This window comes from Guyanagaster necrorhizus (assembly GCF_019112545.1).
Source record: "Guyanagaster necrorhizus MCA 3950 unplaced genomic scaffold BT62scaffold_18, whole genome shotgun sequence".
Classification (NCBI taxonomy): Eukaryota; Fungi; Basidiomycota; class Agaricomycetes; order Agaricales; family Physalacriaceae; genus Guyanagaster; species Guyanagaster necrorhizus.
The window spans coordinates 1-116,567 of NW_025064897.1; the positions used below are offsets into that span (position 1 = coordinate 1).

The 116,567-nt window shown below is 47.7% G+C and overlaps 48 protein-coding genes across 48 annotated transcripts; 21 read left to right on the forward strand and 27 right to left on the reverse strand.

Annotated features, from left to right (window-relative positions):
• Positions 1-3,976: 3,976 nt before the first annotated feature.
• On the forward strand, positions 3,977-4,848 carry BT62DRAFT_900189 (uncharacterized protein; the record flags this gene model as incomplete). Its single annotated transcript, XM_043183406.1, has 5 exons — positions 3,977-4,139; positions 4,188-4,313; positions 4,363-4,391; positions 4,440-4,633; positions 4,686-4,848. The coding sequence occupies 5 exons, from the start codon at positions 3,977-3,979 to the stop codon at positions 4,846-4,848; spliced, it is 675 nt and encodes a 224-aa protein (XP_043037761.1).
• A 777-nt stretch (positions 4,849-5,625) lies between these two features.
• BT62DRAFT_933928 (uncharacterized protein) lies at positions 5,626-6,225 on the reverse strand (the record flags this gene model as incomplete). Its single annotated transcript, XM_043186640.1, has 1 exon — positions 5,626-6,225. A coding segment is annotated over exon 1 (476 nt), but the record flags the coding sequence as incomplete, so codon positions are not given.
• A 37-nt stretch (positions 6,226-6,262) lies between these two features.
• On the forward strand, positions 6,263-6,625 carry BT62DRAFT_899824 (uncharacterized protein; the record flags this gene model as incomplete). Its single annotated transcript, XM_043183384.1, has 3 exons — positions 6,263-6,287; positions 6,336-6,457; positions 6,509-6,625. The coding sequence occupies 3 exons, from the start codon at positions 6,263-6,265 to the stop codon at positions 6,623-6,625; spliced, it is 264 nt and encodes an 87-aa protein (XP_043037763.1).
• An 8-nt stretch (positions 6,626-6,633) lies between these two features.
• On the reverse strand, positions 6,634-8,309 carry BT62DRAFT_995318 (WD40 repeat-like protein). Its single transcript, XM_043190519.1, has 6 exons — positions 8,205-8,309; positions 8,074-8,147; positions 7,910-8,025; positions 7,702-7,861; positions 6,852-7,656; positions 6,634-6,803 (listed from the first exon to the last, which is right to left on the reverse strand). The coding sequence occupies exons 1-6, from the start codon at positions 8,258-8,260 to the stop codon at positions 6,758-6,760; spliced, it is 1,257 nt and encodes a 418-aa protein (XP_043037764.1). The 5' UTR covers positions 8,261-8,309; the 3' UTR covers positions 6,634-6,757.
• A 268-nt stretch (positions 8,310-8,577) lies between these two features.
• Positions 8,578-9,418, reverse strand: BT62DRAFT_232444 (uncharacterized protein). The gene has a single exon (XM_043180158.1). It carries the CDS (start codon positions 9,280-9,282, stop codon positions 8,716-8,718), a length of 567 nt encoding a protein of 188 aa, XP_043037765.1. The 5' UTR covers positions 9,283-9,418; the 3' UTR covers positions 8,578-8,715.
• BT62DRAFT_232438 (uncharacterized protein) lies at positions 9,248-10,190 on the reverse strand. Its single transcript, XM_043180157.1, has one exon. It carries the CDS (start codon positions 10,071-10,073, stop codon positions 9,555-9,557), a length of 519 nt encoding a protein of 172 aa, XP_043037766.1. The 5' UTR covers positions 10,074-10,190; the 3' UTR covers positions 9,248-9,554.
• A 629-nt stretch (positions 10,191-10,819) lies between these two features.
• BT62DRAFT_951949 (uncharacterized protein) lies at positions 10,820-12,886 on the forward strand (the record flags this gene model as incomplete). The annotated part of the gene is made up of 8 exons (XM_043188212.1): positions 10,820-10,883; positions 10,932-11,035; positions 11,084-11,170; positions 11,231-11,510; positions 11,560-11,625; positions 11,652-12,189; positions 12,238-12,392; positions 12,446-12,886. Coding segments are annotated over exons 1-8 (1,707 nt in total), but the record flags the coding sequence as incomplete, so codon positions are not given.
• Positions 12,887-13,549: 663 nt separating this feature from the next.
• BT62DRAFT_933931 (uncharacterized protein) lies at positions 13,550-14,815 on the reverse strand. Its single transcript, XM_043186641.1, has 6 exons — positions 14,700-14,815; positions 14,664-14,667; positions 14,450-14,597; positions 14,289-14,398; positions 13,763-14,238; positions 13,550-13,715 (listed from the first exon to the last, which is right to left on the reverse strand). The coding sequence occupies exons 1-6, from the start codon at positions 14,753-14,755 to the stop codon at positions 13,670-13,672; spliced, it is 840 nt and encodes a 279-aa protein (XP_043037768.1). The 5' UTR covers positions 14,756-14,815; the 3' UTR covers positions 13,550-13,669.
• Positions 14,816-14,909: 94 nt separating this feature from the next.
• BT62DRAFT_899855 (DEAD-domain-containing protein) lies at positions 14,910-17,202 on the forward strand (the record flags this gene model as incomplete). Its single annotated transcript, XM_043183386.1, has 9 exons — positions 14,910-15,149; positions 15,203-15,372; positions 15,428-15,500; positions 15,546-15,737; positions 15,789-15,850; positions 15,902-16,078; positions 16,127-16,266; positions 16,320-16,876; positions 16,927-17,202. 9 exons carry the CDS (start codon positions 14,910-14,912, stop codon positions 17,200-17,202), a joined length of 1,887 nt encoding a protein of 628 aa, XP_043037769.1.
• Positions 17,203-17,291: 89 nt separating this feature from the next.
• On the forward strand, positions 17,292-22,982 carry BT62DRAFT_232671 (glycoside hydrolase family 13 protein). Its single transcript, XM_043180159.1, has 14 exons — positions 17,292-17,654; positions 17,717-17,862; positions 17,929-18,512; positions 18,560-19,145; positions 19,199-19,707; positions 19,758-20,164; positions 20,220-20,316; positions 20,366-20,906; positions 20,958-21,425; positions 21,473-21,987; positions 22,042-22,128; positions 22,187-22,509; positions 22,559-22,639; positions 22,692-22,982. Exons 1-14 carry the CDS (start codon positions 17,409-17,411, stop codon positions 22,890-22,892), a joined length of 4,791 nt encoding a protein of 1,596 aa, XP_043037770.1. The 5' UTR covers positions 17,292-17,408; the 3' UTR covers positions 22,893-22,982.
• On the forward strand, positions 22,794-29,009 carry BT62DRAFT_1028966 (metal resistance protein YCF1; the record flags this gene model as incomplete). Its single annotated transcript, XM_043178313.1, has 29 exons — positions 22,794-23,279; positions 23,328-23,729; positions 23,782-23,915; positions 23,967-24,213; positions 24,270-24,295; positions 24,348-24,519; positions 24,570-24,663; positions 24,717-24,913; positions 24,962-25,114; positions 25,164-25,298; positions 25,355-25,483; positions 25,548-25,642; positions 25,694-25,773; positions 25,820-25,889; positions 26,006-26,073; positions 26,144-26,179; positions 26,230-26,407; positions 26,457-26,979; positions 27,027-27,085; positions 27,140-27,319; positions 27,370-27,715; positions 27,768-27,922; positions 27,975-28,038; positions 28,090-28,143; positions 28,197-28,287; positions 28,343-28,461; positions 28,513-28,663; positions 28,715-28,863; positions 28,917-29,009. The coding sequence occupies exons 1-29, from the start codon at positions 23,073-23,075 to the stop codon at positions 29,007-29,009; spliced, it is 4,407 nt and encodes a 1,468-aa protein (XP_043037771.1). The 5' UTR covers positions 22,794-23,072.
• A 605-nt stretch (positions 29,010-29,614) lies between these two features.
• BT62DRAFT_845376 (SCA7-domain-containing protein) lies at positions 29,615-29,773 on the reverse strand (the record flags this gene model as incomplete). The annotated part of the gene is made up of 1 exon (XM_043182455.1): positions 29,615-29,773. A coding segment is annotated over one exon (159 nt), but the record flags the coding sequence as incomplete, so codon positions are not given.
• Positions 29,774-30,309: 536 nt separating this feature from the next.
• On the reverse strand, positions 30,310-31,709 carry BT62DRAFT_900050 (uncharacterized protein; the record flags this gene model as incomplete). Its single annotated transcript, XM_043183395.1, has 6 exons — positions 30,310-30,803; positions 30,858-30,973; positions 31,021-31,160; positions 31,229-31,357; positions 31,404-31,512; positions 31,564-31,709. 6 exons carry the CDS (start codon positions 31,707-31,709, stop codon positions 30,310-30,312), a joined length of 1,134 nt encoding a protein of 377 aa, XP_043037773.1.
• A 771-nt stretch (positions 31,710-32,480) lies between these two features.
• BT62DRAFT_933937 (FAD/NAD(P)-binding domain-containing protein) lies at positions 32,481-34,665 on the forward strand. Its single transcript, XM_043186642.1, has 11 exons — positions 32,481-32,747; positions 32,798-32,883; positions 32,932-33,043; positions 33,102-33,184; positions 33,239-33,492; positions 33,543-33,609; positions 33,666-33,708; positions 33,765-33,775; positions 33,826-33,944; positions 33,995-34,121; positions 34,177-34,665. Exons 1-11 carry the CDS (start codon positions 32,702-32,704, stop codon positions 34,588-34,590), a joined length of 1,362 nt encoding a protein of 453 aa, XP_043037774.1. The 5' UTR covers positions 32,481-32,701; the 3' UTR covers positions 34,591-34,665.
• Positions 34,666-34,678: 13 nt separating this feature from the next.
• BT62DRAFT_900211 (transcription initiation factor IID, TAF10 subunit) lies at positions 34,679-35,320 on the reverse strand (the record flags this gene model as incomplete). The annotated part of the gene is made up of 4 exons (XM_043183408.1): positions 34,679-34,771; positions 34,832-34,973; positions 35,026-35,090; positions 35,141-35,320. 4 exons carry the CDS (start codon positions 35,318-35,320, stop codon positions 34,679-34,681), a joined length of 480 nt encoding a protein of 159 aa, XP_043037775.1.
• Positions 35,321-35,802: 482 nt separating this feature from the next.
• On the forward strand, positions 35,803-39,259 carry BT62DRAFT_933939 (uncharacterized protein). Its single transcript, XM_043186643.1, has 14 exons — positions 35,803-35,940; positions 35,994-36,022; positions 36,078-36,105; positions 36,157-36,409; positions 36,461-36,481; positions 36,535-36,725; positions 36,787-37,135; positions 37,195-37,204; positions 37,260-37,351; positions 37,408-37,516; positions 37,568-37,804; positions 37,853-38,058; positions 38,114-38,242; positions 38,292-39,259. Exons 1-14 carry the CDS (start codon positions 35,810-35,812, stop codon positions 38,946-38,948), a joined length of 2,442 nt encoding a protein of 813 aa, XP_043037776.1. The 5' UTR covers positions 35,803-35,809; the 3' UTR covers positions 38,949-39,259.
• BT62DRAFT_933940 (mitochondrial carrier) lies at positions 39,158-40,484 on the reverse strand. Its single transcript, XM_043186644.1, has 7 exons — positions 40,403-40,484; positions 40,323-40,346; positions 40,224-40,271; positions 39,957-40,179; positions 39,853-39,909; positions 39,336-39,800; positions 39,158-39,286 (listed from the first exon to the last, which is right to left on the reverse strand). The coding sequence occupies exons 1-7, from the start codon at positions 40,451-40,453 to the stop codon at positions 39,249-39,251; spliced, it is 906 nt and encodes a 301-aa protein (XP_043037777.1). The 5' UTR covers positions 40,454-40,484; the 3' UTR covers positions 39,158-39,248.
• A 27-nt stretch (positions 40,485-40,511) lies between these two features.
• BT62DRAFT_970865 (PRTase-like protein) lies at positions 40,512-41,453 on the reverse strand. Its single transcript, XM_043188996.1, has 6 exons — positions 41,332-41,453; positions 41,271-41,277; positions 41,186-41,210; positions 40,923-41,134; positions 40,658-40,870; positions 40,512-40,606 (listed from the first exon to the last, which is right to left on the reverse strand). The coding sequence occupies exons 1-6, from the start codon at positions 41,432-41,434 to the stop codon at positions 40,561-40,563; spliced, it is 606 nt and encodes a 201-aa protein (XP_043037778.1). The 5' UTR covers positions 41,435-41,453; the 3' UTR covers positions 40,512-40,560.
• A 14-nt stretch (positions 41,454-41,467) lies between these two features.
• On the forward strand, positions 41,468-42,929 carry BT62DRAFT_933942 (uncharacterized protein). The gene is made up of 5 exons (XM_043186645.1): positions 41,468-41,513; positions 41,573-41,705; positions 41,763-42,193; positions 42,252-42,613; positions 42,670-42,929. The coding sequence occupies exons 1-5, from the start codon at positions 41,507-41,509 to the stop codon at positions 42,877-42,879; spliced, it is 1,143 nt and encodes a 380-aa protein (XP_043037779.1). The 5' UTR covers positions 41,468-41,506; the 3' UTR covers positions 42,880-42,929.
• Positions 42,930-42,982: 53 nt separating this feature from the next.
• Positions 42,983-43,747, forward strand: BT62DRAFT_981580 (uncharacterized protein; the record flags this gene model as incomplete). The annotated part of the gene is made up of 6 exons (XM_043189608.1): positions 42,983-42,994; positions 43,047-43,316; positions 43,366-43,416; positions 43,472-43,537; positions 43,585-43,650; positions 43,700-43,747. The coding sequence occupies 6 exons, from the start codon at positions 42,983-42,985 to the stop codon at positions 43,745-43,747; spliced, it is 513 nt and encodes a 170-aa protein (XP_043037780.1).
• A 3-nt stretch (positions 43,748-43,750) lies between these two features.
• BT62DRAFT_933946 (uncharacterized protein) lies at positions 43,751-44,934 on the reverse strand. The gene is made up of 4 exons (XM_043186646.1): positions 44,766-44,934; positions 44,408-44,713; positions 44,207-44,361; positions 43,751-44,160 (listed from the first exon to the last, which is right to left on the reverse strand). The coding sequence occupies exons 1-4, from the start codon at positions 44,926-44,928 to the stop codon at positions 43,819-43,821; spliced, it is 966 nt and encodes a 321-aa protein (XP_043037781.1). The 5' UTR covers positions 44,929-44,934; the 3' UTR covers positions 43,751-43,818.
• A 16-nt stretch (positions 44,935-44,950) lies between these two features.
• BT62DRAFT_234400 (uncharacterized protein) lies at positions 44,951-46,982 on the forward strand. The gene is made up of 2 exons (XM_043180162.1): positions 44,951-45,020; positions 45,073-46,982. The coding sequence occupies exon 2, from the start codon at positions 45,192-45,194 to the stop codon at positions 46,944-46,946; it is 1,755 nt and encodes a 584-aa protein (XP_043037782.1). The 5' UTR covers positions 44,951-45,020; positions 45,073-45,191; the 3' UTR covers positions 46,947-46,982.
• A 1,858-nt stretch (positions 46,983-48,840) lies between these two features.
• Positions 48,841-51,260, forward strand: BT62DRAFT_933947 (concanavalin A-like lectin/glucanase). The gene is made up of 7 exons (XM_043186647.1): positions 48,841-49,818; positions 49,869-50,241; positions 50,294-50,438; positions 50,485-50,608; positions 50,661-50,749; positions 50,806-50,898; positions 50,953-51,260. Exons 1-7 carry the CDS (start codon positions 48,953-48,955, stop codon positions 51,036-51,038), a joined length of 1,776 nt encoding a protein of 591 aa, XP_043037783.1. The 5' UTR covers positions 48,841-48,952; the 3' UTR covers positions 51,039-51,260.
• A 951-nt stretch (positions 51,261-52,211) lies between these two features.
• Positions 52,212-53,097, reverse strand: BT62DRAFT_933951 (snare protein YKT6). The gene is made up of 5 exons (XM_043186648.1): positions 52,832-53,097; positions 52,558-52,781; positions 52,398-52,508; positions 52,314-52,342; positions 52,212-52,258 (listed from the first exon to the last, which is right to left on the reverse strand). The coding sequence occupies exons 1-4, from the start codon at positions 53,067-53,069 to the stop codon at positions 52,316-52,318; spliced, it is 600 nt and encodes a 199-aa protein (XP_043037784.1). The 5' UTR covers positions 53,070-53,097; the 3' UTR covers positions 52,212-52,258; positions 52,314-52,315.
• A 165-nt stretch (positions 53,098-53,262) lies between these two features.
• BT62DRAFT_234188 (uncharacterized protein) lies at positions 53,263-56,359 on the forward strand. The gene is made up of 5 exons (XM_043180160.1): positions 53,263-53,581; positions 53,632-53,775; positions 53,825-54,009; positions 54,060-54,657; positions 54,708-56,359. Exons 1-5 carry the CDS (start codon positions 53,405-53,407, stop codon positions 56,286-56,288), a joined length of 2,685 nt encoding a protein of 894 aa, XP_043037785.1. The 5' UTR covers positions 53,263-53,404; the 3' UTR covers positions 56,289-56,359.
• A 4,034-nt stretch (positions 56,360-60,393) lies between these two features.
• BT62DRAFT_899681 (uncharacterized protein) lies at positions 60,394-61,213 on the forward strand (the record flags this gene model as incomplete). The annotated part of the gene is made up of 4 exons (XM_043183380.1): positions 60,394-60,582; positions 60,648-60,944; positions 60,998-61,077; positions 61,126-61,213. The coding sequence occupies 4 exons, from the start codon at positions 60,394-60,396 to the stop codon at positions 61,211-61,213; spliced, it is 654 nt and encodes a 217-aa protein (XP_043037786.1).
• Positions 61,214-61,223: 10 nt separating this feature from the next.
• On the reverse strand, positions 61,224-62,185 carry BT62DRAFT_234253 (ribosomal protein S19). Its single transcript, XM_043180161.1, has 5 exons — positions 62,140-62,185; positions 61,973-62,092; positions 61,715-61,918; positions 61,544-61,665; positions 61,224-61,491 (listed from the first exon to the last, which is right to left on the reverse strand). The coding sequence occupies exons 1-5, from the start codon at positions 62,140-62,142 to the stop codon at positions 61,476-61,478; spliced, it is 465 nt and encodes a 154-aa protein (XP_043037787.1). The 5' UTR covers positions 62,143-62,185; the 3' UTR covers positions 61,224-61,475.
• A 198-nt stretch (positions 62,186-62,383) lies between these two features.
• Positions 62,384-62,995, forward strand: BT62DRAFT_933952 (ribosomal protein 60S). The gene is made up of 4 exons (XM_043186649.1): positions 62,384-62,421; positions 62,472-62,663; positions 62,715-62,819; positions 62,872-62,995. Exons 2-4 carry the CDS (start codon positions 62,472-62,474, stop codon positions 62,911-62,913), a joined length of 339 nt encoding a protein of 112 aa, XP_043037788.1. The 5' UTR covers positions 62,384-62,421; the 3' UTR covers positions 62,914-62,995.
• Positions 62,929-68,739, reverse strand: BT62DRAFT_952001 (uncharacterized protein). The gene is made up of 26 exons (XM_043188213.1): positions 68,386-68,739; positions 68,276-68,340; positions 68,108-68,224; positions 67,941-68,061; positions 67,710-67,890; positions 67,185-67,658; positions 66,972-67,131; positions 66,820-66,920; positions 66,589-66,765; positions 65,857-66,535; positions 65,616-65,807; positions 65,507-65,565; positions 65,390-65,448; positions 65,234-65,329; positions 65,072-65,176; positions 64,842-65,020; positions 64,680-64,775; positions 64,431-64,627; positions 64,182-64,376; positions 64,068-64,130; positions 63,951-64,014; positions 63,846-63,895; positions 63,767-63,786; positions 63,388-63,711; positions 63,040-63,339; positions 62,929-62,991 (listed from the first exon to the last, which is right to left on the reverse strand). The coding sequence occupies exons 1-25, from the start codon at positions 68,414-68,416 to the stop codon at positions 63,197-63,199; spliced, it is 3,948 nt and encodes a 1,315-aa protein (XP_043037789.1). The 5' UTR covers positions 68,417-68,739; the 3' UTR covers positions 62,929-62,991; positions 63,040-63,196.
• Positions 68,740-69,074: 335 nt separating this feature from the next.
• On the reverse strand, positions 69,075-71,175 carry BT62DRAFT_995335 (uncharacterized protein; the record flags this gene model as incomplete). Its single annotated transcript, XM_043190520.1, has 7 exons — positions 70,789-71,175; positions 70,153-70,718; positions 69,905-69,921; positions 69,666-69,853; positions 69,475-69,618; positions 69,244-69,445; positions 69,075-69,187 (listed from the first exon to the last, which is right to left on the reverse strand). The coding sequence occupies exons 1-7, from the start codon at positions 71,002-71,004 to the stop codon at positions 69,075-69,077; spliced, it is 1,446 nt and encodes a 481-aa protein (XP_043037790.1). The 5' UTR covers positions 71,005-71,175.
• Positions 71,176-71,303: 128 nt separating this feature from the next.
• BT62DRAFT_921140 (uncharacterized protein) lies at positions 71,304-73,122 on the reverse strand (the record flags this gene model as incomplete). The annotated part of the gene is made up of 14 exons (XM_043184273.1): positions 71,304-71,492; positions 71,546-71,713; positions 71,768-71,835; positions 71,890-71,947; positions 71,998-72,044; positions 72,098-72,122; positions 72,176-72,243; positions 72,302-72,404; positions 72,453-72,466; positions 72,526-72,537; positions 72,602-72,685; positions 72,881-72,912; positions 72,956-73,048; positions 73,103-73,122. 14 exons carry the CDS (start codon positions 73,120-73,122, stop codon positions 71,304-71,306), a joined length of 981 nt encoding a protein of 326 aa, XP_043037791.1.
• Positions 73,123-73,952: 830 nt separating this feature from the next.
• BT62DRAFT_1007934 (uncharacterized protein) lies at positions 73,953-76,081 on the forward strand (the record flags this gene model as incomplete). Its single annotated transcript, XM_043177400.1, has 6 exons — positions 73,953-73,999; positions 74,056-74,110; positions 74,156-74,711; positions 74,760-75,055; positions 75,106-75,405; positions 75,455-76,081. The coding sequence occupies 6 exons, from the start codon at positions 73,953-73,955 to the stop codon at positions 76,079-76,081; spliced, it is 1,881 nt and encodes a 626-aa protein (XP_043037792.1).
• A 584-nt stretch (positions 76,082-76,665) lies between these two features.
• On the reverse strand, positions 76,666-77,072 carry BT62DRAFT_899827 (uncharacterized protein; the record flags this gene model as incomplete). Its single annotated transcript, XM_043183385.1, has 3 exons — positions 76,666-76,713; positions 76,762-76,884; positions 76,995-77,072. 3 exons carry the CDS (start codon positions 77,070-77,072, stop codon positions 76,666-76,668), a joined length of 249 nt encoding a protein of 82 aa, XP_043037793.1.
• Positions 77,073-77,264: 192 nt separating this feature from the next.
• On the reverse strand, positions 77,265-77,552 carry BT62DRAFT_900351 (dolichol-phosphate mannosyltransferase subunit 3; the record flags this gene model as incomplete). Its single annotated transcript, XM_043183416.1, has 1 exon — positions 77,265-77,552. The coding sequence occupies one exon, from the start codon at positions 77,550-77,552 to the stop codon at positions 77,265-77,267; it is 288 nt and encodes a 95-aa protein (XP_043037794.1).
• Positions 77,553-77,668: 116 nt separating this feature from the next.
• Positions 77,669-78,594, forward strand: BT62DRAFT_952014 (mitochondrial fission 1 protein; the record flags this gene model as incomplete). The annotated part of the gene is made up of 5 exons (XM_043188214.1): positions 77,669-77,731; positions 77,783-77,915; positions 77,967-78,068; positions 78,118-78,195; positions 78,248-78,594. 5 exons carry the CDS (start codon positions 77,669-77,671, stop codon positions 78,337-78,339), a joined length of 468 nt encoding a protein of 155 aa, XP_043037795.1. The 3' UTR covers positions 78,340-78,594.
• BT62DRAFT_970904 (uncharacterized protein) lies at positions 78,553-80,267 on the reverse strand. Its single transcript, XM_043188997.1, has 10 exons — positions 79,927-80,267; positions 79,849-79,866; positions 79,675-79,791; positions 79,393-79,625; positions 79,240-79,344; positions 79,176-79,192; positions 79,035-79,124; positions 78,905-78,981; positions 78,816-78,846; positions 78,553-78,764 (listed from the first exon to the last, which is right to left on the reverse strand). The coding sequence occupies exons 1-10, from the start codon at positions 80,026-80,028 to the stop codon at positions 78,745-78,747; spliced, it is 810 nt and encodes a 269-aa protein (XP_043037796.1). The 5' UTR covers positions 80,029-80,267; the 3' UTR covers positions 78,553-78,744.
• A 65-nt stretch (positions 80,268-80,332) lies between these two features.
• On the forward strand, positions 80,333-81,150 carry BT62DRAFT_933963 (histone-fold-containing protein). Its single transcript, XM_043186650.1, has 5 exons — positions 80,333-80,415; positions 80,468-80,484; positions 80,538-80,701; positions 80,754-80,883; positions 80,944-81,150. The coding sequence occupies exons 1-5, from the start codon at positions 80,413-80,415 to the stop codon at positions 81,053-81,055; spliced, it is 426 nt and encodes a 141-aa protein (XP_043037797.1). The 5' UTR covers positions 80,333-80,412; the 3' UTR covers positions 81,056-81,150.
• A 284-nt stretch (positions 81,151-81,434) lies between these two features.
• Positions 81,435-82,888, reverse strand: BT62DRAFT_970909 (Pex19-domain-containing protein). Its single transcript, XM_043188998.1, has 6 exons — positions 82,824-82,888; positions 82,661-82,759; positions 82,109-82,611; positions 81,871-82,062; positions 81,654-81,821; positions 81,435-81,605 (listed from the first exon to the last, which is right to left on the reverse strand). Exons 2-6 carry the CDS (start codon positions 82,719-82,721, stop codon positions 81,495-81,497), a joined length of 1,035 nt encoding a protein of 344 aa, XP_043037798.1. The 5' UTR covers positions 82,722-82,759; positions 82,824-82,888; the 3' UTR covers positions 81,435-81,494.
• Positions 82,889-83,005: 117 nt separating this feature from the next.
• BT62DRAFT_1007940 (uncharacterized protein) lies at positions 83,006-83,571 on the reverse strand (the record flags this gene model as incomplete). The annotated part of the gene is made up of 3 exons (XM_043177401.1): positions 83,006-83,208; positions 83,265-83,421; positions 83,482-83,571. 3 exons carry the CDS (start codon positions 83,569-83,571, stop codon positions 83,006-83,008), a joined length of 450 nt encoding a protein of 149 aa, XP_043037799.1.
• Positions 83,572-84,270: 699 nt separating this feature from the next.
• BT62DRAFT_900160 (GTP binding protein) lies at positions 84,271-85,188 on the reverse strand (the record flags this gene model as incomplete). The annotated part of the gene is made up of 6 exons (XM_043183405.1): positions 84,271-84,332; positions 84,388-84,548; positions 84,600-84,711; positions 84,770-84,842; positions 84,899-85,019; positions 85,076-85,188. The coding sequence occupies 6 exons, from the start codon at positions 85,186-85,188 to the stop codon at positions 84,271-84,273; spliced, it is 642 nt and encodes a 213-aa protein (XP_043037800.1).
• A 73-nt stretch (positions 85,189-85,261) lies between these two features.
• On the reverse strand, positions 85,262-86,379 carry BT62DRAFT_235278 (phosphatases II). The gene is made up of 2 exons (XM_043180163.1): positions 85,492-86,379; positions 85,262-85,436 (listed from the first exon to the last, which is right to left on the reverse strand). Exon 1 carries the CDS (start codon positions 86,204-86,206, stop codon positions 85,544-85,546), a length of 663 nt encoding a protein of 220 aa, XP_043037801.1. The 5' UTR covers positions 86,207-86,379; the 3' UTR covers positions 85,262-85,436; positions 85,492-85,543.
• Positions 86,380-87,600: 1,221 nt separating this feature from the next.
• On the reverse strand, positions 87,601-89,661 carry BT62DRAFT_235335 (uncharacterized protein). The gene is made up of 15 exons (XM_043180164.1): positions 89,409-89,661; positions 89,265-89,357; positions 89,184-89,211; positions 89,086-89,127; positions 88,990-89,029; positions 88,902-88,934; positions 88,835-88,846; positions 88,770-88,783; positions 88,609-88,717; positions 88,486-88,553; positions 88,352-88,426; positions 88,242-88,299; positions 88,116-88,183; positions 87,876-88,058; positions 87,601-87,821 (listed from the first exon to the last, which is right to left on the reverse strand). Exons 1-15 carry the CDS (start codon positions 89,423-89,425, stop codon positions 87,633-87,635), a joined length of 1,029 nt encoding a protein of 342 aa, XP_043037802.1. The 5' UTR covers positions 89,426-89,661; the 3' UTR covers positions 87,601-87,632.
• A 782-nt stretch (positions 89,662-90,443) lies between these two features.
• On the reverse strand, positions 90,444-93,688 carry BT62DRAFT_235338 (uncharacterized protein). Its single transcript, XM_043180165.1, has 14 exons — positions 93,523-93,688; positions 93,435-93,469; positions 93,102-93,385; positions 92,787-93,049; positions 92,413-92,729; positions 92,334-92,360; positions 92,171-92,276; positions 91,845-92,123; positions 91,725-91,784; positions 91,659-91,676; positions 91,485-91,610; positions 91,412-91,436; positions 90,879-91,355; positions 90,444-90,826 (listed from the first exon to the last, which is right to left on the reverse strand). Exons 1-14 carry the CDS (start codon positions 93,654-93,656, stop codon positions 90,554-90,556), a joined length of 2,424 nt encoding a protein of 807 aa, XP_043037803.1. The 5' UTR covers positions 93,657-93,688; the 3' UTR covers positions 90,444-90,553.
• A 155-nt stretch (positions 93,689-93,843) lies between these two features.
• Positions 93,844-94,940, forward strand: BT62DRAFT_981596 (DUF1445-domain-containing protein; the record flags this gene model as incomplete). Its single annotated transcript, XM_043189609.1, has 6 exons — positions 93,844-93,947; positions 94,046-94,192; positions 94,253-94,433; positions 94,466-94,547; positions 94,598-94,666; positions 94,714-94,940. 6 exons carry the CDS (start codon positions 93,844-93,846, stop codon positions 94,938-94,940), a joined length of 810 nt encoding a protein of 269 aa, XP_043037804.1.
• Positions 94,941-95,276: 336 nt separating this feature from the next.
• BT62DRAFT_933973 (NAD(P)-binding protein) lies at positions 95,277-96,893 on the reverse strand. The gene is made up of 7 exons (XM_043186651.1): positions 96,826-96,893; positions 96,652-96,770; positions 96,441-96,600; positions 96,277-96,390; positions 96,090-96,228; positions 95,868-96,036; positions 95,277-95,813 (listed from the first exon to the last, which is right to left on the reverse strand). The coding sequence occupies exons 1-7, from the start codon at positions 96,866-96,868 to the stop codon at positions 95,538-95,540; spliced, it is 1,020 nt and encodes a 339-aa protein (XP_043037805.1). The 5' UTR covers positions 96,869-96,893; the 3' UTR covers positions 95,277-95,537.
• An 857-nt stretch (positions 96,894-97,750) lies between these two features.
• On the forward strand, positions 97,751-98,925 carry BT62DRAFT_858065 (DUF914-domain-containing protein; the record flags this gene model as incomplete). The annotated part of the gene is made up of 3 exons (XM_043182487.1): positions 97,751-98,048; positions 98,097-98,774; positions 98,834-98,925. Coding segments are annotated over 3 exons (1,068 nt in total), but the record flags the coding sequence as incomplete, so codon positions are not given.
• A 344-nt stretch (positions 98,926-99,269) lies between these two features.
• On the forward strand, positions 99,270-100,169 carry BT62DRAFT_933976 (uncharacterized protein). The gene is made up of 4 exons (XM_043186652.1): positions 99,270-99,721; positions 99,768-99,830; positions 99,876-99,960; positions 99,990-100,169. The coding sequence occupies exons 1-4, from the start codon at positions 99,356-99,358 to the stop codon at positions 100,031-100,033; spliced, it is 558 nt and encodes a 185-aa protein (XP_043037807.1). The 5' UTR covers positions 99,270-99,355; the 3' UTR covers positions 100,034-100,169.
• Positions 100,170-100,248: 79 nt separating this feature from the next.
• On the reverse strand, positions 100,249-101,916 carry BT62DRAFT_970925 (P-loop containing nucleoside triphosphate hydrolase protein). The gene is made up of 5 exons (XM_043188999.1): positions 101,788-101,916; positions 101,497-101,727; positions 100,797-101,442; positions 100,651-100,746; positions 100,249-100,591 (listed from the first exon to the last, which is right to left on the reverse strand). The coding sequence occupies exons 1-4, from the start codon at positions 101,860-101,862 to the stop codon at positions 100,718-100,720; spliced, it is 981 nt and encodes a 326-aa protein (XP_043037808.1). The 5' UTR covers positions 101,863-101,916; the 3' UTR covers positions 100,249-100,591; positions 100,651-100,717.
• Positions 101,917-116,567: the final 14,651 nt, after the last annotated feature.

Consider the following 116,567-nt stretch of genomic DNA (forward strand, 5'->3'; position numbering starts at 1 on the left):
GGAGGCTGCTGCCTTCCGCTTGTTGCAGTCCTCGGTCTTGTGTTTGGCTCCACAGAACATGCAAAGGTTGTTCTGGCGCCGGCGGTCTTTTTCTTCCTGGGTAAGACGGCCATCTTTGCCTAGCTTGTCAGCATAGGGCTTAGGGGCAGTAGATTTTGGTGTGGAGCTGGAGTCCGAGGAAGAAGTGTTAGACCCTTTGGATTTGGGGTTGGGGAATTTATTGTCCCGGTTTTCACGGGCAATTTCGGTCTTTCGGGTCCAGTAGCGAGCATCAAGTTCTTGGGCAAGGAAGCGCATATCACGAAGGTTGTTTGGCTTCCCATGGTGTGCCATGTCATCCTTGATACGGGTGCAGAGGCCACGGTAAAAGGCATGGCGGAGAGAGTTATCTCCATACCCAATTTGTGAAGCATACTGGTTGAATTGGACCATATACTTCATGATCCGATCACCATCGCACATCCAAAGGTGTTCTAATGCATCTTCAGCATCTCCGATAGCATCAAAGGGGCCGAAGTTGCTACGAAGCTCATCTAAGAAGGCTGCATAGGAGAATTGCCAGGCTGGTGGATTCCGCGGATTGGGGTTAAGAATGTCTGGTTCGAACCAGTTGAGCGCAGTGCTGGCCAGGAATGAAATGGCATAGTTAACCTTGTTAGCATCTGTTGCAAACGTGGTAGGTCTGTTGTTGAAGTTCAACTGAAGGGAGACAATGAAAGCCTTTAGTTTGCGAGGGTCAGAGCCATCAAATGGTTCTGGTTCCTTGACCTTGGTATGGACAGTGGCTGGTTTAGGGTTGTTGAGGGAGGCGGAGACTCCTCATAACAGGTTCATGAATTCTAGGAACATGTCCTGCTGGTTTGGATTGTTACTTCCTGTGGGGCCGTCGGTGCTGCCTGGGCCATTGGGACCACCTGGTCCTCCTGGTCCCCCTGGTCCTCCTGGTCCACCTGGGAAAGGGTTTGGTGGATTGCCAGCCGGTTCCCGTCGGATGGGAGTATGAGTAGGGGTGTCTTCATCTCTGCCCTCTGAGTCTGGGCTGTCTGGATTCCCATGGTTGTTGCCCAGGGATAAGGGGTCTATTGGGGGGTCGGTTCGGGTGCCATACATCAGGCTAGCCCATCGGGCCCCGTTGGTTGGGATGCTGGTGGCGTCGAAAGGGTTAGGGGAATCATTATAATTAGGTTGGCGGGCAGTGAAGCTAGAGTGATTGTAGGTTTCCCTACAGGAAGGTTGTCCCCCACTGGAGGCTGATCCGAACAGGCCTGGTTGTTCCTTTGAGGCAGATGCCGGGATGTCTTCCATGGAAAACATGTTTGGATGGGTGGGCTGCCTTTGTTCAGGATCGGTCTCTGTGGGTTCGGTAAATGTGGTGGACATGATAAAATTTTCGACTCAAGGGTTTGAGTTCAAATATACTGTTAGGAACGTGCCAATCGAGTGGGCTTGAGTGCATGTGCGGAGTCTGGTGGAGTGCGTGGGCATTGACGAAGCTATTGGCAACGTCACCCTTGAGTCGGAGCCCAAGGATCTGGATGGACAGAACGGAGTTCTGTCAGAGAAGTGAACAGGAGTATCCTTCGGAGCGGAATCCGATGGATGAGATAGGGAGGAGTGAGTACGAAGTGTAGATGGCTTATCCAAGTTGATATTCGAACTGAGTAGTTATGGTGGTATACACGGCTTTATATACTAATGGTAGCTAATTCCGAGTCGGGTTCCATTGGGTTCCGGTGTGAATATTCGCTACCGAGTTCGGGGTCTAGGTATTACAATGTGAAATACAGATGTGAAATGATAATGGTGAAATGAAATTAGTAGGTAATGGGAAGCGGCCGGAGTCCGGTGGGTAGCATGATAGAATTCGTGGTTGGTTGAGGTGACACGGAGGCTGGCGGCATGCATGTAACAGCTATGCAATCTGTCTGAGACTCAGCTGACTCATCTATATCCATCCTCTTGACCATTTTCTTCTTAAATAGTCTCTTTACTGATCCCATATTTAAGTGGCCTAATGTTTTGTGCCACTTTTGCCATGATCGGGCTGATTTCATAGCATGGGCCTGGGTTATTTCTGGAACAATGATGTCAAGACTGTACAGCTTTGATATTTTATCTCCATGGCCGATTATCTTACCATGTGGTGAGATAATATCCATTCTGGACTCTTTGAATCTAAGTTCAAATCCAGCATCTGTAATGCGCCCTATTGACATAAGATTGAATGGTGCATCAGGGCAGTGGATACACTCCTTTAGTGTGACTGGAGTGATCTTTTCCCCTTCAACCATTTTAATCTTGACAGTTCCCCTTCCCAAGCCTTTGGATTTGCCTACACCAATGACTTCATGTCCTGGAGTTTCAACATAGTCAGAAAAATATAATCTATTTTTGACTATATGTCTGGTAGCGCCAGAGTCCCCTAGCCATGATACTCCTGAGAGTGAAGTAAGTGCGACATCTGTTGCACAAAATATGTAGTCATCTTCTTCTGAGTCCGATTTGGCAATATGTGCCTGAGTCTGGCCCTTTCCCTTTCCTTTCCATGACTTTCTGGAATTCTTCTTCCCATTTGGGCAATTTGTTCTGATGTGACCAGTTTCCCCACATTCGTAATATATGACTTTTGAATTGGACTTCTTGCCATGTGCTGCAAGTGTCGTAGTCCGATCAGAAGTCTTTTCCTTTAGTCGGATGTCCTCCTGAAGAATTCGGGAAATCAACTTGTAAGAATCTTTCAAGTCAGCAGTATCCACTGATGAGATGAATGAATTCCATGATTCCGGGAGTGATGTAAGCAGTGTAATAGAGAAGTCCTCCTCCTCAACTTTCTGCTTAAGGGATGCCAGCTCCTCCTGATAGGACCTCAAAGTCCTAATATGCTCCTCTATGTTTCCTCCTTCTTCGCACTGAGCTCTGAAGAATTTCCTTCTGACAAGGACAATTCCCATGGGTCCCCTAGACTCATACATATCTTCCAGAGCTTTCCAGGCTTCTGCCAAAGTCTTTGAACCAGCAATATATACCAGTGGGCCATCAGAAACCTGCAATCTTATTGTTGAAAGAGCCTTCCTATCACTCTTCTTCTAATCTGCCACCAGTGTCATGTCTGCCGGGGCCAGAATGCTTCCATCTGCATAATCAATTAGTCTTAAATCAGTTAGGATATTGATCATCTTGATTTTCCATGTCGGATAATTTTCCAGGCCCTTAAGGGGGTCAATTCTATACATGGACTGGCTATCCATGCGGTTCTACATGTGTATGTAAAGTATGAAAGAGTGCGAAGTGAGTAGTGACGTAAGTTCAGTTATGGCTGGGGCCCATAACCTGTTGTAAGTAGAGAGCAGAGTAATGTAACAGAGAACTAGAATTAGCCTCTCGAGAGAGAAACGTTCTACTTAAATACATTTCGTATTACTTCGAGATCTTTCTATGAGATACTAAATAAGTCCAGATCACGATCCAAGTCAGCTGCCACTGACTGGCATCGTATCTTCGAGTACGTTCTCGTACTCGCTCGGGATTGCTATCCCAACACAATCAGGTCTAGATCAGTTAAGATATCAATCATCTTGATTTTTCATATTGCATAGTTTTTAGACTCTTAAAGAGATCAATCCTGTAAACAGACTGGCTATCAATGTGGTTCTGTGCATGTACATAAAGTATAAAAGTGCAAAGTCATAAGTGGTTCAGTTAGGGCTGGAGTCTATAACCTGTTGTAACTAGAGAGAGGAGATTATAGAGAAGACAATTAATTTGCCTTTCAAGTGAGACCCATCATACTTAAATACATTTTATACTGCTTCTAGAATTTTCTATGAATTACTAAATATGTCTAAGGTCACAGTCCAAATCAGCTGTCATTGATTTTTCCGAACCTTTGAGTACTTCCTTGTTACTCACTTTACTGTTTCACTTTCGCTTAGTCAGCCACAGGTGGTTCACGGTTAACTGCTTAGCAAATGCCTCCATGGATCGCCCAGTCACCTCAAAGTCTCGCGGAATTTGCAAGTACTACAAGGAACCGAGAGGCTGCTTTTCCGGCAGCAAGTGCAAGTTCCTCCATGATGAGCCAAATGCTCGAGGCCTGACGCCCTACGATCAAGCAAAGACATGTCGCTTCTATGCTCAAGGTGCGCCATAGTCACTGCCCATGTTCATGTTTCTCACGCACTCTCTAGGTTATTGCAAGAGAGGAGATAAATGTTGGTTCAGACACACCCCACCACCGCCCAGTCAAGGCGACGACGACGACGACGAGCCCTGTTCCATTTGTTTTGAACAGCCCGTTACCTATGGCCTTCTTAGTGCGTCGTCGTGTTTTTTTTCGCTTGTACATTGATGGGTCCATGGTAGTGGGATGTAGTCACGTCTTCTGTATTTCGGTGCGTCGAGGGCTGACGTTGTCACTGAATATTGACGCCATTTTGCAGTGTATCAAGCAATGGCGAGATTCATCGAAGCAAAATAGAGATCCGGGCCCATCCAAAGTCACCAAGCAATGCCCCATGTGCCGTGCTCCTTCCGCATACATCACCCCCTCCTCCCTCTTTTACAAGAACGAAGATCCCAGAAAGGAGAAGATCATACTTTCGTACAAGGAGAGCATGGCCAGGGTACCCTGTAGGTGCGTACTACCATGGTATCTCGCCAATCTTGGCTTATCAATTGTCATTCAGTTATTTTCAAGCATCCAAGATGGAAGATGCTACGAACCCATTTTGTCCCTTTGGCAAGGATTGCTTTTACCAGCACTTGAACGAGGACGGCACTCCTCACGTCTTCGTTCAGGGTGTTGAAGCATGTATGAAGGTGCGTCCCATCGTTCCCCCATGTGACTAGACATTCAACAAATTATAGATCTATTCACGGCGTCGGGCAAGACCTACGAGCGGGTTTCCGTTTCCCGGCAACTATCCAGACCCTGTCGAAATGATTGGATTGTTCATGGACACCATGGACAACCATTTTAGTGACATGGGAACGTTTGAAGACACGCTTGATGCTATGCGAGCAGAGTTACGGCAATTGGGACTTAATAGCAACGATGCCCCAATCGTTCTTCCTCCGAGGGAGGCCGTGTCGCGTTATCTCGGCGATTTACTTCGTCCTGTTGGGCCACGACCAGCCGTTGTGGTAAGCAATTACTCGTCGCATAAACGGAAGCAAACTAAATCACGGATGTGGACAGGACGAAACCATGCCGAACCTCGAACCAATTATTTCAAGCCCATCCCATGGAAATCGTACAAGAGAGAGCGGAAGAGGAGATACGCATGATAGCGACGACTCTATGCCTCCCCTAGAGGATGTTGATGAGACTGACAGCGGCTCGGAGAGCAACTGGAACACGAGCGAGGATGATGAGGATGACGAGCTAGGTCCTCAAAATGTTGTTCCGCCTTCTGGGTTCATCTTTGGCACTGCGGGGCCTGTCGAAACGACTGCCCCTTGGTCTTCAGAGACAGGTGACGGAGAGATGGATTTAGGTATTGATATTGACGAGGAGACGACGGTAGATGGTGGGCAGTCCAGCACGGAAACTGGGCGACCACCATTTGTAACGGATGGTCGAGGACGAGTGATCGCTGCAAGCGAGGAGGAACAAGATAATTCATGGTCACGGCCGTCGCTCCTTGGTCGCTTTTTTTCTCTCGCACATCGTAATTAGGTGTTGATGTAGATATATACTTGTAAAATAAACAGGTGCCCTAGTCACAGGTTCCATCTTTCCATCTCTCGTCCGTCTTTTCTAGTGAACAGTCAAACTTGGGTTTGCCGAGCTTCAAGTTGACCTCATTGTGTCTCTCACACAACCACCGACTCAGGCCTGCCCTGCTGCTAACATCTGGTGGATGGGTCTGTATGTCCTCCCCAAAATCGCCGGCACAGTTGGAACATGGATACAGAATTGGGAGCGCTCTGAGCAGCGTAAGCATGTTGGCGCGCTGGTTCGGTGTCGGGCGCTCTGGATAGTAGGCGGCTGTGACATGGAGGAATGTCCACGTCGCGCGACCAAGTTGCTCAACGTCGGGAGGACAGTCGGCTGGTGATGTCGTTGGCGCCGCTGTTGCGATCTTTGTCGCTGTCATGGGCGGTCTCCAGGCTCGAAACGCGGCGCCGCTGCTACAGGCTCTGCAGGGCTTGCCATCTGGGCCGAGTACCATGCCTGGGGGAAGGGGCGATCCCATGTTGGTATTAGTAAACCCTGGACTACTGCCTGTGGCTGTGTAATTCGGCTCCGACCGTGACCACGATGTCTGGATTCAGCTGGACAGGATGTGAGCCCGTCGTCTGCTTATTATTTCTACTGCTCACCTCCTTCTCAGCTCGACCTCGCTGCTTTGTCTATTGGCAAGAGTTTTCCAAATGCTACTCCCAAGCAGATATTCCCCAACAATGCGCAGCTCAGTCGGCTGATTACCTCGAGTGTCTACATGGTGACAAAGAGGTGAGCTCTGTTTGTTGTCTCTATCTCTGTCGTCTGGCTAACGTCGACCAGGCAGCCCGTACTGCTGCCATCGCTACAGAAGCTACTCGCCAGGGCGCCGCAAAGGTTCAAGAGGCGGCAAAGGAGGAGGGTCTGCCCGTCGGCGTTGGCCTCATACGGCGCTCGTAGTTTGTCCAAACCATGATATCTTTGAATCATCACATTCAAAACTACGAAACACTATACATGTAACCTCCAAGAAATATTACAAGTCCAGCCGAAAGACACAGGGTAAAAATAACGATACAATACTTTCATCCCTTAGTCTATAACATCCTTGGCTGAATCTTCACCGGAATCCAGTAAGCTATGGACATGCGTCAGCGTTAGAAAACCGATAACCAAAGGAACGCACCTGAACTGCTTCATCAGAGAACACTCGCCGCCATTTTCGAGGTCAATGTTGTACGAGTAAAAGTAGCCCTCAGAAGAAATCACCATCACCTGCGGCATTGTCCCACTCAGTGCAACCACACACCGTGCACCGCTCGTCGGCAACCGCAAGAAAGCAAAGTCTCTGGACGGCTCCCACATCTCCGTTATGGTATTGGGAAGATACCCGCCCATCGAATGCGATATGCTCTTCGTGACCTGTAACGACTTCCTCCTCAGACTGGACGACACTCCGCTGCCTTTCTTCTTCTCGATGAATGCCTCGTAACCCCCATCAAGCTGTGTCGTCTCCCTGCTGTCGACAGACTCTGCTGGGCTCGCCATTCCATCCTTCCTCTGCGCGTTTCCACCACCTAGACGAAAGATGTGGACTGTATCATGCGCTGAGCTTACTGCTAGCAACGAAGAAACCAAATTGAAATTGATCGAATAGATTCGTGCTTCGCGCGTACCCCGGCGGAATTGGTAGAGTTTCTCAGCACCCGGGATGCTCCAGACACGAATAACAGTACCTTTGTCAGAAGCGGTGGCTAAAAGAGAGCCGGTGGAATTGATGGACAAAAAGGATATGGGTGATTTGTGAGCTTGAATAACATTCGCGACGGTGAGTGAGCGGGTGGAGAACAGCAGAACGTCGCCAGATTGAGTCTGCGGCTGCGAAGACGGGGCGACTGGTGGTGGTGCAGCGAGGGGCGATGTTGGTGAAGGTACAGGTGATGGATACGCCAAGAAAGAGCTATCGGCCGACGGAGAAAGGGCACAAATGGCTGGGACCGTCAGTACGCGCTTCATGAAAACACGCTGAAGCACACCTTCAGGATTCGCCGTCGTTTCAATAACGTGTAACAGTCGCATGTTGGAAATGTCGTATATGTAAATCTCCGTTTCCAGCACAATGACAAGCGTTTTCCTGTTCAGCTTGACGGCGAGAATTGATGACGGAAAAAGTAGCTCGCATATCATGGATTGCCTCTGCAATTGAGTTGAGAGGCGACAGAGAAAAGGCCCTGTAGAAAGCACCTTTGTGTTTACTATCTGCAGCTTCCTTGGACTCGAATGCGGTTGGTCTGCCGCCCCGACTAGAGCTATCAGCGACGTGCAGAACAACATCTCTACTATACCGCGAGCACCATCATCTAGATAGCAAGGTAAGTAACAGACGACTACGATGCTCAGAAACGTACTCATTGTGTACACCCTCCCGAATGGCTCGCAATTGGTGATGCTGTAGCCCCTCCGAGTGCCGACCGACACGCATCTAACAGAATCTAAGCGTTTTTGCAAGTACATTCGAATCGAACATTCAGAAACTCACGAGAAATCTTGATTAAAATTGGCAAAGAGCATGTTGCTGTTCGTCCGTTCAGCCATTAAGCAAGAGTAGTGGAGGTATACAGAGAAAGAGTAACTTAGCAAAATTGTATCACGTTGGTCTCCACGTGCGTGCAAATAATATTTCTTTATTCGGCTTCCACAGTCCTTCTACTCAGAGGAACGATTATTCTACAGGTCTACACACATCAGCTGCTGAGCTTCAAGGTAATTCATAGACAGCGAGACAAAATCAGCAAAGTTGGGATAAAGCATGACATAGCCGCGAAAAATACCAACTCAGTAAAGTACTTCTTCCACGATTTTCTCCATTAATTAGAGAAAACCTCAGGAACGATGGCAGCGTCCATTTTGAGAGATAGTTCGGAAAAGCGGAGAGACAGATAAATCATGGAATTCTCGCAAGTGTTCTGGGAAGTATACCGCGCCCCAGCCGCAGTGAAAGATAGGGTGATGACACCGGTAATTCTGTGCTTTCAAAGAAGGCCCACGCATCAAACAGTCTTCGGCCGCCGGAATGAAGTTCGATATGCTTTTGTTGATACAGGCTGACACCGAAAAGTTGTGGCAACATGTTGCATTCGTCTCCGTAGCTGATTCATGATAAACGGATCCATGATCGAGGAAAAGATTACCCAGCGATAGCGAAGGATGGTCATCTTGATCCATGTATAGAACAAAGGCGACAGTTCTACATCATCCTCCAATAAAAGACCGTAGCTGTGATTGGAATTTAGATACCAAGATTCAACCACGGCAGGCAGTAGTCCTCCATGAATGACCCGATGGTGCACAAACATGCTACCGCGGATCCATTGAAAATTGCGAGTTAGATGCATAGTCGCCTCATCGGAAGATTGTTCCAAATTGATTCTCAAATGCAGTTGATCACTGTAGAATCTCCCGTTGGACAACGAACCCAGTAATCGAGTGAAGGGATGCGGTCTGTCGTTGGTAATGATACTAACGTCAATCTGTGGAATGTTCCAATCTAGTCGGGTATGACTTTGGGGCGAATAAGAGAACGTACTTCGCCATTCCGAAATTGAGAGCGTTCCCATCCATGCGCAATAGGGCAGGTCCCGTCATGGTAAACGCACTCTGATAGCAGATGTGGTGGCGAGTTCAAACTCGCTCAAAGATCGTGGCAACCAAAGATGCGATAGACCTGTAAGGAATAGTCCTGGGGTTCAGGCAGCATATTGTATTGAATGATGCATGATCCACGGTTGAACGACTGTTTCGGGAAGGGTGACGTGACTGTAAAAGAATAAACAGCCGCATATACAAGAAAACCCTTTCCCTGAAGCTGACAAGGAACAGATGCAAATGCCTACAGATCGCCCAAAGTAGGAAACAGAATAGCAAACAGTGGTTGAGGCTGACGGTCCATAATAGCGAAGCAACGATATGGCGAATCAATACCACCGTTGTTGGTGAGATGTGAGCCACTAGGGGCACTATCCAACGAGTCGAAATTTTGATTGAGTTGACACCAGGCGGTATCTTCTTCTGGGGAATATGGTAACACAACTCCGCCGTGTCCATGATTATCTGCGGAGACAATGTGGGTTCCAAAATCGCGCCAAAAGTTATAATGGAAAGCACGGCTGGTGGAGTAGGCTAGAGACCTGGGCATCACAAATGGCGGCACCAAGTACGAAGCCGATTGAGGTGCTTGAACAGGAGTAACACATGATGCGCGAAAGCCCCTAGGCCCCGGAGGGTCAGAAAAATACGGCGGGTTGATAAGCATGGCACGACTTTCCATGCTGATGGTGGAGAGCGCAGTGCCGCCGAGGATCAAAACCCAATCCGTGACAACTTGTGAGGCGACTCTGAGCGTAGCCATCGAGCTATGTGCGTCTCGTGGTCATAAGGAAAGAGAAAAATCTGGGTGATCTATATCGTCCAGTGACGAAACGAAGTCACGTATTAGAGATGGAGTGGCAGCGAGGTTGGACTCGGGCGTAATAAGAACGACTTGACTTAGATGTGAGACGGATAAGAAAGGCAGGAGAAAGGATGTAAGGATTGAGAGGGAAGAGGACAAAAAGGCAGAACAGCTGTCAGCGAGTGAGGTTAGATGATTCGAGACAGGTTGAGATCGACGACGTATTGGGAAAGAGAAGAGGAAGGTAGAGCATCAGGTAGAGTACTGCTGGGAGATCGTGGTGAAAAAGCAAGCCAGACGAAACACGGAAGAAACATTAAGAGAGAGGCGAAGCACTGCGAAATGAGCAAATGCATTGGACGAAACATATTTGGCAGTGAGGTAAGTTAAACAGTCGAACACGACGAAGCCGGCCCTAAATATAATCATGTGACCCTCTCTGACCGTCGGCGTTGGACTTGAACGTTACACTCATCTGCCCTCGCCTTCTATCCCATTTCTATGCACCGACGAGGAAACAAGTCCAAAAAGGTGCGCCGTTTACTTCCATTATCTGCCACTTCAGCATTGAACTCTCACCATAGGTACCTAATGTCAAACTACGTCCTGCACAACCCAAACCGTCTTCGTCAAAGCGGAAGGAACGCGAGGAGAAGCTATGGGCGGAGGAGACCCAGCTAGGAAGCGAGGATACCAGCTACTTGGACCCTTGTCCAAGGCCGTTCTTGGGAATGATCATATGCGCAACAGGAATCCAGGACAAGGCGCGTCATGCCTAGCTGCAGAATGTCCTATATTGATATCATCATCAGCCAGCCTTGTTCAAGAAAGCCATAGAACTCGGTGCTCAGACAGCCTCAGCGTTTACGGACCGTGTCACCCACCTTGTGGCCAAAGATCATGGCGGAGCAAAGTACAATGTACGTCCCATGCATGTTTCTGCGCTATCTTCGTTTGATATTGTCTAGTGCGCCTTACAGCTCAAGATACCTATACTACAGCCGGAATGGATAACTGAGTGCCATGAGGTCTGGGTGCGAGGGGATGATTTTGACGTTCAAGAGGCGCGTGACTGTTATCAAAGTTGTGCTCCTGTTCCTAACATGGCCTTCTAGAGTCTGGACAAATATCGCCTCCCAGTTTTCTCGGGCGTCATTCTGTCTATATCGGGCATAACGGACGAGGAAAGGCGAACACAAATTCACCGTCTATTAATCCAGCAGAAGGGCGTCTATGCCAAGGAACTCAAACGGCCGGTCAAGGTGACACATTTACTGTGTTCTGGCGATGATGAGACAGATAAAATAAAGTACGCCGAAAAATTCAATCAACATAAGGAGGCCAATATACATCTCGTGTGGGAAGAATGGTTTTGGGATTCGTTGGAGTTCGGCGGTGAGTATCCGTTCGCGTAACGTTCTCGTAGCTCTAATGTCCATTTTAGGACGATTCGACGAGGGAAAGTATCAAGTCCGACGACCACGCCCAGAACGCAAGTCTATCCCTGAACGTTTGTATTTCGACCGCCTTCTTAAGTCGTGAATCTCACCAATTTTTCTCCTATAGCTCCTGCTTCTTCTTCACCGTCTACGGACCCGGAGCCCACAACGTCACTCACCAATAATACCGACGAAGAGGAAGAGCTCGCATCAATTAACCATGTATCAGCGGTAACTATTAAAGTATGGCAGAGCCTTCTTCAACACAGGGGATATGAGGTCTCCAGTCAAGGCCGCCTTGTCCGAAGTCCAACGAAATCACAGCCTACTAAACAGTCTCTTGAGGGCCAACCGCCCTCACCGACGGGTGAAAGTATTATTACCAAATTTCGTCGCGCCAACTCCTTTGCGCCTCCTAAACAAGATACTGGCGAAACTCCTTTCTCCCGGAGTAACTCCGAGCCTGTAGCCGGTCCTTCTTCAACTGTGGCTACATCCTCGTTATTCGCAGGAATCAAATTCTGTGCTCTTGGTGAGGCCAAGTCGGCATCTGTTAAAGACGCGATCGAACGGTCCGGCGGCAGTCTCACATCAGAAGAAGATGATGCAGACTATGTCCTCGTACGTCTCGTCAGGTAAGTGTTCATCTCTTCCTTGATATCGGTGTCTCATCGTGATTGTAGCGGCAGTAAATTTTTTCGCTCAGAGATGGATCTGGAACAGAGGATGAAGTATCGCACCGAATGCTGGCTAGAGAGGTCTATATTTGAGGAGAGGCTTTGTGACCCTGAAGCCCATGTGTCATTCTCACCTCTCGGAATTGAAGTCCCTCTACTCAGTGAGTTAACTGATCTAGTCCGTATATGCACCATTGACAATGTAAACATTTAGATGCTGACAAGGTGCATCTTAGCTTCTCTGGTTTGGATGAATCGGAAGCCTATTTCACCCGCCGTCTTGTGCGAGCTCTCGGCATGAATCTCGCGCCTGTATTTTCTCGCAAAGCGACTCACCTTCTATGCCCTTCCGCTACGGGTACAAAATTTAACAAATCACGCGAATGGGGCGTCCCCGTTGTACATATGGGTTGGCTGGCGGAGGCTGCGCGAACGGGGTATGTCCCAGACGTGTCTACTTTCCTCGCCACGTCCATGCATATCGATAAAAACGGGAAAGGAAAGGCTGTCAACGATTTGGCAATTGTTGATATTACTAACGGTAAGTTCCTGCTCAAAGCTTATTACATGACATTGATACTCTATGTAGGCATGAAGCTAGGAGTAGAACCACCTTCACAGTCCTCAGCGAAGGGACAGAGAGCCCCGTGCTCAGACTTTGAGCAATCAGAACGACTTCAGAAAGCCTTGGAAGCATGTCCTCAGTCTTCATTTCGACGCCCGCATGACGCTCCCGTTATATCAGCACCGGAAACTTCATTCGGTAGACCTCGCAGCGGAGTACTGAGTTCTAATCTTCCGGAGTTAGTGGAACAGGGGCAAACACTTGCTTCCATCATCCCATTGTCCGCCACACCATCATTTGGATGCGGAGATTCTGTACCAGAATCGCCGTCAGTTCGTGAGAGTTCCCCTAGTCTGCTTGGAAAGCGGAAATCAGAAGAAGGACCTAGAGGGGTAGTAGAGAAACGATTGCGTCCACGTCTGAGGTCAAATCCTCAATCGAGGCAGGATTCCATGAGGGATATTGCTATTGAGATAGCCGCGATGACTGACAAGGTAGCTGGCTTTGATGAGACATATGACGAGCTTGGCGGTGAAGGATTGGAGAGCGACGTGGTAGGAGACCCCACGAAGGGCGGCGCACTGGAAAGTATGCGCGTGGTGTACGAAGATCCAGCTCAACGCGAGGAGAAACAAAGGCTCTTAAATCTACTGGGAGGTGGAAATATCCAAGAACAGCCAAATACCACCTCTAAAGGTCGGGCCCGAGCAAGTGGACGGAAGAGCTCGAAGGTTGTTCGCTTTTGAGATCTTTATTGCTATTTCTATTTGATTTTTGAAGCAAGTCTGGATGTATTGTGTAGTATACACCAAGGGAAAGCTACTCCAGGGGTATTGTAGAAGGAATTACAACGTACAGCACACAGCACATAAGTTATACCTCGTTCCTGGATTCAAGGGCCTCTAACCGCGCCACTTGTCTACGTTTCGTGAGATCGCGAAAATATCAGTAATTAAGAGAACATACCGATCTCTAACTGCCTCCTGCCATCTCTGCAATTTTGCAATCTCGCTCACTTGGAATCCATAAATTCTCGGCCTGTATCTGTCAGCTTTGAGCGCGACACTAGCAGTACTAACGCCTTCTCCCCCGTCACTGGCAACAACTTCTTGAACCTCTTCCCGAACCCCCCTTCTTCGTCTCCCTGAAGAATCCACGCCTTCACGGGAGCTTGCAGCGCCTTCTGTTGGTGGGCCGGTCTTGGGAGGAATTAATGTGGGATATACCAAGAACAGCAGGTGGGGAAATGTCGTTCCAAAGTAGGCTCCATCAATGGATCCATGTCGGGACGACTTGGGTGAGTATATGTCCTCACAACGTCCGCAGTACAATTTGACCGACTTCTCGTACGGAACATCGGTTAGACCTACGGGAAGGAGAGGTTGCTGTTGGCAGAGAACACGTGGACACCGGCCGAATTCGATGCGTTTATACTTTTCGAGCTGAATAAAGGAGATTACTATACAATGAACAAAGGACCAAGCGAACCGACCATTTTGGCTAGGCCCCGTGTGGTAACAATCCATCTGGCATGTATGAGGCCGTACAGAAGTCTGGCTTGAACATCGAGAGAGGCGCGGAAGTCGTCTTGAATATCATCATCTACAGCAAGGTTCGATGCCGCCTCCCACGAGAGAAACGATAAAGTCTCACCAAGATTATCGGTAATAAGGTCCAGAGCTTGGGGGTAGTTGACGATCTCGTTGTTCAACCCAGTCAAATTGAATCGGTCCAGAATGAAATCTTCATCCACTTCACAGAAATATTCGTTGCCCTTGGAGGATAAGAACCAAGATATCCACTGTAGAGAGGCTTAATATCATTGAAGAAACTGGGATGCATTAGGACATGCCGAGCTGAAGACTATTGAGACAACGATGGTGGTGGGTGCAAGAAACCATACCTGGAGTAATCCGAGTCGGATCCCGTCGATATCTCCTCCACTGCACGATGAAGCATGGTAGTCAGTGTTGACGACGGTGCGAGGCAGACACGAACTTGCGAAGAACAACGGATATGTAGTATTAGGAGGAAGAGATGGAAGCCGTAACACTGTCACGTCACGGCTCTTGATATCTACTCTGTCGGAATTTTTTTGCTCATCAGGACCTCAATGGTCGAATCACGGCTGGTCGATGCTAAGGCCACATTTACTATCTTTTCACACCTCCTCGATGCGCGTCTACTTCGTGCTCTTGCCGATATGGGCTTTGCTCGACCCACCCTAGTACAAGCAAAAGCGATTCCATTGGCCCTCGAGAGCAAGGATATTTTGGCTCGTGCTCAGACTGGAAGTGGAAAGACTGCTGCATATTGCATACCCATCGCACAGAAAATACTCAATGCAAAAAGTGTGGGTGAGCTTTAACGGTATTCTGCAGGAAGCGTCGTTAATATTGAATGCAGTCTGTAGACAGCGAGGATGCCTTGTATCAGGCGACTCGAGCATTGATTTTAATCCCAACAAGGGAATTGGCGCAACAGGTCACCATTTCATTGAAGGAACTGTTAAAGTACTGTGAGAAGGAGATCAGCTGTGTCAACGTTTCTGCTGGAACGACCTCACATTTACAACGGTGAATCTTGCCAACTTTTTGGCCATAAAGCAACAAATAACGTTGAACGTGCTAGCACTCTTCTTTCAGACAAACCTGACATCGTGGTCGCTACACCAACCCGAGCGTTGGCGCTTCTTCAGTCCAAGGTAGGCCTCTTTTGATGCCTTGTATACGAGACTGAAGAGTTTCAGACGCTGTTATTAACGGACCTAGAGTCGTTGGTCATCGACGAAGCAGATCTTATTCTTTCTTATGGTCACGATGAAACCATTCGGCAAATATTCAGTGGGATGTATCTACCAAAAGTATTCCAATCGTTCCTTATGAGCGCCACTATGACTGAGGACGTCGAACTCTTGAAAGGCTTAACACTCCGCAACCCAGTTCGTCCATGCATCTATCAGCATCTAGTAGATGTCTCAACTTCTCTGCAGGTCATACTGAGATTAGAGCAGGGCGAGGATGAAGCTGCCAATTTGACGCAGTACTCTGTCAAGTGCGATAAATCTACCTATGTCCAAGTGCTGGTCGCCTAATCGATGTTCAGATGTTCAGAAGTGGACAAGTTCCTTCTCACATATGTTATCCTCAAACTCAAACTTATCAAAGGGAAATGCATCTTGTTCGTCAATGATGTAGACCGCAGTTATCGGCTCAAACTCTTTCTTGAGCAGTTTTCCATCAAAAGTTGCGTCCTCAACTCGGAGCTTCCGCTGAATTCGAGGTGAGCAGATGGTTTGTAGACCGGACATTTCGTTTGACAAGCGAACAGATATCATACTGTACAGGAATTCAACAAAGGTGTCTATGACTATATCATCGCCACTGATGAAAGTGGAACTCATGGAGCAGACCAAGACGTCGAAGATGAGGAGGAAGATCCCAATGATGAGAATGAAGCTGAACAGCAATGTACGACTTTTTTAAACAGAGTGTGGCGTTACGAATTGCTCATCGTATTACAGTTACATCCACTCAGCGCGAGTTGGAGCCTAGACCTGAAGAATCGTCAGTAGCCATTGGTTCATCTAGCTCCTCGCGCAAGCGCAAGCGTTCTTCTGCAGAGCCTGCGCAGAAGTCTAGGAAACGGAAGAACGGAAAAGACGGCGGCGATAGAGAATACGGGGTAACCCGCGGAATCGACTTTGTTGACGTCGCCTGTATCCTGAACTTTGACCTACCCGGCAGTTCACGGTCGTACATCCATCGCATAGGACGCACTGCGCGCGCGGGGCGGACAGGCATGTCATTGTCATTTGTAGTTCCACAAGACCAGTGGGGAAAAAATAAGGTCGTAGGATGCTTGTCAAATGCTAAGCGAGATGATGCGGTATTTCAGAGAATTGAGCAGGAGCAAGCCGCTAGAGGAAACAAGATCCGGGACTACATTTTTGACATGAAACAGGTTGAGGCGTTCAGGTATCGAATGGAAGACGCTTTACGTTCGGTGACAAGGACAGCGGTTCGGGAAGCCAGGATGAAGGAGTTGAAGACAGAAATAATGAATTCAGATAAGCTGAAAGTAAGTTGTGCCCTCCTTGATCTCTTGCATGCTTACTGTCTTCATCGCAGGCGCACTTTGAAGATAATCCTCTTGACCTAGAATATCTACGGCATGACAAAGTTTTACATCCAACTCGAATTCAACCTCACATGAAGCACGTACCTAAATATCTTCTCCCACGCGTTGCTCCCGTGAATGGGGTAATGGAAGGAACAACGACAAACGACAAGTCCATTGGTTTCGTAGGCTTCAAGAAGAACAATCGAGATGGGATGCGACGCGGGGGCCGTGATGGGCGAGGAGGGAAAAAGAAGGCGGATCCTTTGAGGAAATTTGGTCGATAGATACACACGCCTAGATTTTACTCACTTAAAATTAAGTAGTATAACAATTTGTTCATGATATATCGGCGTCGCGTCCCAAAATGGAATTCTACTGATCGTGGTCAGACATCATCGCTCTAGTATAGCATGTTGCTGGCGATTTGATCATCTCTTCACTCTGAACCACGACCATCTCATCGATTCCAACCTTCCATCTGTTGTGTAACATGATGGCCAAGGTTCCCAAAGCCGCTCAAGGCAGAAACATACCCACGGTTTCCATTCCCGAGAGGAGCAAGGCCTCGCCATCAGAGACCCCGTCATCGAACAGCCCCATCACTCCCATAACGCCCAAGACGCCTGCCGATGAAGGCATAGAATTCTTCCAAGCTGACGTTGTTCCTGGAGAATCGCCTATACAAGTATATGAGCTGCGACTTGATGTGGATGGTGGTCCCCACAAGGATAGCTCGGTGAGCACTAGCGCCTTAATTAATAATCGCGTTTTTTTTTTATACAAACGACTTTTTTGTAGTACATCCGTCTTCCTCCAGCCTATGCCCCGTACATTTTACGCGTCTCCATGAACGCCGGCACCCCCGCTGCAAGGAACGGCGTGTTCAAGACCAATTTTCCTCTAGACGGCGGCCAATTTGGTCGCGACCATTTTTGCGAGCGGAGGTAAGCCATCTCAGGCGCATATATGCACTCTTCTTCGTGATGTGAATAACAAAATCCCTTTCTCAGGCTTCCCTCGGACTTTTCAAAACCTATCCAGGTCGATTTACCTATATCTCATGCCGGGGCATTCGTCTTCTGGGTAGAGTACGATGGCGAGAGTCACGGAGAGCGTATAAAAGGCAGAGATGGCTATTTCAACATCGATCCGGTCTTGCGCATCAAATCACGCTCGCCTATTCTCGCCTCTGACCTCTCACCTTTACCTGCCGGTTCGGGGGCTACTGTCCAAAAGGAAACAATCAACTTGCCTCTAGGCGGATTGTCCATTCTTACTGTCGTATCCAAATGGATGGGCCCCTTATCTGAGTGGCCAAAGCATTTCCAGGAGGCCCAAGAGCGAGGATACACGATGTTGCATTATACGCCTTTGCAGGAACGAGGTGAAAGCGATAGTCCTTATTCGATTCGTGAACAGCTCAAGTATGACTCTGCTACCTTCGGTGGAAAACGTGGTGCCGATGGTGGCAAGTCGCAGGTGGAAACTATTTTGAACATTGCTCGAGAGCAGCATGGCCTCTTGAGTTTGACGGATGTGGTGTTGAATCATACTGCCAACGACAGTCCTTGGTTAGTTGATCATCCCGAAGCAGGTATGTTGTTTCGACTCATCACACGTCGCACCTAATTGTTCTCATAGGATTCAGCCCAGCAAACTCACCTCACTTGACGCCTGCTTTGGAACTTGATACTGCCATGATTAGATTTTCTGGCGCTTTGCAGTCGAAAGGTCTTCCTACTCGGGTCAAGTCCGCTCAAGATGTGGCAACTCTCATGAAAGAATTCGAAGACGTCGTCAGAAACCTGGACTTCTGGCAGTACTATGTTCTTGACGCGAAACGCGAGCGGGATTCCGTCAAGTCAGCTTTCGACTCCCAACAAATCATTGCATGGTCTGGAACGGATGTTGAAGGGAAATCAATCGTTGCACTCGCGGAGATTCTTCGTTCTGAGAACAAGATTATCGGTTTGGGAAAACTGGCTTCGCGATTTGGTGTTCACGTCGAACCCGCAGTCGCCGCCGGTTTCGTGAAGGCGGCGTTTCGCGATATTCATGATATCAGCACTCTTGCTGATGCTTGGGTTCGTATTGTAGACGTGATTAATGTACCCTTGTATGAGGAGTGGGAGGATGATACCCGGATTGCTGTCTCCGGTGTCAAAAACCGACTTGAGTACACGCGTTTGGATGAGCATGGACCGCGATTGGGCGAGATCTCCGAATCGTAGGGGCAGAACTCTCCTGAGGGTCATTTTGCTGACGTTCTCTTCATTTTAGGTCGCCGCTTGTTGAACCTTATTTTACTCGTCTCGCCAAGTCAGACACAGATCCTCACATGTACTCTTTGGCCAACAATGGCTGGATATGGGCCGCAGATCCTTTACAAAACTTTGCCCTTCCTCCCTCTAAGGCATATCTCCGACGGGAAGTCATCGTCTGGGGTGATTGTGTCAAACTACGCTATGGTAACGGGCCAGACAATAATCCATGGCTTTGGTCTCACATGACTGAATACGTTACTTCTTTGGCGACGACTTTCGACGGTTTCCGAATTGATAACTGCCATTCTACTCCTCTTCACGTCGGTGTTTGGATGTTGGATGCGGCCCGTGTCGTCAATCCGAATCTCTACGTCTGCGCAGAGCTTTTCACTGGCAACGAGGAGATGGACATCTTATTTGTGAAACGTTTGGGTATCAACAGCCTCATCAGAGAGAGCGGGAATGGTTGGGACCCAAAGGAGTATTCTAGATTGCTATATAGACATGGCGTCGGAAAACCAGTGGGTAAGCGGTCGCTTCTTGACGCGCTTCGTTCAAATGTTTCTATTATGCAGGTTCCATGGATGACGCGTGTCTGACAAGTTTGGAAGAGATTGCATCGCCAACCGGCAAAGGACCGGTTCGAAAGGCTGTTGTGAGACTTTTGAATGGTTCTATGCCGCACGCCTTGCTGTATGACCTTACGCACGATAATGAGTCGCCCATGGACAAGCGCTCTGCAGAAGACGCTTTGTCTACTGGAGCTCTTTCCACGTTTAGCTATTCAGCAATAGGATCCGTCAAAGGATTTGATGACCTATATCCGAAGTTACTCAACCTGGTTGGAGAGGAGAGGAAGTATGAGATCACCGGGCTTGGAGAAAGCAGCGGTATCGCCAAAGTCAAGCGCGTTCTCAACTCTCTTCATCTTGAAATGGTCCTGGGGGGTTACGAGGAAGGACATGTGCATCAGGAAGGAGATGTAAGCTTTTATCTCCTCATATACCAGGAGCCATTAATGCTATGCTGTTGTGCAGTACATCGTTTTCTCCCGTGTCCAACCTGGAACTCAGAAAGGATTTCTACTTGTCGCTCACACCGCTTTCCATAAAGGTTCAAAGGATCGAGGCTGTAGTACGTTCTACGTTCTGTTGCGAGTTTCTTTCGGCTGACGTTCGATTAGTATCACCTATCAAACTGCGAAGAATGAAAGCCGACTTCGTTTTGGGTGCTAGTCTCGATATTCACACGTATGCAATTCCTAGCGATCCGACGACCCTCAAAGGCTTACCTGCAAAGATTGTTGAGATGCCTTCTCTCCATGTTTCCGAAGGCCATGACCATGAAGGCCCATATTCAGAGGTCATCATTCCTGAATACTTCCCTCCAGGAAGCATCATGTTGTTCAAGACGTATCTGGAAGAGCACGATGCGTCCTTGGACGTATTTTGCGCCTCTGGTGCGCAGGAAGTGTTTGGCGCACTTGATCTCGTTGAATTGAACATTGTCTTGCACCGTGCGGATGGAGAAGAACGCGACGTGACTGCCGGAGAGTTTGGTGCATACGAGGTACCAGGGCTGGGAAAGGCGGTCTATTGTGGTCTCGAAGGCTGGATGCATCCCCTAAGGCATATTATGCGATATAACGATCTCGGTCACCCTCTATGCGGCCATTTGAGAGATGGGCCATGGGCTTTGGATTATGTCCATGCTCGTCTGTTCAAGTATGTCGTTGATTCTTGCCTGCTGAACACCGTTGACCTTGTCTTTCTCAGACAAGCTGACAAAATGCCTAAAATCAAACGAGTAGCTGAATGGTTCCGTGAAAGGTTCGAACGTGTCAAGGCTACTGTCCCTCCTTTCTTGCGCCCGAAGTATTTTGCGCTCGTCATTTCGGAGGCGTACAAAGCTGCAAGGCGGTCTGTGGTTGAACAATGCTCGGAATTCATTTCTAACGGACATGATTTTACCCAAGACCTGGCTTTATGTGCAGTTCAGATGTACGGCATCGTACAGTCCGCGTCTCTTGATCCTAGTGTTGTGACGCCGTCATTGGCGGCAGGCCTTCCTCATTTTGCAGCTGGGTGGGCGAGATGTTGGGGTCGTGACGTTTTTATATCTCTTCGAGGTTTGTTCCTGACGACTGGAAACTATGTTGCTGCCAAAAAACATATTCTGGCATTCGCCTCAACATTAAAACACGGTTTGATACCAAATCTTTTAGATTCGGTTCGCAGTCCTAGGTCTGTTATTCATGCATTATGAAGATCATCAGCTCATTCTTTTCCAGGTACAACTCTCGAGATTCACCGTGGTGGATGCTTCAAAGCATACAAGATTATGTTCACAGCGCTCCAGATGGACTGTCCCTTCTTTTTGAAAAAGTGAAGCGTCGGTTCCCGAAGGACGACACCTGGGTGCCTTGGGACGATACGCATGCATATGCTTACTCGACTACGATTGCTGAGATCATACAAGAAATTCTTCAGCGGCACTCGGATGGCATTCACTTCAGAGAGTACAATGCAGGTCCTAACCTCGACATGCAAATGAGGGACGAAGGATTCAATATCGACATTAAGGTTGATTGGGGTACAGGAATAATCTTTGGGGGAAATCGATACAACTGCGGGACATGGATGGATAAGATGGGCGAATCCGTCAGGGCTGGAACGAAAGGCATTCCAGGGACTCCCAGAGACGGTGCACCTGTCGAAATTACCGGGCTGCTAAAGAGCGCACTTCGTTGGGTAGATCATCTATCTCAAGCGGGTCAATTCCCCTTCAAAGGCGTTCATGCAACTAGTTAGTACCTTCTTTCATCGAGTTCCTTCTCCCTCGAATGCTGATATTTGCAAGTCGATGGCAAGGAGCATCTCATCACGTACAAGCAATGGTCAAATCTCATTCAGTCTTCGTTCGAAAAGTGCTATTACGTCCCTCTCGGTGAGACATTTATATATTTCTCCTGCTACTCGAATAGATGGTTAACCATCCTCGGTAGATCCATCCGCTGATACCAAGTACAACGTCACGTCAAACTTAGTGAACCGACGAGGTATATACAAGGACGTGTACGGATCTGGAGTCGGCAGAGAGTGGTCTGACTACCAAATGAGGCCCAACTTTCCCATTGCTATGGCGGTTGCCCCTGAGTTATTCAACCCTCAGCATGCTCTAGACGCGCTAAAAATCGCCGAAGAAGTTCTTCGGGCTCCGCTCGGGATGAAAACTTTGGATCCGAAAGACCTTCAATACCGTCCAGTATACGACAACTCCAATGATTCGAACGACGCATCCATCGCAAAAGGACTGAACTATCACAATGTTAGTGCACTATAACTGTCATATTGACGGATTCTGATGTTCTGTCCAGGGTCCTGAATGGGGATGGCCTTTGGGCTTCTTTTTGAGGGCGTATCTTAATTTCGACAGCCGTGTCGGAGAGGGTAAAACGGTATGAATCTTGATGGTTCTTTGGCGTTTCCTACTAAGTTGTGTTTTAATAGGACATTAAGCGTACTCTTCACCATCTGCATCAAATTCTGCTGACGCAGCGTCAACACATCCGCAGTGATCCTTGGGCGGGGATACCCGAACTGACGAACGAGAACGGGCAACACTGCTCGGACTCTTGCAATACCCAAGCGTGGAGCGCAAGCACTCTCCTGGACTTTTTAGAGGAGGTGCATAAGCTGGGGGCAAAGTAGATGGGAGGATTCAAACGGACTTTATAGAGTACGACAAGTTAGGACAAACGAGGGGACAAACGGAAGTAGTTAGTAACGGATAATCGGACCGAGGCTTGCGTGATTAGTAAGGGATGGAGGTTGCCCATAAGTAAGCTGGTTCTGCTAACCTAACCTTTGCACACGCAATCACGCGCAATCATGGCTACCTGTCGCGATACCGAGGGCTGGAATATCGTTTCTCGTATTCGTCCCTTTGATATCACTCTCTGTTTCGAGGAAGGCATCCTCTTCTCCAGTCTCTACGCCCTCTTACTGGCGTTGGCTGTCGCAAAATGCCTCTCTCTCTCTGTACATCTCTCAAGGAGGAGGTCGCCCAAGAGCCGATGGGCTCTGGGCTTCAAGATCGTGCGTTCCTTATTCTTTCACCACGTCCTGCTACCTAACACAACCCAGCTCTTCCTTACCCTCGCATTCTCCGTCAGCATCGCTAACCTTCTCTACACTGTCTATACAAGGATACCCGTACCTGTGCTCCAGTCCTACATCTTTGAACCTGTTTCGCTCGCGGCCGCCGTCGTCCTGACATTTTTCAATCATACTCGAGCCAGGAACTCGTCTGCTATCCTCCTCATATACTGGCCTCTCCATTCTTTCGTATATGCCATCTGGACACGATCCGTGTTGACATATGGTTTTAACCATATCATATTTACGTTCAAATCAATCATAGCAGGACTCGGCGTCCTATCTTTCCTTCTGGAATGCGTAGGGCCAGAGTGGGGATCGGACGAAAGGATTGTTGATGGCTTGCATGCCGAAAACCCGGTCATCACGGCGAATATCTTCGGTCGATGGGTAAGCGTAGTCTATTAATTCTTCAGCTTGTTATTCACTTGGTCTTCGATAGTTCTTTTCTTGGATGACGCCCCTTATGAAGAAAGGTGCCTCCCAGTATATCTCTGAGAACGACTTGCCATCTCTACGTCCTGAAGATGACTCCGAGCGACTCGGACAGATCTTGCATGATGCATTGCAAAAACAGTTCGTACATTTCATTAAATGCAGTCCCAGTCCTTACGTCCCCCATTTCAGTTCCTTATGGAAGGCTCTCTTCATTTCGTACGGTGGTCCCTATGCGTTAGCAGCTGGCCTGAAGCTTGTTCAGGACTGTCTTTCATTTCTGCAACCACAACTGCTGCGCTGGCTTTTATCATACATATCGGTCTACCAAAGCGCGCGATATGTTCACGACTCTGCCAAGCCTCACCCCTTGGAAGGCTTCTCAATTGCTGTACTCATGTTCATTGCATCAGTCGCTCAAACTGTGATCTTAAACCAGGTGTGGCGGTCATCTCTTCACGTATATTAATCTTTATAACCAATTAATTCGTGCAGTACTTCCAAATCGCATTTGAAACCGGGTAGGCATGTCCAACATTCGTTGTAGACGAGGTATTCACCTCTTACTTTTAGAATGAGAGTACGCTCAGGGCTCGTTTCTGTGATTTACGCAAAGGCCTTAGTCCTTTCCAACGACGAGCGAGGACGGGCATCCGGTGACATTGTTAACTTGATGTCTGTTGATGCGACGAGGCTGCAGGACTTCTGCCAGTTCGGATTGATATCTATTTCGGGTCCTTTCCAAGTATCTCAAGTTTATGCACTACAAGTCGGCATCCTAACGGTCTGTTTAAGATTACGTTGGCGTTTATCTCTCTATACAACATGCTTGGATGGCCCGCCTTTGTCGGTGTCGCTATAATGTTGTTTTCTATCCCTCTGAACACCTGTAAGTGTACTCGCAAAGTCATGGACCACGCTGTTTGATGCTCCTGATTTTAGTCATTGCTCGCATCCTGAAACGCATGCAAGAGACCCAAATGAAGAACCGCGATATGCGAACGCGTTTGATGAGCGAACTACTGTCTAACATTAAGAGCATTAAGCTTTATGCTTGGGAATATGCCTTTTTACGAAAAATATTGACCGTCCGAAATGAGAAGGAACTGAAGATGCTGAGGAAAATAGGCATCGCAACGGTTAGTTTCATTCCATCGTGCGCCTCCTTGTTCCTGACGAAAATTCAGTCCCTCAACATGATGCTCTGGACCGGTATACCGCTACTCGTCGCATTCAGTTCCTTTGCTGTCGCCGCCATAACGTCTTCTAGACCGCTAACATCAGATGTTATTTTTCCTGCCATATCGCTTTTCATGTTACTTCAATTTCCATTGGCAATGGCAAGTGATTTTGTAATTTGACGTCAGCCTTCCTCTGATCGCCGTGTAGTTCAGCCAAGTGACTTCAAACCTCATTGAAGCGATTGTATCGATCAGGCGACTTTCAGACTTCTTGGAAGCAGATGAGTTACAGGCGGATGCACGCAAACTGATGGAGAAACCCAATCTGAAACGTGGCGACGCGGTCAGTGGCTTCGTCATGATTTGCTGGTGTCCGCTTCTAAAATCACAGTGTGGTAGGTATTGTCCATTAGAAACGCGGATTTCAGCTGGTCCACAGAAGCTGTTCAGCCTGTTTTAGAAGACATCAACCTCACTGTGCGAAAAGGAGAGTTATTGGGAGTCCTCGGCAAAGTAGGATGCGGAAAGGTACTCTTAACTTTGGCCCTTAACTTTAGCGGTTACCTATAGTGGTCCTGATTCTCTGTTTTAGACGAGTCTGCTGTCTGCCATTATTGGCGACATGATTAGGACGGAAGGAGATCTGACTGTATATGGCACCGTCGCATATTGCCCACAAAACCCTTGGTATCCTCGGGTTTGGCCCTTATATTTTGTTTGAGCTTATACCATCTCTAGGATTCTTTCGGCGACCGTTCGAGACAATATCCTCTTCTCTCATGAATATGATGAAGTATTTTACAATCTAGTCATTGAAGGTGCTTTAGTTCTACTCGTGTTCTCCATGTCTTCATTGATTTGTAGCTTGTGCGCTTGTACCTGATCTGGCGTTGTTGCCTCAAGGTGATATGACAGAAGTTGGGGAAAAAGGAAAGTCATCCTTTTGATTTGAATAGTTTGATCCTGACTTCGATTTCTTTCCAGGCATTACAGTATGTTTTCTCCAAGTACACCAATGATAATCGTTCTCATGTATCTTCCTTAGCTCAGCGGTGGCCAACGAGCTCGTCTCGCCTTAGCTCGCGCCGTCTACGCCCGCGCAGATCTGCAAGTTTCTGGTTATTTTCTTCCGCTGCACGTTTTCACTAATGGGTTCTGGTTACAGTGTGCTGCTTGACGATTGCTTAGCTGCGGTAGATAGCCACGTTGCACGGCACATATTCAGTGAGTCGCGACCATCTTTTATTTTTCTCAGTTTTCCTCAAGGTCAGCAGCAAACGTCATCGGTCCTCAAGGGATACTCGCGTCCAAGGCTCGCATTTTAGTCACAAACAGTATAGCATTTGTTAGAGAGTTCGATCAGCTCGCATACATACGTCGGGGTATCATCTTTGAAATCGGAAGCTATGATTCTTTGATGTCCAAGACCGAGGGAGAAATCAGCAGGCTGGTGTACGTGAAGCTTTCTTCTTCTTTACTGTCTCTGAAAATCTTTGGGTAGACATGGTCATGGCAGGAGCACAAGTTCGTCGGGTACTTCTACGCCATTCATTACCGGAGGGAGTGGCGCTACTACACCCAAAATTGGAGAAGACTTCGAAGCAGCAAAATTCGACATTACCTTGTCTGAAAAGCTCCGGGACCGATTTAGTTTCTCCAAGGCAGTGATTGCCAAACCTTCTCCAATTCGCTCGCTGGAGACCACCGGCCTGAGCAAGGAACACATGGAACAAGGCCGTGTTAAAACCCATGTTTATTTGGAATACATCCATGCTGCTTCAAAGACGGGGTTTTCTCTTTTTTTAGCTGCAATTATTGCTCAACAAGCTTCGTCCGTTCTTGGAAATCTTGTTCTTCGAAGCTGGGGCGAACATAACAGAGAAATGGGAACCAACGCCGGAATGCTGAAGTATCTTATCATCTATGGCGCGGTGTCATTGTCTTCCATCCTTTTGGGAGGCGCAGCTGCCATTTTGATGTGGGTCCTATGCTCCTTGCGTAGTGCAAGGAGACTCCATGACGCGGTTAGCCATCCGCCTGAATATTGAAAGCCAGCTCACGGGTTTCTCAGATGCTTAATTCTCTCATACATGCACCACTTACCTTCTTTGAGTTGACCCCCACCGGCCGGTGAGTCTTTATTTGGTGATTATGATGATATGACTCACTCACCAAATTCTACAGTATCTTGAACCTTTTCTCTCGTGATACCTATGTCGTTGACCAAATCTTGGCGCGTGCTATTCAAAATCTATGCAGAACCCTTGCTGTCTGTGTGTTTATCGTTTTGGTTATTGGAACTAGCTTCCCGATGTTCCTTCTCTCCGTCATTCCTTTGGGCTATTTCTACTTGCGAGTCATGAAGTATGTGTCCACTTTCTCATATCTGTGCATGCGCCTGATATATCGTGCAGATATTATCTTGCTACATCTCGAGAACTCAAACGTCTAGATGCAGTGTCTCGTTCACCCATCTTTGCATGGTTCTCTGAGTCACTCGCCGGTCTTTCGACCATCCGTGCCTTTAATCAAGGATCTCTCTTCATTGCCACGATTCAACGCCGTGTTGATCGCAATCAAATCTGTTATCTCTCAAGTGTTTCTGTTAATCGCTGGTTGGCTGTGCGACTTGAGGCAGTCGGAGCCACCATTATCTTTTTAGTTGCCACCTTGGCCATGGTTGCGCTGATAACTACAGGCGTTGACGCTGGATTGGTCGGCCTTGTACTATCATATGCTTTGAACGCAACGTCCTCTCTAGTCTGCCACTCCTTTTCGCGTAGGGTCATGTTTTCCTGATGATTTGCTATAGAATTGGGTAGTCAGATCCGCAAGTGAAGTGGAGCAAAATATCGTCAGTGTTGAAAGGATATTGCACCAGAGCGAAGTAGCTCCTGAAGCTCCTCACGAGTTGCCTGATTCAAAACCAGACGTACCTTGGCCCTCTAAAGGCGAAGTCGAGTTCAGGTAAGAGGAATAGTACCAATTGTTGGCATTTTAATCTCATGTTGATATCTAGTCACTACTCTACTCGATATCGGCCTGATCTCGATCTCGTACTAAAAGATATTACGATGACCATAGCGAGTTCATTTCTAAATTTGCAGGTGAAGCCATTCAACTGATTTTTGCAGAAACCAAAGGAGAAGATCGGTGTCTGCGGGAGGACGGGGGCTGGGAAGTCTTCGGCGAGTCGCGGTCAGACATTCAATGAACTATTCAACTGACGAGTATATCATAGCTTCTGTTAGCTCTATTCCGAATCATCGAGCCCGCCGAAGGAACCATATTCATTGATGGTGTTGATATCGCGAAGATCGGGCTGCATGACTGTGGGTCTCCCAGCTTCTTTATTCGAGCTGTGTTCCTAACTGTTGGCTATCACAGTGCGGTCGTCCATATCAATCGTCCCTCAGTCACCAGATCTGTTCGAGGGGACCCTGAGAGAGAATATCGATCCAGTTGGTGAACATGCCGATGCAGACATATGGGTTGCACTTGGTCAGGTATGTTTTCCTCGTATCTCCTGGCTTATTTTCCAACTTATCATAAAACAGGCTCATCTGAAGAACTACGTTGAAAGCTTGCCCGAAGGCCTTGATGCGCCTGTCAGAGAAGGAGGATCTTCTTTATCATCTGGACAGAGACAGCTGTTGTGTTTTGCTAGGGCGCTTTTGCGCAAATCCAAGGTCCTTGTTTTGGATGAAGGTAGGCACATCTCCTTAGGCCACATTCCATCAATCAATGACCATATTTTAGCGACGTCGGCCGTGGATTTGGATACTGATAAAGCGATTCAAGAGATCATTCGCGGGCCGGCCTTTACTGACGTTACAATTCTAACAATCGCACATCGTTTGAATACCATCATTGAGTCGGACCGCGTTCTTGTTATGGAGGCCGGAAAGGTATGCTTTTCCATAACGTGTAGGTAGCTCTCTAAATCCTGACGCGCTGGCAGATGGCCGAATTCGACACACCTCAAGCGCTACTGTCAAAGAATGACTCAATATTCTATTCTTTAGCAAGTCAAGCTGGGCTTGTTTCTGAATAGTTACATTGGATCTTACATATGTATACAAACTATGCCATAAAATAGATAGGCGCGTATTCCAAAGAGTGTAGTGAGAGAATATAAACTGTTCAAGCCTGTCTTACTGCCAAGCCCATTGATGCTGTCCGTGCCATTCCCAAAGCTGTTACGGTTTCACCCTTTGACAAAAGTTCCCTGCCTCCCAATGCTCCTGCCAAGAGTTCTCTGCAACATCTGGCACGCTCCCGCCGCTGGACGAACCAGCTGCCTGCATCGCAAGGAACGGCAAGCGGTCGCGCGATGATTCCTTTCTCCCGTGCGACCCGTATTGAGCGAATAAGTGTGTCGACCTCTGCCTCCGAGTCAAGATTATCTAGATTCTCCTCGATTTCTCCAGCTTTGTTATCCACAAGTTTCGTCGTGGCCGCCGCAGCAGCAGAAGACTTCTTTCCACTCTTTTTGGACGAAGAATTGTTGGACTTTTTGGTGAGATCGATGCCCATCGCTGCAGCGGCTTCCTCCGCAAGTCTTTTCTTCTCCAGTTTCTCCTTTTCGCGCTTCTCCTTCTTTTCTGCCTTGCTTTCACGTTTGACGGGCTCGACAAAGTTGGGATTATTGGCGCGCTGCCAATCAAGAAGGAGCTCGTCGTACGGTCGTGACCGCCCTTGGACGGCGCGCTTGGCCCCCATGGAGTGGGATTTGCAGGTCAGAGAGCGAGAACATTCCAATCCCTTGTCGTTGATGACGCCGCACTGGCGATCAAAGTCAACAGGGCCTTTAACGCGACCTTTGGTGACCTTGGTAGCTGGTTTACTCTTCTTCTTTGGAGGCTGTGAGGGATCGACGGGCTCGAGCGAGGCTTTCCGTTTCTTTGCGCTTTTCACTGTCAAAAATGATGAGATTGCCGACTTTGACGCGTGTAGGAATGACTGACTCTCAGCGTCAGCCTTGGCCTTGGCCTCTCTTCTGCGAATGTTTGCGCAAGTGACTGATGGGTGTAAATTGAAAATACAGCAATGCAGAGCGATGGCCCTCACCTGCATGCTCGCCAAAGCAACTGCGAAGGATCGGTTTCTCGCAGTCCTTGCACCTAACTACACCAATGTCGGTCGTCGAAGTCAATGGCTGGGCGCCAAATATCTTCATGTCGTGGGAGGGAAGCCATGCTGTGGGTGGCACCGGTGCAGTGAGGTCTGCTGGTGGTGGAGGAAGAGGTAGATCCCAGGAGAAAGGAGGAGGTGAGTTGCTCGTCCTTGAGTTGTTTCTTTTCAGACGAAGCGACATGACCGTGACAGCACAAGATAAACGTGTGACGTGACAATCACACTTGGTTACTATTCCTCCTCCTCCTTTCATTCTCTTGCTCCAATTCTTCCGCTATTCCTTGTAATTTCTTTTCTGTTTCCACATCAATCCATGCTCCATCTTCAATACTCCAAATTTCCGTCCTTCCATCTTCTGTCGTTCGTGTCTCCTCGTCTTTCCTGCTTAGCCGCCAGCCTATTCGAGCCTTGACCTTGCCTAGATATCCTATCTCTCCTATCCCCCCTCTGGATACCCTATCGTCTTTTCTCTGCTGAGGTGTCATACGCGCTAGAACGTTTGCCGGAGGGCCCTTCCTGCTCCGTCGTAATGTAGCCATGAGCACTTCACCCTTCCGCTCACGTTCGCGTTCTCTAGTTTTATTGGCAATTTTATTCCTACGCGCCTGAATTACGCGTTCAAAGAGTTGCTGCGGAACGGTACCATTTGCGCGAGCTAGCATTCGATCAAAGTATACCTGGTTTTTATCCAAGGCAAGCCCAATTTCGTGAGCTAAACCAAAACAAACGTGAGATCGCTGGAGGCAAGAGCAGCTTGTATACGTACACCATTCCCTCACTGATCCACCATACTCGGAATCGCTAACACCAAGTCCTTCCTCTAATGCGACCTCGCTTTTAGCATACCGAAGATGCTCTTTTAAGCGTAGCAACAGTACTTGCCTGGAACAAGTCAACCATCATACAGAACTGACTCTACCTTGACATACCGATTTTCATATTTTCGTTTCCTTTTTGCAATCATTCTCGAAATCTTGATCGGCTGAGGCTTCATGCGAGGAAGCGCGGGATGCCAAAGAGTGGGAAACATGAGACCACCTGTAAGCATGGGCCGGTTACGCATTCGGTTCTGTTCATCCTGAGCACAGACAATAAGTGAGAAAGGGGAAAGCAGAACAAGAAAAGGCAAGTTCGTACCAGCACCTCCAACTCTTCCCTCTCCAATACGGCTTTCTTTCGCTTCACGGCCACAAGACTGTCATACCGCCGTAGTATTTCCTGGGACTTTATATCTCCAGAACGGGCTGATTTGAATGCTTTAAGCCACTAGACAGCATCAGCCTCGGTTGTACAGATATGCAACAGGACATACTTTATATCCAGACCTCAATGCCGCTGTCGCCTGTTCCGTTCCCGTCTTGTGCTGATTCAAGCGAAAGTGCAGACCAACAGAGAATCGTATCTGCGCGTGATCAGCAGAACTTCTTTACAAGAAAAAACAACGCGTGCATACGTTCTCCGTTGGGGCCAACCGCAAGAGGTGTCTGAAGAGACGAAGAGTTGGTATTCGATGTGCCGGGAGCTCCCAGAAGGGTCTGTTCGGACGAACACGTCGAAGAGAAGAGATAGAAGAGGCAAGATTAGCTCGGAATAACGAGGATGGCGACGGACTGGTCATGTCATCGTAAGAAAAGGAATAAGAGGTGGCTGTGCTTGTGCAGCCCACCATTTCCACCATCCCCGGCACCGAGCACTTAATGTCCGATTTTCACGTTCAACAATACTCAGAATCCATCATTGATTGCAAAACATTTTTCCGTTATAGCGGGGCCGTCTTTGCCCAGGATATCAGGATATCAACATCACTGATGCCCGGGATCTTCAAGCCAGTTCCTCCTCAGACCGAGTCTGGAAGAGGCGCAACCGACATATGGACCATCATACTCATCATCTTCTCAATTCGTCGCTAATACGATTCCTGTCAGCATATCTCCCCCATTAACAATCGCATACGAAAGTCTCTCCCCACTTTGGCGTAATTTGCTCAATGGACAATAATAATAATGAAACCCAGTCCTGCTATTCGACGGTTCCACTCGGATCAAATGGCTGCTCATCCCTAGCGATGAATATTGCAACTCAAACTTAAAGGAGATGAACACTCGCTAGGTGCCTAGATCCACCCATGAATCCCCACAAACCCACAGAAACCGAAACCGAAGACACTGCTACCCATAAAGTATCTCACGGAAGGTTCCTTCCCCGACTGTTCACCTTGGTACATCAACATTCAACCTGAGTTTGGCAAGTACGTATCCCCAGACGTAGAGCTTCTCATTATTTGTTCGATCACTTCCTTCAGGCCTGCAGCTCGGAATGACCCAGTCTATATTGATAGCGGCATTTATTAGTTCGGATGATGGTATGGACGCATATGAAAAGGACATACATCTCCTTGCTTCTTTCTCCCTCTCGCCTTCTCTCTCGCTTGCCAGATACACGCTCACTACCTCCCCTTTGTATCTCAATCGTCCTGCAAGCATCTGAGGACCCCCCCCCTCCCCCCGAACCATTCCTCGTCGTTTACGCGCCTCACCGACCCTGTCCAGTATTTGTACGGAAATTCTCTCTCCAATACCACTTTGACACGTTAGCCTCATCCCTTCAAGCATGCGTCAAGCGCCTTTGGCCGCCAACATCGCCATCGTGGGCGGCAGTAAGTTTGACCTTCCCACCCAACTACCGTCTAGCTTGACTCGCCTGTAGGTATCAGTGGACTCGGATGCGCATACGCTCTGGGTCGAAGTGGCCACTCCGTACACGTCTTTGAGAAATGCCCTCAACGTCACTCCGTACGTCAATCTCCTTCGTTCTCCGTGAGAAATCACCAACTCCTGCAGCATTCTGCTGGTATCCGAGTTCCCCCAAATATGCAAAAGTTGTTCGTTGAATGGGGAATAGAGAAGGAGCTTGAGAATGCATCCGTGGCGCGAAGAAGTGATATGTATGGAAGTGAGCACCATATTTGGAATCCTGCGTTCTCGGCAATGATTGATGAGCCCTTTCAAAGTGGCGGACGACGAATATCAGGGGTTTCTGCTATGGCAAGCAGACGTGTTAAGAGAAGCGGGAGGCGAATTCTCCACCATGAGCGTATGTTATTCCTTCGTTCTGCTCCATGACGAGTGAATGACGGCGAACGGACAGTGGGATGAGCTGTACGAGTCATTGACGGCTCTTGCGCTATCGGTCGGCGCAAAAATCACGTATGGTGCTAACGTTGTTTCGGTGCATCCCGATGCGAGCAAGAAACCGGTGTTAGAATTTGCGGACAGGACGACATATACATCAGATGTCGTCGTGGCCGCCGACGGAAGTAAAAGCAGACTGAGAGAGGTCGTTGATAGGCATATGCATATGCCTGAAAGGTACCACAATCGTGTGGACATAGCCGTATACTCGTGGGTGGCGTTTATTCATTGGTTGGAAGTTGTATTTGACTCTTCTGAAGAATTATCGTTCCTGTGGAGAAGCTGGAGCGTGATCCCGACTTTAAGAAGCGGCTAGATGCTGTACGGGCAAGTACCGATTTTTTTCGTGACTGAAGACTACTGATTCGAATGGATATTGACAGGGGCGATTCACTGTGTGGATGGGTGATAGAAAGTGGCTCGTCGGTAAGCAATGATGCATGTTACGCGGAAGAATTTACTTACTTTTAGCGGACGACTAGGATACCCTGTGGTATGCTTCTCCAATCATGTTCTCTATGAGTGCTTCTGACTATGAGATAGAAGAAGAGTACAGAGTACTCTATCCATGCCTATTTTTATGGCGAAGATGTTGAAGACTTTGATGGCTGGGGCTGTACCGTGCCAACAAGCAGCATTGATTTTACTGGATGCCATAAGATGTGAGTAAATCCAGACCATGTTCGTGGCCTGATGGATAACAAGACGGCAGGTTCTCGCGAATATTCTCAGAGTCTCCAACGGCGCTGAAATCCAAGTACATTGATACTCACGTTGAGGATTGGGTCGACAGGTCGGGACGAATAGTACTAGTAGGGGAAGCAGCGCATCCTATGCAGGTGAGACATGTCAGTGAACTTGTAGCGAACTATGTTGACATGATAGACGCGGTAGCCGTGTTGTATTCATAGTGCAAGTCTCGTTATGGAGGACGCGGTAGTCTTAGGCACACTGTTCGAGCGACTAGCACATCGGGACCAGATATCTCAATTGCTCGAGGCATTCTGGGAATTACGGCAAAACCGGTGTCACATCGTTCACACGTCTGAATTGGCCACGTCGACGGCGTTGTCGTTACCGCCGGGGGAAGACCGGGAGGCAAGAGACGCCAGCTTTCGCCTATCATCAGTGGAGGAAACATGGGATGAAGAGAAGGTTTTGGAGCAGTGGGACGTAATAGCAGCGGTGTTTGGATATCACGCCCGGGAGTCAGCAGAAGATTGGTGGATCAAGTGGGGAAAGCTTGATCGGCGGGCGGCAATGGTACCGATGAACTTGCCAGTGACGCTGGAGATAAAGCATGAATAGCCGTGTGTTGTTTCATTCGCAGTTCCGAGGTGAAGACATGACAATACTATAAACACTGTTACAGAATAAGGAAAGGATGAGGATGATGTTACATGTAAAAGTCCGGTTTCCGAGAGTTGATGCCATACTCTGCGAGGGCAGAGCTGAGATCTTCCATGGTCAATGCCGTACGCGTCCGATCCTAAAAGAGAAGAAGAGGACTGTTGAGTATATATGGCGAGGATTTTACTGGGTTCAGAACCTTGACAGATCCTGGCCCAGTGAGCGGTTGGCTAGCGCGTGCGCGACCTCCTGACGCATTTGTGCGTATCCGAGCATGTTGGTAGGCGTCGGCGGCAATATCAGAGACGAATTTTTGGGCCGCGAGAGAGAGCAGACGCTTTCTAGGGCCAAAATGGAGCGGGAAAATAGGGGAGGTTAAAGGAGGCAACTTACAGCCGGACGTCTTCACACTCAAACCCGACCCGCTGGAGGTAGTAGTCGGTGACCTCGTTGGGTATCTACGCATATATCAACAAGGAAGAAAGAGAGAGAAGAAAGCAAAGACCACCAGTGGCTCATAATCGTCGAGCATCAAGAGGAACTCGGCCAATGTACGGTCCTTTCTTGCATCCTCTGCTGCCTGACGGGACTGGGGTTGGGCTGACTGGGTCGAGCTGGACGATGACGACGGATCCTGGGGTGTCTGGGAGTGGCCCACTGGGTATGCAAAGTTCTGGGTCTGCGACATGGTAAAATTATATGGAGCAAGGGTGGCAGTGCTCGTTGATTGGCAACAGTTTCTTTGGTCATGTTTATAAAATGAACTGAGAATAATAATAATAATCAATAACCGGGGTAACAGCGGCCGCTGCTGCTGAATTGTACCGGCGGTGATGATAACCGAAGCCGCGACGGCGGCACTCGGGGTATGTTCCACGCTCCTTTTTTTGTTTTTTTTTGTTTTTTGTTTCTGCAAGTCCTCGGATTTTGTGGGTTGTTTTAGTGTGTAGCAAGTCCACGGAGATCAGTGTGTTGCCAGCTAAGAATGTTGGCTGTCGAGGACCTTAAATACTGGAGGTGGTCAAGGTAGGAGGGGATATAGAGTAATGATCGAGTACTACTACTACTAGTACTAGTAATGAATATGTAATGACTGACCGGATGTGATCACATTCACATTAATAAACTGGAAATGCGTTCTACCCCGAATAACTCTCCCTTTTCCTCGACCACCACCATGACCTCGGACCATACAAGGAGGCCAACGGACTCTACTACTGCTTCCAGGAAATCTGCTTTATCTTGCGCTGAATGCCGGAGAAGTAAGCTACGATGCGACAGAGTATTTCCCTGCCAGTCGTGTATCAGGCAAGTCGTCATCGTCCATCACGGCTCCCATAGTCTATCTCATTCCTTTCCAGGCGAGGATGTGCTGGGATATGTCCAGACGGTCTGTGCAGCTCTTCGCTGTAAGCCTTCCCCTGCTCACCGTGGTCTTCTTGCAGGTACATTGACTGCCACCAAGGGCAACAAGTACGGACGCGTTCTCCTCTCCATTGAACCCCTCTAAAGCCCCCCGTCTAGAGTCATCATGGCCCACGCAGAAAAGCTTGCTGAAGAAGTCAAGGTACTCACCGCTCGCATACATGACCTCGAAGGTGCCCTCTCCTCGCGTGACGGTGCGGCCCATCCATTGCTACAGGGACGAGATCCCCAACGAGACGAAATAGACGCCCTTTACGAGAAGGGCCTCCAGGATGTTTCAGATGCAATTGGCTCCCTTTCAATTGGCTCTGATGGACAGGCCAAGTACTACGGTGAAACGGCTGGTTCCGAGGTACGCCTTCTCCTACTTTGCTTTCTGTCTCGACATTCATTTCGAGCATAGTACCTTGGAAGTTTACTGCCCGTTAGTTGGCCACTCTCCTGCTTACATTATATTCCACTAAACCCACTCTCCAGGAAGAGGAGACTGAACAGGAAGAACGCCCCAAAGATCTCGACCTTCCTTTAGAACTTCTCGACCTAGTCAATGCATTCCCATTGGGGTTGAAAGATTGCAACTATTCCAAATTCATTTTTGCACCCTACCTTCCTACCCAGGAGAGAGCAATGTATCTCGCAGAACTCTACTATCAGAACACCGCTTGGATGTGGGCCCCCCATGCCAACTATAACTATTTTCGGTTCATCCTTTAACATTCATTTTTCTAGGTATGACCCTGTCGTCCAACAAGACTTTGTGATGAACATTTTGACCCCATTATATTTCGCTCCGGGCTTTGTGACCCTAAACGCTATTCATGCCCATAAATTGGCTGTATTTTTCATGACCATGGGCGACGGCGTTCTCCACGACAGCAGCCCTGATTCGGCATATTTGGCCGAACAATATCACGCTCTTGCACAAGCTGCAATATCGATCGAACCTTTACTCATGGAAGCGACTTCTGCCACTGTTCAGGCCTTGTTCATGATGTTTCGTTTTATATACAACTCGGACCGAAAAAGCAATGAGGCCCGATGGATTCTAACTGGTCTCTGCATTCGTTTAGCCCAGTCCGTGAGTTTTCCTTTTATTATCACCTCTCCGCCGGTCTCTCAACTGATGTTGTCGTTCAGATTGGTCTTCGTGAGATCCCCCCCTTGTCTGAAATATAGGACCTGTACTGATCAATTAATTACAGATCGAGATAGCTCAGGATGGAACCTAGACCCCGAGGAGCTTCAACGACGTCGGAGATTGTTTTGGGAGCTCTATACGCACGATGCATGGACGGTGAGTCCATCCATATTGTAGACGATTACAAAGTACAATAACTCATCTTCATGCAGTCTATTGTTAATGGGCGCCCACCGGGTCTGATGATTCAACACACTGACTGTCGTTTTCCTGACGACCTAGATCCGATGGTCAAACCAACAGGGGAGATAGAACTCGGATGTATGTTTTCCCGCTTATTGTCCTCGATCAATCTGACTGATGACCATTCAGGGCACGCTTGGAAATACAGATACTCAGCGAGCTGCCTTTCCCTATCCATACAACATATCTTTACGACTAGAGCACCCAATTACAAAGCCCTTCTCGACTTGGACAAGAAAATTAGAAAATTTCCCGTCGCACATCATCTGCTCTCTCCAATAGAAACTTCCGAACCTGGGCGTGCGTGGTCCTCTAATCGAGTGCATGCCTTGCAACAGTATTGCGTGGTTTGTGAGAGAGAGTCCAGTAAGTATCGGCATCTTTTCTATGCCTCCCTAAATCACGTCATTGCAGATCTCTTGTATATCCACCGAAGCTATTTTGCGCAGGCCATCCAGGGACAGTCGCGCAACCCACTACAACACATGTATGCGCCGTCAGTGCTGGCGACGTACCGAAGCGCGTGCCGACTGATCTCGAGTCTTCGTGGTCTGAATGTCAGCCATCCTGGTATTGCCGCGACGACTTGGTTCTTTTGGTCGGGTATCTTTTCATCTTGTGTATGTAAATGCATATACATCCCCATCGAGTTATTCTGATTCATATGGAATTTAGGTCGTTCTCGGCGCTCTCGTCGTCGAAAGTCCTTCATGCAGCTTGTCCCAAGATGCGCTAATCCTGCTTAATCAAACTGTTCCCTTCTACGATGAGGGTTCTCGGCGCTGCCGCCCAACGAACACACTGGTAGGTGCTCGTCCACGACGAATCTGAATGTGACCTTGACTTGATATAGCTCATGCTTCACAAACTACGGGACCGAGCCAATCACAGATTCTCTGCCTTTACAGCGACAGGACAGTCACCCCCGGATGACCGACCCTGCGCCGACCCCGACGCTCCCGACGAGCTAGCTGTTCTAGGCGGGCGGAAATCTTTAATAAACAAAAAACCGACATCGCATTCGCCGAGCTCGAACGACTCGCACCAGAACCTATCGGCGACCTATCTGTATCCAGGTGACGGCAGTGACTCGGGCAGCAGCCCGCCTGCGAGCCATGACAGTGGAAGCGGCAGTGGCGGCGATGGTCTGATGGATTACTATGACGATCTGGGCACGTCGGGCCTCAGTAGTCCCACGTATCAAGCTGTCCCTATTTCCGATGGACAGACACATGCGGGGTATGATCTGTCTCTAAACAACATGAATTTGCCAAGTGCACAACAGTACGTGCAATCTCCGACCTCGTCGTACAGTATGCAGCAGCCCCGTGGTCAGGTGCAGCAACAGATGTACAACCCGGATGTGCAATCGGTGCACCCGTCGTTCCAGGCGATATCGGTGGACCAGGCGTTGGCGCCGATGGGATATGCGTTTAGTGCGACCCAGGATCAAACACAGGATGATATTTGGAGAAATTTCGTGCGGGAGTTTGGGTTGGAGCATATCTGACCATCTGTTTGGCGGTATTTTATGAGGTATATGTTATTTTGGTTGCGTGTGTGGGACACTAGCGTTGGTATCCGGTATCGGGAATGTCGTTCCGAAACCCAAAGGGGGATGTCGATCAGGCTGCGCGAAGAATTAGACTCAAACAGATTATCTTTACCATTCGTCTGTCTCATCGGGAATCCGGATGCCAAGTATGCGGTAACCGAATACTGGGCGCGCTGGGAATAATATTACATTCAAGTCAAGTACGATAAGTTCAAAAAATGGCTACAATGGGGTAAATGAAGGCATAGATATATTTTAGTTGCAGCCAGACGTATCTGACCGTATGGCTGCCTCTGCGAGAGGGAATGAGAGAAGCACAGAAAGAGATAGACAAAGACTCACTGAAAAATTCATATGATAGCCAGCACAGCGCTGTACTGGGCACCGTCGTTAGTACTCTTGGCGTAAGCCCCCTCCCGAAGCCCTTGATCCCGTCTCTAGTCCATATGATCTTGAGTGCATCTGCCATCCCTCTGACGCTGCGAATCTCTGCATCCTGGGATGTCCCCCTCGTCTGCAAAATCGTTTTGGCGACATCGAGGGGCGTCGTAACTGCAGCTGCGACTGCGCCAGCGATTGCTCCGGCGGTGATGTGTGTCGTGGGGGAGTACTCGTGGCGGGGGTTGAGGATCCGCTTCACTTGCTCGTATACGGTGAACTGGATAGCATTGAAGGGGATAGATATGGCAAGGGTGGTGGGATAGGACACATAAAATGCAGCGAGGCCTTCGTTGCGGTAGACGACACGGGCACAGGTGAAGACGGAGCGGAACTCGGATTTGTGGACTTGCATACGTTGTTTTATTACTGTGAACTGTGTTATAGATGGTGACATTAGTTTGGAAGAGAGAGGGCCCACCGTCAAAAGGATTCATGAGAGCATCAGCGGCCGTCGTGGCGGAGGCGCCTGCTACGGCTGCGACCATCTGTTAGCCAACAAGCACGGCGAGGCAAGATACGCACAGGTCGCCAGCCACTGATTCCCGACTTGGTTCCCGCCCATGAGCTCCTTGACGGCCTCGAGGGTACCGAAATGCACCGCATGCGCCGGCCCAGCACCCAGCACGACGGACCAGACGCCCCGCCAGAGTGCCCGCAAGCCTTCTGTTGAGGATATCCGCGTAAAGGCGTTCCCGACACCGGTGTAGACTGCCACGGGTGAGGTCGCGAAGACTTGCATTCGCGTCTGCCATGGTGAGAAAGACGACAGACAGGCCTGGGACGACTCACTTTGATGCTGTCGATGGGGTACATGACTGCATGTTCAGATATGCCGGCCTAGGAAAGATGAGAGCGAGCTGGGAAACTGGCTTACGACCAAGGACGTACTAGGGCGCCTGCAAGCATGTTGACCTGGAAATACCGAAAACTGTTTTGGAGAAGAAAAAGAAAAAGAAAAAGAAACGTACAGCGAGGCCAGCATTGGGTGGGAGTGACTCATAGTCGACCTCCTCTGCCATCTAATCGTGGTGTACGCGTCCAAGTGACAACTGCCTCAGGTAATCGAAATTTCCCACAAAAACCCTATAAATTTATTCACTCTCTGTATTCAAGATTTCTATCTACGTTATATCAACTGTGTCCCGGAAAGCCGGTCGTGCTCTTCAATATCTCTGTGAGCAAGTGAGAAAAAAAAGATACAGGTATGAAAGGAGCCGGCTCACATCATTTCCCAAGGGTAATCGAGCCAGACATCGCCTACCTCTTCGCCGGCATAGTACGGAATACTGGCAGGCAATTCAGCGAGCTTGGGCTTGATCTTGTTGTGCACGACAAAGACGCCAAACCGTGTCGCCGCTCGAAGGGCGTCGCGTTCTGACTCTGGATACGAAGCCAGTTCCTTGTCGACGTCCTTTTGCAGTTCCGATAGGGCGTAGCTGGGAGAATTGGTCGATGTTATATTATAAAGATAAAAGAGACGGAACGTACTGCAATGTTTTACGGGTGTCATCGACTTCGTCGACGACAAGTGTACGCTTGCCTACGAGGAGCTTGCCTGCGTCAGGGCCCAGCCATTGTGTTCGTACGACCTCTTGTCCAATCTGCTCAACCGTACTCCCTTCAACCGGTTCGTACAGCGATAGGCCGATTGCCTGGATCTGCAATGTCTTTTTGGCGGTTTGTTCCCGGAGGAACGTGCGCTGCCGAAATCTATATTGACAATAATTTCTGTGAAAAACATAGAGACCCACCATGACACGCGCAGGGAAAAAGCCTCTGTAATAGATCAGAACAGCTGTCATTTCATATTATAATATACGACTGATATTCACTGACCCGCCTCCTATGAAAGCTGGTTAGCAAAAAGGAGAGAAAGATAAATATTTCAAGGACGTGCCAATCGCAACGAGGAGATCTGGATTGAATTCAGCTGCAACCTTGGGGGTGCCCTTGCGAATGAGATTGTGAATATCGTTGTATGTTACCCGCCAGTGCTTCATGGTAAACCGCTGATGGGATTGCACAGCCACAGACTCCCGTCTTTTTAAATCATTTTTGAAACTTCAGACAGGATGTCTAGTACGCTCTCCTTCCGTCTACCCCGCAACAAATACTCATACATTAATTCTTTTCTACAGACAGCAATGTCCGCCCATCTACCACAACCTCAAAGGCTATATCTAGTCTCGCAAAAAGGCCCTCAGAGGTGACCAGGCAGGGAACCCAAAAACTCAAATTCGTCCCTACCCTACCCTCAAGGCGGAAAAAAGAGTGCGTTGTGGACTTGTTTCAAGTTGTTGCTGATACATGTCTGACTATCTCTTCCAGGGAGGTCAAGCTGGAACCAACAGCGGAGGCCGTACCACCCGCTCGTGGAAGAGGCAGAGGCAGAGGAGATGCAACCAGAGGGCGTGGCGTTCCGAGGCAGCAAGAGATGACTGCCAGTGGTCCGTTCGCACTTGGTCCTGCTATGTCAGGCAATACTGCTACCCGCCGCCGCCCTGTGTTTATCGCTGTCCCATCCACACGGCCAAGTACGAGCTCACTCTCTAGTACGCCTGCCCCAAGAATCAAGAGCGAAGGCAAGGACAAGGATAACGCCCCGGAGGACGACGAGGCGAGTTACTCGGACCCCGACGAAGGCGTCGAGATTATCGATATGGAAAACGTCAAGAACATGGACTGGATGGCTCCGGAGAGTCTAAAAAGAGCCAAGGCAACTGTTAACAGACCAAAGAAGGAGGAACAGCAATCAGAGGGTCAGTTTACCCTTCCACTCTCTCATTTCTATTCATTTCATCTGTATGTACACACAAGTCGATGCCTCTAATGCTCTCAACCTAAGCGAAAGTGAAGAAGAGGAAGAACTCGAAGACATTATCGAGGACTTTGCTCAGCAAGCTCCAGAAGATCCTGACGATTCTCTGCGCCAGGATAGGCTCTACTTTTTCCAGTTCCCTGCTCCCTTCCCTACTTTTGCTCTTAAAGGGGAGGCACCACCGCTACCACCACCTACGGACAAAAAGAAAGTATCATTTGCTCCTACGGTCAAAGCCGAGGTGCCAACCCCCGCCACCGAAAAGAAAGAGAAACCAGTGGTAGATGGGATGATCGGTCGTCTGGAAATTTACAGGAGCGGCGCTGTCAAGATGAGGCTCACCAATGGTATTCTGCTCGATGTATGCATCTCTTCCTTCCTTCTCTTTTACGTTTGACATTCTTTTGCCTTCTGTAGGTGATGGCAGCCACCCAGCCTTCGTTCCTCCAACACGCCGTTTCACTGGACATGAAGGAAAAGAAGCTAAATGTGCTTGGGGAGGTTAATAAGAGGTTTGTCGTTGTCCCGGATGTAGATGGATTGTTAGAGGCGATGGAGAGGGCAGAGAGGGAGCCAAGGACGGTTCTCGAAGGGGAGGAGGGCCTGATTAAAATGGATATGACCTGAGAGAATTACAAAAAATTGTACAGTATAGCAGTCCAATATACATGCAGCTAAAGTTTATACTGCAGACTCACGTGATCCGGCAATCTCTTACAGACGCACCACCATGTTCTTCATCGTGAGTTCTCCCTAATTATCTATTTTCCAGGCAACGAGATTCAAAAATAAAGAAAGAGCTAACACACACAATTTTGTTGCACCCATCCTACTTTGGACCTCGGATGCTCAATTTTCTCGAGTCAAAATTGTACGCGGACGTCGAAGGGACATGTTTAGGATCTTTCGGGTACATCATTGCTGTCGTTTCCATACTGGACATTGGGAAGGGCATGGTGTTGAGCGGTAGTGGGCAAGCGGAGTTCATCACGCGATACCGCGCCATCGTGTTCAAGCCGTTCAAAGGGGAGGTCGTCGACGGGGTCGTCACGAATGTGAACAAGGTGCGTGTCCTCATTCACCAGGTGAAAACCCAAGCTCATCTACTTCCAGATGGGATTTTTCGCTGAATGTGGACCTTTGACGGTGTTTGTGTCGCACCAGGTCGGTACACTATCGTTTTTGCTTGGACGGACGACTCTGAAAATTGTTTTAACAGCTTATACACCCTGGGTTGCGATTTGACCCTAATTCGAATCCTCCTTCGTTTGCTTCAGAGGATCAGGTATGTCTTGCTTTGGTGTCATCTGTATCAATGTCTGAAGCGAGCAGATTATCGAAAAAAACACCCGGGTACGGCTGAAGATTGTCGGTACTCGTGTTGATGCCACCGAAATTGTGCATTTTTCGTTTCAATTTTCCATACCAGTCTAATTTCCTCCTTCAGTTTGCCATTGGCACGATCAAAGAGGACCATCTTGGTGTCATAGACTGACCGACCGACCTTAATTATTGTAATTATGACGGTTATACAGCAGAGAAATTGAATAAGATATATAAATCCAGTCATCTCCCATTCCTTAACATCTCTTTCACTGTACTCCTCTGTCCCAGTAGCGCTACAATCTGCCACCTAGGATCCTTGACATCGGACTTTTTCAACAATGCAATATCCTCCTCGTCATCCTCTCTGTCGCCGACAGCGAGATGCATAGCTGCCGCGCTACCATTTGGCAGCACGGCCGGTGCCATAGCGAAAAGGGTGTCGAAGGCGGATGTCGAAAGGACCTTTTGCTTTTGGGAACGGTGGATGGAAGAGGCGGGAGCAGAGGCGGTGGATATAGAAGAGATGGCAAGAGATTTGTCGGTGAGAGTGAGGGCGTGGGTGATGAGTTGCTTTAGCTTGACCTGTGGCAAAGATTAGATTATATGGAGGATGTGTTATTAAGCCTACTTCGCAGGCGAGATGCATAAGCGATGACACAGAGCGGGACGGCGAGCCTAGGTTGTTCTGTGCGCAAATGAGGTTAATCCGGTCCGCAATATGCTGGACATTGGGCGAACGTGTTATCGTTGCCAGTTGGACGGCGAGCCTGCTCCCCGGTGGTTCTGTTCGATGTCAACGAAGCGAATACTAGGCCCGACAAATTCTCACCACCGCGTTCCGGTAACAACACGACGCCTCTCTCGCGTGCAATCTCATCGGTATCCGGTCGAGGACCTGCCGACGGTGGCAATGATTCTAGAGCAGCTATCCGGTCGCGTTCATGTTTGCCGACGGAAATCGACCATCGTTTGAGCCGCTCCGAGCGTATGCTTCCATCATCGCCGGGACCTTGGTATGGTAGTGTTCTCCTCCTCTTCCGTGGTGGGGGCTTGGGCAGGTCCGGTGGAGGCGTTACAGGTCGCTTGAAACTGCGAGCATCGAAAAGGGATATTATGAGTGCATTGTGTAGTTGAACTGTTCAACACGGTTAGTCTATAGCCTTGTGGTCGACATGGAAGTTGCTCACTGAGGTTGGGAGCATCGAGCACGGCCTTGAGAGCGTCTTCAAATTCTGGTCGAGATATTTTACCTGTAACAAAAGAAGCGAGAGGTTCAAAGTAGGCGGGTGCTTTGGGACCGAGGTGGGAGCTAATTTGTTGCTTGATCGTCGACGTCGAGGATAGAGACATTGTCACAGCGTGACCATGATGAAGTGACAGTCACTCGTGGAAGCGATGACACTCAGCAGGCTACACTTATTCACACTTTCATCTGTATATCGGTCGGCAAGGTTCTGATCTCTTCTCACCAATCATACTCACAAGGAAATACAGCCGTGTACGTGCATTGCGTTCCTTCTAGTCTTGAATATCTTCACTTCGCGCCGGTGATCTAACTGGCAAGTTCTATATCTCGTCTTGTCGACAAATACTTAGCCAACTCATCACAGCTCATGACATTGCCCCCCGCTATTCTCCCAGCCTGGCACCCTTGTAAAGGATGTGCCTGCGTGAATCACACCATCCCCTCTTACCGATTTTTCGTCACCGATGCAGATAGTCCCATCGCTGATCACCCAGATCTTGGGCCACTCACACGTTCCAATGCTACACCCAACCCGTCTGAAGAGAAAACTCTTCAGCAGATGATATCTGATTCTGGAAAGCGCATCGATAACGTCGACGACCACGTCTTGCAATTCAAGGCGCTGAGACAGAGTCTCGTACAGTCCATCGCACGCGTCGACGAGCAGCTAGCGGCACTGGATAACGAGCGGCAGCGCCTCTTTGACAGCATTCGAGAACGACAGCGTCTTCTCAGCGCTTTGCGTCGTATGCCCAAAGAAGTCCTTGCTCACATCTTCTTTGATACCATTTTCTTTCCTTTCCCACGAGTACAGCCGTCCACGCGTACTGGTGGTCGGTCGGCGTTTTCTCCCATGGGGAACCCACTATTATCATTTGCCTTGGTCTCTCAAAATTGGAATGATGTCCTTGTTGCCTACCCTAGCCTTTGGTCTTATGTCAACATCGTAGTCGACCGATTGCCCTCCAGTAGCTACGCACGTTGCATCGGCAAACACATATCTCGCTCTGGTCAATCTCCATTATCAGTCTCGATATCTCATACTGGCAGCGCAGCCGGGCCTGGCGCCTTACCCGATGCTGTCCTAACGACTCTTTTTACAGCCCGCCATAGGATCATATGCCTCCATCTTCACCTTCCCGGAAGGTACTTCCCCTCTGTACAGCAACTACCTCTATCATTTCCCATTCTACGAGAACTCCATCTTCATTCTTCTTCAGATACTGCGGATGTCGGCCAACATCTCGATTTTGACCTTCTGCCGGACCTGCAAGTGCTAGATGTCATGGACATCAGCAACATTCATTCATCATCTCCTCCCTGGCATCAGATCACCCGTTTTTCAAACACTCATGTGCAGCCCGGACATGGTCCGCTTATCCATTTTGCTCTGACTATCTTAACAGCAATGTCTCGTCTGTCTGTTTGCCGTCTCTTCCTTGACTTGCAACCCTTGATCAACGGGATCGCAGAGGAGACGACGACCCTAACCGAGCTCAAATCACTTTCACTTTCATCCGTATATCGGCAAGGTTTTGGCCTCTCCCCTGTCATACCCTTTCTCCTCGACCACCTCACGTTGCCTGTTCTCTCGGATCTTTCAGTAACATGCTTAGTTGGCACCACCTCGCGGGACCAGGACACAACCTTTACTTCTATTTGCCGACTCGTTGAACGCTGCAACTGCCCTTTGACATCACTCTCCTTTAGCAACGGAGGAGTTCAAACGAACGATCTTATATTTATCCTCACTAGCATGCCTGCCCTCCAAGACCTGCGACTAACAAACATCGGTAGGGGAGCTTTGACTGAACATGTCCTTGATTATCTTGCTACCATCGTTAGTCCCGATACCGAGGCTGTCACCCCGGCCTTTATTCCATGTCTGCATACGTTACATCTCATAGGCCACATTGAATTTTCAACGGAAGCCCTCATCGAGATGATTGAATCTCGCTGGAAATGTGATCCGTGTCACCTCAAGTCGGTGAATGTTTGCCGATATGTTGACTGGCGGAGAGAAAAGGAAGAGGAGACCATAACTCTTGGGTTTCAGCATGTCCTTGCAGTGTTGCGGTCGGAAGGATTGGATGTCACGGTAAACTCACGAAGAATGAGTTGACTCTGTTGAGAACAATGTGGATTGGGTTGGAGTATCGTGCGAGACAGACAGTTGCTACTAGTGCCGGGTGCCCTAAGATGACTGCTGTTTTACATCAGATTTGCCAGTGCACAAGCTGCTAGTGGTCAGAGTTGATGGAAACACTAGCTCAGATGGAGACGCAGCAGGGCAAAGAGTAGCTGCCAGAAAACCAATTGTTCTTGATTTCAAAATGGGGTTATAACCATACTTGGGCATGACCGCCTACTTCGAGCTGGTTGAGGGAAATTTCTTGATGCAGAAAAGAGGACGCCAGAAGCAAAGGACAACTGGAAGATGAGGGTGACCTCGCAATGTCGCTCTACGACTTCCGTAGAGGCATCCATGTGCTAGTTCTCTGACATATGACAAGTCGGTGCTGCTAATCACTGATATTAATCCCTAGTCAGTGGAGGTTCGCGAGCTCACCTCGATGGGGATGATGTCTTGGTTGACTGATGTGTCTATGATACGTCGACTTCCAACCCTCGGAAATTCACTGCAAAAAATATTCCTAATCCTAATTTAGTTTCGCGTGATTTCTTGATAAACAATGAAACTGCAGTCCACGTCGCTAAAAGATACATTCCAATATTCTAATCTATCCATCTGTTGACGTTTGGGGAAGCCATTGACGATCTCTAGAAGATCCACGTCGAATCTTCGTCGTGGACGCTTGGATCGGCTCTGCCGAACGGGGGCATTGTTATTGACGAATCTCGGGGTCCTGTCATCATGCGAACGACCTTGGCATTTGGATATACAATCTCCGTGATGGACACCTCATCAAGAAGGTTGCTTTATTTGGCTGAATATCCGTGGCTCGTATTCAGTACGACAACGGGCGTGTCTTGGTCGTCGGTGTGCGATCTGAACGAGTTCTTGCTGAGATGACGGGTTCTTCACTCACGTCAGAGCGGCCGGGCCCTGTATGGCTTTCCGCGCTGGCAAAATCATCATGATAGCCTTGAGTGATCTAGTATGTCCACGAGTCTCGCCCAACGACGCACTTTCACCATCGCATTTCACCAAAATCCCTAGAACAAGGTATCACCGATGAGGCCATCAATATGCAGTGTGCCACAGCGATGACAGGTTCTGTATGTACTGTCGGGGCAGTGCTAATTGCTGTTGATGGCCCGGAGACTTGAGGATGCGTCGTTCGTGTGCTCGCACCCATCTCTGGTGACCTCCTCAGCTTGAACGTGGTTGTTGCCATTGGATACATAAGCGAGCGGCAACACCCTGCTATCGGCTACAACGGGTCAATTTTCGTGGGCACGGGTCTCTTGTTTGGGCCTGCGACATTCAATGAAAAATTGTTGCTGGCAGGTCAGCCTTGATCATCATCTTCTGCGATGGTCAGGCCATCGAAGACGTTCATTGTGGAGGTCTTCCGTTTAGGGATAATTTCGGTAAATCGACGCACGCTGCTACTGGTGATGGACATGCCGTGGTATGTCGAAATGTCGTTGCTTGTGTGGTGAACGGCGTTCAAGTTTCTCCGACTATGCATTTACAATGTTCGAGTCAGGGCAATTCGGCGCGCAAGAGTACTTGAAAAGATCCAGACCCTGGTGAGACTCATAACACGTACTCTTACGTGCGCTTTTCGCACCCAACATATCAAATAGTATTTCCCCCGTTTCAATCTGAATTCTGCAACCCTGGGGGCGCTCCTACGGATGCGCAGACGCTCGGTTCGATCTTCTGGAATTCACTGCAAATTTTATGCCGTACTGATTGTGTATGGAGACCCGGTATATGTGCCTTGCAACCTCTGGTCTTACAAACTTGGTCTGTTAGTGGTAGTAGTTATTCTTTCGATATTCAAGTACGGGTACCTATAACAGCATCGGTCTCCACATCGGTCTCTGGTCGGTTCAGCGTTCGAATGCCATGGCAATGACGTACTAGTTGCGTAAACGAAGATAGAAGGGTTGTCACCGCCGGTCACGTCACTCTTTGGGGTTTCCCTCATATCCGCCATGTCTGCTGAGGACCTGCCGCCTCCCCGTCCTTCCTTCATTGCCAGCGAACGTCGCAGCCAGATGAGCATGGATAGCGGCTCAGAGTCTGATGCCCCCGTCACCATGCAGGGGCGTCGTTCACGCCATCGTCGTTCCGAGGACCGTCAGCTCGACTGGAATCCAGCTATTCTCTACGCTGATATGCCCTCGACGCCCAACTCGGCCTCGCCGCTCAATAAACGCGCACCACCTTCCTCGTTCATGTTTCCTTTCCAACACCATGCAGGCAACCCAGATCCCGGCATGCCTATTCCTGGCGTTTCTCGCCGTAGCTCTTTCGACAGCTCTCATAATCATTCTCAGCAAAATCATTCCCAGCAACTGGTGTATGAAACAACCAGAGTCTCTCCAGGTCTTGATTCTCCGACCTTGAACAGGGAAATCCCACGGGTATCCTCGAACGCAACTTTCCGAGCGCCTTTCCTTTCTCCCGCTTCTCGTCCTGGCTCGTCCTTGTGGAGCCCTCCGTCATATCCGTACCTCAACCAAGGAGGTCCTGATTCTCCTGCAGCCTCTTCAACCGCCCTCGCTTCTGGTCTTGCAAGGTCCAAGCCTCCAGGTCCTAGTACAAAAATTGCCGCAAAGTTCACCGTCGACGATAAGCCATGGCTCAAGGAAAGGGATGGTAAAGCTCGTGCGAGCTGGTGGATAACATTCGTCCTCATAATCCTTGGTGTCGCTGCCGCCGCTCTGCTTTGTTGGTCAGGCATAAGTACCATCGACATGCTCAAGGACAGTGACTTGTGTTTGGTCATGGACGAGGACTGGAGTAATGGCATTTCCGATGACAACTGGTCTAGGGACGTGATGCTTGGTGGTTTTGGGTACGTTTTCCCTGGGCCTTTCCTCGCTTTTTCTTTTAACATGGTTGCAGAAACGGCGAGTTCCAAGTCGCTACCTCATCCGACAAGAACGCCTACATTAATAATGGTCAACTTTACATCATGCCTACCCTCACTAGTGACGACATTGGTACAGACTCTATTTTCAATGGCTATACTTACGACGTCAGTGACTGCAGCACCGACAATACGACAGCTTGCTCTGTAACATCAGACAACAGCACCAAAACTGTCGTAAATCCCGTTCTTAGCGCTCGGATCAATACCAAAGGGAAGCAGACAATAGCTTATGGCAAAGTTGAGGTCAAAGCGAAGCTGCCGAGGGGAGATTGGCTGTGGCCCGCAATCTGGATGCTTCCAGAGAATGAAACATATGGGGCTTGGCCGTTGAGCGGAGAAATCGATGTAGGTCTGCTCCTATTGGATCAATTTCCGTGAATTCATTCATCCGTCCTAGATTCTTGAGGCTCGCGGGAACCTTGCAGATTATGGAGGTCAAGGCGTCAACTACGTTCGCTCGTCCCTTAACTTTGGGCCCATGGAAAGCTTGTTAACCAAGATATATGGATGGTGGGAAACAAAAAGGGGTGGCTACCATGAAGGTCTGTGAGCTTAATCTCTAGTCTACTGACACTTATTGTTTTATAGCCTTCCACACATATACACTTGAGTGGGACAGCAAGTTCATTCGGATGTCCGTTGATTCACGGCTTCAGGCCATGGTGAGTATTCAGATGAAGAAAGAGAAGCAAAGTTTCTGGAATAGAGGAGAGTGAGCAATGTTTCGCCATTGTAGTTATGCTCTCACTCATTTCGGTCCAAAGTTATCCTCAAACGGCCCAGAACGGGAGTGCAGAAGTCGTCGTTGAGAATCCTTGGGAAGATAGCGGCTGGTCAGCGCCTTTCGATCAACGTACGGAACAAGGTTCTTTTTTTTGATGCCGTTAGGCTGACAGGTTACGGCTTTAGAATTCTACCTTATCATTAACGTCGCAGTCGGGGGTACTAGTGGGTGGTTCCCTGATAGTGTGGGCGATAAGCCGTGGTATGATGGTTCGCTCAGTGCGTTTCTCCCAATTGCATTTCCTTGGGTTGCATCACTGATAGTCGTTATAGCGGCGATGTATGATTTCGCCAAGGCGCAGGATACGTGGAGTGCTACATGGCCTTCTAGTGCCGATGATAGGGCATTTAGAATGTAAGTACCTTTGTTTCATTCTTCGTGCTGTAGGTGATACGTGGTTGTCAGCGATTATGTCAAGATGTGGAAGCTGGGAAGCTGTTAACTTAAAATTCGACATTTTTATGTGTGCGTCTGTCTGTGACAACATACCCCGCTAGATTACTACTGCGAACCCTCATTGATATCTTTTTCATACTGATGATTTCTTTTTTTTTTTTTTTTTCTGTTAACGGACGTCGTTGTTATTGGTCTCCGCTTCCACTGGTCATTTATGCGTGGGTGTATTCTACATCATTGCATGTGTCTTTAAAATATTTTTCACGACGATATAAGAACTTTATACTACTTTTATTGGTACATGGAACTATAGTTGCAATTCGCTTTTTGATATCATGACTGCTTGTGTGGGTGTTGTCCTGGTCTGGTAAGAAAAATCACTCATCTTCAATAAAATTGACTGATGACTTGTTATCAGCCCTGCCCCACGGGCAATACTGACGTCCGTTGTAGTGCAGCGTTGGGGCCGAATCGGGTGGAGTTCGCCATCTGCCGCAATATCGCCCTCAAATCGGAGCACAAGCAAAGCTTCCGTGACATCTTGCTCTAGCGCTAGGGAGCCTTTACTATTTGCCGTCACATCCTTTGGTCTGCTATCTGCACCCATAATGTGGAATTATCTTCTCTGGTCTCAGGTCTTTCACGATCATAAATGCCAGTCTAATATATATTGCTTTACTATCCTCCGGGTTGATTCTCCTTTGGCAGGCTAATTACATACATCTTCGTCTAGACTTTCTCGTGGAACCATATCGGACATTTTGTCCTGGGTCTGAGTGGTCACGAATGGTTATGGGGCATTCTCGCTTCAATGTCGTTCCTGGTACTCTTTCGGCGCCATTGTCATCCCTAGGCCTCTCGGATCTGGATGTAGACATCTCACCAATGGGGTCACCCAGCATTGGTGAGACGCTCGTTCAGAACGGTCGGAAAGTGACATGTTTTTGGCTAAAGATGTCTCTTTTATTCCTGACGATCCACATTTTTTATACCAGAGCTTTTAATCAGTAAGATATATCTGAAAACACAATGATTATCTAAGCCCAGCTTCATCTGAAAGTTTGTTGCGACTTGCGAAAATAGAAATGAAATACAAGACCGCTGCACTTATTATTTTATCGTACGACCATGATGGTCATTATTGAACTAAATCCATGGAAAGTCTGTACATGTAGAGGGTATCTATGCATACAAAATCAAAGAGGGAAAATGGGTGCGCCGAGGGAAGATGATAAACCTTCACATAATGACGCAGCAGGAGTTTTGCTGAAGAACAGTTCGTTATATGCATAACAAGAAGTAATAGAGATCATGAGCACACCTTCTTGGCCGTCTTGTAAAACATTTTGCTCTGAGCAGAAAGCGCATTGGATCTATCAACGAGGCTGTCTAGTTTCTCGCCCCGCTGCAAAACGGACTCGATCGTCTTGTGCTGGATATCGATTGAGACTACTGCATAAGGGAGCGAAAGGGAGACGTACAAGTACGATCTTGGTCTCATCCAGTTCTTGTTGGACTCTCATGATGGTGTCGGCCTGCCTAGGATCCTGATATTTCTGAAGGTAGGTATTGATGTCGGGAAAAGAAATGGATGAAGGATCGCTAAATGATGATTGGGGGACTTTGGCTGTGAAGTCGTCCAGCAACTTTGAGAGAAGAGAAAAAGCAGGGCGGACAGGATATTCCTGATCAGTTATAATAACACCTGACGACGATGAGATCAAGGAAGGTTGTCCAAGGACGAGTCAGACGTACCTGCCAGCTGTTCAGCGCCACCTCTATTGTATACATAGGCAGTATAATTATTCTCCTGGATACTCTGTCGTTGGCCCTGTGCAGTACGTTCTGCAACAGTTCTAGAGAAGAAGGTCATGAATTCGCTGACTGAGCCTTTCTGGTAGAAAGAATAAGAGGAGAGGTCATTGACACTGCTCAGGACAGTGCATTGTCCGCTTGGAGGCGCCAGAATGACAGAGATAGAGAAAAGTTTCATCGTAACGAGTTCGTTGGTGGTGGGAGAGTGACTGAGATGCCGAATTATTGACGTGTGCTTGGCTGTGCCTCCCGGCGATCATCATCGGTTCCTAATTTGGACGTGTGTTGAAGGAGTGCTGTCTCCGACGAACTTGTTGCGAACGTCAACGCATCTAACACCTTTTACCTGACTTTGCCTCTCCGGCTTTTCCACTCCCTTTCCTCACTTTTAACTTGTACTCTCTCTACTGCAACGATTTTCACGACTTCTCTTTCTAACGTCGCCTCAATTTTTCGTTGGCTCTGGGCGGCCACTGCTGGACGATCGACTACTAAGATCACCGACCTTTGACAATGCTTTTGCCTCGGTTATCTCAGAGCGCGGAAGCTGCGCGTGCAGCAGCACTGCAGGCTGAATTCAATGAGAAGAAATGGGTGTGGGTCCCTGACGACAAAGAGGGGTATTTGGCCGGCTGGGTCAACAAAGAGGAAGGTGATTTTGGTGAGATTATCATGGCTGCTGGCGGGGATGTATGTGCACTCTATATGCAACGCAAAATCATTGTATTGAAAACCGACAGTTTCGACGGGTTCCGCTGTACGCCTTATCCAAGATGAACCCACCCAAATTCGACCGCGTCGAGGACATCGCGGATCTCACATTTCTGAACGAAGCGAGCGTGGTCCACAATCTTCGCTTAAGGTACGGCTCTGGAGCAATATATGTGAGCCGCTACGTCCAAGGCACAATGCTCGTGGACTTACGTGTTGCAGACTTATTCAGGCTTATTCTTAGTCGCCATAAATCCCTATCAGTCCCTCCCACTGTATTCTGATGCTATAATACAGCAATATCGCAACAAACGAAGGGATGAGAATCCGCCTCACATATTTGCCGTTGCGGAGCGGGCGTGGGTTAACATGGGCGAAGAGCGGGAGAACCAGAGTATACTAATCACGTACGCGACGCTATTCCTCTTGCCCGATACTCGCCTCATGCCTATGACAGAGGAGAATCAGGTGCTGGTAAAACCGAGAGTACAAAGAAAGTTATCCAATATCTTGCGGCCATTGCTACTGATGTTCATACTTCGCCCCCATCACATTCTCGTTCGCCAACACTAACATCGTCGAGCTCCTTCGTTTCATCCATGCCAACGACCGGACTCCCTCGTAACAGCTCCTTTCGTAGGGCTCATAACGCGTCTCCTTCCGTATCCGGCTCCGGTTTGACAGCGAAGGGACGGCTAGGTCTGCTTGAGCGCCAAATTCTGCAAGCGAACCCCATTCTTGAAGCGTTTGGAAATGCTCAGACTCAAAGGAATAACAACTCAAGTCGATTTGGTAAATTCGTCCGAATAACATTTGCTCCCGATGGCAGCATCGCGGGGGCAAATATCGATTGGTATCTGCTAGAGAAGAGTCGGGTTGTCGTACGCAGCGAAGCCGAACGGAGTTTCCATGTCTTCTACCAGTTGATGGCTGGCGGAGGCACCCTCAAGGAATCGCTACTTCTGGGAGGAGCTATCGAAGATTATGAGTATTTAAATAAGAGCAGACGCGAGGTGGATGGTGTGGATGATCTCCATGAATGGTCTGCGCTGAAGGTTAGTCTCTTATCACTTGTTCTCAGGTTACCACTCATAAGTATCTGCAGTCTGCTCTCGACATCGTTGGCTTTACACCTGCTGAACAGTTCGATTTATTTCGGATAGTGGCTGCAATTCTTCACATTGGTAATATTGCCATCACGTCGACGAGGGCTGATGATGCTATCATGCCTGATCCTTCGCAAGCCGAACGCGTGTGCCATCTCCTTGGAATACCCGTTGCCGAATTTACTCGTGCTGTGCTACGCCCTCGTGTCTTGGCCGGTCGGGAGTGGGTTTCGCAGGCGCGAACACGCCAGCAAGCCTTGGACGAATTGTCCGCTCTTTGCAAAACTTTGTATGAAAAATCATTTGGGCGCCTGGTGGACAGGATAAACGAGGCCCTTGACCGACCCTCTTCAAGGTCTACTTTTATCGGCGTCCTCGATATAGCTGGTTTCGAAATATTCGAGATCAATACCTACGAGCAGCTTCTGATTAATTACACCAATGAGAAGCTGCAGCAATTCTTCAATCATCATATGTTCGTTCTGGAGCAGGAGGAGTACGCGAGAGAAGGCATTCACTGGGATTATGTCAACTTTGGATTGGACCTTCAGCCGACTATCGACTTAATCGAGGCAACCGGAAACGCCATCGGCATTTTGAGCTGTTTGGACGAGGAGTGTATCATGCCCAAAGCTACTGATCTCACCTTCACTAACAAGCTCAGTGGTCTTTGGGCGGGTGCTACCGGTGAAGACGACGAGCATCCGGGGAAGCAGAAATACGAACCTGCTCGCTTCGCACAGGGGTTTCTGATCCAGCATTATGCTGCAAAGGTTGAGTATCGAACGGATGGATGGCTGGAGAAGAACAAAGATCCTTTGAACGACAATGTCACCCGTGTTTTAGCAGCGTCTTCTGAACGATATGTTGCCACTCTCTTTGCGGAGTATTCTGATCTGCCAGTGTCCAGTGGACCTGGAGGACCTGGTAATATGTTCACCGTGACAAAGAAACGTGGTCTCAAGAAAGGTGCATTCCGGACGGTCGGACAGAGACATAAGGAGCAGCTAGCGAGTTTGATGTCGCAACTGCAGGCTACGCAACCTCATTTTGTTCGGTGTATCGTACCTAACGGTCACAAGAAACCTGGGCGTGTGGACGTCCCCCTTGTTCTCGATCAACTACGCTGTAATGGTGTGTTGGAGGGCATTCGAATTGCTCGGTTGGGGTATCCCAATCGCCTACCTTTCGTCGAGTTCCGACAGCGGTACGAGGTTCTTACACCTGGAATCATACCACCCGGTTATATGGATGGACGCGAGGCTTGTCGGCGCATGGTCAAAACTTTGGACCTTGATGACTCAATATATAAGATTGGGACGTCGAAGATTTTCTTCAAAGCTGGCGTTCTTGCTGAGCTTGAAGAACGTCGTGACTTACTTCTCTTTGATATCTTCTCTCGATTACAAGCCGTAGCACGTATGTGGACGGCTCGCAGGCAGATCAAGAAGATCCTTAATCGTGCTATCGCTATTAGGACAATACAGCGGAATGCAAGAGTCTATGGCGAATTGCGAGATTGGCCTTGGTGGCAACTCTACACAAAGGTCAGCATTCATCTTACTCCACAAGTTGGGTAGATGTTTTATTCCCCAAAAAGGTCCGGCCTCTTCTTGCGGCAACTCGAAACGATGAAGAATTGCGCCGAAAAGAAGCGGAACTTGTCTTGATCAAGGAGCGTGCCGAGCGAGACAAACAAGAACGTGAAGCCTTGGAAAATCTTAAGATGGCGCTAGAGGCCGAAAAGCGAAAGGTAGACGAGGAGCTCGAGGCTGAACGTGCGCTTGGTCTTGATAAAGAAGCTCTGCTAGAAAGGAGCAAGAAACGCGAGGCCGAGCTCGAGGAAGAGGTCGCCGATTTGCAAGCTGATGCGGAGTTACTGGATTCCCAGCTGGAACGTGCCATGAATCTGCAGAAAGAGCATGAAGAGAAGTATGCCAGTCTTTTGCAGGCATTCGATCAGGCCACAAGCCACGCCGTGCGCTTGGAGGGCGACCAGAAGCTCTTGTCAGAAAGAGAGACAGACTTGACCACTCAGCTGGCTGCTGCTCAGGAGAAAATCGACATTCTCAAAGGCGAGATCCATGAACTTGAGGAAGTCTTGGAGAACTTGAAGATGCTGAGGGAACAGGATCTTTCTAGAGCTCATGATCGTAACGATGTGATTGTGAGGGAATTGCAAGGAAAGCTGGACGTTGAGATTAAGACCAAGTGAGTACATCCGAACTAGCTGGGATAATGTACTAATTCCGCACGTCAGGGATCTACTCCAGAACCAAATAGAGGCCGTGGAAGAGGACGCACGCCAAGTCAAAGATAGGCTCGCTGAGCTGGCTAGAACAGCCACCGAATACTCCAACATGATACAGAAGAAGGAGGAGCGAATTGCTTTCTTGCTTGAGCAAACCGACGCTGCGAAGCAGGAGCGAGAGGCAGGCTCAAAAGAGATCATTGAACTTCAGAGTGACATTGATAATATTTCTGCCGAGCTTCAAGCGGAAAAAGAGGCTGGTCTGCGCGGCAACGCGGCTCGTATCAAGCTTCAGGAAGAGTTGGATGAGCTTAGGACTCTGATGGAGGCGAAGACCAGCGAGGCTACGAGGCGTGCAGAGGTAGAAAAGAGCAAGGAGGAGGAGCTTGCCGATCTACGGTCTCAAACGTCTCAACTGCAACAAGAACTAACGGAGTCTCGTCGTCTTGCGCTGGAGAACCAGAGCAAGCTAAAACTAGAATTGGACTATACTTCGAGGGAACTATCTTCTTTGAGAGGAGCATGCGACTCGTTGACAAAGCGGGAGGAGGAAGCACAGGCTCATCTAACTCAACTTCAATCCAGTGTCTCCGAGCTGGAGAAAGGTAAGCGGAGCCTGGAATCCGAACTGCAATCTCTTAAGGCTCGTATCTACGAGACGGAAAGCCACCTTACGGAATCACGGAAAGCGAAGGAGGTGAGTTCAGTGCCCTCATAGCCAACTGGGAAGATTGACAGCTCTACAGAGTTTTGAACGTCAATTAGTCACTACTCAGACTAAGTATCACGATATTGAGGACCTCATGCTCGAGTCGGAACGTGAAAAGACGACTAAGCTCGAAGCTATCAAGAAGCAGCTTGAAGCTGAAGTTGCTCATCGCACCAAATTGGAGCAGACAGTTTCCACTCAGAAATCCGAACTTTCCATCGTAAAGGATCGTAACATCAAACTAGACAGAGACTACAACAAGGCGATGAAGGATCTGAAAGAGCGTGAATGGGAAATCAAGCAGCTGGAAAGCAAGCAGGACAAAACCATCGTTGAGCACGTTCATGTCCTGGAGGAAGCCAAGAAAGTAACGGATCGACAATTGGGAGATGCTCAGATCGAATTGCAGAGCCAGCGGTTGTATATCTCTTCGCTCGAAAAGTCCAAGGCGCGCCTAACCAGGGAGGCGGAAGATCTGGTCCGGCAGACAGAGCTTGGGTTGCGTGGCAAGGAAAAAGCACTCAGGGCCGAGGAGGAACGTACAGCAAAGGCACGTGCAGAGGTCGAGAAGCAGAGACATGATAAAGACGTCACTGAAGCAGAGACTCGACGTCTCCAAAGGGAGCTTCAAAATGCCGAGCGTCGGGCTATGGAATTCGAGCAAGGACTCATTATAGTCCAGCGATCGAAGGATAACCTCGAAACTGAGTTGGAGCGCTTGGCCAACGAAACACAAGCACCAACTTCCATGGCCAAAGTACAGAGGCAGTACGAATCCCAAATCGCCCAGCTCAAGGATCAGCTAAATGAGGCTGAGTCTTCCAAAGCCTTGGCCGCGAAAATTCGAGATCGTGTCGAGCGTCATCACCAAGAGCTTCGGCGACTTGTGATGAACAGTGGGCCGGTTGATTCATCTTTCCAATCTCGTCTGCTTCAAGAGCTCAAAGCCGTTGATGATGATCTGGACGTGGAGATGTCGCTTCGTTCACGGCATGTATCCTCCAACTCAGGCAGTGATGTTCACGGCATGGCCAATGTTACCCCTCGCAAGGGTGCTCACCGTCCTCGAAAAGAATCACATCCTGATGGAGCACATTCTTCCACAGACCGGCAGGTCAATGCCCTCAAGCAGCAAGTGCAAATTCTAGAGATTCAAATGGTAGCCTCAGAACGAGTCAGGCAGCATCTAGAGGCATCGCTCCGCGATATGACCGCTGATCTGGAGAATAGTGATGGCTCCAAGCAGTCGCTTCAAACCTACCGCGCTCGTCTTGCAAAGGAGAACGTTCGACTGGGCGAACTTCTTCGAGAGGAAGCAGAAGCGCGTCATGCCGCTGAGTCTGCCCAGGTTGATGGTATTCAAGCAATGTGGACTAAATTCCAGAATACCATATCGGAAGAACGGCAAAACTACTCTCGTCTGGAAGAATCAAGGAAGGCTCTGGTGAGTTTCCTTCTGCTAGTCTTCATGCTCAAATACTGATTCTCATCCAAAGCTCATCCAACAGCGTACAGTCCAAGCAGAGTTGGAAGTTCAGCGTGCTCAGCTTAGGGAGTTGACGGAATCCAAGAAGCGGATGGAAGTTGAAGCTGATGATCTTCGGTCCCAGGTCGGTGAAGCTAAGGCGGAAACCTCCAGTCAGTTGCATTTCATATGGTCCTTAAATATGTACCTAATAAGTCCTAGATGCCAGACGCCAGCTGCAGAAACGCCTTCAGGAGGAAGATCTTTCCTCCTCCACCTCTGATGCGGCTCAATCAGGTTAGCAGACCTTGATCTAGATTTGAAGTTTGACTTATGGTTTCCACAGAAATGCGTGCATTAATCGAGTCCTACAATGCGAAAGAGCAAACATACCAAGAGCGCTTTGAAGTTGCGGAGATAGAAAGAGCCAAGGCTGCTAGAGCAGAGGCTTTCGGTACAGTCAATCAATCCCTTTTACCATAATGGGTGCTAATGGTCACTAATAGTCCGTCGGTCTCTCAGCGAGCTGCAGAAGGCCAACGCCGAGACTCTTGCACAGCACCAGGTGTTACAGGAGCGTTTGAAAGCGTCAGAACACCGAGTTCAAGAGCTACAGGCCAGACTCGATGATGAGAATCACGGATCCTCTGATCTAGTCGTTATCAACCAACGACTAGTGGAAGAGCTCGAAGATGAGAAGGCACGTCACCAAAAGGATCTGGAGCAAAGCGACTTTACCAGCGATCAAACGCGAAAGAAGTATCAAGGTCAGCTAAGGCCCCTTATGTTCACTATAGTTCCTCCCTGCTCATACTAGTCTCTCATAGCTGAACTTGCACAACTGAGTGAAGGTAATCTCTTTTTGCATCATGTTACGTATTGTTTTCTTACTCTTGGATTTCAGAGCTTCAATCGCAGCGCGACAGTATGAGTCGACTCCGCGAAGAGAATCGGAACATTCGGTCGGACTATGATGAGCTCCAACTCACCTTTGACGAGGAAGTGTATAACAGCGGTGGCTGGAAGAAGGAGAAGGAACGGATGGAGACCAAGATCAGCGACATTACCAAGGCGTATGAAGCTTCCACAGGCGCGCAGGCAGAACAACAGTCGCAGATCGTGTCACTCCATGGGCAAGTCCGAAAACTCCGAAGCATGTCGGACGATATGGAGGCCGACCGCGCTCTCTTACAAAAAGCTCGCCGTGCTCTACAGGCTGAGCTTGAGGGAATCAAGATTGACCATGTCGATACCAACCGGATGTCCACTGATAGAGAGTATCAAAAGCTACAGCTTAAAAAGCAGGATCTGGAGCGGGCGCTAGAAGAACAGGGTGATCGGGTGACCAACGCATTTGAGAGGATGAAGAAGGCAGAGACTTTGGCAAACGAGTTCCAGATCAAGTTGAGCCAGAGCCGAGTGGATTATTCCCAACTTGAGCGATTGAACGTATGTCTATTTTCCACGTATATGGGCATCAATTTCTGACTGGTGAACTTGTTTGTGTCTTGCAGGCAAATCTCGAGAAGCAAGTGAAGGAACTCAATGTGCGGATTGTGGATCTAGAAACCAGGGCGTTCGCAAAGTCATCGCAGCCGTCGACTGTATCAAGACGGGGAGCTGCTGACACGCGGATTGAGGAACTGACTAGCCAACTGCATCAGGCATCCAACAAAAACGAGGCTTCACGTCTTTTGCGTGATGCCAAGTTCCAGCAGGGTGAGAGCGAGAGGCTTCGGATTAAATTTGAAGAGGAGCGTAGAGGGTATGAGAGTCAGATCCAGCAGCTGCGGCAGACGATGGACACGATGGTAAGTAACGTTCCAATTTATCGTTGATGGACAGAGTATTGAGGTGGAGATAGCAAACACAAGAGAGTGACCTACAGTCTGCTAAACGGCGTGCTGAGAGAGACGCCGGAGATTACAAACAGAAGGCATTGACGTGGGTGACAACTTGCCACACTTGTAAAATCTACTCACCTTTCTTTAGGCTACAACATGAACTGGAACGCCTGCGGAATAAATTAGACAGGCCGTCATCAGCTTTGGGCTCACCGCTAAGTTCACCTCGTAAATGATCATGATATTTATTCCCCTTTTGTTGCATACCACACGTCTTGTATTTTATACACTTGAGCATCGCATCTATGTACAGCAAAATGTAATGTATAATGACGCGCTTGGATACCATCACATAGACATCTTTGTCCTTCACGGGTTGACTTGAAGAATCACAACTAACGGATGGCCGGAAATCGCATATCAATATTGGTTCATAAAGCATGACATGGATGATAGTAGAAGTATAAAGCCTGCCCTCCGGCACGTAGGGATCTCCTTTTACTTCAATGGAATGCTGGGCGGAAACATGAGTAACAGAGACCGTGGGTAACCAAAAGATGACTAACAATCGGGAAGAGTGAGTGGCACCGATACCGGGACGACCATGCTTGACGGGGCGGTAGGAGCAGGAGAACTCTCCAAGGTAGTGGCCTGTCATCTCTGGTTTTATCTCGACAGAGTTGAAGACCTGGCTGGATGTCAACCTCATGTCTTGCTACCAGTAAACCGAAATGCACCTTGCCATTGTATATTCCGACAACAGATCCAATCATCTCGGGCACAACAATCATGTCCCGCAAGTGCGTCTTGACGACGGCAGGCTTCTCATTGGGAGGGGCCTCCTTCTTGGCCTTGCGCAATTTTTTGATGAGGCCGAGTGGTCGGCGCTTGAGACCACGCTTGAAGCGTCTACGGGCACGAGCGTGGACAAGGTCGACGAGCTACACACAGGTACAATGAACATTGGTCGCCAAACTGCCCAGCTGCCGACGAACCTCTTCGTTGTTGAGGTCAAGAAGCTTGTCGAGTTCGACTCCACGGTATGAAAATGTCCTAAAGGTCCTTCTCTTCTTGAGTTCGGCGGCGACAGCGGGGTCGGTGACGCTTGAATCGGCCTGTACATCATCAGGTCCGTTGTCCAGGCGGCTAGGCGAGCACGTACCATCTTGATTTTGAGGTTTCTTGCGCGATGCGTTGAACTGGAAAAGGGATGCGGAGTACGAATACGGAAAGTGTGGCTGAAACCTTATTGTCACGTGCTACTATACAGTACCAGCTTGGCATGGGATCCGCAGATTTTGTTCAGACCAAGTCACAAACGGATAGCAACCACAAGTCCTCCCGTAGAGGATTAAATGTTAGTCTGCTCTATTTCCTTCTCATCACCATCTGACTCGTATTTTCAGTGATTTGTGGAACCGTATACACTCAAAATATTTGAAAAGTACGCCCACTTTGTCCCTTCGTTTGGACTGGCAATTTACCGTTGCTTAGATGCGTTACATCGCTGCTTACCTGCTCCTTCAAATCGGAGGGAATGCTTCTCCTTCTGCCGCCGACGTTAAAAAGGTCCTCTCCGCTGTTGGCATTGAGGCGGATGGCGACCGCCTCTCCAGTCTGATCTCTGAGCTTTCTGGCAAGAACATCGACCAATTGATTGCTGAGGGCTCCTCCAAACTTGCCTCTGTATGTCGCGTATCATCTCTTCATACTCTATTGTTCACCGTTCATTCAAAGGTTCCCTCTGGTGGAGGAGGCGCTGCTGCTGCCCCTGCCGCTGCTTCTGGTGGTGCCGCGCCAGCTGCCGCTGAGGAAAAGAAGGAAGAGAAGGAGGAAGAGAAAGTTAGTCTCTCGTTTCATTCCTTCCTTTGCTCCCTGTTAATGATATTCGTAGGAGGAATCCGACGACGACATGGGCTTCGGTCTCTTCGATTAAATTGCTGTATCTTTAGCCTTTTATTGCAATTTGATTGTATTACATTCTTTGTCGCCTGAACTGGTTGTTTCTGCGACTCTACAAATTGCTGTAAATTTATATTCGAGCAAGGTTTAACTGTTATACCTCTGAGTCTCACTCATGCAGGCTGCAACGAGTTTTGTTGTTCTGGATCGCAAAGTAAAATATGGAAGAGGTGACATTTTTGAGCGCAGATTCCAAGGCAGTTTATAAATGAGTTTGGGCGATACTGACAGATTTATTCACAAGTTACACCATGGGATCAGTTACTGTTCGCCGCCTCTTGCATCTGCGCTAAACTTCCATTCGCACGAGAAAAGACACTTGTTATATAAGCACCATACAACTGACTGGCATCTTCTTCGACAGATCCAGGAGCCCCGTACCCACCACCGCCAGGAGTTTCTACATCGACGTCAATAACATACAGCGGAAACGAGCGCTTTCGCCCACCAATGCGAATCCTGTCCCCTGCCTTCATTGGACACTCATTTTTACCTCCGAGGGCGATGGTAGTAACACTGCCGTCGACTTCTTTCCTAAGCCAGAAGTTACGTCCTCGTTCTCCGGGCGATCCCCCACGCACTCCATAAGGAGGTATGGTGCGTCTTTCAGAGAGAATGGCTACATCCAAGTCTCGTGTGAATTCAATCTCACGAATGCAACCGTCGCCGCCAGGATGCCGGCCAGCACCTCCAGACCCAGTACGTATGCTAAATTCACGAACGATGACAGGGTATTTGCGTTCTATCTGTTCTGCGTCCCCGATACAAGTGTCTGAAATAATGGATATGAGTACCCGGAAAATGCTTCCAATTCCATGGAAACTCACTTGTCATGTGAACGTGAATTCTATGGCAAACAAAAACTATCTCAGAAAGGGTACAGCGCCAGGCGTTGAAGACACATACCCGCTTTGACCATCCCAGTTTGGGCCACCTCCAGAACCACCAGCGATGGTCTACAAAGGAAGGTTGTCAACGCATAGTCACCGAGCGTGAGCTGGAGTGACGCACCTCATAATAACCAAAGCCTTTCGTCACAGAAGAGCCGCTGTTTCCTCCGTAGCCGAAGGTGAGGCTGAAGGAAATGATCAGTTAGGATATCCCGGGCACATAGGAACGTAACCTTACTTGTTGCAAGTGCCCTGAGACGCTCCACAGGCCTCGAACGCTTTTAACACGACATCGGTAATACTTTGAGAGTGGGGTTATAACACAACTAACCAAGATACCGAATCAGCTTACCGCTGAGACGTTTCGACGTTACCGGCCACAGTTGCGGCACCGGGACCAGGAGAAAGGATAGTACGAGAAGGAATGATGACTTCGATAGGCGCAAGACAACCATGGTTGAGCGGAATGGCAGTGGGTATCAGCGAGCGAAGAACATAAATGATGGCGCTATAGCCAATGGCAGTGGGCGCATTGAGATTTGAGTATCTGGCAGTGGATTAATAACGGTTACTACCGGGAAAAGTACGAACGATGCCTTACGACTGTGGGCTTGTACCGGTGAAATCAAACACCGCTTCGCCGCGTTTTGAATCGATACTAATCTTGAGTCGGAGTTCCTCTCCGTTGTCCATGTAATCAATAGCCTCAAGAGATTTCCCACCAAACTTCTTGTCGACGAAACGCAATAAGTCTCTCACAGCGGCCTCCGCGGTATTTTGAATGGCAGTCATATAGAACTAAGATATTGTTAGTCCGTGCAGGAAGCCATTTTAGGACATAGTCATTTACCTGAACAACTTCCAATGAGAACTCCTCGATAAGGGCACGGATTAACGTGGCGCCTCGATAGTTAGCAGAGACTTGTGCTTTGAGGTCGGAAATGTTCTAAATGTCCACGACGGAGTCAGCATGACATCTCGATATGCACCGGCACCGAAAAGATGAACTAACGTCACTCAAAGTTCGTGTTCCAGAGCATCCAGGATACTTTGAAGGTTGATTGTACATGAGATCAACGGCACCCTCTTCATCGAACCTTCCCTGCTTGACCAACTTGAAATTCAGAATCTGTGCGCCTTCCTGTTCGATTGTTTTTGAGAATGGTGGCATTGAACCAGCGCGGATACCGCCTGTAACCAGCAAAATTACACAAAGAACTAACGGTGACATGTTCAGCTTACCAATGTCAGCATGATGGGCTCGAGAAGCTGTCCAGAAAACAATCTTTCCATTATGGAATGCAGGAGTGATAACAGTGATATCGGGCAAGTGGGATCCTCCAGCATCTGCGATCGTATGGGTTTAATGGCAGTACGAACAGGGAGGGAAAAAGCTTTTCTTACCAGGGTGGTTCGAAACAAGTACATCACCTTCTTGTAGTCGACCTTTACGAAACTCAGCTTGGAAACGCACAGCCGAACTCATAGCACCGAGATGACCTTGAAGAGGACAAGTTATATAACTTAAACATACTCAGAAACGAGGAAACTGGTCGTTACATGGGATGTGTGGCGCATTGGCAACAAGAAGTCCTTCTGGTGAGAAAAGAGCACATGAACTTTGTTGAAAATGTCAGCGAAAACTTGCGGATGACAAAAGTGACTGTTAGAACTCACTAGTCGAGACGTTCCTTGATATTAGTGGAGATAGAGGTTTGCCGGAGAATGGTACCCATCTATAATGATAAGTTAGAGGCTTGCGGTGCATCAGTAACGGGAAGCAAACCTGTTCTGCGATACCCATAGAGCGATGGCCAAACACAGACAGTTGAATGGGGTCAACGTGATCATGGTCAAGTGCAGGTTTGGCAAACGATGGTCCGGTCCTGTCAATGATAACATGTTTCGAGGTGGCCGTAGCGATGTATCCCGGTTCGATCAGAATGGTTTGGGTGTTGTCAAAGATGATCGCGGGTGCCTGCAAAAGGTGTGAGAGGCCGGAAGCACAACAAACGCTGGAAACTTACGGGAATTTGATCTCCAGGCAACAGATCTTCAAGTGGGACCACAGACGTGTCTGCCCAGCCAAGTCCATCAAAGAAAATGTTTTCCCTCTTGCAATTGCTGAGCACTCCCACCGCTTCCTTCAACGTACAGCACTCCAATTCCTCGTAAGGACTTTGCTGCTCTGTACCAGCGCTCTTCGCTACGGCTCTTACCCTTACATCATCAACATATATAAACCTATCCTGAAGCGTGAACCCAAACAACTGATCATGCTGCTGTATGAACTTTCCAACAAAATCGCCATCTCCAGGTTCTCGCACCATCAATGCAGCACTTGTACCCTGGAATCGACAATTGTACGATAGCTCTGTTGTGACTTGACTTTGGGCAAATCCTTGTGAGGCAAGAGCGTGTCGAGCGCGCTGAATGAGCGTTTCAGCACGGGAATGAAGCGAAGCATAGGAAGCTGCGTTGTCAGCTCCAGACCGGGAGTCAAGAATGGATGACGAAGGCTCTTGTTCCTCTATGACAACATCTGCAAGGGCCATGCCGTAGGCAGACAAGACGGAAGAGAAGCGAGCAACGAGGATACGAGAGATTCCAAGGAGAGTAGCGATGGCGGTTCCATGCTGCCCACCGGCACCACCAAAAATTACCAGGTTGTGATTAGCACTCTCAAAACCACGGGCTTCAGTTAGTCTATGATCTAGATGAGACAGGTGGACATGACCGAGAGAAAATATTCCACGCACGTCCGGATCGGTCGACTCATAGCTTCATTAGCAACGCGAAGGAATCCCGATGCGACTTGTTCAGGAGTCATCTTGATGTTCTTGTCCGCGCTGATTTTCTCGGTGAGGTCCTCAAATAGTTTGCGAGTGGCACTCATGTCCAGAGGTTCATCTTCATTCGGTCCAAAGATCTTGGGGCTAGATATCAAGAGCGTCAGAAGATACCATACCATCCCAGAAATCTGTTCTCACAAATGCTCCGGCAAAAGCCTGCCGAGAAGGAGATTGGCATCAGTCAAGGCAAGGGGGCCACCCTTTCGATAGCATGCTGGTCCAGGATGTGCGCCGGCACTCTAGCATTCTGATTTAGCATTGAGACAATGTTAGAGATGACAGAAACTGACCTCGGGACCGACAACAAACATCCCGTTCTCCCAGAACAGGCGGGAGCCTCCACCAGCGGCGACAGTGTTGATGTCAAGTTGGGGGGCCTGAATGATAACCTGTGCTGTGGTGGTTTCAAAAACATGCTCGAGGTGTCCACTGTAGCGCGAGACGTCGGTACTATATTGGACATGAACACGCAAAGGAGAGTTCGAGATGAGACTAGGACATACGAGGTGCCGCCCATATCAACAGATACCAGTGGCGAGCCATCATTGGCATCATAACAAGTTTTGGAATATCCGATGACCCCTCCCGCGGGGCCTGACAAGACCGCCCGAAGACCAGAAAAGTTGTTCCAATTGCATAGACCGCCATCACTTTGCATGAAAAGAAGTTTGTTACCCAATGCATCAAGGCCTCCGTCAAACCCACATGCAAACGTCTCGATATATGCACGAGTAACCGGAGATAGATACGCGTCGGCAATGGCAGAGTTGGCGCGAGAGACAATTTTGATCATAGGCTGAAGCTCTGAGGAAACCGAAACGGAAAATCCAAAGTCTCTAGCGATGTCTGCAACTAGTATTTCGTGCGCCGGGTAGGTATAAGAGTGAACAAAGGCGATCGCAATAGACCGGAAACCTTCGTCGTGTAAGGACTGGAGCTGAGCACGGACAACCCGTGGGTCAGGCCTTTCCAGGACGCTAGGCGAAGATCAGCGAAGGGATCAAAAAGTAGACACAACATATACACACCGAATAAAGTCACCCGTTAGTCCACGGACAATTGCTGCATCGGACGTCCCTTCCAAGTCTGTAGTTGAAGACTCTGGATCTTCGGTGGAAGTCGCAATGGTGACCCGCTCTCCAACTTCGACTACTTTCTCATACAAGGAGGACAACTTCTGAATTGAGAGGTCGAAGATATTGGGCCGAGCTGCGAGGAGGTCAACAGGAAAACGAATAGCATTAATAGATATTATTAACCTTGTTGTCCGATGCGCAAGACATCGCGGTAACCCTCAGTGGTTACAAGAGCACAACGCGCGCCTTTCCGTTCTAGTAGTGCGTTTGTAGCCACAGTGGTACCCATACGAATGCTTTCAACCTGTGAATCATTTAGGCTGGCTCTTGCTATGAGACAAGCAACGCACCTGGTCCAGCTTCAGCTTGGCACCTTTTGGGATGCTCTGCCCAGACGACAGTTCGAGGATTCTCCGAATGCCTTCCGTAGGCGCATCAGGGTAGTTGCTGGGATCGACAGAAAGAAGCTAAATGACATCAGTTGAGATGTGTTTATCCTGCATTGGAATACCACATACCTTTAACACGATATCAGGCTTTCCAGCCTGCGAGCAATGCACGTCGGTAAAGGTTCCACCACGATCTGTAGCGGGTGAGATAAAATATGGATAAGCAAGAGGGGACGCACCAATGGCAATGCGGACTTGGCTGGACGACATGGCGAGTAATTAGGAGAGCAAGAGATATCCCAGACAATGAGTTTGGGGCGTACATATAACTGCGTCCAGCAACATCGTTAGGAAATCGTTCGGAATTGGAGCAGACATGATCACTACTGTTAAAGCAGATCCTGGCAAATTCCGCGGGAACCTACTGCCCGACTCCCGAGAGACGCTTTGCGGGCCTGGAGTAACTTGAGTAAAAAGCGCGTACGGTGGATTCAACTCAAATTGCTATCCAACTAGGACTCGTGCACTCGTCGCTTGCGTATATAATATACTGGCTCAGTGCATATATACACAGCGGTCCCGTTCATTTCCACGTCGTTTATTCGATACTTGATCACATCTTGCAGTCGCATTATGTCATGTAATCAATGTTTCTCAAGTGACGACGACAAACTTGAATTCAAACAAAAGGTAGCGATTCCAAGCCGCAAATCGTAGTGATAGGATCCATTTCTTGGAGAATTCGGGACTCACGTGAATTAATTCAGGGAATCGATGTGATTCGACTTTGTGAGGACGAGGAGATCATGGTCGAATACGTCAAGTTAGACCGCAACCATATCAGATTCCTTTGAGAAGGTCAGGAGCTGTAGGTAAAGGGACATTGTACACGCAGAGATGATCCCACATTGTCACCCGACTATGACTGTCAATGAAGACTACCGACGCGTTCCATCTCTTCCTTCCCCTCGTCACCGTTTCGACGGTTCCTTCGTCGTCTTGGCTCGCTTTGGATCTCTGCAATAAGTTCAACAAATATTCCTGTTTGAAATTAAAAAATTCAAAGCTTACTATAAACAATCAATCAGGTAACTCACGTTGGCCGATAGATGCCCCAAACGGCGTGGTCGTGCCCCGAGTCTCATAACGCTGCAACTCAGGCAGGGAACGTAGCTCTTCTACGTTGAGCTCGATATCCTCCTTCAAATCGTGAATCTGATTGAGCAGAAGCCTCTGGAAAGCCTCATGTAGATGGTCATCTGCAGGAGGTGGGTCAAGAAAGCCGTACTCGGGCTCCATCTGTGCGCCAAGTTTCAGAAGTAAACTACCAAAGACTTCAATCTAGGGTGGAGGGCACGTTCCCATTGCTGCTGGGGCCAAGTTAACAACCCCAACCGTACTGGTCCAGATAGAATTTCCCACGCGTTGTTGAGCTCTTTCACTGAGTCTTTGACGTGTCCAAGTTCCTTCGGCTGTGCGCGCAGGCAGAAAGCAATGATGCACCATCCATTTCGTATACACAACCGTTGTCTAGATCACATATCAACGCCGTTGGCTGGGCTCCCTTGTTCCGAGAATCCAAGATGGTGTTGACGAATATAGGTCCTTCCGGATTTGTATCAGGAAGGCCAAACGGGTTCACGAGGATATTCCGGTGGCTCATATCTCGGTGCATTACTTGTTTCTTCATGACGGCGTATTGATGCGCTGGGAGTAACGTCTTTCAGAAGGAATGACAACGATTCTGTTATCACATACCTTCCAAAATGTCATACCTTGACATCAAGAACATTTTAACACTTTTCACTTTATTCAGAGCATCCCCACCTGAGCTTATTATCAGCCTCTTCTTCTCTCTTGTAGACTCTCCGTTGCCCACAACCATGCCCACGTCACCTGACTCGATGACAGTCACCCATCCCGCCGTCCCGCCCAGTTTTCATATAGGTCTGGCTCTTTACCTGCGACCTTTGTGGGAGAATTGGTCTTTAATTATCCACACACACCCGTTGTCCTCATGCCTGAAAATCATTGTTTTCCGACTGTGCGCCTCTCCGACGAATGAAATTCTGCATTCCTTGTATAATTTTCCTTTGAAGTCAATATTCCATCTAGGAGAACGAGAGGTGGTCGGGTCCATGGCGTCGCACAATGCAGGTGGAATGTAAAGGGAACAAACGAAGCTGAGAAGTTGTTCGCCTTTCCTGTTGTCCCAGGCGATTGTCTCTGATATATGTCCACCGGACGGATCGCTCCAGGTGATCTGATAGCCACGCGGAGACACACTGATGGTAAGACACCCAGGTCTGTCAGGGCGAGCCAAGTTGTGAGATGCAGCGTAGGTCAGGACTTGACGACCTTTCTTCGAGTCATTCGTAGGCGGCTTTACTTCGCTTACAGATCGGGTCTTGTGCCACAGCACACGATGACAGTGTCCAGCGTCAGTCTTCTCTAACGATGATAAATGGTGGGACTCAACGGCACATATATCTGGTTTGTCCTTGTAGCCTTTTATGTGACGAATTAAGTGAGCCGCATGAGTGTCAATGAATTGAAGTTGAATGGCTGCCGGCTGGGTATCGAGGATCTCCACTGTTGCCCAGGTCAGAGTAGTGCTGTGAAACAGAGCCTCATGGACTTACCAAAGACTGCTGCATTGGCTGGTTCAGCATATCTATAATACACCCATATTGCTTCGATTCATTGAGCTGGCCTGCACGCATTTTTCTCCTCTCATCGTTGAACGAAGCCATCGGGTCCCGGTGACGGCCTCGGAAGCCCTTCGGTAAAGCAGTGTGGTAGTCTTTGGAAAAAGCAGCCGCATCCAACACGTCGACATCCATGTTACGTTCCCTCATGAGTCGGCTCGTCGACTAGATTCAACACCAGTGGCATTGGACGGTCTGCTTCACTCAAGGGCAGTATGAGATACGACTGAAAAGAGTAGACGAAGCGTTGGATATCAGCGAGCACTGAGAGTAACTGAGAGGCAATGGACAGGGCGCGACGCGACCAGAGTAACTCAAAAGGGAGATGGATTGGCTTTATTTGGCTGGAGTCGCTGTATCGGTGCCAGTAGGCAAACGAATTTGGCCGGCCTCATGAACTGCTTTACTAACAATAAAGATAAAGTAATAATCCCTCGACCAATCTTAAACTACACAATGGTATGTCCAACTCTTTGGTTGTCCTGTTTCCAGGGGTGAGATCCGTCAAAGGAAGGATCCACTTTAATGTCTCTGTCGACGAAATCCAGGTCTGGCTTCTGCAAGGAGACATCCCCCATCTCGTGTTGCTCAACGGTTACAAACACTTCGGGATGTGTAGTGGTGCCGAAGCGTACGCCCTGCAAGAAAAAGTCGATAAAACGCGAAATGCTGATAATACAGCTGGTCGAACCTGTTTTGACCTGGAGGCAGCTCCAGACACAATGCCGCCAGTAGTATGGGAATGCCATTCTGAATTGGAATCGTACGACCAGCCACCTCTAGAGTTGAGACTACTCAGAAGAGTATTGGTATACAGCTTTGCGAGTGGCAAGTTGAACACTAGATGGAGTCCTGTGGGCTGTTATACGTCTTTGAGATCCTCGCGTTCTCAGGGCACTAACATAAGACTTACGTCCAGAAGGTAGGTGAGTAAATCAATTAGGGCGCAAACAGTCGTGATCACGCCCGTTTGCACAGTTGCTAAAATACGCGTCGTAGGCTGTTCTCACCAATTGAGTTAAAAGCAAAGCTCACATCGAATGATTCGGTCGACTAGTTCATCAGAACCGCGGAAGCCTGTCTTGTGATTCTTCTGCACAGATGATCAAAGAAGGAAGTCGTCCGCCCATTGATGACGCGCACATACCCTGGGAAGGTGAACGGGAGTGATACATTAGAGACAGACAAACCTACAGATGCCAAACGAGAATAACGGTTATTAAAATGTCCGCGGCACACGCACCCACAAGCCAGAGAATAACCCAACCCTAGTAATGTCGCGAGATTTTCAGCCAGCTTGACAGCACACGACTCGTCGTACCTTAATGTCCGGAAAGCGGGCGAAGCCGCCGACCTTTAAGGCTTCGATCGTGCTACCGATGGATCCAGCTGCAGATACCGGCGTTAGAAAGATGTTGTTGTCAAGGAATGAGCTACTTTCCAGTACCAGCCAGTGCAGTCACGGACACTATGGCTACCAACCATATGTTCGAGGTCAAGATCTTCACTCTCCAGGCGAAGAATAACTGCACAGAACCAGATATCACACCCTACGATGCAATGAGCATTTGAAAAGAAGAAATTTGACACACGCCTACCGTCAAGGCCCCAGCTTTTCACCGGAAATGTAAGTTAAGATTGATATGTCAAAGCTTCAATGACAGAACTCACAGATAGCAAAGACTAATCAAGTGTTTTTTTTTTTTTTTCAGCGATCGTACACTTCCAAACTATTGAAAGGTCTTACTCGCCGTGATTTTGCCCAGGTATGCTAGATCCACTGGATAAGAGAGCATGTTAAGACAAGGTACGCCTAGTGTTAAATGGCATACTGAAGTGGACGATGAGTGCATCATAGATGTAGATGAATTGCTGTCGAAGGAGTCAAACAACAATCATTTGATCAGTTATAGCAAATCGAAGCTCACGGTACCCGTATTCATCAAATTGACAATAAGGAGAAAGAACACCTTTTAACAGAGCTACTCTGAGAACCGAACAGTACTGATTGCTTGTCGGGACTCACAAAAGTCTTTAACCAAAACTTGTCGCGTCTGACTAAGATTATTGTCAGAGTAAACACTAGGAAGACAACACGTACTTGTGATACGTAACCATGTATATATACACCTGTGCCAGCAGGACGCCCATGAGGAGGATGTTGAACATGTGTCCTATCAGCATAAAACCTTGCCTGAGACAAAGACCAGTCAGGCATATTCCTTCCCAAAGGGCAAAAACCACTCACGAGGCTGAAACGACAGACATTGCGACAGTGTAACGTAGATGCGCTTCCTCTAGAACGAGATACCCTAGCCATTATATATCTGTATTGGTAGAGTGTATAACACATCCACAAACCAAAACCATGGAATGATCGGTAGCGATCACTGTCTACCCTGGAAAAACTGGAATACCAAGATTCAGGTAAGATTCAGGGCAACGAAATCGTCGTCACCCTCATCCTGTCCGAGTCTGGTTCCAATTTCATAGTTACGCCCATTGGGATTGCGCCACAGTGTCTTCACGGGATGGTATCCGTACTTACGAAGATTGTAGAACACTCGCAATGCTGGATGAAATCTAGACCGTATGAGGGGTCCTGTGTCGATACTTAGGGGCAAGTCGACTGATTGCGAGTTCCGCAAACAAGTCATCAAAAAGTCATTGATTCATCCCTCGTCTGCTCCCGTCTATATAGGTCGGGCTGTCGTAAGGACGTTATCGTTCCTAACAACAAGCGGGTTTGAAATTGAGTGAATATACGGGCTTTTAGGTTTCCGTCTAAAGGGGGAATCGGTAACAGTGGAAGTACTTACCAGCCTGTCAAAGGAATTATCAATGATGTTGCGACACTTGGCCTCATTTCTTTGCACTTGAGAGAGAATGGTTCAACTGAGCCATTCGAATTGGACGGACGGCGTCGGTGCTAGGGTCACTGACATATCTCCCACGAACTGATGGGGGACGGGGGGGGGGATAGATGTTGTTGGTCCGAGCGCAAACTACGATCGTCCGGGCCGAGCGTCACCGCCTTGCTGAATTCGTGGCTGTGGCTATGCGTCCCGCTTTCTGTCCAAAACCGCCACATTGCAGCGATGGTTGATGACCACGGTGAGTACCCTTTCCTTTCCTCTCGTCACTCGTGACATTTCCGAGCAGCCATGAAAAGCGATTGGTGCTGAGGTGGCTTCACTCCAGCCGTCTTTTTCTAGCTTGTTTTTTTTCTCGACTTGTCAAAGACGATCCACTCATGGTGCATTCTTCTCTTCCCGTGCACCATGGTTTTATAGCTAGCTAGCCTCTCGATATCGCCGCCCGACCTGCTGGCTTCCTCGCACCAGCCCAGTTACTTACGCGCTACGGCTTTTCTTCCTTTTTTACAGAACGTGGGGCGTACCGTGAGGAGCGCCATCGCTCGTCCAGACACGACGACAGGGAACACCGTGACCGAGACAGGGAGCACAGAGGTGACCGCGACAGAGAAAGAGAGCGCTATGGAGGCAGGAGGGATGACAGACGGGAGCGAGATCGCTATAGAGAGTATGATGACCATCCACGTCGCCCCCCTCGATATGACGAAGATCGGCGCGGACACAGAGGTGGACGTGATGAAGATAAGGATGGCACCGTAAAATTCGAACGAGAAGATCGAGCTGACCGTCGAGGTCGAGGAAGGGGAGGAGGGGAGAGCGGAGGACGAGGCAAGGGTAGAGACGGTCTCGGTACCCCTGAACGAAGGTCGCCAACCCCAGAAGGTGCCGTCCCTTTGTCACAGCGAAGGCGAAAAGCGTCTGGCTGGGACATTCATGCTCCCGGATACGAACAATACAGCGCAATGCAGGCCAAGCAGACTGGTGTGTATTATTTCATTTTTCTGGAATCGCTGACTAACTTCTAACCAGGTCTCTTCAATCTTCCTGGTGCCAATCGTACTCAGATTCCTGCCATCCTCGGCATCCCCGGTCTTCCTACGCCTATGCCCGTGCAAAGCTTTGGTATGGGCATTGGTGGGAACCCCAATTTGTCTCGCCAATCTCGTCGACTTTACATCGGAAGCATCACGCCTGATGTCAATGAACAAAATCTGGCCGACTTCTTCAATGCGAAAATGGCTGAGATGAACCTCGGCACGGGAACAACAGGAAACCCTGTCCTTGCTGTACAGTGTAATTACGAAAAGAATTATGCCTTCGTAGAGGTATGTATGTATGCTTCCCATCTGCTCACTGTCGCTTACATTCAGGCCAGTTCCGTAGCGCCGAAGATGCTACCTCTGCAATGGCATTTGATGGAATCATCTTCATCAATGGACCACTCAAAATCCGCAGACCCAAAGACTACGGGGGCGTGGATATGTCGGTAGTCACCGGTCCTGGTTTCCATGTGCCTGGCGTCATTTCCACGAACGTGCCCGACTCTATTAACAAGGTGTTTGTTGGTGGTCTGCCTGCTAGTCTCAACGAGGAGCAGGTACAAGAACTTCTCAAGACCTTTGGTGAATTGAAAGCCTTTAATCTCGTTCGGGAGAATGGTAATGGGGCCTCAAAGGTAAGGTTCCTTGTTGTCATCCAATTCCTATTTACTCATTGATATCAAGGGTTTCGCTTTCTTCGAATATGTGGATCCCGATGTCACAGATACCGCGATTCAGAGTCTCAATGGTATGGAACTCGGAGAGCGTTACTTAGTCGTCCAACGTGCCTCGGTCGGTGCCAAAGCGGATGCTCCCGGCATTCCCAACCTTCCGTATGATCAATTCCCCGAAATTCCTCGTCCAATCATGCCAGCTGGAGAAAGTAGCTTCTCGAATCGCATCCTCCTCATGCTTAACATGGTAACGCCTGACGATCTCATCGATGATCAGGAATACGGCGATCTGTACGAGGACGTCAAAGACGAATGTTCTAACTTTGGGGTGGTGGAGGATCTCAGGATTCCTCGGCCGGTGAAGAAGGACAAGTCGAAATGGGCATCTGGAGACACTGGGCAGATTGCTGCCCAGGACGCAGCTCGCATCGATGAGGCTTCGGGTGTGGGTCGTGTGTATGTCAAGTACAATGATGCGGACAGCGCCAATCGGGCTATGAAGAGTTTGGCTGGACGATCGTTTGCTGGACGATCGATTATTGCGACGACGTTGAGTGAGGACAGTCAAACGACACCTCCGCTCAACATCATTTTCGCGCCTCAGCCCGAGGCACCCCCTCCGTTGCCTTCGTCATAACGTGCTCTGTTGCAATATTATCCCTCAAGTAGCTATCGGCTGTGAGAGTGTGAATTGGATGTCGAAGTTCTCCTTACGCTTACCTGATTCCACCTCAACGGTCATAGTAGGACAGCTTTATTTAACTGTTTTCTAAAATCTGATGTCGTTATTCATGTACCGCATTACTCCCGCTAAGTCCTTCTGATCAGTTGGTAGCCGGAAAACAGAAGCCCATTCATCATTTTTCTCGGTTATCACCATTCTCGTTTCCTGTGAATGTGATCAGTGAGAAGTAGAGCATATTTCGCAAAGGCCAGAGTCGATTCCTTTGCCTTTCCGTGTCTCATCCACCCATAAGCATTCCGGTATGCTGCTACTCCATACTGCACATTGGCAGATGAAACACGATCAATCCCGCAAGAAGCTAGAGACGAAATAACGGTCTTGTAGTCAGTCTTCTGTCATCGCCAATTTGCTGTCCAAGCACACAGAATCTGAGACCAGACGGTCGTTTCTCACAGTGATCTAGAAGCCTGCAGTGAAGTTTGGGAGATCCGACGCAGGCAAAGCGAGATAATTTGATGATCATATAATGCTAAGTACTATGATGAAGGCCGGCCGGCTTTCCTATCATCCCTTCTTTGCTGAAGCTATTTGGTTTAAGCGTACAGTGAAGATAGAACAGAAATGCCTCGCACCCAAGCGGCCTTGCAATCCCTATATGCTTGAAAATATGCTTGACATGCATCTCGGTCATAGTCATTGCGACTAAGACAGCTCAAAGAGGCTTTCGAGGCAGCTTCACACGGACTAATAAGCATCTATATTAGACACATGTTGTACATGCAAGACATGGGTACGCGCTCAATAAATTTTGAAGGCGCATGTCGTCCCTAGCAGAGTTAGAGCAAACAGGTATGAGGAACTGGACAGAACCTACCTGGAATTGCTCCCTGTAGTTCAAAGGCTTTACATTATCCTGCGGTGCAGCAATTTCTTCCTTTGCCATAATGGTTTCAAGACAAGAAGGTGCGGCTTTTGCCGAAGCCTCTCTGAGAGCATATTTTATCAAAGTAAATTATGAATTAAAATAGTGCTGCTGCTCAACCTCTTCTCAAAGCTCGCAAGGAAATGTCAAGTTTCAGCGCTACTGAAGAACAGTCAAAAGCAATCCAAAGACAAGTGCCTGCAGCGTACAGATCTAATCCACAGTAACACCCTTCACTCTGAGCTCGTTTTTGGCTTGCGATATCTCAGCCATGAGCTCAGTATACGCTTCTGGGCAATCCCTAAACGTCCACAACCCCCATCCCAACGACCACAGTGAATACGACCCAAACGACACCAACAGCCACCATGGAAACACTGGAATGATCTCCTGCACTACTGCGTCGTCGACAAAGGGAATGGAGAAGAGTTGAAGCATGACGAGAACGTAGAGCGCGATTGAAAGCAAAGAAAGAACGGCGACCCGGTGTGCTCGTGCCATGGTAAACGCAGAATTGCTGGCTGCGGCTTGCTCGTCGTGGCAGATCGAGAGGCTTTTTTTGGACTCAGCTGCACAGCCACGCCTTTACATCTCATCCGCTCCATACTATCATCATCATGTCCACGGATCTGCCCTACGCTGCCGACGCTGAAGTATCTCTATCCTACGACGAGCTCGAGGTATGTATGTCCCAATTTTTCTGAATTGCCCTCGTCTGACCTGCCGCACAGGTCCTCAAGCTGCAATATGAAAAGGAACTAGCACAGGTTCATGTCACCGTACAGACAAAGTTCAACTATGCTTGGGGGTTGGTGAAGAGTCCAATGCGAGATCACCAGGTGGAAGGCGTCCGACTGCTGCAAGGTGCGTTGCTGTGCCCAGCTTACCCTCAATGTCAATGCTGACCCCAGTCAGACCTGTACCGTGCCGAACCTACACGACGCAGGGAATGTCTATATTACCTCGCCCTTGGCCACTACAAGATGGGAAACTTTGAAGAAGCTCGCAGATTCAACGGTGAGCTCAACCTCGGAATATCCATCTACCTGTCTTATCTGGCCTTTAGGTCTGCTGTTGGAGAAGGAGCCTACGAATATGCAGGCTCTCAGCCTTGCCCAGCTCATCGAGAAGGGCGTTGCTCGGGGTATGCTTCTTGTTCTTTGCCCGATTTCTTCCGGTCCTTATTATCTGCGCAGAGGGGTACATCGGAATGGCGCTCGTTGGTGGTGCTGCAGCTGTCGGAACAATTCTCCTGGCAGGTCTCATACGGCGAGCAACCCGCAAATAATTCTGCTTCATATTCTGGTTGCTGACGCATGCCGCCCTCTTTTTCTCTATATGCTAATGTCCTGCCACCACCAATGTATCCTCCCATCTCACTCTTTCGATGGCGTCCGACTTTGGCGTTATGTGGTTTTTCTGGAGACAGTCACCGCTAGTCGTCGTCATCTTTGCAATCCTTTGTATTCTAGCATCCATATAAAATCTGATCTCATGTAAACTGCAGACCAAAGCTGTTAATTGAAATAATTTAGTGCGCGACAAGATAGCAGTGTACACATGTCAGTTAACGTGCAAAAAGTCAGTCAAGTCCCATTGTATATGCTGTGATATCCATCTTAGATCATCCAGTATATGTTACTTGCTGCGACAAAATATATGAGTAGAGGAATGCTGCGCTTAGCAAAGAACGCTATGTAGGCAGAAATTTTGCTGTTAAGATGCCTATCAGTCATGCAAGGTGAGAAAGAACTCATCACTCACCAGCTTCGTCGTACATCTGGGTTGACGTACGCTAACAATGCATCGTCAATGACACTGCAGTGTGCCCCTCAGCATGAAAAAGGTCACACCTTGAAAACCAGTATCCCCAATACAGCAACTCCGGCAAGGACTAGTGCCTCAAAAAATATCCAGAACGTCGCCCATACTATCATAGTAGACGTAAAGAGAAGCCAAAAACAAATCAAAAAAACCCCGTACTATGAGGCGATATACGGGGGAATAGAATAGAAAACTGGGTCGCATCCGAGTCGTTAGTTTTGTGAAAGAAGCGGTCATCCGAAACATCCCCTGTAGTCGGATAAATGAAACACGGCGCATGTGAGAGGCGATTGAACGTACACACGGCATAAAAAATACTAGTAGTCCAACATCAGAAGGGCCGACAAAATCCAAAACCACGCACTTCATGATACCAACAAATAGGCAATACCAACGGAGGGCCGATGCATGGTCAATAAACCAAAATCCGATGAGCAAAGCTTCATAGAGTATCGTCAATAATATAGTACTGGAGGGCGCTAAGCATTTTCATTGTACAATGACATGAATGACACACAATTTATCCCGAACAAGTTTCAGAGGCATGATCAAGCCGATACCCAGGACAAAACTCATGATCTTTGCAACGAGGATGTCCCAACCAGCCAGTACGAACAGAGCGCCAAACACTGTCGAGCCAATATACCCAGCGGAAAGTATAAACGCTGGGCGCCCTCCTTCCACGATCGTTGCACCTCCGACATGTGGATCAATCGTGATTCGTAATATTCGTCCGCCCGTTAATATAGCCTGGAATGATGAGCACACGAACACGAGGTCCAAACGCAAGTTGACGCACGATTATAATATGGCACAGCTCATGCCATCCAATCGTAAATAGCTTCAAGGGATTTATACAGTTTCGTATCCCTGGGACGTTCCAGAATCCGAAAATAACGACGGCCATCGAGATCATCTGTGATTGGGTGAGGATGCTTGACTATTTGAAGAATAAGGAATACGGTTCACGGACTACGTATAGCACAACAATCTGGGTCAGAAGACAGCAAGGCCATGAGAGGATAATCAGAGCCAGCAGCATGCCACGCACCGGGTCACTCGACGGTGTGATTGCAGACGTCGCAGTCGCTGAAGCAGTGGTCGTCGGAGCCGCAAGCGGTCGAGTCGCCAGAGTTATCGATGTCGTGGACATAGCAGAAACCTCTCGTCGTCGTCGTCGTTGTCGTCGTCAAAAGAAGAACAGTAGAGGAAATGTTCACAACAATATGAAAACCCCACCCGGAAGCGTGGTACTTATATAAACAGCCCTGTGATGTTTGAATATACCTCCGGATCAGGGCGGCGAAGTCCACGATAGTACAGCTCTGCAGTCCAACCGCCTCGTGTCGTCCGTGCGTTCTTCCGTTCAGAATCAGAATAAGTGAGATCGATGTGACCGTCACACTTATGTCACTCGACGCGTCGATCACGTGTGCATGGACACCTATTTAAATGACCAAGTCTACAGATTTCGTCTTTCCTTCCAACACCCACCTCCGGCCCCCAAAGACTCAATAACTGGAACCTATCTCAACAAATGGTAAGAACAGCTTGAAATACAAGCATTCTCTGTCCTAATCATCGTGTTTCAGTCGGGTGAAGGCAAAAGGTGCTCTCATATTACGAGCAGCTTTGGCAATTGCTAATACGACATTTTATTAGTGGAAAGTCAAGAGGAAAAACTGGAAATGTTCTTATCCCTCCAGATGTCAAGAGAGTGAGGGTGACGCGATCTCAACGTGCTGGGCTCCAGTTTCCAGTTTCGAGGTTCCACCGCAAATTGCGGCACAACGACGGTAGGAAGAAGGTTGCTGTTAGCGCTCCAGGTACATCTCATCTTTCTCTGCCGTATGCTTGCTCAATTATGATGTTTCTTAGTATACCTTGCCGCTGTCATTGAATATCTCGTGGCGGAAATTGTTGAACTCGCCGGCAATGCAGCCAAGGACAACAAGAAGCGTCGTATTCTCCCTCAACACCTGCAACTCGCCGTCCGGAATGACGACGAGTGCGCACTTTGCCTTCATCTTTCTATTCTGTGTGTTGTTGATTTTCTCATCGATTTCAGATTCTGCCGACTCCTCGGTAATGTTATCATCGCCGAAGGAGGTGTCATACCGCACATCCTTCCACAGCTTCAGACGAGGAAACCTAAGATACCCAAGACGCAGGAAGTTTGACTTGGTTTGATCTGTTATTAAGCGGCATTGGCTACTTGCAGTAATATAATCGACCATCTAATGTACTTTTATTCCATACTTTACTTCTATTCGATACTGTACACAATATGTTCCTATATCTACCGTATTTTCGGGGCTTATTGCAGAAAAAGACATTGAATTTCCTTCTGACCAGCTTCTCAAGAATGGAAGGATCAACGCGAAACGAAGCTGCTTCATCTAGAAGCATTGATGATTGCTACGAAACCATATTTCTGTAGTACGTGTTCAAGTATTTTATGAGATTATCGAAAGTTCGTTAAGAAACTCTTTTCCTAGGACCTAATGGTCGCAGCACGGCACACAACGGTAGATACCTCTTCCGTGTACAAAATCCAAATCCCTAGTTTATTCACTGATGCACACAAACATACATGATACACAATACATTTGTTTTCGTTTACATTACCACACACCCTTCTCCCATCTGCGGCAAACCATCAGGGCCGAATCCAAGTCCTGGAGGAAGCGGGCCCATGATGCTCTCTGGCGGAGCGCCATACGATTGCATCTAAGACACTATCAGCGAAAAAGCAATCAAGACGCCAGAAAAGTCTACCTCGCTCATGAGATCCACAATCTTCTTCATATCAGCTGCATTCTTATCGTCATACTCGGGAGCCTCGAACGCCGCTACGATTTTCTGCACACAAGCCATCTGAGTCTGGTATCGCTGCTTGTCTTCGGATGTCAGATCTGCAGGGGAGTTTTCAAGGAAACCGGGGAACTTGGTAGGTATGAGTCATGGACATGAATAAGAAAAGATGAATGATTACTTTATCGTTCAGCTCCTTTAAAGGCTCATAGAGCACCTCTTTGCTCATCAGCTGGCCCATCATCTTTTCAAGAAACCCATCAATAGACTCCTCGCTCGCGTCGAGCCCGCCGTTCTCTCCCATTCCCAAATCCTTCAGTAAAGCCTCTATGCTGGCCAGGTCCGGATCTGAAGTCGATGTGGAACCATCAGCCTGGAAGAATTAGAGCCGACAATAAACAAGACGACCGGCAACGCACCTTCAAATCCGACTCGCTCTGCTTCAGCTTGTTCATCGTCTGCTTGATCTTGGACTGAAAGTCACTACCACTGCCTGCGTCCTTGGGTTTATAGTCCGGGCCCATCATCTGCTTAATATCTTCACCCCCCTCGCCATTCATGCCTTCGACCAGCATAGCTTCCCATGCGGCCTTCAACAATCGGGTCCGCTCTTCTTCCGTGTCTCCCTGAGACTCGGAATGGCCTGCTTCCGCTTGGAGTTCCTTCATTAGATTCTCCATCCCCTTTGCGAGTTCGCGCGTAAATTCCGCCGTGAGCTCGTCCTCATCGACGTCTTCCGCCATCGAACTGAGTGCGGTCTTTGTTGACCCTGGGATGGACTTTGGTGGGAGATCCACGAGCGTGTTTGTGCGTGGCCTTCCGGAAAATGATGTCGTTGCTGTAGGCGGTGGAGGTGGGGGCGACGTTAGTGGTGAGACTGTCGGCGATGTTTTGTTTGCTGTGTTGAACTGGGATAGTACATCTACAGATGACGTTTGAGTGAGATTCAGAGGAATAATATGGAAAAGTACCGTCAAACTCATCGAAATCCTCCTCGGCGTCCTGGTCAGTTGCTCTTTTTTCCTCAGACATTGTGGCGCTTTACAAGAGTGGTCGTGTTCCTTACGGTCCTTGGTGACAACACTCGTCAGAACGAATGGAGATGAAGATGATAACATGATAAATGATACTCACAGTCAGTGGAGGGGAGAAGACTGCTCTGGGTTACCGGTCAGTTGGAGCTCATAGGTGACATCCGTTAGGGCTTTGCCGAGTCCCAAAACAGGTCAGTCGGCAACTAGACTCACGGCCGGTAAGGATTGAATGTTGAACTTGAATACAAACAATCCCTCGGTGTATATAACAGATAGGTACATTCAATCCAATTTCATCAAGTATTTACTGGGAGAATAGAAATTTCCGTTTCGAGCCGAGAGATGCAGACGGCGCACGATCATAAGTACAGAAAGCTGTTTCTTTGATGTCTGTAACCGCGCAATGCCCTTGAAGGAATAGCCTAATCGCTGATTCAAGACCGCAACAGCTGTACAGAAATACTTGTTCAGACGATATTTCGTGGCTAAGAAATGGTGATATAGTCACAGAGCAGCTCTACTAGGAGCCGAACGAAAGTACTCTTGAGCTTGAACCCAACAAGGGAGGGCACTATACCTTCGTAGATACGAGGCTGTACTTCAACAGCCCCTCCAGAGGATACATCACAAGGAGGAAGGGTCTCTTCCACGGTGTTGGATATAAGGGACCCAAATAGCGCCAGGATTCTCTTTATTATCTGTGGAACAACGCAGTGAGATCGAAAAATGTCTACTTGGGGTGAATATGCATATTGCACCTCTGTGGTGTGTTGTGAAAACAGTTTATATGCGACAACGGCCGCATGATGTTCCCACTGCATATCAAGAAGGATCGTCCGTGGTAACATAACCGGTACCGCAAAGGGACACGCTCAAACTTTTCGCGACCTTCGATTGGGTCTAGCGACGTCTTCTCACGTTACTACTTGTGTTAGGGACGGGAGAGTCTTCCTCAATGTGCCCACTGAAGAGCTCCTGGTCAAAGCATAGTATCCCAGATGGCTAGGATCACCTGAAGGTGATTGCTCTTGTCGGCAGTCGGAACCTCTTATTGGAAGCCAGTTATGTAGAGCTGGTGGAGTTTTTCGAACCCCCCTCTGCAGATGAGCTACGTGTAATAAAAGGGGCAAAAGAAGGATGAGGCAGAGATATTACACAAAGGAAGTCAAGGTGCAAAGAACGAATTCTCAACCAGATTCTGCTCCGATTTTGTCTTCCCGCTAAGGCGAACCGAAGCAAGACATCTGTGTTGCATTGCAACTAAGAACTTCAATTACGCAGGCATTTCGCAAAAGAAAAGAAAAGTTTGTCACCTTTTCTTGAAAAGCTGTGTATCCGTGATGACAGACTTTGTATAAACATCGTGTCTTTTTGTTAAACAGAATACCATTGCTGAGTCCAGACCTTTCTAGTAAGCAAAGCGATTCGTTCAAAGCGACCTGTTTTCAGGCCATACTCTGAAGCCAGCGGAAGGAAGGCAACATGACGCGTTACATTGATTCCGAAAAGGAGGGTGAAGGTAGGTAGCCAAAGTACAGATAGATCGCTCAGCAACTGCACTGTGATGCTTCTGGAACCTCGCCTGAAGATGGTGCCGTAACGTCGATTTCTGTATGCGCCTTAGCATGTACACTGAATGATAGCAACTTGCGAAGGGTACGTACTTGTATTCGCATCCGTCTGACCCTCCTTCTCCATCCCCGGCAGCGACATCGCAATCTTCTTGAATAAGCTCTTGACGTTGTGTCCCGCCTTTGCAGACGTCTCCATGAACAATATATCGAGTTGCGTGGCCTTAGCAGTCGCCTCTTCTAACGTTACTTGCCTGTACATGTGTGAGATATCAGGAGGTCTACAACGTATGTAAAGCACATACCGCTTATCCGACAAGTCAGCCTTGTTCCCAACCAGCACTATTATGACATCGTTGCCTCTCTCCGAGCGAACATCGTCTATCCACTTGGTTGTCGATAAGAATGACTGTCGATCTGCGAGGGAAGGTATGAGCATGAAGAAATCATGTCAGTAGTAGCGCTGCGCACTGACTTGTGATATCGAATACGACAATAGCGACCGAAGAATCACGAATGTAGGATGGTATTAGTGACCGAAATCGCTCCTTTGAGCAGAGAAAAAGTTGGCAAAATGGTACCGAGGAGGTGTCGTGGCGCGCACCTGTCCTGCAGTATCCCAGAGCTGTAATCTAACTGTTCGGTCTTCAAGATACATTGTCTTGCTGAGAAAGTCGATACCAATAGTCGCTTGGTATGTATTGTCGAAGGTGTCGTACATAAACCTACGGTGGTATGGTATTGGCACATTATTGGTGTAATAATTTCGCAAGGTCGTCACCGGGTAATCAAGCTGGTCTTTCCAACGCTTTGGTCGCCAAGCAGTACAATCTTAGTACGCTTTGGAGGTGTAGAAGAAAAATCGGCAGATGGAGGCGTTGAAGGTGTGTCCATGGCAAGCGTACTAATAGACGACGGCTCGAGTGACCAAGAGGTATTTACCGCTGACGTGCGAACATTTACGTCATAAATGTTTGTAACGGTCACGATCCCACTGCAAAGATATTTCACCAATATCTCGTTTCCATAAATTAAAATAGGTGCTTTGTCTACTTCTACGCTCAGTGCAATACATGATGGCGGAATTAGCGACGATGTGTATATGTACAGTGAAATGGATAGAGTATATGTCCAAATAGAACCTCCGTAAAACCGAATGTAAGCAGTTGTCAGTACAGACAAAGTAAGGAAACACACCAAAGTAGATGGTATCCAACCCAAGGAAATAAGGCCAAGCACGATTATCTCTCTATGCCGTCGCGTGGACCGCCATTGCCCTAAAGTTCTTCACAAACTCGAACTGGGCTCCCGTTTCGGGACTGTGGGGAAACCTGGTGCATTTTTCGACGGTGCACCATTCCTTGGCAATAATCTGCAGGGCCTCGTCACCATCCCCGGCAAGTCCGCTTTGAACGAGCCAGCACCCAATCACCATACCGGTCCTTCCTATACCGCCACGACAATGGACTGCACTGATTCGACCACGGTCCTCGTTGTCCCTGATGACATCCAGCACACGATACATGTAGTCCACGCTCTCCGGGAGGGACCTGTCTCGTATGGGGAAATGGTGGTATTCGATGGTGGCAGTGTCAATACCCAATATATCTGCTCGTCCGCACAGGACATTGGCATACGGAGACAACTCGCCATTCTCTGTAAGGTTTATAAAGGTCCGGACGCCAGCCTTGAGCAATGAATCGAGCTTGGACCTGCCTGGGTTCTTTGGTGACCATGGGTACTCGCAAGCTAAGAGCAAGGGTGTAGCCCAGTAAGAATTGGGTATTGGCCGTGGACAAACGGCTGTGAGCGGGCTTGGACGATCCGGCGGTGGTAGAGCATGGATGAGACGCTGGTCAATCTGAAGGTCAGCCTGGTCAGAAGAATGGCACACAGAGCTGAACGGTGACATGGTAAAGGAAAAGGTCAGAATATGAAGCAGAGCAATAGGTTGCTAGGTGAGAGTGGTCTATTAAACAAAACGATCGCTGACGTCAAGCACGTGATTAGATTAGATCCGGATGTCCCCGCTACCAATCGGAATCTCTCTCTACTGGAAAATGGAAAATAGAAAATAGAAAATAGATACATGAACGTAAAAATTTGTAAGATTTTTGTTTTTGTTTTTATTCAGCAAATCGTTCCGTTGCGGGGCTCCAGAGTTGAACCACGTGGTGAGTGCGTCATAATTTCCAGCCTTCGAGCAACGGCCGCCTTGGCATGGAGGCAGAGTAACAATTCAACACTACCGCACTCTAAGCTGGTATTCACAAACGGCCGTACAACACAAGGATTAATGTTGCTTCTTCGCGTAACAATCCGGCTGTCATCAAGTCACGATGTCCCGTCTTTGTACACTTACCGTGTAACCATACCGATGTTTTCGAACAAATAGTAAGTGTAACAGCCAAGACTGGCAGTGGATACCCTCATCGGAACCTTTAACTGTGCCCAGATTTACATCAAAGCCAGCGTCCTCGACCCCGTGGACCGCAGTCGAGACTTCACTGGCAGATCTGGAAGCACTTTCAACAATTGACGGGCCTTCACTGTATATCGACCTCGATGACAGGTCTTCTCAATGCCCGACTCGGGCTCGCACACTTTTTTTTCCATTTGTCTGGTTGCATCTGGACGACCACTTTGATTATCGCCATTCTCATAGATCCAAGAGAGGCTACGCGTCTTGTTCAAGTCTGACCTCTTTTCTGACTTGAAGGCTGTGGGAAGAATTGGGTATGTACACTCCGTGTCATCTACTTACCTTGAAGATAGAGGACGGTCAACAAGCAACTAGCGAGGATAGTACTATTACCTTTTAGTCATACGCCGTCTTTAACTGCGGAGACAAGAATACACGAGGTTATACGATGACACTGCAATAATCCATGTGTAAGGAGCTGCCACTTTGAAAATGAAATTCAAGGCACCAAAATTATGTCCGCAGTCGGGGCGGGATCGCGTATTTTGACTCTATATAGAAATTCCGTACCACGTTCGCCCGCAAGGCAAGTATATCAGATCCTTGCGTTCATAACGCTAGGTTCCGACCTGGTGGCCAAGAAATCTTCCTTTCTTCCTGTCTACTAACAGACTTACTGATGAAATGACGCCCAGTTGTCAGGGCAAAACAACATAATAAATTGCCGTACCGCTCTCTGTCCGATCCCAGGCCTTTTTTTTGGCAAATGCTAAGAAAGGTGTCACATATTTCATCTACTGTGTAATGATACAATTACCAATTAGCCTTTGCAAAACCCGCGTCGTAGTCTAAACTCTAAGAGCATAGATGAATTAAGAATATGTATTAATACCGTGGCGCATCGTCTGCATTTTGATCACACATTACTACCAGCGTTTTTCGTTTCACTTTCCCATGGTTCCCTGCTAGTCGTGGAAACGTTGTCGTTAGCCACTTTTATATCCTCAGATTCTATTCGCTGGATGTCGCCCATCTCGTGTTGCTCAACGGACACGAAGACTTCTGGACGGGTATTAGCGCCAAAGCGGAGAACAGCAGTATCGCTCTGGTACTCTCGTTAGCCTCGCAGGAAAGCAGATTGGAGTGAATGACTACGAACTTTCTTTGTCCGCGAAGCAGTACCTCCTGACGTAGACACAATACCGCCCGTGGTGTGTGAGTGCGAATGGTTATTGGCACTGCTATCGTAGGCCCATCCACCTCGCGAATTGAGACTACTCATAAGCGTGTTCGTGTATAGCTTCGAAAGGGGGAAGTTGAACAGCAGGTGAAGCGAATTTGACTGTCAACGGAGATATCATTGTCAGTTGTCAGTGGATCGTAACACAGGTCGACTTACAACCAAGAGATACGTGATCAAATCCACGATAGCACATACCGAAGTTATCAAACCGGTTTGCACAGTAGCTAGAATGTAATAGGTGAGCAGTCCAAGTCATGGGATAGGTAGCATCAAATAGCGTACATCGAATGATCTTGTCGACCAATTCATCAGACGCTTGGAATCCCGTCTTGTGCCTTCTCTGAAAAACAGAGTCAGCTGTGATGGCCTGTTTCCAAAACAACAACGCATACCAGATGCCAGACCAGAATAACGGTAATGAGCATGTCGGCGACGCAGGCACTCACAAGCCAAAGGATAACCCAAGACTACGAAATCACGTCGATCAGAGATTGAAAATGGGACCAACTGGACGGATATGAAGTACCTTGATTTCTTGAAATTTAAGGAACGTCCCAGCTCTCATGGCCTCAGCGGTACTACCTATGGCTCCCACTAGAAACAACTGTTAGTCAATAAGGGCAAGATTTTGGGACATGCGATGGCTCACCGGTACCCGCTACTGCGGTTACAACGACCAAAGCCACCAACCAAATATTCGACGTTAAAATCTTTACTCTCCATGCGAAAAATAGTTGTACAGAGCCAGACACGATGCCCTGAAAGTGACCATGAGAACTGAACGCCACAAGCAAAGATCAAAAATTTTACCGTCAATGCAGCGGCTATAGAAATGTCAAAATATTTTCAATTTGTCATGAAGAAACGAGACGTACACACAGCGAAGACTAAAGATAAAGTGAACCGCTGCGATCAGAATAGTATTTTGGAAGAAGCACTTACGTATAGTTATATTGAGGAGATAATCCACGTCGCCTTGATGAGGGACACAGTCAGTAGCAGCGGTGGACTTGTTTTAGGGCACACGCACTGAAGTGTAGTATAAGAGAGGTATACATGTAGGCGAATTGCTGTAGGCAAAATCAGAAAAGTGTCCGGGCTGATGCAGACTGATAGGACACTCAACTAGGGCCGTGTTTATGACGTTGATGAGAAGGAGAAAGACCACCTTCATATGAAAGCGTAGTGAGCATTGACAGGTGGTAACCAATTTTCAGTACTCACGAAAAGCTTCATCCAAAGCTTGTCACGTCTGCGTGAAGAGCATATTAGCAACTCATGATCGAAAAGAAAAATGGCACGCACTTCTGGTATGTGACCAAGTATATATACGACTGAGCCAGTACGACGCCCATGAGAAGAATGTTGAAGAAATGTCCAATGAGCATAGGACCATGGCTGGCCGTTGTGCTATCAGTACTCGACCACAAAAAAGAGAATGGTACTCACGAAACTTCAGCACTCATGGTGGCGGTAAGGAAAGCTGCGGGATACCAAACGATATCGCCACAGATAATCCGTCCGAGCACATATGTTTATATATCCGGCTTGAGGCCGACAGAACGCGGTCTGTCGCAGAGCTGAGCGCCCCCCCCCTAAGTCGGTCGGACAGGCACGATCGTCCGGAAGGTACGGACTTCAGTTTCGAGACTTATCATCGATCTTGAGGTACGGCGTGCCTCACATTTTAAAGTTTTGCAGATTTTCACAGCTGACGGGTCCAGAGTCGACGCCACAGAAGAGATTTAAAGAACTGGTATGTTTTCCATGGATACGTACATGTTCTTTCTCTGATTGAAAAAACATTCAGCAAAAGTTTTAGGAACGGGACTCACATTAGGAAGGAAGTTTTATTAGCCGGGGGCCGCGTCAACAGTCAACTTCCCCGACGCCAAAGCCACCGAAGAAGCGTTCAGCGTATTGCTTTACCGGTTACCCCTAGCAAGTCATAGGAGCAGCGCACGGAAGCGCTGTCTAGCCAACCACCCTCGATTAGTCCGACAAGTGGAGGTGGAATGGAAATCGCGCAACGAGAGTAAGTAAATACCGTTGCTACAAGCAACATGTTCGTTCGGAACAGCTGATACTCACATCGCCAGAAGGGGCTGCCCATATGACAATTGTAGGATTTTCACCTCGCAAATAATGTAATGATACCTTAGTAATACGTCTCACGTTCCAGCCGACCCAGGCCGAGTCGGGACAAGGAATAAGCCCTTGACGACCCAGCTCCAGCACACTTTCTCGATGCTATCGAAAAGGGAGTGCCCAAGCGGTAGGACGCTGTATGTAACAGTGTACTAGTGCACGTTTTTATCATGGCAAGGTTTCCCTGAAAGGCTGTTGAACAGGTAAGTATCAGTTCGGTAATGGAATAACATGCTAATTGCTCACTGCAGCTTCTGACACTTACTGTCAGCAAGTTCTTTATCCTCCTCGCTATCAGTACAAAAACGCGCCGACTTTCAAGAATCGAGAATGAGAATTTGGTCCGACACCCTCATTTCGTTGGAAATTTCGAGCACTATGATACAAAGTCGTCAATGTTGTACAGAACTTCCGATGGACTTCTCGGGCACGCTAGTCCGCATAATTCAAGCTGAGTGACTTTCAGAGTCGCAGTCTCTGAAGTGTGGATGTTTCATAAAAACGTTGTCAAAATTTGAGGTCCAGTTCCATGTATATCCCGGTCCTAGCAGAGGCCACATGCTAGTACTTGAATCCATCGTCTCCGGGCCCGAGGTCGCAGTATTGAACATATGTGAAAAGGAATCAAGTCCCACATTTTGAGAGCCTGAGAGTGTCGGATTCGCATGCAGTTGGTCAACGAAGCTGGGGGTATTCTGTAGCAGTGTCGACGTAGAGAACTGAAACATTCTATGAGGACTCATTTTGACCAACATAAGATAAAGATAATACTTCAGATAGATTCATGGGTGTCAAAGGGAAGGAGACACTTGTAGCAGAAGCAGTCGGATCCCCACCGTGGGCCATCGTAGGCGGCGTCCATCCCAGACTTACCAACGCTTTCGCGAGGTCAGAAGAGGGATCATTAGCCCTTTCTAAGACATTCGTTGAGGCTTGTTGTCGCCCACGTTCTTCGGCTCCAGTAAAGTTACCTCCCGAGTCGGAAGGATTACTTTTAGATTCTGGACACCAGTCCATTAGCAACCGGCTAAGAATTTCGCCGCTCTGTGTGGCACATTGCCACGAACGACCCATTTGTTGTAGGGCCCGCAAGCAAGCTTTCGCACCTTCCAGAGACGCGGCCGTTTGTTTCTCAGTGCGGCTATTCCCCTGCATCACAGCACCAAGGAGATGCGACGTTCCCGCCGTAAATGTTATCTGAGTGAGAGTTATAGGTGCATAGCGAAGTCCTGGACATTCGCGATACAACTGATAGTGCGAGAGATAAGCTAAAAGGAAAGAAAGGAAGGTAGAGAGTTCCATACATCTAGAAGCTGAACGGTTCGTGATCTAGGGAGGGACATGAGATCTCAGCAGACATAATGACGAATCACTTACGAAGCTTTATAACAGCGAGAAGCAGCGAATTCGTTTCCATAAGAACTGCCTCGGAGATAGAATGGCCGATGCAAGAGCATGACGACGAAGTAATACATGGCATGGAGCATAATGACATGTGGTGGGCTCGGATTCTTACTGGAAAGAACAAGACTTTCGGGTAGATCGGCGTACCATTTCTCCAATCGGATACTAAAGGATATCAGTAAAAGCGAGGGATGGCTGTGAAAATTAGCATACTCTAGATCAGAGACAAGATTCTGAGTTCGAGGAGAAGATATATTAGCACGCAGGTGATATCTATGTTCAAAAAGCTTAAGGTGAGTACGAGGACTAAATGAAATGTATGACGCTACGCACACTACATCTGCCACGCGTTCAGCTATGTATGCCAGTTTACAAGTCCAAAGAAAGTTGGTGCTCGCCCAACTGATCATACAGATGGGTTGAAGCTCCGGTTCTACATCCATGGTATCCGAGGCCTCTTCTAAACCATCTTCTGTACCCAAACACGACTGTGATGCCAGCTGCATGGGCATCCAGAGTGCAGCGTCTCTTTCCTTGTTGATACGGGGAAGGGGAGTCTCGATTTCCGACATCTTCAATGTAGGGCTTCGGCCTACATAGAAACCCCACAATCTGCATCGTTATCGGTAAGCAGTACAGAGGATAGAGAAGAGACACACTTGTCCTGTATATAACACATGTAGTAGGTATGGTCACGGTCGTCTTTGAAGGACTCCGTGATAAGGCGTTTCTGAATCCATTTTGAACAATCAATTCCAAGACCAACTGGTTAGATAGCATCATCGGATTAATAAGTACACCTCTGAATGGATGATAACTGACGAGTTTGGCTCATTCGCAAACCCATGCCTATTACGAGATTCAACGACAGGTGTTTAAATGACAGGAAATGCAAGCCTACCGGCATACATATACCCCAAGCCGTGGCGTGCTGTCCCGGAATGATAGCTGCCAAGTAACATCAGTCCCACGACAGTGCTTAACATTGGGCTTTCAGCCTCAGAATCGATAGCCCGCTTTGCTTCAGAGGCAAACACGGCACCTCTGTCGTTTGGGCCAAGGCACGAATGATCTGAATAGTTGGCGGCTAAGGAAAGGATAGCATTATGAAGCAGGCCGCTATACTGGGACGTCCGGGCCAGAGAAGATATAGCAGAAAACGACAAGCATGCTGACATGTCTCTTTTGAAAAGAGTCGGCTCGACCCAATAGCACCAGCTGGATAGCATTAACATCTGTATTTATTACCCAAAGGAAAAACTCAAGAGAACGCACCTGTTGAAATAGGCAAAGAACATATGAACCAGTTCATCGTGAACATCGCGATTGAAACCGTCAATTACTGGTAGGTTTCGCGACCAATCAAAATCTGCACTTGTAGAATATTCTGGGGAAGATATACTATATGGCGAAGAAGTACCAAGCGAGGTTGCACTCAGTGTATTAGATGCAGAGGATGATGAACCGGATGGCTCGGGCAAGTGCATAAACGCTGAAGTTGGGCCGTACTGTCTCAACTCTCCCGTGTCATCGTCAATCTGCGAGAAAAACGTCATATCATTGAATGTCGTGGGCTGGGGAAAAGGTAACCTTGAGCCTGTTGATCCCAAAGTCATTGACGGAGAAAGCATCAGAGTCCTCGTCCTCCGGCTCTACATCCAGATCTTTAGATGATCCCTCAGCCGTCCTATCTTCATGTATAAGTGTTTGAGATTCCGTGAGAGAGATATGTTCATCTATGCCCCGTTCTCTTAGCAGAGTCTCGAGTACTCTGATACGTTGCTTCAGAGCATCCACATAGGGTTTCGTGACCGGTTTCCGACCATCTTGTTCTGTGGTGTATTGGCAGTCGTCGTTATAAAGTGAGCATGTGCCTGACGTCGATGAAGCTGCGTATGTGAATATTGTTTGAGCAGGACATACCGCACTTGGGCTGCATCGCATCACATCTTGACTTCCTGTTCATACAACATTAGTCTAGCAAATTGCTAAGAGCCTTTCCAAGTGATACCTCCTTCGACAAGCATTACACGCTCGACTGACGTGACTCTTGCGCTTTCGAACTTTGGCAGGACGCATTGAAGGAGACGGAGATGACGTGCGCTTGTTGGAGGTCGTGGCAGATGTTGCTGCAATGTCCGCCATGGTCGTAGTATAAGAAGGGTTGAAATATTACGTCATTAGTCTTATCAATTTCGAGTCCACCAACCACAACTATTTTACTACTAAAATACAAAAAGTACAACCACGATCAAGTTGATTCTTGATTCTTGAAGACTTGTTCAAACAAATTCAAAGGTGAAGAAAATAGCAATGACAATCGCTTTTGTTTATGTACGTTCTAGTAGTAAATGAACGGTTGAATTCCGAGGGATTACAAAGTGGATCTTTCTCCCGTCCATTTTCCACTCGACCTGGGATCGGATTTGCCATAGTGTAAGTATGGACGGCAGATTCGTCGTTGTCTTTCCCTGCCATCTATCGCTTATTTGACTATGTCTGCCACGGTCGTCCTCATTGCCTCTAACTCCCAGCGAAATCAGGTCGCTTCGTCGCGCAGATGCTTTTAAGGAAGCATCGACTGCCGGTCTCTGTGCCGGGCACGTTCAAGCTAAGGTGATCATCCTTCCACAAAAGTATGCCGATGATTTTCGATGGCTCTGTCTAAGGAATCCGGTCTCGTACGCGTTTTCTAGTTTGATACAGTAGAAAACTAATCGATGATGTTGTATTCTTTCAAGGTGTCCTCTCTTCAGGGAGACAAAACCAGGAGATGCACGTGTACCGGAACATCTTGCATCTAACAGTAATATTTGCACTGACTGCCCACTGTATAACATCTACCGAGACGGCGTGTTTGTTGAGAGCAAGAGGAGTCTTGAAGATTACTGGCAGCCGGATTCTATCGCCTTCTTCTTGGATGTTCCTGCTCATTTGAAGCTGCTCTCACAAAGAGCGGGCTTACTTCACGGCACACGGGATTGGGGAGAAATGTGCCTATGTACAGAACCAACGTACCACTGATGGCTACAGGAGGTTCGTGCATTCCCTAGCCGCGTTTTCCTTCCTGGTGCATATCATTCCAGCTTTTAGCGGACTTATGGTCGTTTCTACACGACCGTATCCCATCTCTCAAATCTCGAAGGTTCACAACAGTACTCGCCTTTCCTCGCACATGGTGAACCCGTCGCGTACGGTCAAGATGGCGCCAAGGCGCTCGGATTGACTGATTTCGACGGTTCGAACCCGGACTTTGGGGATCCCTCGGAAATACGCGAAGGGGAGGTCGCTGTATACTGGGGTTGCAACGTAACTCCGCAAGTAGCAGTAATGGACAGTAAGATTGACGGCATTGTCATGGGACATGAGCCAGGACAGATGTTGGTGCTGGACATAGTGAACCAGGCTGTGTGTAAGGGAGAGCTGTAGGTTCGGGTCAAGCTTGCATTTATCGCAGGATATATATTCCATTACTATGACTTCTTGTCTGCTACTGTCCATCGAAAGTCGTTCTTAAATTCTGATTATATCCGTTTGTCAGCGTTTCAGTTGGGTGAATGTTTGAACTGATCGTGCCGGTTGAATTACCCACCGCAAGATATTCAGCAGAAAATCATTCTGCGTGGAGAAAGCTGGCACTATACTCTCAAAAAAAAATGAATGTGCTGAAGTTGAGGTCCTTCAACCATCGATGCTCGAAGGCACGTAATTGCCGAAGCTGAAAAGTGAATTCCTCATCGTAGGATCACACACCAAGTTTCAAGAGTTCATAATATTTTACTCGTCCGATGACCACGGTCAGCGCATGCTTCCTATATGTGCTAGTCATTGGCCCAAGATGAGAAGCAGAGTAGGAGAGGAACCCATCACGAAATTCAAGAATAAAAACATTAGCTAACTAGCGCTGGTGTAAGAGTTGGGTCATTTTCATCGAACATAAGATAGCGCTAGTCCACATGCCCACCGGAATGTATAAAACAGTGCACATCCCCTCTTCACCATAGTAAAGAATTGGGGAGCTATCATCTACTGCTTTTTAGCATCCCGCTCCATCTTTCTCAAAGCACGTCTTCGGATATCCTTGTGCAGACCATGTGTGTAGCTGATGAACAAACTGGGGATTCCAATGACTGTTCGAGCATAATCCATAATGGCATGAGTCCAGTATGGCGTCGACGTATTAGGACGTCCGCTTCCAATAGCTCCGCAAGCGAGGCCTACTTTTGAGAGGACTGTCTTCACATAGGAAGATGGTAAGGGTATAAATGCCGAGGGCTTGCGAATCTTGGAAAGCTTGCTGACCTTCAGTAACGCATCAGAGAAAGGAATTACGCAATGTTATGTCCATGCGCGTACCACAAAATATGTATTAACATGTTCAACGACAATATTGCTGGCTTTGACTTCCTCGGCAAGGGCGCTCGTGAATGTCGTGAGGAACGCCTTCGTACCAGAGTATGTGGCGAGCATTGGGGAAGGAATTGCCCCGGCAAAGGAACCAATGTTCAGGATAAGACCACGCTTACTAATTGAGGGATGAGTCTATAACAGTCCGACACTGTTGAGGGTGACACGTACCGCTGAATCATGCCAGGAAGAACCGAGTAGGTGACGCGCAGAGTTCCGCTGATATTGATTGCCACGATGTCATCCATTTCATCTTTGGGTGTGTCCACGAAATACACAGGCATGGAGTGTGATTTGCCAACATTGTTGACTAGTACAGCTATGAGTGGAAGGACAAGATGTAACGTATTATGAGTACCAAGTACACCGATATCCAAACCCTCGACGGTTTTAGTGAGACTGTCGTAGGAACTTGCGTCATTCTTGGAGAAGTCGATAGTGAAAATTTGGGTCCTGACAGCAAACTTGGTGCCTGCACAACAATGAACGACAGGACAGAACTACAAAAATCCATATACGCACTGATTTCTGAAGCGATTGTAACAAGGAGATCCTTGTTTCTTGCTACCAAAAGCACGTTATAACCAACCTTGGCCAACTGGAACGCGAACTCTTTCCCAATGCCGTCCGATGCACCAGTGACCACTGCCCATGCACCTTTCTTGGCTCCGAACCGCTTGATCTAAATAGATGAAGTTCATTGTCCGCCCATTGATACAAAGCAAAGGCTTACGTTCTGCCCGGGCAAGACAAATATTTGCAGAAACACGAACAAAGTCTGCAGAACGAATTTCAACAGGGTTAGGGAGCCGATACCCAGAAGCGTCGACACAAGAATGGGATGAGATTGTGCTGCGATAGAGACATGCCATTCAGAAGAAACACGTAGGGAAATTTCATGGCGTACCCAGGTCGACGTAGGACAGCGCGGCTTTCTGTATGACGCTCATGATGGTTGGGACAAGACCTTTTCGGACCGGTTTCCGGTTTGGGCTTGTTGGACGAAAATCATACGGGCTGAGTACATCATACAATATTGCTCAAAGGTAACGAATCATCGCTGTACAGTGTGACTGCAGATTTAACTCAAGCAGGAATTATGGACTGCGCGGGGAGGTTAGATCTCTGTACACTACGATGCAACATATTCAAACTTGGGTTTCTTATTAGACGACATTAATCTCCAACAGCATCAATCCGTTCCCAAGAGGAGCACATATATGAGCCTGCTGCAGCCTTCGCACATACATATGAAGGTTACCATGTCCATCACGTTTGTGCTGTTGAACGCAACTGAATTAGAGTGAGGACCACATCCCGATTCTATTGTGTATGGTCGTACCTTTACTTATTTAACTAGTAAGGAAAAAACGTAGACAAGGAAATAAAAGAGGGCCAAGCACTTGGCGTTTCAGTTGCTGATGGTGCCTTACTAGGTCCAAAAAAGTTGTAATAGGTGGCCTATTCCTAGCAAATATGAATCGTAAAAATACCGATAGCCGTATCAGAGCATATCAGTGACTTTCGGTACCTGTAATGGAATCAAATCTTCGAACTTTGGGCTACTTCAACCTACGACATAAAAATGCTCCCGACCCAGGCCTAGTAATTCGAACTCCGATAAAAAAAAGTGATAAATAGCCCCTGAAATATCTCCCGCCCTCAAGCTCAAGTCCGCCCATCACCACACCCAACTTCCCTCTCTTTGTGGGACGTGGTCAATTGCTAAAGAGAGAATCATGGCATCTCCCGTCGCTGACATGGATAAAAAAGATTCCTTCCTTGACTCCCCCCAGCTTCCAGTGCTCAGCAACTTGAACGAACGTCCATCCAGACCCCCAATATCGTATTCCTCTCCTTCTGCCTTCCTGAGTTCATTTGTTGCACGGAATAGGGCAGTCTGGACAAAGCGATTCGCTCTATCTTTGTTGGCAGGGCAGATCATTTCGCTCTGTATCACCTGTACGAATGTCACCACAACGGAATTGCAGAATAATCGCAACTGGGCTTTACCGACAACTCAGAACGTTTTTCTATATTTTTCGTTGTTCATGGTGTATACTCCGTATACGATGTACAAGTACGGCATCAAGGGCTGGGCGGAGATGGTATTTCGCGATGGCTGGAAGTGTATGTCATCTCTTCTGCGCATATTTTTTTTATCTGAAGAAATATTAGACCTCTTCCTGGCAGCCTGTGACGTTGAAGGAAACTTTATGGTAGTGAAGGCCTATCAGTATACCGATCTTCTCTCGTGCATGCTTCTCGACGCCTGGGCCATCCCCGTGTGCCTCTTCTTCTCTTGGGTGTACATGCGTACCCGCTATCACTGGACTCAAATTCTTGGCGTCCTCATTTGCGTCAGTGGTCTAGGCCTGTTGGTAGCCTCGGACGAGATCACCAAGAAGGATTGGCAAGCCAGTGCTCGCGGGAAGGGAGATGCATTCATGGTTGCAGGCGCGACATTATACGGCTTTACCAACGCTACCGAAGAGTTCCTCGTTCGCAAGAGGCCGTTGTATGAAGTTGTCGGCCAGCTCGGCATGTTTGGATTCATTTTCTGTTCCATCCAAGCCGCTGGACTCGAGCATGCGGATATGCATACAGCATCTTGGAATGGGCCTGTCGTTGGATTGATTCTCGCATATACTTGTGCGATGTTTATCCTGTACACGCTCGCGCCCATTCTATATCGCATGGCCTCATCGGCATATTATAACCTATCGCTGCTTTCGAGCGATTTTTGGGGTCTGCTCTTCGGGTTAGGCCTTTACCACTACCATCCGTATTGGTTATACTTTGTCGCGTTCGCTGTTGTCATTCTTGGCCTGGTTACATATTTCTGGGATTCAGCTCGTGAGTATAATGAACTTTCACTCCTTTGGGGGGGGGGTGTTACTGACGTTGTATCAAAGCGGAGGATCAGGCCGAACTCGACCCTCAGACACCAGCGTATGCCAAGAAGAGGCAGCAACGTGAAGGAGGAGAAGAGACAGTGACGGTGTAGATTATATGATCTAACTATTTAAAGGTAAAACATTAGGGGTTCACCAGTGTAAACATGCATGGATTTCTAAAGAGGCCGCAACGAACAGAATGAAATGACGAGATTCCTACATGATAATGATTGCACATTTGCAATCAGTGATGAACATGCCCCGGGCCGATGACACGCGTCGTGCAAAGTAAGTCGACTTGTACGTACGAGTAGCGCCGGCTACTTGTGACCCGGCTAATTGGCCAATAGGAATTGAGGAAATTGTCTAGTTCATCTCGGCCGACCTCTAGTACCCGAGTGGCAATAATAGAGGTGACGTCAGCATGGCATGCCGAATCGGAAGCCGGCTGTCCCCTTGCTCGCCGACATAATACGCATATGCTCGACCTGACGCATATAACTGGCTCCCCCGGTCCATATGGCCCGCCACTAACCAAACATGTACCCTTACCCTTCATACCATTACTTCTATCGCTGGCATCGCCGTCCATCGCGTCTCCTCTGGTTCGCACTCGGCGCAGGCGCAGCGACGCTCTTCATGAAGCATCGAGAGGCCGCCCGCATGAATGGGAAGTTCTACTGGGGTCATTGCATGCGACATCCGGTAAACCATGGACCCGTACCGCCACAAAGCCGGATCGCCCAGTGGAGAGAAGAAACAGAGAATTGGAAGCCAAGTGCAACCCCGGTTGCCCCGGCAGTTGGCTCGGTATACGAGGGCAACAGTGTGAACGGGTGGCGCGAGCAGGAGTGGGATGCAGAGAAGGAAAGGGTGAAAGCTTTTGGGAAACAGGCCCAAGATGCTGTACGTTTTTTTTGTATCATTCCACTGTTGGCTAACAAGGGGTTAGATGACGGAGATGTCGGAAGCTACGCTAGACTCCCTACTCACCACGGTGACTGCTCTCAAACAGGTGCGTAGTTGTTATGTACCCCTACCAGATACTCACCATATCCAGAAACTTGCCCAACATCGTGCCCAGCGAGAGCAGCAAGAGAAATTGCTTGAGCAAGAGATTGACCACCACAAGAAACACCCTCCGCGTTTTGTTTAGACTGTTGTCAACCCGAAGCACCATACCGACTCCTTGCTTTAATTTTGCATAATCATCTATAATTTTCCAGTAGTCTTCGCAACCCTGTATTACCACCGAATCCATTTATGTATAGTCGTCAATTATTCAAGACTTTCTTTGGTCTACATTCATTCATTCATGGATTTCAATTTTGCGGATGCATCCAATGTACTTGTGGTGATTAACAACCGAATCGCCACTTACACTATCATTGTATCATTCACCCAGTCGAGTTTCAAGAACGCATACTCTTGCTGGACTCCCTGGATGGATGGTTCTCTTTCTGCTTGACTTGGACAGATCTGGGTTGCAAGCTCCAGCCCACCTGGGCATCTCTGAGTCTGACGCAGACTCGATGTTGTACCGCGGTCCCTGAAATGATCGGTGAAGCAGGGTAATCACCGTCCTTTGCCGGGAGACCGAACCGTTAGCCTGCTTGGGAAATGAAAACTCGAAGCGCAAATTTTTCACGAAGGGGACTAGTCACAGGTCTACCTGAAATCAGTATCTTCTCAATGGTTTCCTTCACCGCGTAGAGAGATCGATTCAAATAATCATTACATGTCTTGCTCTTTATTCGAGACGGCCCTCATACTGTTCTGAACAAAGAAGTGTCATTCTGTGTTCGACCAGATGTACTGCTCAATGGTTCTCTCACCTCGGACATCCATATTCTAAAAGTCGAGGACTGAGGAAGGCCGCGAGCCACGCGAACGCCATTTCACCTATGCATCTCCCAAAATATCCTTGATGCCTGAACAAGCATTACTGACAGCAACGGAAAAAATTATTTTGGGAACATACGATCTATAATATCGAGGTAGGCCGTCGTCGCAGGACTATCTGGGTATTCGTCGATGAAGCTTAACCCATGGTCTGCGCTCTTTCCTATCCGCGGATCCAGTGGAACGGAACCCAAAAGCTCCAACCCCGTTTCCTCCGCCAGCCTCTTTGCACCACCCGTAGTTGGTTTAAAGATTTGCGACTCTCCATTACACTTTGGACACACAAATCCTGCCATGTTCTCCACGATACCCAGCATCCTAACTCCGACTTTGCGGCAAAAGTCGATTTCCCGTCGGACGTCCTGCAGAGCAACTTCTTGCGGTGTCGTAACTAGCACAGCGCCGTCTATACCGCTTTCCTTTAGGTACTGGACGACACTGAGGTGCTCGTCAGATGTTCCTGGTGGCGTGTCCACCACAAGGTAGTCAAGATCTCCCCAGTCAACGTCTTTAAGGAATTGGGATATAAGTCCGTTCTTTTTTGGACCTCGCCACATTACGGCATCTTTGGATGATGGGAGCATAAAACCAACAGACATAACGCCCAAGTTATCTTGAACATATACCGGGGACCAGCCAGAGGAAGAAGCGTGTACTTGCTCTGAAGCAATACCGAGAATAGTAGGGATGGAAGGACCACAGATGTCTACGTCCATAATGCCTGTCTTTCAGAGTGATCAGAGTAGGAGGGGAGGTTGCTACAGAGAAAATTAGCGTACCTGTGTATCGTCATCCGAAGCGAATGCCCACGCAAGCTGGGCAGTAAAAGTAGATTTCCCTACGCCCCCTTTTCCAGACAAGACGAGGATTTTCCGTTTAACGTTCGCCATTCGCTGCTTTATCAGCGGCAAAGCAGGATCTGGACCTTTAGGTTCACTTGATGCGCATATGTCTTGGTTGGCACAGCCTGCACAGGCATCTACTTTCCCTGCGAGTTCAGATTCGGTTCCCTGTATGAGTAAGAATAATTTCGAAACATGATAATTAGGAATAAGATGGTCAGCGCGTACGGGACAATGCTCCGGAGCATTTGAGGGTAGTGAGATAGGATTGGGAACTGCTGTTGCAGTTTGTATCGCAATCATGTTCTTGCGATGAGTGGGACAATTAAGAGGGCAGGATGCACCAAGAAATTCGACTGCAAGTCGCTTACATCATATATCCGATTTTGGGCGCAAATCTTCACGTGAATGCTAGGAACCACTTGCCCTTTTTGGGTTTTTTTTTCGAGTTTTTCAATCTCATCAGTAGTCAGTAGTACCATTCTCCTTTCCATTCTCCATTGTGGGGGGTCAAGCTGCTTCACAGCATCTGAGTTGAATGATAATCTACTTTATCTTATCTACTCATATGATCAATTGATATTTTGAAACATTTTTTTTGACTCTCAACTATGGAGACTGACAACAAATGTTGTAGCACATTTGTAATGAGTCAATGCCCCTAGACATTACTTACCCTTATTTACCTACAAGCTTAGTTAGTATTTGATTTACCACTGAGCCCATATATAATGTAGCTACCTCCTTTGTATCAGGTCAGGACTTTCACAATCAACAGTCTATAAACCTGTCTATGATTGTGCTGAGTTCCTCATGTGAGTGGTGATCTTGGCACCACCCTCACATATTTTTGACAGAACATTGACTGTATCTTGCTTTACTTCTTACTCTCTTAACTGTGCTTATCCTTGTTATGATTTTTCCATCTTTTTCTTATATTAACCCCTATTTATGCTTAGTCAGAGCACCTAAACCAGTGCTTAAGACTGTGGGATAGGCTTAGTCAGCACAACAAGCCTAGTTGGTCATTGTCTTTCAATGCAACAGTAATGCTTGACAATGCACAATGAACTTTTCATAGACAGTAACAATGTCCAAGAACAAAGGACATTACAATGGACAATGACACAATAGATAGTCATATTTATAATTAAAACCTCTGTAGTATATAAGTAGGACAGCTCTTGCTGGTAAAACCCCAGCTTCAAGCTAAAGTTTATTCCATCTCATTCTACTCTCAAGCTATCTCTAAAGGCCTTGAAGCACTTGGTCAACAGAACACAATAAGTGAACTCTAGCACAAAGGTTTGAACACAAAACCATGCTAGTTTATCATGTGCTTCTGATCACATGTGGCTTGAGTCTAACAATTAGCTCAAAGCTGGAACTTTTCTTTCCTCATATACAATAGTGTGAAGGAAACTGAATGTCATTTATCAACCCATCATCTCTAAACTTTGACCATGAGTTCTTTGAACTCTTTGCTTTCATCATTGGAACATTATTAGGCTTATTGGTGATCATCTAACTTTGTCAAAGATGCCAATCAATCACCACTTAGACAGTCAGGCACTACTAAGAATTTCAACACATGCACTGAATCTGTTACATGCATGCTGCTGACCTTCATGTCACTTCAACCAACCATGGATTCAATTGCTAAAATCCATCAGACTCTGTCCACTTCCTATTACCTATTAATTTTATTTTCACTATTATCATTTCACATCCATATTTCACATTGTAATATCTAGACCCTGAATTCAGTAGTGAATATTGACATCAGAACCCAATGGAATCCAACTTGAAATTAGCTACTATTGGTATATAAAGCTATATAGAATCATTATAACTACTCAGTTCAAATATCAACTTGGATAGCCATCTATACTTCATGCTCACTTTAACTCCTCTCTACCTCATCTGTCAGATTCTGCTCTGAAGGATACTCCTCTTTGCTTCTCTGATGGAACTCTGTTCTGTCCATCCAAATCCTTGGGCTTCAACTCAAGAGTGACATTGCCAATAGCTTCATTGATGCCCACACACTCTGCTGGTCTCCATGCATGCACTCAAACCCACTCAATTGGCATGTTCCTAACAGTATATTTGAACTCAAACTCTTGAGTCAAAAATTTTTATCATATCCACCACATTTACTCAACCCACAGAAACTGATCCTGAACAAACCCAGTCTACTTATTGCAACATGTTTTCCATGGAAGACATCCTGGCCTCTGCCTCAAAGGAACAACCAGGCCTTTTCAGATTGGCCTCCAGTGGAGAATAATCTTCCTGTAGGAAAACCTACAATCACTCTAGCTTCACTGCCTGTCAACTTAATTACAATGATTCCTCTAACTCTTTTGATGCCACCAGCATCCCAACCAATGAAGCCCAATGGGCCAGCCTGATGTACAGCATCTGAATTGACCCCTCAATAGACTCTTTATCTCTGGGCAACATGCATGGGAATTTAGACAGCTCAGACTTGGAAGGCAGAGGTGAAGAAACCCTCACTCATACTCCCATCTGATGGAAACCAGGTGGTAATCCACCAAACTCTTTTCTAAGAGGGCCAGAAGGGCCAGATAGTCCAGGAGGTCCAGGTGGTCCCAATGGCTCAGACAGCTCCAATGGCTCTGCAGGAAGCAACAATCCAAACCAGCAGGACATATTTCTAGAATTCATAAACCTGCTATGAGGAGTCTCTGCTTCTCTCAATAACCTTAAACCAGCCACTATTTGTACCAAAGTCAAGAAACCAGAACTATTTGACAGCTCTGACTCTCACAAACTGAAGGCCTTCATCATCTCTCTTCAGTTGAACTTCAATGACAGACCTACTGCATTTGCAACAGATGCTAGCAAGGTCAATTATGCCATTTTCTTTCTGGCTGGCACCATGCTTAACTGGTTTGAATCAGACATTCTTAACCTCAATCTGCAGAATCTACCAGTCTGGCAATTCTTTTACATGGCTTTCTTAAATGAGCTTCATAGCAACTTTGGCCTTTTTGATGCCATCAGAGATACCAAAGATGCATTAGAGCACCTTTAGATGCATGATAGAGATCAGATCATAAAGTATATAGTCTAATTCAATCAGTACACCTCATAAATTGAGTACAGAGATAACTCCCTCTACCACATCTTTTACCATAGCCTCTGCACCCATATCAAGGATGATATGGCACATCATGGGAAGCTGAACAATCTTTGTAATATGTGCTTCCTTGCCCAAAAACTTGATGCTCACTATTAGATCCAAAAGATGGAAATTGCCTGTGAAAACCAGGATAATAAAGCCTCCAACTAATCTTCCAACCCCAAATCCAAGGGGTCCAACTCTTCTTCCTTAGACTCTAGCTCCACACTGAAATCTACTATCTCTAAGCCCTATGCCAACAAGTTATGCAAAGATGGCTATCTTACTTAGAAAGAAAAAGACTGCCAGCACCAGAACAACCTTTGCATGTTCTGTGGAGCCAAACACAAGACCAAGGACTGCAACAAGCAGAAGGCAGCAGCCTCTGCCAAGGGTTATGCAGCTGAAGTTGACACTGCTCCCATGGAACTGGCTCTGACAGAGTTGGAAAACTAGGAAGCAACCCTGTTCTCTCTGTGTGAGTTCAGAGTTGTATTGACTCTATTCACACACCAGAGGTCATCACTCTCAATGCAATATCCCTTTCCAATCACTCCTTCCACATCTCTCTCTCAGCAGAATTACCAACTGCTATAAAATCTGATGGTTCACTAACTTGTATTATTCTGCATTTTTTTGCCCTTATTGATTTTAGCTCTAGCCACTGCTTTGTTGACACTAAGTATATAGCTGCCAATGAAATTCCCATTAAAACCATCCCTAGTGTGCAACTTTGATTATTTGATAGCTCCATTGAGAGTCATATATCTCAAATTGCAACCATCTCCATCTGTTTTCTGTCTGGAGACACCTTTTCCATTGACTTCTATGTCACTTCTCTGGATTCATCTTGCAATCTTGTCCTAGGATACAACTGGCTCTCCTGCTACAATCCACTGATTGACTGAGCTGAGAACAGTATCATTTTCCACTCAAGCTACCAAGATCTCACTCTAACTAATTCTGCAGCCTCCACCACATCCCAGGGACTTCCATGCCTATAGGGCAACAGTCCACCCCTCTCTGAGCCTTCCAGCTCAAATCCAGGACTTCCATGCCCACCAGACTCCATCAGTCCAACTTTCAGGGCTTCACTCCATTCCAAATCGACTCTGAGTAGGTGGCAGACTCCATTCTCATATGAACCCATCTACTCCTATCCTCTCTCAGAGTCTTTTACTATGAAAGCACATTCAAAGATCTCCATCATATCTGCTGCCACATTTGTCTGAGCCAGTGCAGAAGAAGGCACTCAGCAGTTCACACTGCAGCCTTCCTTGCCTAATATTGGAGCCAAAGCTGCATCTGCAGAACTAGCAGATCTTTTATCAGTGCCAGTAGAATACCATGATTTTGCAGATGTCTTCAGCAATACCCTCCAAAAAGCTACCCAAACACAGGCCATATGATCTCAAAATCAATCTTGAGGAAGGAACATCTCTACTACTTGGACTTATTTATTCTCTCTCAGAATCTGAACTCAAGGCTCTATAAGAGTTTATTGATGATAATCTGTACAATAGGTTCATTACTCCATTCTGCTCTCCACATGGGGCTCTAGTTCTATTTGTCAAGAAAAAAACCAGTGAACTCTGACTTTGTGTCAACTACTGTGACCTAAACAAAATCTCCAAGATCACTACCCTCTCCCTCTCATTTCTGATCTTCTTGACTCTGCCTGCTCTGCACACATCTACTCCAAGCTCAACCTTTGGCATGCCTACCATCTCATTTGCATAGCTAAGGGGAATGAATGGAAAACAGCCTTCCAGACCTGTTACAGTTTCTTCAAATAGCATATCATGCCTTTTGGCCTCACAAATACTCCAGTGGCATTCCAACAATTTGTGAATAATATATTCTCTGACATGCTCAACATATCAGTAGTAGTCTACCTTGACAACATCCTCATATATTCTGACAATCTAGAAGATCACCAGAAACATGTTTGAGAGATCTTATGTGGGCTTAGAGCTAATGGACTCTACTGCAAGGGTTCCAAATGCGAATTCAACTGGGACTCCATAGAGTACCTAGGCTACATCCTATCACCTGAAGGACTTTGCATATCTGAAGAAAAAGTCAAAGCCATTGTTGACTGGCCAGTGCTGTGAAAAGTCAAAGACATCCAATCCTTCCTTGGCTTTGCCAACTTCTACTGTCACTTCATACATGGATATAGTGACATCATCATCCCTCTTACATGACTCACCCACAAGGGAACTCCATGGAAATTTGATGATAATTGCTTGGCTGCCTTCAATGAATTGAAACAGATCTTTACACATACTCCTATTCTTACTCACTAGGTTTCTGATCAAAAGATAGTGATGGAAACTGATGCCTCCAATTATACCATCACAGCTATCCTCTCCATCTACTTTAAAGATGGTGAAATTCATCTGATCATGTTCTGCTCCTGGAGCCTCTACAATGCTGAACTCAACTATGACATTCATGACAAGAAGCTCCTAGCCATTTTTGAAGCCTTTAAATATTGGTGTCACTATCTTGAAGGCTCCATGGACTCCATTGATGTTGTAACAGACCACAAGAACCTTGAATACTTCACCACCACTAAGATTCTAACCCACCAACAAGTCTACTAGTTTGAATACCTATCTCAGTTTAATCTAATAATTTATTTTCATCCTAGAAAACTTGGTGGAAAACCAGATGTGCTCACTAGATAATGAGATGTCTACCCTAAAGAGGGGGATAGCCAATATACCCAAGTCAACCCCCACAATTTCCAACCCATGTTCATCCAAGAACAACTTTCTGCATCACTCCATGCAACCTACCTTGAAGGCTCTACTCTCTGAGCCAGTGCTATCATGGACATCGACAAGCTCCACATTGATATTAAACAAGCACAATCTTCTGACTCTACATCCTCTGATGGCCTCCACTAGGCTAAGGCCACTTCAGAATTGTCTCTCTCTCAGTGGTTCATTGATGAATCAGACATCCTCTACTTTGAAGGCCACATCTATGTCCCAGAGTCTGGAGATCTCTATCTCCATATACTACAGAACAATCATGACCATATCTTGGCAGACTACTTTGGTCAAAACCAGATATTAGAACTAGTCCAGTGGAACTATACCTGGCTAAAGATGTGTGAATATATCTGACACTATATTAAGTTCTACACAGTTTGTGAGCACAATAAGGCACCTAGACACTGCTCCTATGGGTTACTCAAACCTCTGCCAGTTCTCAAACAGCCATGGGATTCCATTTCCATGGACTTTATTAAACAACTACCAGACTCCAATAGATTTACCACCATCTTAGTAGTCATAGACCAAGCTAGCAAGCAAGCCATCTTCATTTTCACTCATGATACCATTAACTCTATGGAGCTCACCCAACTTTTCCTTATTCATGTATTCTCCAAACATAGAGTACCCAATCACATCACATCTGACCATGGCTCTGAATTTATCTCCCAATTCACTCACACTTTAGCCATAGCCCTTGACATAGAACTCCACCTTATCTCCAGTTATTATCTGGAGGCTGACAGACAAATGGAATGAGCAAACCAAACTCTGAAACAATACATCCACATCTACTGCTCCTATCAGCAGGACAACTGGAACACTCTCTTATCTATTGCTGAATTTGCCTACAATAATGTCCCTAACATATCCACTGGAATTTTCCCATTCTTTGCCAATAAGGGTTACCACTCTAACATCACCATTCACCCTGAAAGAGACATCACCTCTGCCTGGGCCTAAGATTTTACAGTCAATCTTGATGAACTCCATCAATTACTGAAGGATGAAATTTCCAAAGCTCAGTCTCACTATAAGATCCAAGCAGACAAGCATCAGATTTTGGTGCCCCTGTTCACAGTGGGAGATAAGGTCTACCTCAGCTCCAAACATATCAAAACCACCTGCCCAACCAGAAAATTCTCAGAGAAATACCTTGGTCCTTTCAAAATCATAGCCTAACCTGATACTCACTCCTTTATCCTGAGGCTTCTGCTGGATCTCTGATCCATTCACCCTGTCTTCCATGTGTCACAATTGGAACTCATAGAAGAAAACATCATTCTTAACCAAATTCAACCATCACCACCTCTAGTTGAAGTCAATGGAGAAGAACATTTTGAAATAGCCCAAATCCTCAACTCTAAACTAGACTGCTGGTTCTGCTGCTCACTATTGTACAAAATCCAGTGGCTAGGATATAAAAATACCAACAAAGAATTTGCTTGGTTACCAGCCTCCAAATTCTCTGCCAATGAATTTATTGAAGAATTTCACTATTGATACTGAGACAAACTAGGACTCTTATCCAAAGTCATTCAAACATTCCATCCCTAAATACAACACTACTCTGGACACCACTGGTGCTCCATCTTACTACATCAATTTTAACAACTAATTTCTACTATTTCAAACATCCTGTTCACACTTTCAAAAGTCAAAAACCTTACAATTATATTTTTTTTTTCCACTATCAACATCTGACACCCTTTTCTATATATATTTTATACAAAAAATTGTTTACAAAGAAGCAGAACTTGAACTATCTCTCTGCTCCTTCAACTCATCTATATCCTTGTCCAGCCTCTTCAACATCACCTCTTGAAGATCCTCCATCTTCTGATCCCTCTCATTCTTGAAAATCAGTTGGACCTTCTTCCAGACCTCCACCTCAGACTCCAAAAACAGCTCTAAAGGAGATGACATATTATCAGAACCATAGTCATCTTAAAGACCTGCCACAGTATCATAAACATCCACCACCTCATCTGCTAACTCATTCATGTGATACATCAACTTGCATATCAATTTTGAAAGTTGGTGGGACTGATAGAGACCTCCACACTGCTGATCACCTCACTTGTAGTGACATCTTTGTTGAACAAACAGGCAGTTTTCTTGATCTTGCAGTGAGAGCAAGTCTGCCCTTGACTGGCACCTTCGGTTACCAGTCATGTATAACACCATGCACTATCTTAATGACAGCACACACAACTCTCTGAAAAACAAAAGCTAAGTTAAGCCATGAAAGAAAACCAAGACACTTACTTTCACTATCTAACAATTCTTTGCCCTCCACTGATCCCACCACTTCCAACTTTGTCTGCTTTTTGAGGCCAACAACTACCTCTGTCTCACTGCCATCCACTATACTCCTCAATCTGAACTTGCATTTACAGTCCTTCTCCACTGAATCTGCTGCCCTTCTCTTTCTCTCTTGCACCCTCTTTCTCCTCTTCAGGGTCCCCTCAGATTCTTCAGACTCATTGTCCCTCTCAGTTCTCTTATTCTGCTCACTATTAGACTCTAAAAGTGTATGGCAAGCCACCTTCTTGAAGTGAAGATTAGAGCCAAGACCAAACTATTCCGCCAACACCTGATGCAGCCAAAAATCAACAGCCTCCATGAGGGTCATTTGCAACCCATTCTCTGTAACCATTCCCTCTGGCTCTACCTCTGAGGCCTCAGCCCTTGCCACAGCCTCTGTGGCCTCCCTCTCCTCAGCCTCCCTCTGAGCTGCCTCCCTCAATGCCTTCTCTACCTTCTTCACTTGCCTCTCTGCAGCATGCCAGACCTCCTCTCTCTTCCTCTCCAATTCCTTCTTCTGCTCCTTTTTCTATGCCTCCCAGATCAAATGGTCCACCTGGATCTTCTCCTCCTGCTCCTGCTCTCTGTTACAATTTTTCCCATTTTCTTTCTTTTTTCTTTTCTTTTCCCTCAGAAATGATCTCTATCTTTGCTTAGTCAGGGTGTTTGACCAGCACTTAGGACCATGGGAATGCTTAGCTCAGCAGCCCAGTCAGTCACTCTCCTATCGCAATGCTATGTGCTGTGAAGGGAGAGACAATGCCCCTTTTGTCCCTAAATTACAGTGCAGCAACAGCAGCACAACAGCTTTTGTGGAGAGCCTGGCAACAGCAGGGGTAACAGCTCCATGACAGACAATATCTTTTGTGAAACATTTATTTATAGCACAATAACAGAACAGTATTTAAGTAGCTTAGTTCTTGCTGTAACACCCCAGTCTTGAACTAAAGTTTTACTTCACCATCTTATCTCAAGCAAACTGTAACGCCTTGACAACACAACACTAGTCACACACAAGTGGACTCTGACAGTATAATCCGAAGTGCAAGGTTCTGTCAGTTTATCATGTGTCTCTAGTCACATGAAATTTAGGCTTAACAATTAGTTTGAGACTTCTTGCTTCCCTTTCTCAGGCCCAATCATGCTGAGAAACTGAATGCCTCTTGCTCTAAATCCATCTGATCCAAACTTTACTCATGAGTTCTTCAAACTCTTGGCTTCTATCATTGGAACCTTGATCAGTTTGTTGGTGATCATACAGCTGTGCTGTGGATGCCAATCCATTACTGCTTGGGCTATTCAACACTACCAAGAATTCCAGCATATCCATACAATCCTCTGAAATGTCACATCAGACCTCCCCCTCTATGACATCCCTGCCTCTGTCTGAAACTCCATCTGACACCCTAAAGAAACAGAAGACAAGCCTAAGAGCTTGACTGAAGGGCATTCTAGAGAAGAGGAGGAGCAGCAGTGGCAACACAAGTACCCTCCAAGACCTCCGTTGGCAGTTGTCCAAGACCCTGAAAACCCTTGGGCTACAGGGTTTCGATGATCCTAATCTGACACCCCTGTCCCCTCCCCCGAGCGCAGCATCACTGCATCAAAAACTACTGTTGCCCAGTCTGAAATTGAGTGCCGGGCTAGAGACTCCTTGAATGCCATTCGGATGGCTCCAAACACCCGAGGCACCAATAGGCATCAACTCCGACATGCCTCATCAACAAGAAGCAGTAGAAGGGGAACAAGGGTCAGTAGTCCCAACCTCTTCTTTGATGACACCGACAGGAACGAGGTCTGATACTGGCAAGCAGCATCAAGGGCTGCCAGTAGATTGGAACAAGGAGAGGCCACATGCCTACCAAGGGGTAGTCCAGTGGTACCAAACCCAATACAGCCGACCTCTCACTCCCTTGCCAACTACCTCAATACCACAGTCAGCACTCCCAACTCTCTGTTCTGGGAACCAGCCACTCCCATCAGTGAGCCTGATCCCTAGACCGGACCAGCCAGAGTTGTCCATGCTGATGACTACTACCATGGAGAGCCGACACTCCTTGATGATGACTGTCTGTTATTATATAGAACAGACACTATCACCAAAACTGATGATATCCCTGTCCGAGAAGATAGGATATCATCAGACCTCAGATCAATTGGGGGCGATGACGAACATATTGACTCTACCAGGGACCTCAAAAAGGTCCTTGATGGGCCAATTGCCACCCTCTTCCTTCGCCCCCATTTCTACTGAAACTTTTGCTGGTATTACAGAGCAGTGGCATTGCCAACAGAAGGGGAAGAGGAGCAGCCCAACTGAGAGCCTACTCCTTGACCCAGACCCGATGATGCTGAGTCAAGTGCTCAGCCCCGACCTACTCGCACTGGAAATCTTCGACCAGCAAGACAGTTCCCTCCTTGAGGAGACTATCAACAAGAGGGCTGAAGGGGATGATGAGGCCAAGGAGGAGGACCAAGGCAGCCAGAAGGTGGACCCCATTCTTGAATGGGGAAGTATCGTCAGCATAACCATGTGCCAAGAACAGGAGAAGAAACGATGAGAACAAGAGGTGCAGGAGGAAGAGTTTATTCGGTTGTACCAAGAACAGGTAGCCAAATTATGGAGGGATGATTGCTGGCTATGATCATCCCTAGGGCAAAGGTATACTGCTGCCAATCCTGTCAAGTGGGAGGAAATTCTACAGTATGCTGCAACTGAGCATGCCATTTTTAATTTCAATCAATGCTTCTTACACTATCAGATGATGGCAATGCCACCATATCGACCAAGGTTCGGCAAATGAGAAGCACCAATGCCGTGGATGCCAAGTGTGATACTATCCAAGATGGCAAATACAGCATCTTCAATTCAAACGGTGATATCAAGATACTCACTTGCCACATCAGCCATCCACAGCACGGCATCTCAGCTGACCCAGTCCTATGCATAGCCAAGAATTTACCACCCAAATCCCTGGACTGGCACAGGAAGCTGACTATTAGGAGGACAGCCACCATCCGATGAAGCAACCAGGTCAGTATCTGGCGACAAGAAGAAGGATGACTCCAAAGCAATGGCACAGGGGTGGACCATCAAAGATGGATGGATCATCAAGAAGGAAGGACTGCTGATGCCAAGAAGCCCTGTCGCCAATGATGGGTCCTTACATTCCTTTCCAGGGCCCCCGATGGATTGGGCTGGTCTCCCTGGGGGAGAACTCCCAAATCTGATGTCGCCTCTTGATCCAAAGGCACATATACTAAATGTCAGACTGACACTCAGGTGGGAGCCCCTTCCTTTTAAAGGAGCCTCTAATGATATTGACTATTTCCTTATGGACTGTGACCAATATTTTCAAGTCTTTGCCTCATACTTCCTCCACGACATGTACAAGGTAAACTATGCCACCACCTACTTTGAAGATAAGGCAAAAGTATGGTAGGTATTACTGGCCCCTAACTTCTGGTCGATCACGCAGCAACACAATTGGTATTCCGTCTGGCAAGTACTAAAGCAGATGATCCATGACAAGTTCATGGATCCTGCTGTACGAGAAGTCCACAAGTTGAAGATGAAGGAATACAAGATGGGCGACAAAGTGGCACCCAATTACTTCAACAAACTGGAACGACTCGGGAAGCTCGCCAGAATCCAAGAGGATATGGCCGACTCAGAGTGCATGGTTGAGTATATAAAGCAGGGAGTGCCACCTCATTACCTAAAGACCATCTCCGATCTCAGACACAGTGTGCCCATCAGCTACAATGATTGAAAGGCCCGAATTATCTTAATGTGGCAGGAATGACAATGACAGAAGGCAGAGACAACAAACCTGTAGGACCAACACAGGTATCAGGGACAGGGCTCGAAGCCCTCCATCTCCCATGTGACCACATCTGCCAGGCCCGGTGGCTCAGCCCCAACTTCCCAGTGATATGCAGGCTACATGTTCAGCCCTATAATTTGCAAATTCTGCATAACACACTAGAATATGCTAGTAACTGAGAATCATTAGCCAGTAGAGGACTATGGCTGAGGCTCTGAGCTGATAGTCATGCTAGTCACCAATACTAAGTCCAAAAGGGACTTTGTAAAATAACATGGCCTAAGGATAAAAATCCTAAGTCAGGTTTGAACTTAGAAAAGTTCAGCACCACACCTTGGAAAATACTAAGTCCAAGTTGGACTTAGAAATAGTACCTCAAATGGGGCCAATTCTACATGCCACTAAGACAAGTATATTCTAAGACAGCTAGAGGTATAATACCATAGCCAGTTGTGGAGTATTGAGTAGAGATAGCATCATCCAGGAGCAGTAAGAAGTGAGACCCAATGATCTGTGGCTAGCACTATGAGTTTTGACTCAAATGTCTAAGTCAGAATTTCCTAGGTATCAGGTGACCTAAGGGACTTAGAATTGAGAGGAATAGAGTGGATAGGACTGGTTGACCGGGCCTGATCGGGCCTGATCAATCAAGCTACTAAGAATAACTCAGAGAATTAAAACTTTGAGTAGACAGAAAGGAGTTAGGTACCCACAGGCACTGTAGGCTTAAAATAAGGCTGTGCGGTGGCCAGGTGGGTCTGGGCAAGCCTAGGGGAGTCCAGGAGTGCCGCCATTCCGGAATAATGGCATGATTCCGCTTTAAACAGGAGAAATATTATTTTGAGTGCTTTATTTATAGATTCTATACCTGTTGTTGGTGTATAAAAGAAGGGAATGGGAGGGAAATAGGAAGCAAGCAACCCACCCCCGTGTTCAGGCCTTCTAGCCCACTGTAGCTAGTCCCTGGGACAACAGATTTTGAGTTCTGCTTCGACTTAGTGATTTATTTAAGTTGCTTTGTCACTTAGAGAGAGGATTAGATTGGAATTATAACTATATTTTGGGTTTCAGATTAATTTGGGTTCCAAACTATAAGGGTTTCAGCATCAGAGTACAAGTTCTTCGGTTTTGAGGACCGCTAGACTGCCAAGAGTGCAGCTAGTCAAGCCTAAGTGCTTGATAGACTTAGTATTTGGGTTTCAGAGTTCATTGGGTTTCAGAATACTCTAAGTTGGTTTGGAGCACAATTTAGTCTTGATTCTAAGTCCTAATTATACTTAAACATTGCTATAAACTACTCTCACGAGTATTGCATCTTTGAAAGCAAGATAGAGTTAAATAACTGTCTTTATTGACTGTTTCTGTGATTTTACTTAAGACTGCAAGAGTGCTTCTATCGTACTCAAAACAACCGACCTCAACTGTATTTGGTGATTGTGTATTGAGTGGTTAGGTGTTGGTGTTTGAGAGTTCATTCCTCATTCACTTCTCTTAGTCACTTAGCTGTTACCAAGCACATCACCAGAATGACGGGAAGCAAACTGGTAAGGGTTCAAGTACCAGAATGGGTAAGCAGATTGATGTGGATCGCCTCAAGAAGGAGGGGAAATGCTTCAGTTGTGGCTGACCAAGCCACATGGTGTGAAACTGCCCAGAGAAGAAGAACAAACGCATGCAGGAGGACATCAGAGCACAGATTGCCAAGCTAACAAAGGAAGCGCAGGACCTCGGAGATGACGACAAACCTGAGGAGGTAAAAGATGAGGCTGAGCAGTAGACGATTCAACTGCCTCGGCCAAAGAAACCAGTAACAGATCACAATCTGCTGGACAGACTGACATTTTATCTTCTATAGTATTACCACCTATGCCTAACTTATGTGTGCATTTGAATATACCCGATCTCGTTACTCAGAAACCAGAATCGCCTAAGGAATTGACTTCTATAACTCAAGCACCGACGAAGGGCCGAAGAAGGGCAGAGAGCCCTAATAAAGGTATGTTATCATTAAAAGCTCATCAAGCTAAAAATATGAAACAGACTCAATCGCCTTCAGGCCAAACAGAGGCAGTGAGTCCCATAGCCTGGCTCAAGCCATTCGATACTGAATGGACTTGGTGGGCAATCAAAGATACAAAAAATGAAGCAGCAGCAAGGGCTATACTTAAGAATTGGGTACACAAAACCTGAGTCGAAGAGGTGATCGATAACATGGTCACAGGAATGAGAAAAGCAGAAAGGTGCCGAGCCTTGGAATGACTTGATGAATTACATGGACCATGAAAGTTCATTTGACAAACTAAGTCTTCTGGACAGGACCTGGTAATCAAGACACAGATTGAGACATTAACATCTCGATCCACCCATGCAGTGATGGCCCTGATCAACAGTGGCTGCATGGGAAGTTCTATTAATTGAGCTTTCATCACCAAGCACCAACTACCTACTTGAGCAACAGCTGCTCCAATACCCATCTATAACACAGACAAAACAAAGAATCAAGCAGGATTGATCACTGAATATGTGGAGCTTAGGCTCACCATCAGTGATCACTCAGAATGAATCAACTTGGCAGTAACAGACCTAGGAACCAGAGAGGTATTCCTAAGTCATGATTGGCTAATGTTAGGAATGTGCCAATCGAGTAGGCTTGAGTGCACGCGCGGAGTCCGGCGGAGTGCGTGGGCGTCGATGAAGCTATTGGCAACGTCACCCTTGAGTCGAAGCCCAAGGATCTGGATGGGCGGAACGGAGTTCCATCAGGGAAGAACAGGAATATCCTTCGGAGCGGAATCCGATGGACGAGATAAGGAGGAGTTGAGGCGAGTGCGAAGTGTAGATGGCTTATCCAAGTTGATATTCGAACTGAGTAGTTACGGTGATATACATGGCTTTATATACTAATGGTAGCTAATTCCGAGTCGGGTTCCATTGGGTTCC

What these genes read in the sequence shown, in the direction of transcription:
- BT62DRAFT_232444 (XM_043180158.1), bottom strand. Translation starts at nt 9,282, where the DNA reads ATGGGAACGCTCTCAATTTCGGAATGGCGAAGTACGTTCTCTTATTCG.
- BT62DRAFT_933951 (XM_043186648.1), bottom strand. Translation starts at nt 53,069, where the DNA reads ATGAAACTTTTCTCTATCTCTGTCATTCTGGCGCCTCCAAGCGGACAA. An exon ending in TGGCGCTGAACAGCTGGCAG is followed by an intron (nt 52,782 to 52,831) that starts GTACGTCTGACT and finishes CATCGTCGTCAG; the next exon opens with GTGTTATTATAACTGATCAG. An exon ending in ATGAGACCAAGATCGTACTT is followed by an intron (nt 52,509 to 52,557) that starts GTACGTCTCCCT and finishes ATCGATATCCAG; the next exon opens with CACAAGACGATCGAGTCCGT.
- BT62DRAFT_995318 (XM_043190519.1), bottom strand. Translation starts at nt 8,260, where the DNA reads ATGGCTGAACGGACGAACAGCAACATGCTCTTTGCCAATTTTAATCAA. An exon ending in AACGACGGCGAATCCTGAAG is followed by an intron (nt 7,657 to 7,701) that starts GTGTGCTTCAGC and finishes TGACGGTCCCAG; the next exon opens with CCATTTGTGCCCTTTCTCCG. An exon ending in TCTCTGATGAAGCAGTTCAG is followed by an intron (nt 6,804 to 6,851) that starts GTGCGTTCCTTT and finishes GCATGTCCATAG; the next exon opens with CTTACTGGATTCCGGTGAAG.
- BT62DRAFT_933939 (XM_043186643.1), top strand. Translation starts at nt 35,810, where the DNA reads ATGACCTCGGACCATACAAGGAGGCCAACGGACTCTACTACTGCTTCC. An exon ending in GTGAAACGGCTGGTTCCGAG is followed by an intron (nt 36,410 to 36,460) that starts GTACGCCTTCTC and finishes TTTCGAGCATAG; the next exon opens with TACCTTGGAAGTTTACTGCC. An exon ending in CGGGTATCTTTTCATCTTGT is followed by an intron (nt 38,059 to 38,113) that starts GTATGTAAATGC and finishes TATGGAATTTAG; the next exon opens with GTCGTTCTCGGCGCTCTCGT.
- BT62DRAFT_232671 (XM_043180159.1), top strand. Translation starts at nt 17,409, where the DNA reads ATGATGGCCAAGGTTCCCAAAGCCGCTCAAGGCAGAAACATACCCACG. An exon ending in TTCAAAGGATCGAGGCTGTA is followed by an intron (nt 20,317 to 20,365) that starts GTACGTTCTACG and finishes ACGTTCGATTAG; the next exon opens with TATCACCTATCAAACTGCGA. An exon ending in GATTCGGTTCGCAGTCCTAG is followed by an intron (nt 21,426 to 21,472) that starts GTCTGTTATTCA and finishes ATTCTTTTCCAG; the next exon opens with GTACAACTCTCGAGATTCAC.
- BT62DRAFT_933947 (XM_043186647.1), top strand. Translation starts at nt 48,953, where the DNA reads ATGTCTGCTGAGGACCTGCCGCCTCCCCGTCCTTCCTTCATTGCCAGC. An exon ending in GTGATGCTTGGTGGTTTTGG is followed by an intron (nt 49,819 to 49,868) that starts GTACGTTTTCCC and finishes ACATGGTTGCAG; the next exon opens with AAACGGCGAGTTCCAAGTCG. An exon ending in GTCAGCGCCTTTCGATCAAC is followed by an intron (nt 50,750 to 50,805) that starts GTACGGAACAAG and finishes TTACGGCTTTAG; the next exon opens with AATTCTACCTTATCATTAAC.
- BT62DRAFT_235338 (XM_043180165.1), bottom strand. Translation starts at nt 93,656, where the DNA reads ATGGCGGACATTGCAGCAACATCTGCCACGACCTCCAACAAGCGCACG. An exon ending in CTTGGGGTATATGTATGCCG is followed by an intron (nt 92,361 to 92,412) that starts GTAGGCTTGCAT and finishes ATCTCGTAATAG; the next exon opens with GCATGGGTTTGCGAATGAGC. An exon ending in GAACGCGTGGCAGATGTAGT is followed by an intron (nt 91,785 to 91,844) that starts GTGCGTAGCGTC and finishes TTTTGAACATAG; the next exon opens with ATATCACCTGCGTGCTAATA.
- BT62DRAFT_933937 (XM_043186642.1), top strand. Translation starts at nt 32,702, where the DNA reads ATGCGTCAAGCGCCTTTGGCCGCCAACATCGCCATCGTGGGCGGCA. An exon ending in CATCGCCATCGTGGGCGGCA is followed by an intron (nt 32,748 to 32,797) that starts GTAAGTTTGACC and finishes ACTCGCCTGTAG; the next exon opens with GTATCAGTGGACTCGGATGC. An exon ending in AGCGGCTAGATGCTGTACGG is followed by an intron (nt 33,610 to 33,665) that starts GCAAGTACCGAT and finishes GGATATTGACAG; the next exon opens with GGGCGATTCACTGTGTGGAT.
- BT62DRAFT_235278 (XM_043180163.1), bottom strand. Translation starts at nt 86,206, where the DNA reads ATGTCACCGTTCAGCTCTGTGTGCCATTCTTCTGACCAGGCTGACCTT.
- BT62DRAFT_235335 (XM_043180164.1), bottom strand. An exon ending in TACTTGGTCACATACCAGAA is followed by an intron (nt 89,212 to 89,264) that starts GTGCGTGCCATT and finishes CTCTTCACGCAG; the next exon opens with ACGTGACAAGCTTTGGATGA. An exon ending in ACGTCATAAACACGGCCCTA is followed by an intron (nt 89,030 to 89,085) that starts GTTGAGTGTCCT and finishes TTTTGCCTACAG; the next exon opens with CAATTCGCCTACATGTATAC.
- BT62DRAFT_933942 (XM_043186645.1), top strand. An exon ending in CCCTCAAGGCGGAAAAAAGA is followed by an intron (nt 41,706 to 41,762) that starts GTGCGTTGTGGA and finishes TATCTCTTCCAG; the next exon opens with GGAGGTCAAGCTGGAACCAA. An exon ending in GGAGGAACAGCAATCAGAGG is followed by an intron (nt 42,194 to 42,251) that starts GTCAGTTTACCC and finishes TGTACACACAAG; the next exon opens with TCGATGCCTCTAATGCTCTC.
- BT62DRAFT_933973 (XM_043186651.1), bottom strand. Translation starts at nt 96,868, where the DNA reads ATGAGCGTCATACAGAAAGCCGCGCTGTCCTACGTCGACCTGG. An exon ending in GCTGTCCTACGTCGACCTGG is followed by an intron (nt 96,771 to 96,825) that starts GTACGCCATGAA and finishes TCTCTATCGCAG; the next exon opens with CACAATCTCATCCCATTCTT. An exon ending in ATGTTAATACATATTTTGTG is followed by an intron (nt 95,814 to 95,867) that starts GTACGCGCATGG and finishes GCGTTACTGAAG; the next exon opens with GTCAGCAAGCTTTCCAAGAT.
- BT62DRAFT_933952 (XM_043186649.1), top strand. Translation starts at nt 62,472, where the DNA reads ATGCGTTACATCGCTGCTTACCTGCTCCTTCAAATCGGAGGGAATGCT. An exon ending in GCTCCTCCAAACTTGCCTCT is followed by an intron (nt 62,664 to 62,714) that starts GTATGTCGCGTA and finishes GTTCATTCAAAG; the next exon opens with GTTCCCTCTGGTGGAGGAGG. An exon ending in AAGAGAAGGAGGAAGAGAAA is followed by an intron (nt 62,820 to 62,871) that starts GTTAGTCTCTCG and finishes TGATATTCGTAG; the next exon opens with GAGGAATCCGACGACGACAT.
- BT62DRAFT_933976 (XM_043186652.1), top strand. Translation starts at nt 99,356, where the DNA reads ATGTACCCTTACCCTTCATACCATTACTTCTATCGCTGGCATCGCCGT. An exon ending in GGAAACAGGCCCAAGATGCT is followed by an intron (nt 99,722 to 99,767) that starts GTACGTTTTTTT and finishes ACAAGGGGTTAG; the next exon opens with ATGACGGAGATGTCGGAAGC. An exon ending in CGGTGACTGCTCTCAAACAG is followed by an intron (nt 99,831 to 99,875) that starts GTGCGTAGTTGT and finishes CACCATATCCAG; the next exon opens with AAACTTGCCCAACATCGTGC.
- BT62DRAFT_234400 (XM_043180162.1), top strand. Translation starts at nt 45,192, where the DNA reads ATGACATTGCCCCCCGCTATTCTCCCAGCCTGGCACCCTTGTAAAGGA.
- BT62DRAFT_970925 (XM_043188999.1), bottom strand. Translation starts at nt 101,862, where the DNA reads ATGATTGCGATACAAACTGCAACAGCAGTTCCCAATCCTATCTCACTA. An exon ending in ATGCTCCGGAGCATTGTCCC is followed by an intron (nt 101,728 to 101,787) that starts GTACGCGCTGAC and finishes TTACTCATACAG; the next exon opens with GGAACCGAATCTGAACTCGC. An exon ending in CTTCGGATGACGATACACAG is followed by an intron (nt 101,443 to 101,496) that starts GTACGCTAATTT and finishes TCACTCTGAAAG; the next exon opens with ACAGGCATTATGGACGTAGA.
- BT62DRAFT_970904 (XM_043188997.1), bottom strand. Translation starts at nt 80,028, where the DNA reads ATGTCCACGACATCGATAACTCTGGCGACTCGACCGCTTGCGGCTCCG. An exon ending in AAACTTGTTCGGGATAAATT is followed by an intron (nt 79,345 to 79,392) that starts GTGTGTCATTCA and finishes AGCGCCCTCCAG; the next exon opens with TACTATATTATTGACGATAC. An exon ending in TGGGGATACTGGTTTTCAAG is followed by an intron (nt 78,847 to 78,904) that starts GTGTGACCTTTT and finishes ATGCATTGTTAG; the next exon opens with CGTACGTCAACCCAGATGTA.
- BT62DRAFT_234188 (XM_043180160.1), top strand. Translation starts at nt 53,405, where the DNA reads ATGCTTTTGCCTCGGTTATCTCAGAGCGCGGAAGCTGCGCGTGCAGCA. An exon ending in TCATGGCTGCTGGCGGGGAT is followed by an intron (nt 53,582 to 53,631) that starts GTATGTGCACTC and finishes GAAAACCGACAG; the next exon opens with TTTCGACGGGTTCCGCTGTA. An exon ending in AACCAGAGTATACTAATCAC is followed by an intron (nt 54,010 to 54,059) that starts GTACGCGACGCT and finishes TGCCTATGACAG; the next exon opens with AGGAGAATCAGGTGCTGGTA.
- BT62DRAFT_970909 (XM_043188998.1), bottom strand. Translation starts at nt 82,721, where the DNA reads ATGTCTGAGGAAAAAAGAGCAACTGACCAGGACGCCGAGGAGGATTTC. An exon ending in AGAGCGAGTCGGATTTGAAG is followed by an intron (nt 82,063 to 82,108) that starts GTGCGTTGCCGG and finishes TAATTCTTCCAG; the next exon opens with GCTGATGGTTCCACATCGAC. An exon ending in TTGTGGATCTCATGAGCGAG is followed by an intron (nt 81,606 to 81,653) that starts GTAGACTTTTCT and finishes ATAGTGTCTTAG; the next exon opens with ATGCAATCGTATGGCGCTCC.
- BT62DRAFT_234253 (XM_043180161.1), bottom strand. An exon ending in TTGACCTCAACAACGAAGAG is followed by an intron (nt 61,919 to 61,972) that starts GTTCGTCGGCAG and finishes ACCTGTGTGTAG; the next exon opens with CTCGTCGACCTTGTCCACGC. An exon ending in TCGGAATATACAATGGCAAG is followed by an intron (nt 61,666 to 61,714) that starts GTGCATTTCGGT and finishes ACATCCAGCCAG; the next exon opens with GTCTTCAACTCTGTCGAGAT.
- BT62DRAFT_933946 (XM_043186646.1), bottom strand. Translation starts at nt 44,928, where the DNA reads ATGTCTCTATCCTCGACGTCGACGATCAAGCAACAAATTAGCTCCCAC. An exon ending in GCTCGATGCTCCCAACCTCA is followed by an intron (nt 44,714 to 44,765) that starts GTGAGCAACTTC and finishes CGTGTTGAACAG; the next exon opens with TTCAACTACACAATGCACTC. An exon ending in TTATGCATCTCGCCTGCGAA is followed by an intron (nt 44,161 to 44,206) that starts GTAGGCTTAATA and finishes TCTTTGCCACAG; the next exon opens with GTCAAGCTAAAGCAACTCAT.
- BT62DRAFT_970865 (XM_043188996.1), bottom strand. Translation starts at nt 41,434, where the DNA reads ATGAAGCACTGGCGGGTAACATACAACGATATTCACAATCTCATTCGC. An exon ending in TTTTCCCTGCGCGTGTCATG is followed by an intron (nt 41,135 to 41,185) that starts GTGGGTCTCTAT and finishes AGATTTCGGCAG; the next exon opens with CGCACGTTCCTCCGGGAACA. An exon ending in GACACCCGTAAAACATTGCA is followed by an intron (nt 40,871 to 40,922) that starts GTACGTTCCGTC and finishes CAATTCTCCCAG; the next exon opens with CTACGCCCTATCGGAACTGC.
- BT62DRAFT_952001 (XM_043188213.1), bottom strand. Translation starts at nt 68,416, where the DNA reads ATGTCGTCCAGCCAAGTCCGCATTGCCATTG. An exon ending in AGCCTGATATCGTGTTAAAG is followed by an intron (nt 68,225 to 68,275) that starts GTATGTGGTATT and finishes GATGTCATTTAG; the next exon opens with CTTCTTTCTGTCGATCCCAG. An exon ending in ATCAAGGAACGTCTCGACTA is followed by an intron (nt 65,449 to 65,506) that starts GTGAGTTCTAAC and finishes TTTTCAACAAAG; the next exon opens with TTCATGTGCTCTTTTCTCAC.
- BT62DRAFT_933963 (XM_043186650.1), top strand. An exon ending in GGTTGCTGTTAGCGCTCCAG is followed by an intron (nt 80,702 to 80,753) that starts GTACATCTCATC and finishes GATGTTTCTTAG; the next exon opens with TATACCTTGCCGCTGTCATT. An exon ending in GCCGTCCGGAATGACGACGA is followed by an intron (nt 80,884 to 80,943) that starts GTGCGCACTTTG and finishes CATCGATTTCAG; the next exon opens with ATTCTGCCGACTCCTCGGTA.
- BT62DRAFT_933931 (XM_043186641.1), bottom strand. Translation starts at nt 14,755, where the DNA reads ATGCTTCATCGTGCAGTGGAGGAGATATCGACGGGATCCGACTCGGAT. An exon ending in CCTTATTACCGATAATCTTG is followed by an intron (nt 14,399 to 14,449) that starts GTGAGACTTTAT and finishes ACCTTGCTGTAG; the next exon opens with ATGATGATATTCAAGACGAC. An exon ending in CACGGGGCCTAGCCAAAATG is followed by an intron (nt 14,239 to 14,288) that starts GTCGGTTCGCTT and finishes TCCTTTATTCAG; the next exon opens with CTCGAAAAGTATAAACGCAT.
- BT62DRAFT_933940 (XM_043186644.1), bottom strand. Translation starts at nt 40,453, where the DNA reads ATGGCAGAGGAGGTCGACTATGAGTCACTCCCACCCAATGCTGGCCTC. An exon ending in GAATCAGTGGCTGGCGACCT is followed by an intron (nt 39,910 to 39,956) that starts GTGCGTATCTTG and finishes AGATGGTCGCAG; the next exon opens with CCGTAGCAGGCGCCTCCGCC. An exon ending in TCTCATGAATCCTTTTGACG is followed by an intron (nt 39,801 to 39,852) that starts GTGGGCCCTCTC and finishes CACAGTTCACAG; the next exon opens with TAATAAAACAACGTATGCAA.
- BT62DRAFT_232438 (XM_043180157.1), bottom strand. Translation starts at nt 10,073, where the DNA reads ATGGCTACGCTCAGAGTCGCCTCACAAGTTGTCACGGATTGGGTTTTG.